The following is a 123,915-nucleotide window of genomic DNA, read 5'->3' on the forward strand; positions in this document are numbered from 1 at the left end:
CTCTACTATTCTCTATTAAAATGCACTGGGAAGAAAAGAATTTCTGGGGTAATGTGTGTGTATTTAAAGCGACTATCTTCCCTGATTTACTGAAGTTAGGTTCTGCATGTAATAGGTGTTTGTCATCAGTTAAGATGATTTTCAGTTTTTTTTTTTAAAATTGCCTTCCAACAGACATTTACCAAATAAAGAATGTCAGCCTCAAAAACTTTGACTGAATGTTTAGTAATTTAATGAGTCTTTTTTAAAATTTTGGTTTGTCAGACCACTAATACAGGCAGTGAAAGTGATGATAGATTGGGTCACACTGCAGTAAAAGGACAACATGAGGTCAATATGTGACCATAATGTCTTAATTTACAAAGAGAAAATAAGTGCTGATTGCATTTAGTGTATGTGTGATACTTCAAGCAAACTTAATGAACAGTTGCTACATTAAGGACAAATTCAGATTTTTAATAAGTCATTAAATATCTACCAACTATGTAGTTAGTGAATTACCACTCATTAGAAGAAATTAACACCCCCATGTTTGAGGCTGCATGTAAATAATACTTTCAGATATGTTCCCTAGTCCACAAAAAGACCCAAATGGTCTTCAAAACAAATCCTAAAAGGACTGCGAAATAGCCCATGCTTCCATGCTATAACAATACAATTTGGAAAATTCTAAGAAGGATGAATGCCTTCACTTTAATTTCACATTTTCCCTTTGAGCCATTAGCTGCTTACTTTTGAAATGCATCAGAGATAAAGGGGATTACCAGAGAAAGACTTGAACAGAAAATATTACTATATGTATATGATATGGTACTGTATATACCAGAACCACAAACTTCGATGCCAGCAGTCCTAAAAGCACTAATAGAATTTCAAATGATATCTGGACTCAAAATCAATTTGAATAAAAATGTACTTTTTCAGTGAACTTTCTAGCACACAATATTAGATTGGACATCTTCCCATTTATCTTAGCAGATCAGTTTAAATATCTAGGGGTAAACATCACAAGTAAATATCACAGCTCTTTTTCAACATAATTTTGCTTTCTGCACGGAAACAATTAAAAAAGATGTGACTAGATAGTCTGCCCTCCATCTCACATTAGCAGGGAGAATCATCACTGTTAAGATGAACATCTTTCCCAAGCTTCTTTTTATATTTTAAAGCATCTCCATATACATTAACAAATCATTTTTAAGAGATTAGATTCAATCATAACCTCATTTATTTGGAATTTGAAACAGCCACGCATCCAAAGGGCAACTCTACAATGGCCTAAAGCAGAAGGGGACATGGCACTACGTAACTTCAAATTTTAATATTGGGTGGCAAATATACAAGCCATAAAGACTTAGACATCGACACAAATTGATGAATATATACAAGCCTGGACTGTAATAGAATTAAAATCTTGAATACTTATTTATACTCCATACTTTGTGCCCTAATAAATACAAGTTATTGTCAATACACTAATAATCCTGTCCATCAGTCACACAGAATATGGAACCAACAAAGGAAGAACTTAGACAGAGAAGCTTTTATCTCTTGCACCTCTGCGAGATAATAACCTTTTTCTACCTTCTCAGACCTTCACAGTATTTAATGTTTCGAGAATGTCAGGGATTAAAACACTTAGAGAATGGTATATAGGCAATGACTTTGCATCCTACTAACAATTATGCTTCAAGTTTTACTTCTCATAAACACAGTTTTTCCACCATTTTCAAATTAGAAGCTTTGCTATATGGAACCTGCCCTGTTTTTCTCACCTCCCACCTATTTCTATTCCACAAGAAATATTGATCAGTGTTAAAGACTCAGATAGCATCTCTATAATATATAAATCCATTTTAAATCCCTTCCTTTCAAAGATACCAGGGTATAATGGTGAAAAGATCAAAAAAGTAGTGGATAGAATACTGTGCACTCTAGCTCCATATACGCAATGCATTCAATCATTCAACTTAAAATCTTTTATTGAGCTCATTTATCTCATTTAATATTGTCAAAAATTATCCAGGAAAAGATTCAACCTGTGAACCTTGCAATCTAGCTCCAGGCTCACTGGGCCACATGTTTTGGGTACTCCCAGATGGGCTTAAAGTGGAGAAGGACAACTTGATTGTAATTGCATTTAGCAGACTGCTAGCACCTAGACTTATTTTGCTCAACTGGAAGAATCTCACCCCACCTCTTCTAAGTCAGTGGGTAGCTGATGTTGTATACTATTTGAAATTGGAAAAAATCAAATACTCACTTAGAGGATCTGTTCAAAACTTTTTTAAAAATATGGCAGGATCTAATCAATAATATTTTAGAATAATCATCTATGTTGGGGAAAAGGATACTCTTCCTTCCTTGCTGCTTTTTAAGCTTTGCTCTGGTTGTTAGCTCTCCTCTCTTTCTCTTGGGTGGGGGTTAAATTTTGGTTTTGTTAAGTTTGACTTGATTGTATGGAATGTTATTTTCTTCAAATAACATCAATAAAATTATATACAAAAACAAAATCATGTTATATTATAGCTCTAACCTTAATGGAAGGTAGATATTTCAGATAAGGAAGACATTGATCATGGAGGCAGAGAATGGTGATGTGCTGCAAGTTCCTTTATGCATGCAAATAAAAATTTCACTGTACAGGCAGTCCCTGGGTTATGTACGAGATAGGGACTGTAGGTTTGTACTTAAGTTCAATTTGTATGTCAGAATAGGTACATAAATTTAATAAATACTGTTGTTGACCGACTGTAACCAAGTGCTCTGCCAATGAATGATGGAGTTTCACCTCTCTCTGACCTTTTTATTATTTCTACTTTATTTTCAATGGTGATGGTTTTTCTCTTGTTTACTGTATCACCAGCAATTACATCAGATTCGTGTTTCAGAGACATTGTTGAAGGGTGAAGACAAAAGATTAAGATGAGCTCTTCTGCACAGCACTGTATACGCTATCACAGCAGGTAGGCACCAGTCGTCAACAAGTGTGATGTACTGACAAGAGACAACTTCCTGCTATGTGCGTAACAGTACAAGCTGGCTAGCTACTGAGAGTAAATGGGGGTATCGACGGGCGGTTCATCACCAGCCCACCTCACAGTCACCTCCACTACAGTATGCTGCCTGAAGCATCTGCCCACTGAGAACGAAGACGGTGCGGCCAAAGGCGGGTAGTGAATCACCCCCATTCAATAGCCAGCTATCCGATGCACACTACATTTCTACCCCCTGCCGCCCTATTCACACTCAATGGCCTCCATTCAGCCACAACTGGGTCACCGCTTGTAGCATTACCAGCCACCCAACGAGAACGAACGGGGCAGCCATGTGTGGTGGGCGGGCAGTGAAACCGCTTGCCGCTGGGAGCTGCCAGAAGAAGACTACACTGTGCGAGCAGCAAAATCGCCCCCCTCCAGCCTCTATCCAGCCACCGCTTGCGGCATTACCTGCCGCCCACAGAGAATGAATGGGACAGCTGTGAGTGGTGGGCGGGAAGTGAAACCGATTGCCGCCGGCAGGCGCGAAGGGACACTACACTGCGCGGGCATTGAAATAGCCCCCCTCCAGCCTCCGTCCAGCCACCTCTTGCAGCGTCTCCAGGCCGAAGATGGATGGAGCGGCAGTTACTGAGGCGCATGCATCGCAGCTGCGGCCCCGTACATACAGTATATCGTAGGTCGGATGTCCGTAACCAGGGGACTACCTGTATTCTGTACCTATTGAATCATTAACCCTAGAACTTCCCTAACTCACAGCAGAAGGTAAACATGCCTCAATAATTCAATTCATTCTTAGAATTTATATAGCAACTCAGCTTAGTTATCATTATTAAATGTTTCCAATTTATTTATTCCAATTCCCCATCACATCCTTATTACAAGTTTTCTCTAGAAAAATACTTCCTTTTGGAGTATGTGAAATTTTCTTTGTGCCTGTTCCTAGTTTGATGTAATGAATTATGTGTGCTTCACAACAATCCATAAGCAAAGTTTTTATTTATTTATATAAAATGATAGATAGATAGATAGATAGATAGATAGATAGATAGATAGATAGATAGATAGATAGATAGATAGATAGAGTGGTGTGAAAAACTATTTGCCCCCTTCCTGATTTCTTATTCTTTTGCATGTTTGTCACACAAAATGTTTCTGATCATCAAACACATTTAACCATTAGTCAAATATAACACAAGTAAACACAAAATGCAGTTTTTAAATGATGGTTTTTATTATTTAAGGAGAAAAAAAATCCAAACCTACATGGCCCTGTGTGAAAAAGTAATTGTCCCCTTGTTAAAAAATAACCTAACTGTGGTGTATAACACCTGAGTTCAATTTCCGTAGCCACCCCCAGGCCTGATTACTGACACACCTGTTTCAACCAAGAAATCACTTAAATAGGAGCTGCCTGACACAGAGAAGTAGACCAAAAGCACCTCAAAAGCTAGACATCATGCCAAGATCCAAAGAAATTCAGGAACAAATGAGAACAGAAGTAATTGAGGTCTATCAGTCTGGTAAAGGTTATAAAGCCATTTCTAAAGCTTTGGGACTCCAGCGAACCACAGTGAGAGCCATTATCCACAAATGGCAAAAACATGGAACAGTGGTGAACCTTCCCAGGAGTGGCCGGCCGACCAAAAATACCCCAAGAGCGCAGAGATGACTCATCCGAGAGGTCACAAAAGACCCCAGGACAACGTCTAAAGAACTGCAGGCCTCACTTGCCTCAATTAAGGTCAGTGTTCACGACTCCACCATAAGAAAGAGACTGGGCAAAAATGGCCTGCATGGCAGATTTCCAAGACGCAAACCACTGTTAAGCAAAAAGAACATTAGGGCTTGTCTCAATTTTGCTAAAAAACATCTCAATGATTGCCAAGACTTTTGGGAAAATACCTTGTGGACTGATGAGACAAAAGTTGAACTTTTTGGAAGGCAAATGTCCCGTTACATCTGGCGTAAAAGGAACACGGCATTTCAGAAAAAGAACATCATACCAACAGTAAAATATGGTGGTGGTAGTGTGATGGTCTGGGGTTGTTTTGCTGCTTCAGGACCTGGAAGGCTTGCTGTGATAGGTGGAACCATGAATTCTACTGGCAATTACTTTTTCACATAGGGCCATGTAGGTTTGGATTTTTTTTCTTCCTAAATAATAAAAACCATCATTTAAAAACTGCATTTTGTGTTTACTTGTGTTATATTTGACTAATGGTTAAATGTGTTTGATGATCAGAAACATTTTGTGTGACAAACATGCAAAAGAATAAGAAATCAGGAAGGGGGCAAATAGTTTTTCACACCACTGTAGATAGATAGATCTGTTATAAAAAAAATCCTGTGGACTGAATGACTAGGAGACGATACGTGATCTTCATGTTAAGATCACAAAATATAAATAAAAGAACCGTGAGAAAAAAGAGAATGGACAAAAAAATAAATCATTAACATAAAGGGAAGCAGCACACACAGATACAGGTGTCTCAGTGCATATAATGCATATAAAGGACAATACGTTATAAATGTCGATGAATAAAAGATCGCATTAGCACAAAAAAAAGGATATCATCAGGACCAGGTGTAATTGAAAAAATAGCAGGACAAAGCAAGGTCATTAGCATTTGAAAGATTCAATGCACAAAACGTAGATTTACACAATAATGGAATATACGCTATGATAATCTGTGGACCCGCAACAGTTAAAGCAACGACAAGTCTCATTTCAAAGAAAACACAATTCGGTCAGGTGTATATTTATGATCACGGAGTAGTTATCACAACGCGAGCAGCAGAGACACAAAGTAGCAAAAAGGACAGCAGCTGTACAGGCTTTAAAAAGATCAAAGGGCAGCGTGATAACAGCACCCCCAACCCCCAAAGCGTTATACGTCTTGCAAGAAACAAAGGACAAGTATTGTTTTTACAACGTCACGCGAGACCAGGCAATGAGCCATCATTTAAAACAAGTCCACAGACATCTAACCTAGCAGTTGTTGGATTGCATGTGGCAGACAAGCATCATGTGCTCCCAGCTCTTAAAACAACGACATGCGACAAGCAGAAGAGGCAGCTCGCAAGCAGCAAAAAGACAGCAAATGATCCAAAGGGATATCCTTAGCGTGCATTCAGGACAAGTAAAGGACAAGTATTGTTTTTACAAAAGTTTTTAAAGTAAAAGTGAAAATAATGCATATGTAACAATTCCCAAGAAAATAACAATCTCTTTAAATTGTATACTGCCTGCCTAACCTAAAGTAATCCCAGATGGAGGATCGCAGGAATTGTGGGAAACTGTGGGTCCTTTCATCGGATTAGTGCTATTTCAGATATGGAATGGCAAAATGGGGGAGGCAGCTTGATGAATGAGGTCTCCAGGACTTAAAACAAATCCAAATCATATTATGTGATATCATCTAATGTGAAATTATACTCCATACTTCTAGAATTTTTATTTTTATACTGTATTGAGGATTTATTCTGTTCTATGTATTGTACTATATTGTATTGACCCCCTTCTTTTTGACACCCACTGCATGCCCAACCTACCTGAACTGCCTTTCTCAAGGTTTCTTAGATTTTTTCCCTACAAAAGTTTTTTCTGGTCTTCTTAGAGGGTCAAGGCTGGGGGTTGTCAGGAAGCAGGGCCTGTTAAAGCCCATTGCAACACTTCTTGTGTGATTTTGGGCTATACAAAAAATAAATTGTATTGTAAATTCGGTAAACCAAACACGGGGTGGGCGAGCGAAGCGAGCAGGGGGCGAAGCCCCTAGTACTGATAAAAAAAACAAATAAATTAAAGAGTGATAAAAATGCAGGTATAACAGACAATAACTTTGTATAATGTTAACGTTTACCTCCCCGGGTGGAAATGAAGAGTCGCATAGTGTGGGGGAGGAACAACCTCCTCAGTATGTCAGTGGAGCAGGACAGTGACAGCAGTCTGTCGCTGAAGCTGCTCCTCTGTCTGGAGATGACACTGTTCAGTGGATGCAGTGGATTCTCCATGACTGACAGGAGCCTGCTCAGTGCCTGTCACTCTGCCACGGATTTCAAACTGTCCAGCTCCTTGCCTACAATAGAGCCTGCCTTCCTCACCAGTTTGTCCAGGCATGAGGCATCCCTTTTCTTTATGCTGCCTCCCCAGCACACCACCGCATAGAAGAGGGCGCTCACCACAACCGTTTGATAGAACATCTGCAGCATCTTATTGCAGATGTTGAAAGATGCCAGGCTTCTAAGGAAGTATAGTTGCTTCTGTCCTCTCTTGCACAGAGCATCAGCATTGGCAGTCCAGTCCAATTTATCATCCAGCTGCACTTCTAGATATTTATAGGTCTGTACCCTCTGCACACAGTCACCTCTGATGATCACGGGGTCCATGAGGGGCCTGGTCCTCCTAAAATCCACCACCAGCTCCTTGGTTTTTCTGGTGTTCAGTTGTAGGTGTTTTGAGTCATACCTTTTAACAAGTCCTTGATTAGGTTTCTATACTCCTCCTATTGCCCACTCCTGATGCAGCCAACGATAGCTGCATTATTATCTTATCTTTACTTTACTTGGGATTAATAAAGTATGCATAGTATACAGAAAGTATAGGAATTGTTTAAAAATCTGACCTCAAGATTTTGATGAATCTTGATGTTTTAGACCTTCCTGAGTCTGTGAATACCATTTTTGAAATTATGTTTGTGTGTGTGTCTGCGTGTAAACACAATAACTCGAAAATGCTTTGACCTAGGTCAATGAGATTTTGTACAGCTGCTTTAAATCAAAAATAAGGAGTCCTACCAACTTTTGGGTCAGTTCCGGCAACCGGAAATGGTACATTAACTGAATATTTTTGCAAATTTTCAAGTAAGCTATGGTTATAATTACAGATAGATGATTCAAATTTTGAATAGATACTTATAATGATAGAAAGCAAACAGATAAGAAATTTTAGAAAAATTACTCAACTGGAAGTAGCATTTTATTTAAACAACCATCTGAATTTTTTTCTATCATGGAAATATAAATGTGTACATGACATTAAGAACTGTATTCAGAATAACGCATATTCTTTCAATAACTGTGTATTGTTAATTTTATTTTAATTCATACATCATAAATTTAACAATAATGTGTAAAGATTGAACATGCCATGTAAATATAAAAATGTAATAGGAACAATAAACTACTACGTCTCCTTCATATTCTTAGTAAGACATTTAATTTTATTTTACTTTCCTTTATTTCCGACATCATTATCAAAATTAAATGTAGCTAAATGCAGGCTTACCTATAGCAATTTATTGCAACAAATATTATATAATACTTACAGTTTTTCTATGTTTTTAGGTGACTATAATTCTTTTTACTTTTCACATATTCTAGGTAATGCATATGGAAACATAAAAAAATTCATGTCATGGTTCTACTGACATCAATGAAATTCTAAAAAGTTGAAGAAGAGAATCTGGATAATCTTATTAACAGTAAAAAATAGGACTTAACTTGATTGGTGTGCCCTGTTCTCCCTTTACGTTGAGGAAAATAAGCATAGGCAGGAGAAAGTGTTAATTGATCTTCTTGATTTTCTAAATCCTGCAAGGGTAACATTCATTAAACATATATCATTAAAGCAATAAAAGGAAGTGTGTTACAAGGAGGAGTTTGTGCTGTATCATTTTAACATTTCAAGTTCAGATCTTAATCACCATTCATAACATAAGCTCTAATACCATTGGATACACCTAGTTGCTAACAGGACATGGCAGAACAGAGAAACCTTAGAAGCTCACTTTCAATGTGGTCCACTTGGCCGGATGGCTGCTCATCAGTTTTGTCAACCAGAGAAAAGTTCATGATCCCAAGGTGTTAAAGTACACTGGCTTCTTAAACTTTCTGTATGCCCATACAGCTTTGAGCTTATCCTACACAGACTAGCCAAGCAACCTATGTGTCAAAGCAAGCACGCCTTAAAAGACAAGCACTTTAACTATATTTTCTTTGAATTATTCAAGCCTCACTTTTACTACAATAATAAAACAAGCCCTAAGCTCTAAGCCCTTTCTTTTCTTGGTTCACACTTCTGAGTAGAGACTTAGCATAAACCCAGTAAGTTTACTGGCTTTTCTTGTCTTGTCAGCACACCTACTTACATGTCAGTAGCACACCAAACCAGGGTTCAAATTCAACTTCTACATTGACTGATATCAGATTTCTAAACTCTCTAAATTGTATGTACAGCACAGGAAAAGGTTGAGGCCTCTTTCTTCTATGCTTAATAAAATTCTCCATGGGCTTCTTCCAGCCATAATTATTCGGAAAGATAAATCATCAACAATAAAAAAAGACAAATGCATTTTCTATTACTGTTTTATTTTCCTTTTCTCTTTAAAAGGAGAAGTAGTATATTTGGGAAAACTTTTAAATTGACTATCATGCTGTGTTCACATTCAATGAGACAGATTGCAAATAGAAGTTTCCCTGGAGAAAAAGTCACACGAGTGCCCTTTAGTGTGGGATCCCCCAGACAATTTAGGAACAACAGAGCAACCTGAATTCTGTAAGTTGTGTCAAAATGACCTTTCACTTCAGTCACAAAAACAAAACAAAAAGAAACTAAAATGCCAGACACTGTATTTTTTTGTAAAATTATATTTGGAAAGACACGTACTTTTAAATATTTTCAGGTGTTTACTAGTTATCAAATCAATAGCAACCTAGAATTTTTCCCAAAAAAAAAACGTAAATGAAATAATGTAGGAAGGTGAAATCAAATGTCACAAGTGGAAACTTCCAAAACCTCCCATAGCACATGAATGCAGCATCATAGTTATGTACTAAGAGGTGAATTCCAGGAGATCTAGCACCAACTGTTGCAAACTCAAATGAGAGCATGCAACAAATAGATACAATCTTAAATAGTTAAGGGAGTGAATGTATTGATTTCTAAAGTAAATCTAAAGTAGTAAAATTTCTAAAGAAAATTTCACAAAGTATTTATGAAACAATAACGTTTTCTCATCTATGTCAATCTCTATAATTTAATATCTATACCTGTAAAATCTATATATATAATTAACTAAGGCAAGACACCCATGGAAAGCACGGCGGAAGGGGCGTAGATTCACTAAGCCGCCGACAAGTGAGACACCTATGGCACACGCAGGAAGGAGCCACGCCCACCAACTCCAAGACCATTGGATATGACGACAACTCGCAGAGCCACGCCCACCAACTTGGATGTGACGACACAGAAAAAACGGCGTCATTTATATTCATCTGTCGTAGAGGCCACATGCACCTCCGACCCACGCTGACTGTTCATAGAGGCATGTTCCTCGTGGAGGTGAATCGCCATATGCAGCGTGTATAACGGTTTGCGAGGGGTATCCCATGGGATCCCTAAAACATTCCTTTACAACTGAGGTTAAAACACAATGAAGTAAGCAGTCTTTAAAAACCGAGTTTTTGGTTACGACGCACGACCGCATGCACCATAGCAAACTGTTTTACACGCTACATACAGCAATTCACTTCTGTGACAAACATGCATCTTCTTAGATGCTCCTGCACTTTGTACACACCCCCCTCCCACCTCGCTACCACCGTGGTCGGGCGTCTTGGTGGATTATATATAGAAAGGCAGCCAAAACCGCACAGAGCAATGAAAAGTCTATGTGAGTCACAGGTGCATCTGGACTGTCCAAAGACAACAACGACTTGAGTGACGAGTTGGAGGTGGACACATGAGCAGGCAGTGCAAACTGAATGAGAAATCAGCACACTAGCATGACGGAGGGAGCAAAATGGACGTCCTTCTCCTCTCCTCCTGTTCCACCCTTCGCGCCTAAGCGCTGCACGGACGATTGTATGTTGGTTCGTTCCGTGCATTGTTACAATGTTGCTTTTCTTGCTGATTTATTACATTACCGATTTTTCAAATGTTAATTTTCTCCCTGTGCTTAAAAATCATTAAAAAACCAGCCTGATTATGTGGCGTATGGTACGCCGCGGGTTGGCTAGTATAGTATAAAACTAGAGATACATGATATATCTGTGACTATATTGTTCACTAAAAAAGATAGAAAATGGTCTGATGTGTAAATTTTGGCCAACCAATAATCCAAATATTCACTGAATATTTGTAATCATTTTTTTCATTGTTTGGTGAGACAGATATTATTTTAACTGGAAATTTTTAAGTTTATAAGTGTATTTAAGTTTATAAGCAGTAGAAAAAAATGACTTTCCAGTTTTGTTCATGTTTTCTTTGTTAAGTGGACAACTATTATTAGTAAAGCAGCATGTCGGTTATGTGGTCATATTTCTCTGTATAAAAGGAGGAAAACAGGATTGCTATCTGCTCTACCTGCAAAATCAAGATAATGTGAGGATGCTGCAGAATTAAATTATTGAACACCGCACATTTAATTACCCATCTGAAGGACCAGCATAATGAATTATACATGGAATTTCTAGCTGCTAATGATACCAAAGCAAAAGTTCCGACTCTAGTGCGCTCACTAGCTGTAGCCTTGTAAAACAGTCAGTTCAAAATGAGAAGACATTTCCTCAAGATAGCACCAGAGCTAAAGGCATAACTACTAGTTGTATGGAGATCACTGCAATCAATGATCAACCTTTTCTCTAGTTGATGATGAAGAATTCTGTCCACTACTGCACCACCTAGAACCTCTGTACATTCTTCCAAGTTGGTAAAACTTTGCAGATGTCTCACTTCATGCATTATATAATGTGATTGCTTCATACACTATATTGTCAAGAGTATTGGGACACCTCTCCAAATCATTGAATTCCGGTGTTCCAATCACTTCCAAGGCCACAGGTGTATAAAGTAAAACACCTAGGTATGCAGGCTGCTTCTGCAAACATTTGTGAAAGAATGGGTCACTCTCAGGAGCTCAGTAAATTCAAACATGGTACCATGATAGGATGCTACATGTACAATAAGTTCATTTGTGAAACTTCCCTAAATATTCCACGGTCAACTGTTAGTGGTATTATAACAAAGTGGAAGCAATTGGGAAAAAACAGCAACTCAGCCATGAAGTGGTAGGCCACGTAAAATCACAGAGTGGGGACAGCACATGCTGAGGTGCTCAATGTGTAGAAGTCGCCAACTTTTTGCAGAGTCAATAGCTACAGACCCTTAAAACCTCAAGAACAGAGCATAGAGAACTTCATGGTATGGATTTCCATGGCTGAGCAGCTGCATCCAAGCCTTACATCAAGTGCAATAAAGCGTTGGATGAAGTGGTGTAAAGCACACCACCACTGGACTGTAGAGCAGTGGAGACGTGTCCTCTGGAATAATGAATCAAGCTTCTCTGTCTGGCAATTCGATGGTCGAGTATGAGTTTGGCGGTTTCCAGAAGAACGGTACTTGCCTGACTGCATTGTGCCAAGTGTAAAGTTTGGTGAAGGAGGGATTATGGTGTGGGTTTTGTTTTTTTTGGGCTTGGCTTGGAGGCGTGACCACAGGGGGGCTGGAGTGGGCACTGCCCACCCAGAGACAAGCCATGCCCACCCTGCGAAATGCTCTGTCTGTCCAATGAAAACTCTGGAGAAGAATAACGTTTGATTTTCAAATCTAAGTTGCTTTCCAATTGGCCCGTTTGAATTTGGGGTGTATCCATTAGTGCCTCCTCCACTAGACAGGCACCATGCTGCTCACAGTTCACTTCGCCGCACATTTTGCAGCACGTTTTGAACCTGTTGACTGCATTCTTTAATTAAAACAGCGTATACATTCCATTCTTCTTTTATTTTCTGGTTGGTAACACCAAAGGCTATGCATAGGTGGCTTATTAAAAAGCAGACATCTTCAACCTCTGTCCCTCCACAAGCTGCTGGCTCGACATTTGAGGCCAGCACTGCTGCTACCAACACGGAGCACAGCACAGCCATGTCAGGAACTGAAACTCCAAAAGATGTAGATGAGCCTACACAATCCTCCAGCTCTACGCCTGTGTCGGGTACTTCAAACCTCTGCCTTCAACAAAATATACAGTCCGGTCTTCCTGACTTAAATATGGATAGCCCATCCCAGCCCATTTTAATTAATTATCCCAAACGCGCATTCGAAAAGACACTCAAATGTTTTAGTGCAAGCTGGTATCAGCTGGAATATTCTGTTGTCCATGATGCCAGCTTTTGCTTTGCCTGCCGCAAATTTAGTGTTTCCAATTTAGACATATTCACCAAACATGGTTACATTAATTGGAAAAAAGCTCTAGAAAAAGACAGCGGCGGCTTCCACAAACACGTGTCTAGTATCCTGCACGTCAGAGCCATGTCTGCATGGCAAGAGTATAGGCGCCGGGCAGAGACGGGTGAAAGCATAGTTCATCTACTGGGTCCAACCCAGATAGAAAAGAATAGATATTATGTGAAAAAGCATTGAGGAGGCCGTTCAGTTCCTTGCAGTCAATGAACTGGCTCTGCATGGTCACAATCATGAAGGTGGGGAGGAGGGACTTTTTCTTAAGTTCTTTGATTACACTATCAAAAAAGATGCCAAACTTGCAGAAATTGTAATATACATCCCAGACAACACAAAATACACATCCAATGTAATTCAAAATAAAATAATTGAGACTCTTGCCAAAATGGTGGTAAAAGATATCAGGACCAAATATGAAAAAGCTGACTCTCCTGGACTTTGCATTAAAAGTAATGGTACTAGGGATCGCTGTAACACTGAGAATTTGTCTTTAATTATTAGATTTGTCCAGAACTCCATCCCTGAAGAACACCTGAGTGGCTTAATTGAACTGAATCAGCTTGATGCTGAATATATTTGTAACCAAATTCTGTCACATCTCTCTGAGCTAGGTTACAGCCCAGACAATTTAGTGCGTCAGTGTTTTGATGGTGCTTCTGTCATGTCTGGGGCAAGGGGTGGTGTCCAGGCTTTGTTACAAAACAAAGTTGGTAAGTACATTCCATATGTACACTGCTACAACCACCAGCTCCATTTAGCAGTGATACATGCAATGGAATCAGAACCTCTGGCTAAGAAGTTCTCTGACTGGTCAAATTCATTGAACACATTTTGTCACAGACATTATGTTTCACACACATACAATACACCCACACTGAAAAGACTTCTAGAAATACGATGGACCAGTCATTATGATATCACAAAGCCCATTGTCAACAATGAGGAAGCTATAAGGGGGTTTCTCTCAGAGGTAGCAGAGGTTGACACTGCCCCTTTTGACATTTGCATAGAGGCATGTGGTCTTTTGACCCAATTAAAAAAGCAGAATTTCTTCACTACAGGAAAATTCCTCCTTCATGTGCTTGGTGTGCTGAAACCAGCCAATGCAATTCTACAGGCACATGCAGTGAATTTGTGCACTGCTGGGGAGGTGGTGACAGCTTCACTGGCCACACTGAAGGAGTTGAAATGCGACTCATTCTGGGAGGAGTATTTCTCTCTGTGTGAAAGTAGGCCTACCAATTTGTTCAAAAATTAAACAGAAAGTTAATACAAAGCTTGTTGATAGTATTGTTGTGTCTACGCTTGGGTATGGTGACTCTGATGAACAAATTGCTCCTAATCAGACTTTTAAAAGGGCTATGTTCAGCATACTTGATAGAGCTATTGTGGAAATGGAGACAAGATTCTCTCAGAGAAATGTTGAATTATTGAGGGCCACATCGCTTCTCCTGCCAAAATCAGAATTATTTCTTCATCATTTTCTCCTGAAACCACTTCAGGCACTTGCAGGCACAGAGCAAAACAGCATGAGCTTGCAAAATGAAATTGCTGTGGCAAAAGCAATGTCGATCAATAAACTGCCAGCTGATGCTAATCTCTCTGAAGCATGCAAATGCATTCAGCAGTAAAAAGAGGCCTTCCCTATGTTGTATTTGCTATATGTCACAGCGCTCATCATTGGTGTGTCTTCAGCTGCATGCAAAAACTCTTTCTCTACTTTGAACCGCATTCTCACTCCACTCCGCCGAACAATGCTGCATTCAAGGAAGAGAAATTTAGTCATTCTAGCACATGAGAAAAACATCACAGAAAACCTAGACATGAATGAATTTATTTCAGAATTTGCCAAGAGTAACCGCAGACTGGTCCTGTAGATAATATCCAGGTTAAACACTGGGTACTGACATCCTAATGACTACAATGAGCCACGTTTCTGTTCTTGCTCTCATATGTTGTATACATTTGACTTTATTGATATTTACTTTGTAGATGTTGTTCTATATTTGTTCACAAAAAATAATAATACAAGTCCCATTGCCTCTGTTAATTTTATTGAACAATAGGTTATGATTTATGTCACAATTTTTGCTTTTATATGTTATAGCAAAATACCCGCGCTTCGCAGTGGAGAAGTAGTGTGTTAAAGAAGCAATGAAAAAGAAAAGGAAACATTTTGAAAATAACGTAACATGATTGTCAATGTAATTGTTTTGTCACTGTTGTGAGTGATGAGTGTTGTTGTCATATATATATATATATATTTACACACAATTTTTGCTTTTATATGTTATATGTCCATGGCTGTATTTAATGTTACCTTAGTCCTGGCACTTAAAACTTTCTCTCGCAGTTTAAGCTGAGTTTGTGTCAAACACCACCCTGACCATCTCATCTTCCTCTCCATAAGCACAGTCCTTCACCCGTGAATATTTACCCGTGTCAGTTTGCTATTGGATTGCCGCTGACGGACGGCCTTATATGGGCAGGCACTAAATTACAAGCGCCAGCGCAACCTGTCTATGAACTTAATTTAAAGTGTAGGTTTACATCGTGCTTTGTTTCTCAAGTAGCAGAACTCATGAATATGGTTGTATATGTCACTTTCGCTTCGCTTCTTATTGTTTAGCTGCCTTCTCAATTATATAATGCATGTTTTCTTCAGCGCTTTTTGAGGTCTTCCTGGTTTTCTATGTACTGCGTGATTACGTGGGAGGCGTGATGATGTCACACGAAACTCCGCACGGCGTTGAAGCTCATCTCCATTACAGTAAATGGAAAAACTGCTTCCAGTTATGACCATTACGCGTAGAATTTCGATATAAAACCTGCCCAACTTTTGTAAGGAAGCTGTAAGGAATGAACCTGCCAAATTTCAGCCTTCCACCCACGGGAAGTTGGAGAATTAGTGATGAGTCAGTGAGTGAGTGAGTGAGTGAGTGAGTGAGTGGTGAGTGAGGGCTTTGCCTTTTATTAGTATAGATATACAACTATGTTTTTATTATTATTTGACCCCTACAAAAATGGGGATGGATGGATGGACGGATATTTTTGCCCCAGACAAGCCAAATTCCCACCCACACATGCAAAATCAGGCCTTCTCGTCCAACATCTGGCCTCACAAATGCCCTCCTGGAAGAATGGTCTAAAATTCCCATAAACACACTCCTAAACCTTGTGAAAAGCCTTCCCAGAAGAGCTGAAGCTCTAACAGCTGCAAAGGGTGGGCCAACTCCATTTTAAAGCCTATGAATTAAGAATGGGATGTCATTAAATTTCATGTGTGTATAAAGGCAAGCATCCCAATATATTTGGCAATATAATGTATATCCACCAGCTTTTAAAAAGAATGTAACTGGCATTAGAGGTCTGCCCCATGAGCAAGTTAAGTCTGACAGCACATTGGGTTGATAAAAATGTGTGGCAAAAATCAATCAATCAATCAACATTTATTTATATAGCACATATTCATACAAAAATGTAGCTCAAAGTGCTTTACAAAATGAATAGAAAATAGAAGACACAATAAAAGATAAACATAAGTCAACATTAATTAACATAGAATAAGAGTAAGGTCCGATGGCCAGGGTGGACAGAAAAACAAAAAACTCCAAAGGCTGGAGAAAAAATAAAATCTGTAGGGGTTCCAGACCAAGAGACCGCCCAGTCCCCTCTGGGCAATCTACCTAACATAAGTCAAACAGTCCTCTTTGTATTTAGGGTTTTCATGGAAGGACCTGATGATGATGGTCACGTAGACTTCTGGCTTTCAGTCCATCAATGTTGGTGCATCATGATGCTTTGAGTAGGTGGTGGTGGCGCAGGCCACCACCACAAAAACCGGAAAAGAAACAGAAGAGAGAGTAGGGGTCAGTATGGATTTTAGAGCCACTGTGAATAGTTATTATGAAGAATTGAACATACAGAGTATCAGTATTAAGTTAAAGTGAAGTTATAAAAGGCCATGTTAAAGTAATGTGTTTTCAGCAGTGTTTTAAAGTGCTCTACTGTATTTGCCTGGCGAATTCCTATTGGCAGGCTATTCCAGATTTTAGGTGCATAACAGCAGAAGGCCGCCTCACCACTTCTTTTAAGTTTAGCTTTTGGAATTATAAGGAGACACTCATTTGAAGATCTAAGGTTACGATTTGGAATATAACGTGTCAGGCATTCCGATATATAAGATGGGCGAGATTATTTAAGGCTTTATAAACCATAAGCAGTATTTTAAAGTCAATCCTGAATGACACAGGCAACCAGTGTAGTGACATCAAAACTGGAGAAATGTGTTCGGATTTTCTTTTCCCAGTTAGGATTCTAGCAGCTGCATTCTGCACTCGTTGCAAGTGATTTATGTCTTTTTGGGTAGTCCTGAGAGGAGTGCGTTACAGTAATCTAGTCTACTGAAAACAAAAGCGTGAATTAATTTCTCAGCATCTTTCAATGATATAAGAGGTCTAACTTTAGCTATGTTTCTTAAGTGAAAAAATGCTGTCCTAGTGGTCTGATGAATATCGATTTAAAATTCAGATTACAGTCAACGGTTACCCCTAAATTTTTACTTCCGTCTTAACTTTTAATCCTAGTGCATTAAGTTTATTTCTGATAACCTCGCTGAATCCATTATTGCCAATTACCAAAATTTCAGTTTTCTCTTTATTTAGTTTGAGAAAATTACTATTCATCCATTCAGAAATACCAGTAAGACATTGTGTTAGTGTATCGAAGAGTCGGAGTCATCAGGTGCTATAGATAAGTACAGCTGTGTGTCATCAGCATAGCTGTGGTAGCTCACGTTGTAACCTGAGATAATCTGACCTAACGGAAGCATGTAGATTGAGAATAACAGCGGACCCAGGATAGAGCCTTGTGGAACACCATATCGGATATCATGTGTCTTTGAGATTTGATTACCACAACTCACAAAGAATGAGTGGAGAAGTAGTGTGTTAAAGAAGCAATGAAAAAGAAAAGGAAACATTTTGAAAATAACGTAACATGATTGTCAATGTAATTGTTTTGTCACTGTTGTGAGTGATGAGTGTTGTTGTCATATATATATATATATATTTACACACACATACATAAACATATATATATATATACATATCTATACATATACACATATATACATACATATATATATATCTACATATATACACATACATATACACACACACATAAATACATACACTGCAGATTTTGTTGTTTTTTTCTCTCCAGCCTGTCTGAAGTTGTTTTTTTGTCTTTGTTACTTAGTATTGCCTAGTCTTATTTTTGTTTCATATAAAATTTTCTTTCTTCATCTTATAAAGCACTTTTAGCTACACCATTTGTATGGAAATGTACTATATAAATAAATGTTGTTCTTGTTGTTGTTGAGTAGTGTTGTTCGTCAGTGACCTTGTTCACCATATATTTTCCTGGAAACTTGCCCTGTGGTGTTTTAGGTGAAATTTTTATACCAGCACCTCATTATGCTTTGCAAGGCCAGCATGACATCACACAATTATAGCAGCTATGTGCAGAACTTTACTGTATAATGTACTGTAAGATCATTGCCGATCTGCTTCAGGCATGCATGACGTAAAGATCTGATCAGTATTCCAGTCTTCCACCTTGCATGCATTAAAAAAAAAATGAGGGTTACCTTTGTTGACCATAATGAGAGTACTATGAGTACTGCTACCAGATGTTTAACATTGATCCCTGAAGCAAGCAGTAGTAGTGCCTCAGGGCTAATCTGCATGCATAAATAGCTAATTGCTGCAGCTAAAATTCAAAACAAGCCTTAAAGAAAATGTCTGACCTCATGAAATAATAACAATAATCAAAGATACATTATTGTTTACAGGGAGTTTCTATCTTTTTCATGAAAGAAAAAAGTGCAAAACGTCTCTTATAGAGATTGGAAACACAAAAGATGTTCTAGCTGCTCCCAGGAGCCACGACCCCAAACAATGGAAGTAGCTAGTTTCATGTTACCACTTTCTTGCACTGCTAATGCGCCAAGATTGGAACTTTGTGAGTACAAATGATATATATCTTATACTAGCAAAATACCCGCGCGTCGCAGCGGCGAAGTACTGCCTTCAAATTTTTATTAAGAAGAAAATTAAACCTTTTTAAACTGAGGGAAAATATACTGTACCAATGATTATTTGTTAAGGATCTCTTTGTATACCACATTGTGAGTTCTGCCCTCCGGTTGTAATATGACCAAGTTGTGCGCTGAGCTTACTCTTGAGCATGCAATGTACAGTTGGCCATGTGAACAGTAATCTTGTTTCAAATCTCACAGCTTGGATTGCTGCTGTCATAATCGGTTTGAATTTCATGGTTTGTTTCAATTACGACAGTATTTGTAGGACTTGTGTTGAAGAGACATTCGGCATCTGTCAAGCGTTGTATACAACCGGTTTCATCGATAACTTCACATCCAGCATTTGAGAGTTTAAACATTCATAAACATCAAAGTGTCCACTACTGAAATCGTCACCTGTGAATCTAAGATGTTTAAGAGGCATTGGCGGTTGTTGAAAGGTGTAAAATATTTGGCCATTTCGGTACACTTGAAAGCGACAACCGAACAATTCAGCGGCAGCCATCAACTCACATGCAGATCCATAGGGGAAGGGCTTAAGCATTTCACTCTTATAGTGCTCCTGTGTAATATAATTATCTCCTGTACCGTCATCAGTCCACACCTTGAACCTGTCCCAGTCATTCAATACATAAGACACAATGTTCCTCTGGATATCAAGAGTGAGCCTGATATGGCCGTGCAATATATAACAAAGAGAATGGAAAAGGTAGGTGCCATCTCTGGGCATTGAAACCACTCGGTAAGTGACAGTTCTTTGATCGATGGTGATCACCTCGACAGACATATTAATGGGGGTACGGTTGGAATGATAAAGGAAATGTGTGCCTGAACAATGTAAAGTAAGCCTAAAATACCTACACAATAACTATAATCGTAATAAATGAACAATAAAACAGCGGAGAAGCCGTGGATTAAATAAAAAGGCTGTAGTTATCAGCAGGGAGACGTGAATCCCGTGGCGAAGCAAGGAAGGGAATGTAGAGACTGGAACAACGGACAGCTTTATATAGGCAGGCAGCCAACAACATGGGAGGCGTTGGGTTGGGGGACCCAAACGCCGCCTCACACAGTGACCGAGCTGCAGGCTATGAACATATATATGCACATAAGTAGGATTCAATTAGCGTTGGGAACCCGCGTACCAAATTTCTTGAGGATGGGCCCATAAGTAACAAAGACCGCTGAAAAGTTCAATATGGCGGCCAACAGTGGCATCATACCACCGAAATAAGTACGTACATTCGTTTTGTTTAGCGCAGGGAAGCCGCCTACCAAATTTTGTGAAGATGGGGCCATAAATAAGAAAGTTCAACATGGTGTACGTTGTCGACCGTTATGACCGTTATGCGTAGAATTTCGAAATGAAACCTGCTTAACCTTTGTAAGTAAGCTATAAGGAATGAGCCTGCCAAATTTCAGCTTTCTACCTACACGGGAAGTTGGAGAATTAGTGACGTTGGAAAGTTCAATATGGCGGCTGACAGTGGCGTCATACCACCGAAATAAGTATGTACATCGGTTTCGGTTAGCGTAGGGAAGCTGCCTACCAAATTTTGTGAAGATGGGGCCATAAATAAGAAAGTTCAACATGGTGTACGTTGTCGACCGTTATGACCGGTATGCGTAGAATTTTGAAATGAAACCTGCTTAACCTTTGTAAGTAAGCTATAAGGAATGAGCCTGCCAAATTTCAGCCTTCTACCTACATGGGAAGTTGGAGAATTAGTAACGTTGGAAAGTTCAATATGGCTGCCAACAGTGGCGTCATACCATCAAAATAAGTATGTACATCGGTTTCGGTTAGCGCAGGGAAGCCGCCTACCAAATTTCATGATGATGGGGCCATAAATAAGAAAGTTCAACATGGCAGACGTTGCCTACCGTTATCGACTGTTATGACCGTTATGTGTAGAATTTCGAAATGTGTAACTTTTGTAAGTAAGCTGTAAGGAATAAGCCTGCCAAATTTCAGCCTTCTACCTACACGGGAAGTTGGAGAATTAGTGATGAGTGGGTGAGTGAGTGAGTGAGTGAGTGAGTCATTAGGGCTTTGCCTTTTATTAGTATAGATATAGGTCTGTGATAGGGTGTGCATATTTGTATCTAGTAATCCACAAAGGAAGAAAATTAATCACAAATCTTAAAATAGTTTTTTATTCGTAAGCTTTCGACAACCTACCAGTTATCATTAAAGGAAAATGATTAGACATACAAGAATTAAAGGCAATACGGGGGTTCTCGGGTTACAATGACATACGATGTTTCGAGTTTACAACGTTCACTCCCATAAAAACTTAAAAAAATTGAGATGTGAGTGTTTCGGTTTATGCCGTTAGTGTTGTACTTAGACTACGTGGGTGAACTAGTTTGGTTGTGCGCAGTGGAAGAATAGATGGGGGAGAGATCCTGCCCCAAGTGGAGGAGTTCAAGTATCTCGGGGTCTTGTTCACGAGTGAGGGAAGAATGGAGCGTGAGATCGACAGGCGGATCGGTGCGGCATCCACAATGATGCGGGCTCTGCATCGCTCTGTCGTGGTGAAAAAAGAGCTGAGTCATAAGGCAAAGCTCTCAATTTACCAGTCGATCTACGTTCCTACCCTTACCTATGGTCATGAGCTATGGGTAGTGACCAAAAGAATGAGATTGCGAATACAAGCGGCTGAAATGAGTTTCCTCCGCAGGGTGTCTGGGCTTTTCCTTAAAGATAGGGTGAGAAGCTCAGTCATCCAGGAGGGGCTCAGAGTAGAGCCACTGCTCATCCGCATCGAGAGGAGTCAGATGAGGTGGCTCGGGCATCTGATCAGGATGCCTCCTGGACGCCTCCCTGGTGAGGTGTTCTGGGCACGTCCAACTGGGAGGAGGCCCTGGGGGAAGACCCAGGACACTCTGGGGGGACTATGTCTCCTGGCTGGCCTGGGAACGCCTTGGGATTCTCCCGGAAGTGCTAGAAGAAGTGGCCAGGGAGAGGGAAGTCTGGGCTTCTCTGCTCAAGCTGCTGCCCCCGCGACCCGACCCCGGATAAGCGGAAGAGGATGGATGGATGGATATCAGTGAGTCAGAGAATGGAACACAGAGTTGTACTGTATGTCTAATCCTTTTATTGACTCTTACAGAAATCCATTCCTACAATCTGATGATACTGTTTTGCATGTGTTGTCTAAATGTAAATAAGTAAGCAGAAATGATGTGTAAAATACAGTATATTTACATTGCTTTAGACAGCAAACTAGTTTTTTGAAAAACTTGACCAGTTCTTGAAACAAATATTAAGCAAATGTTTCATTCAACAGTACCTGTATTAAAGCAATTTACATTCATCTATAAAGGCACGAAGCACAAAGAAACGCCATATCCAAACACAACCATGTACTTACTTTGTTTTAAACAGCCAAAGATACCAGCTAGTTGTCACAACCGTATTTTTTTTATCTCTTTATATATTTACGTTTAATCATTGACACACACAGCCAGGGATATGTCACAAGTGAAACATTGAAAGGGAGCAAGCTGTTATCTTCCAAACAGGGAAGAGACAAAGTATGGTAAGTATACAATGAGAAAGAGACAGTGCCATAACATTAAATCATTCAAGAAAGACCTTCTTACACTTGGACTACATCGTTCTTAGTTATGGTCTGATACAAACAAGTTTGCCTTACTTTTTCACATAACCATGTCAGTCCATGTAAACACTGTTGTTAAAGTTTATATAATTGACAAGGTAAAGCTGTGAAAACAGAATTTAAAACATTCGGTTAGTTCGACTTCTAATTATTAAATAAATAACTATAAAACCACACAAATGTACCTAATCCATTATTTACAAAGTTTACTGTCCGTTGTCAAACACTGTGCTACCCATTAAAACTACAATAACAGAACGCAAAACTAAATGTTTCACGCTGCGAGGAAACGGTCAGGATAGCACTGACGGGCAAGGATGGCATGTTGCATAGAGCATGCCTTAAATCAAAGCGAAAAGCCGCGCAAAGATGTGTGAGCAGGAAAATATTCTGGCACAAGAGACACATAATTCCACTGTACATTGATATCTTTGTAACACCCCCACTGTGATTGATTACTCTTCACTTCGAAAAGTTATTTTAAATAGATTGATCCAAATAAAATGGAAAATTGTATATCAAGAAAGATGTGTTATTACTTACAAGGAAGTGTAGCCCGCGGGACACATCAAATATACTGAACATATAAAAATCAAATGCAATTTTCTCTGTCACATACAAATTATGAATAAAGTATAATATGCATTGAAATGCATAAAGTTAATAACATCGATTAATACTGAAAAACTATAACAAATACCTTTTGAAATGTTTTCTCCAAAATATAGCCTATAAAATGAGGCTTGGATACTGTTGCTTGCAGTACTGCTGTATTTTAAATTATTATTCTTGCCTGAAGAAGGGGCCTGAGTTGCCTCGAAATGTTAATCATTCTAGTTAGCCAATAAAATGTGCCATTTTGCTCACTATCATGGAGAAAAGAAAAACATTTTAAAATTTACTCAACATCCATCCATTCATTATCCAACCAACTATAACCTAACTACGGGGTGACGGGGGTCTGCTAGAGCTAATCCCAGCCAACACAGGGTGCAAGGCAGGAAACAAACCTTGGGCAGGGCGCCTGCATGTCTTTAGACTGTGGGAGGAAACCGGAGCACCCTGAGGAAACCCACGCAGACACGGAGAGAACATGCAAACTCGAAGCGAACCCGGGTCTCCTAACTGCATGGCAGCAGCACTACCCACTGCGCCACCATGCCGCCCATTTACTTAACAATTAACAAAAATGTAATTTACAAATGAAGACAGTCTATACCATACCAAATTCTAAGGCAGTGTATTAAGGCCATGGGGGAAAAAAATAATACGGACACAGTAAAGAAAAAACGCCAAGATTAAAGTCAACATGTTGACTTTATTCTCGCCATTTATGTCGAGATTAATGTCGACATTTAAACTTTATTCTCGTAGTTTATTTTGTCAGTAGAATGTCGCAAATTAAACTTTATCTTAAAATGAATGTTTCATTTACTAGATTTTCTCAAACACTGGCATAAATTATGTAGCACATTAAATGTTTTTTGTTAAGTGTTCCCCGACCCATGTTAATCGGTATGTGCTTCTTAAACTGACTTCCTCTTGCACCAAGAGGAGGCGCAGACAGCGATCACCGAACAGAATACACTCACTTCATGATATTCCTTACTTGATATCATTTTCAGGATGAAATGCATTAAAGCACGTGGGGGCACGGTGGCGTGGTGGTGGCACTGCTACCTTGCAGTAAGGGGGTCCCGGGTGTTCCCTGCCTCGTGTTTGCATGTTTTTCTGGTGGGTTTACTCGCCGTGCTTCAGTTTCCTTTCAAAGTCATGTACGATGTGGGGTTTTGTTATGTATTGTGACGTGTCTTGCCTTTGCATGGGCTATAGGGAAGGGAAGGGAAGCAGTGTTGGGGTGGAGTCTTGGGGGAACCCTGTTTGTAAGGGCTTGGGGCACCTCCCTAGAGATGATGAGTGACAGGTATCCGGGTTAATTAATGGGGCGTGATAAAAAGAGGTGGTGTGGCCGGAAGTGTGAGTTGGAGAGGCTGGAGAAAGTGAGGAGAACAGCATAAGGTGAAAAGAAGGGAAGTAACTGTTTTTAAGAGAGGTAGATAGGACAAAGGTGATTAGTCTTTTGTTATTTTGGAGGTGTCCCCGTGACCCAGACAACGGGTGGTTGTAGGGCACCGTTTATATCGCGGCATATTGAATAAAAAGCCAGTCGGCATTTGGAAGACTTCCCCGGACAAGCGGCTCCTGAGTGTGTTTATTCGACGGGACGTCACAGTATTATTGACCCTGCTACTCTATGTGTTGATCGTAATCACCCTGCGATGCCCCATTCAGGATATGCTCGCACACAATGCTTGCTGGGATGGGCGCAACCCTGAATGTATGGCATAATTAAACATGTATAACGAAGATTTTTTTTTAAGTTCTGAAAACTCTGAGGCCTAAGTTTAAAACTAGTTTTAATTTTACAAAGACGTTTATCATGTGGTGATTGGTTATGTGGAGAAAGAAAAAGGAAGGATAGGAACTGTGGGTTTAGTACGTCAGCTTGAGACAGCGGGCATGCAATTAAGAAAGCCCGCTCAGAAGAACATCCATTGAATTCAGTGTTCGTGTCTCCGACCACCACATCACGAACCCAACATTTACACAATATTTCCAGTTAAACCTGTGCGATACCCATTCATATATTAAGTTTTTTGGAGCCTCGTCACACCTGCCATAAAGTTCTCAACACTCAACGTCGACCAGGGGACCCCTTAATAATATGGTGCCGCAACACAGCTACGCCACCGTGCCCCCCGCCACCCATGTTTAATACATGCTTTAATGCCAGCCGGCGCCTCCTCAGTGCAAGAGGAAGTTAAGAAGCGCATAGAGATTAACAAATCGGTCGGGGAACACTTAACTCAAAGCATTTAATGTGCTACATTAGATTGTGTCAGGGTTTGAGAAAATCAAGTAAATTAAACATTCATTTTAAGATGAAGTTTTGTTTGCGACATTCTACTGACAAAATAAACTACAAGCATAAAGTGGAAATGTCGACTTTAATCTCGACGTGAATGGCGAGAATAAAGTCAACATGTCGACTTTATTCTCGACATTTAGTTTTTTTTTTTTCTTCACTGTGTCTGTATTTTTTTTTCACCGAGATTGGACATGAGGGTTCAGGTTTGCGTCTCCCTTAACAGTTTCCAGTACAGCCATTAATGCTCGCACATAATATTCGTCTGAATTGTCCTTGAAAGCTTGCCGTAGGGAGGCTTTTACGGCGATGACATGACAAGAGCCTACTTTTTCACGCACGCGACTCTGATTACGTTGCTATGCGACCACATGTAAACAGTGGTGCCACAAGGAAGTACTGTAGATCATACCTGTAACAGAAGTACTCAAAAGTTAAAGGACTTCATTGGAGAAAAGTTTTTTTAATCCGTGCAAAAAATACACAACACAAAGGTTTGTTCAGATGATATTTTTTTCTAAATGAAACTTTTTTATGACTTAACTCGAAATTAGTCTAATATGGACGAACTGAAACTAAAGTTGTATCTGTTGAAAAAATGTTATTGTGTCTTGGAGTTATTTCTGATAAATGGGCCAAATGCAAGTAGTGATGTCTAGGGTACACTCTTCGTCCCACATCATTTTAATTTTTCTTTAGATATGGCAAAATCTTTCTATGGTCTCTATTTGATTAGGCAACCTTAATATATTAATCATTTTGAAATGTGGATGATATTTCTTTATAGTAAAACATACAACATATTCCAGCAAGCATACTGTCTTTTTCACAATTCTGTATGTACAATATATGAGCAGGACTGATTTAGACATGATAAATATAACAATAAAAATGCTGTTATTTATCTTCAGCTGATTTTATTGTATACTGAAATGAAAAGGTTAAAGTTAACACCATCTGTACAGCTGGAGTAACTAATTTTTATACTGTAATATCATAATCTGTCACCTTTGCCCTTTCAAATATTTTATCTGGTATTTGTGCCAGATTTGTGCCTTCAGCTGACAGTTCTTTTTCCACATTAGGTTGTCCTAGATTTTAAGTTGGAAATATAACTTTTTTCTCAGACATATTACCTCATCATGTCACACAGTTTGTTCAAGGGCTTCACTTGTGTGGGCAATTAGCTCACCACCTGTTTGAATCTGAAAGCATAAATTCCCTCTTTATTTCTGTATGCTTTCACAGCATGATAAACCTTTCCAAAAGAAAGCCTCAAAATAAAGATAATGGAGTGTTCCAAGACTAGTTAGAGTATAGGTAAGCACGAGTGTAATGAATCTCAAAGGCATTAAGCATTTCTTGGAGGTCAGTGAAGTCTATTGTACAGGAGTGGGGAAAAAAAAATTATTGATTTGTCCATCTCTCTAAATGTATCTTCTAAACAAACAGGGCACTTTTCAGTGAAATGAGAAAAGGATAGGGAAGAAGCACTGGCGAAAACATTGGTCAGAGTCTTGATGAATATATATATATATAGATAGATAGATAGATAGATACTTTATTAATCCCAAGGGGAAATATATACTGTATATATATATATAATGTACTATTTATGAATGCACAGGATTTTTTTTAATCAAATGTTTTGGTTTGAACACACTTCGGTGTTTTATTGATCACTGTGGAAAGTGTTAGTTAAATATATACAAATACAAAAATATATTTTTTAGTTATGTGACTGAACATACAGTAACTGCATGTGACTGTTCAGAATGCTGATGCATTGAGTGAGGTTTTATTTATTTATTTATTTTATAGGCTATAAATAATGAATGTCCCAGCAGAAGGAGTTGAAGTTGCAGGTGAAAACAACCAACCTGTTTCTGAGAATAAAGAAGAAACTGAAGATGAGGTGAAAGTAATGGAGTCAGAGGAGCCATTAGATGATAAAGAAACAAGTGAACAAGTTTTAGAGCTTCAGGAGCTTGAGGAGGCCTTATCCAATATTCCACCAGAGCCACCGTCTGTTCAAAAGTGGGTAGAAAGTTTAGAAACTTGATTTAAATTTATTTAGATTAGCCAGAACTAAAACAAAAGACATAATAACAGAAACTTTAAGATTGCAAACAAATTTGACTAAGAAAACATGCCGTTTATTGTGGCCTCAGCTATTTAATTACAAGACATTCTCTAACTCAATTGAGGGTTTCAGTTATACCAGTGAAAGGCAACCTTTTTCGAGTTGCGGCGCACTAAGTCCAAAAATATTCTTTCGCGGAGCACCTGAGGGACTGCCCATAAATAAAGTCGTGACGACACAATCTATGGACATCGCCAAAAAAAACTGTTAATTTTACAAGTTTGAAAGACATTTTATTAATAGACTAAAAGAATCAAAGGGTAAATCTTAAATTTAATGAATGTGAACATTGAGATTGTTTTTCAGCACATATGTGATTGATGTGAGGATCAATTTTCGAAAGACAGACGCGCATTTCCTTGTCGATCATTTGAAGTCTCTCACGTTTCTTAGATTTCATTTCCGTAAGTGTTCCGTTATCTGTTTTTCCAACATAAAATATATTTTTTAAACATTATCTTTTTAATCAACCAAAAGTTCAAAAACACTAGCAATTTTAAATATTTTACAAAAGTTTTCGCGGCGCACCGGTTGCCCGACAATGAGTTATACAAAGCATATCCTAGCAGTATGAAGCTAAAGGCAGGAAGCAGCCCAAGACAGAGAACCAGTCCATCACAGGGTCTACACACACCCACACTCACACTCATATGGGGAAAGTTTAGATTTGCTTATCAAACTGACATGCATGCCTTTGGGAATATGGGAAGAAGTTCAGAATATCCAGAGGAATACCTGTGCAAAAATAGGGTGGGCATGAATATCCCACAAGTACAATAACTAGAATTTAGATTCAGACCTTGGACATGCTTTGCGCATATGGAGCTCGAGTGAATTCTGTGCATTGCTGCTTTCCACTCCTTTTCTGAAATATTGTGTAAGAGATCCTTTTCCCACTTTTCTCTTGTATCTTTAAAGGAACAGACTGTAAAATAGTTTTATATATTACAGAAATGCTGTCTGAGTCCTCAAGACTGAGCAATATTTTTTCCGGTATAGAGGTAGGTGGGAGGTGAGGAAAGTTGGACAGGTTCTGTTTAACAGTGTTTCAAATTTGAAGGTAGTGGAAGAAATGTGTTGCTGGTAAGTTAAATTTGGAGTGTAATTGTTCATAGGATGCAAAAACGTTATCTATGTACAGATCTCTAAGTGATTTAATCCCAGATGTTTTCCAGGTATTAAAAACTGCGTATGTTTGAGAGGGTGGGAAAAGGTGGTTCTCGTGTAGAGGTGCCACAGATAAAAGCTATCTTAGAATACTTCCTACATTGGTTTCATATTCTGATTGAGTGAAGCACAATTGGGTTGTTATATATTGGTGATAACTTGTATTTATATGAATATGAAGCAAGGAATATAAAGAAGTACTGCAGGATTTTATTTCTATTGCAAACCAAGGCTGTTTATGTTCGTCTATTTCTGTCCATGTCCAGGTTTTTTATAGTTTGTATATTTGTTGGCCAGTAATAAAACTGAAAGTTGGGTAGAGCCATGCCGCCTTTTGCCTTAGGTCTTTGTAGGGTTGCCCTTTGGATACATGGATGTTTTGAATTCCAAATAAATGACGTTATGGTTGAGTGTAATTTCTTAAAAAATGATCTATTGATATATAGGCCTATCCCAGCAGCTTATAGTAAACATTGGACTAGGTCCATTACAGGACATAGGCAGACACACACCAACAGTCATTTATATAGGAACAGTTTAGATTCACTAGTCACAGTGACATGCATGACTTAGGGAAGTGGAAAGAAACCAAATAAAGATACATCTTCCAGATGTGTGAGAACGCAAATTATCATCAATGATAAATACAACACATGCATCAAAAAAAATTTTAGATTTCAAATCCTAGTTCTTATTTTCTGTACTAATTATTTTTCTTAATTTACCTTTGCAGTAAGATCATTAAGCATGTGCTACGGTTGGATGAGTTTCCACCTTCCTACAAGGAAAATACCCCAAAAGAGAGAAGCATTTTTGCCATGGTTGAGAACTTTCGTTTACAGTATGCTTATCTTTATCCAGACAGGAAACCATTAATTCTTTGTCCTTTAAATGAATGTAAAGTACAGGTATGTTTCTTATTATAAATTTCTTATATGTCATGGTTATTTTTTGTGCTTACATCTGTTTTAGCACTATGAAACTGGAATATCACAATGACTATTTTCAAAAAACAGACAGATCTAGTCTTTCATTGTCATAATTTCTAATCATAATATGTCATCCTTTCTAACCATTCGGACCACATTTAGGGTTCTGAAGTTTTTTTTAATCTTTGTGGGTTTTTGAAAATTATCTTTATTGTTTACAGTCTTATTTGTCACTGTGTTAATGAAGGCATTCAGTTTGTGTCACTTTTTGTGCCTATGAATGCTTTCTTGTCATTGTACTTCTATTTACATCAGTGCCAGAAACCAAGTTATTTGACTGTTTCAATTACTTGTCCAGACATAGAAAAGCATCTTTATTTAAGCATTAGAAGTTATTATCTATCTATCTTGATTTATAACCACTGGTTTTGCCCTTTTAAAAAAGTTTTCTAGTTAGTTGACCTCCACTTATTATATAGTTATGATTTATAGTATTTATGTTTAAAATATGCCACCCAGGAATAAAAAGAAATAAAACTACCAGAAATATGCTTTTTTTCTTTAAAGAAGTTTTCATCACAAAAATAATATTTGAAACACATTACTGATTTTTTAATCTACTGTAGTATCAATATGTATGACACTGTATATGAAATAAAACTTAGCCATTCATTAATGTATTTACTGTAGCAATTATATAAAAAAGGGTGACAGGGCAGATCCAAGCTTACCGTGCATCACAGGGAAATGAATGGAAGTAACTATTAAGGATAAGATTGAGCAGCATATGGCAAGTGTAGGAGTTTTTCTGAATAGTCAGCATAGTTTTAGAAGAGAGAGGTCACGTTTTACCAAAATACTGAAATTCTGGAAGGAAGCAACCAAAGGATATGATCAAAGTGGAGCATATGATATTGTTTATCTTGACTTTCAGAAAGCATTTGATAAGGTGCCACATGAGAGGTTGAGCATCAAACTAAAAACAGAGGGAGTTCAGGGTGAGGTTTGTAGATGGGTGCAGAATTGGCTTAGACACAGGAAGCAGAGGGTTATGCTGAGAGGAACCTTATCAAAGTGGTTGATGTTAAGAGTGGTATTCCACAGGGGTTAGTGCTAGGGCCCCTGCTATTTTTAATATATATACATGATTTAGATAGGAATATAAGTAACAAGCTGGTTAAGTTTGCAGATGATACCAAGATAGGTGGATTGGCAGATAATTTGGAATGTGGTAAATAATTACAGAAGCATCTGGACAGCATAAAGCTTTGGGCAGATTTTTTGCAAGTGAAATTTAATGTCAGTAAATGTAAAGTATTGCACATAGGGAGTAAAAATGTTAGGTTTGAATACACTATGGGAGGTCTGAAAATCGAGAATACAACTTATGAGAAGGATTCACAGAATTCACAGTGGACTCTATGCTATCAACTTCTAGACAGTGTTCAGAAGCCATGAAGAAGGCAAACAGAATGTTAGGTTGTATAGCACAATGCATGGAGTACAATATAAGGAGGTTATGCTGAAGCTTTATAAAGCATTGGAGAAGCCTCATCTGGAGTACTGTGTATAGTTTTGGTCACCAGGCTACAAAAAGGACATAGCAGTGCTAGAAAAGGTACAGAGAAGAGTGACTAGACTGATTCCAAGGCTAGAGGGAATCAATTATGAAGAAAGATTAAAAGCCTTTTAAGTTTAAGCAAAATACATAATTGAAGTGTTTAAAATTCTGAAGGGAATTAGTACAGTGGATCGAGACTGTTAAGATGAATTCATCAAAAACACTGGGACACATTTGGAAACTCGTTAGGGGTAAATTTTGCAGAAACATTAGGAAGTTTTTCTTTACACAGAGAACCATAGACACTTGGAATAAGCTACCAAGTACCATGGTAGACAGTAAAACTTTAGGGACTTTCAAAACTAGACCTGATGGTTTTAGAAAAATTAAGTGGATAGGACTGGTGAACTTTTTTGGACTGAATGGCATGTTCCTGTCAAGATCAAAATTTTTAATGGTCTCAACTATGCCATCAACCATTTTGTTAATATGGCTTGTGGAAGTCCTTTTATTGCAGCCATGCAGAAAACAATCATAATCTTTAGTAAACCTAGGAGTAAGTTAAATTTATTTAATTTGATTATTTTTGATTGTTTTTCTACATTAACAGAGATGCATGGCTTTCATTTAATTATTTTCATTTTCTGTAAACTTAGTGATAGTCCTTTTGTGTCACTCGAAGTCACGTGGTAAATGTTTTCTTTGCACTGTAGAAATCTGTATGTACTACTCTACGCCCAACACTTCTTAACTACCCGGAGACGTACAGTTGGGATGGCTGTGCAAGTTTTGTCTCTGACTATCTGATAATGGAACCCTTAGAACCTCCTACTGACCCAGTGAGTACTTTTCTGTTTTATCTCTTTCTGCAAAGAGTGTTTTAGAATAAATCTTATCTCTTTGTAAAATGTTTTAATGCTTTATTATAAAAATAAAGTGTGGAAATACTCAGCTGGAAGACACCACATTTTTTCAGTTTAAATTTTATTTACAGTCTTCATCAACTCTAAAAATTGTAAGTAAACAGTTCTACTGTACAATGGGTTCCAGATACTATTTCACCCCAGCAAATGCATGTGTTAAGCATATTTGTAGCACTGTTAAATCTTCTTATGCTTTCTGTTTTGTTTCAAGCATAACATATCACAATATAAGACAGATTATTGCAAACCATGGGGGTCCAGTGACTAAAGCACTTTTTTCCTTTTTAAATGATTTTCTAGCCCTTTTTGAAAGTTCCTTTCTTCTCGCTAAGTACTATTTATTTTATTTGTCCTTTCCTTTTTTTTTAATTGAAGTTTTAGTTGGATGAAACTTGATATTGTTGTTCATTCTTTTTGGAAACTCAAAGTGTTAAGCAATTTATTCCACCTCACAAATGCCTTTTTTAACTGTGCGTGACTATTTTGCTCTGCCTACTTTGTGGTCACACAATGCTAACTGAGATTTGAAGTTTTTTTTTTTATTTTCAGTCAAAATGTGTTCAGTGTGAGGAAGAATATAGTACTGCTTTAAAGCTTTTCTTTTGAATATATTGTAAATGAAGGTTTGTAGCACTTAAGGAACATCTATTAATGTGTCATGCAGAAAAAAAGATTACTCATAGCTGTGCAGTTTGTGGCAATGATCTCCATCAACTAATCCACCCTCTGTTTTAAACTGTGTTAACATTTGCTGAATGTGTATGCATTTTGTCTGTATATGCATTACTGTGCAAAAGTCTTAGGCACTTTAGAGAGTTCACAAAAATATTTGTCATAGACAGTTACTTTATGTATTTTTGGACTTGTGGGTCAATAGAAGGTGAATTTCAGAGTTCCAAGCATTTATTTTTCAATAATGAAGCAGTACAATAAGAAATTTGAATGTTCTTAAAGAAATAAACTAGCACAGTAAAGTGAGATCTATATCATATATTAAGCAAATATAACAAACAGGTACTAATGTTCAGGGAGATAATGTGAAAGTTGAACCAAAGTGATTAACTGAAACAGAATTAGCTGTGCAAAGGGAAAACAACTGGGCAAGGGACGACCTTACTAAAAAGATTAGGTTGCAGTAGATGTGGTGGTTTACCCTGTAAATCTTATACCATGGGAAAAGTGAGCAGTGCAGCAACATACAAGATGGCCATCCTGCATCATCAAGATCTCTCCTAAGCAGAAATTTATGGTAGAAAAATGTTTCCAGGTGTACTGACTAAGCTCTTGTGCAAGTATTAATTAATGGACAAGGTTGAAGAACAGCTACACAAAGGTCGGCAATTTAAACTGAATGCAATAAATAGGTAATACATTAAGCCTACTTCCTTTTGAAATTGGAAAATGTCCAGCACTGAGCTTTATTCCCCTGGTAGGGTCACCCAAGGCAAACTGGTCCTAGGTGAGGGATGAGACAAAGAGCGCTTCAGAAAACCTACCATGAACAATAAAAAACTTTGGATGGCGTTTTCCCTCACCCGGATGTGGGTCACCGGGACCCCCCTCTCAAGCCAGGCCTAGAGGTGAGGCTCGATGGTGAGTGCCTGGTGACCGAGCCTGCACCCATGGGTCTCGGCCGGGCACAGCCCAAAGGGGCAACGTGGGTCCCCCTTCCCATGGGCTTACCACCTATAGGAGGGGCCAAGCAGGTTGGGTGCAGTGTGAATTGGGTAGTGGCCAAAGGCGGGGACCTTGGCGGTCCAATCCCTGGACCCATTGGTGGACACCGGCGGTGAGGGATGCCATCAAGCTGAAGAAGGAGTCCTATAGGACCCTTCTGTCCTGTGGGACTCCAGAAGCAGCTAATAGGTACTGGCAGGCTAAAGGTAAATGCGGCTTCGGTGGTTGCTGAAGCAAAAACTCGGGCATGGGAGGAGTTTGGGGAGGCCATGAAAAAATGACTTCCGGACGGCTTTGAGGAGATTCTGGTCCACCATCTGGCGTCTCAGGAGGGGAAAGCGGTGCAGTGTCAACATTGTGTATAGTGGGGATGGTGTGCTGCTGACCTCAACTCGGGACGTTGTGGGTCAGTGGGGCGAGTACTTCGAAGACCTCTCAATCTTATTAACATACCTTCCAGTGAAGAAGCAGAGCCTGGGGACTTGGAGGTGGTCTCTCCAATCTCTGGGACTGAGGTCACCGAGGTGGTCAAAAAAGTCCTTGGTGGCAGGGCCCTGGGGGTGGATGAGATACGCTCAGAGTTCCTCAAGGCTCTGGATTTTGTAGGACTGTCTTGGTTGACACGCCTCTGCAACGTCGCATGGACGTCCGGGACAGTGCTTCTGGATTGGCTGACTGGGGTGGTGGACCCCTCTTTAAAAAAGGGGACCAGAGGGTGTGTTCCAACTACAGAGGGATCATACTCCTCAGCTTCACTGAAAAAGTCTATTCGGGGGTCCTGGAGTGGAGGGTCCATCAGATAGTCAAACCATGGATTCAGGAGGAACAGTGTGGTTTTCGTCCAAGTCGCGGAACAGTGGACCAGTTCTACATGTGTTTTGAGACATGGTAAGGCGTTCAACTTGTCCCTCGGGGAATCCTGTGGGGGATGCTCTGAGAGTATTGGGTACCAGACCCCCTGATAAGGGCTGTTCGGTCCCTGTACAACCGGTGTCAGAGCTTGGTCTGCATTGCCATCAGTAAGTCTAACCCGTTTCCGCCAGGGCTGCCCTTTGCCACTGATTCTGTTCATAACTTTTATGGACAGAATTTCTAGGTGCAGCCAGGGCATTGACGGGGTCGGGTTTGGTGGGCTCAGGTATTGATTTATATGCTTTTTGCAGATGACATTGTCCTGTTTGCTTCATCAGGCCGTGATCTTCAGCTCTCTCTGGATCAGTTTGCAGCCAAGGTGAAGTGGCTGGGATGGGAATCAGCACCTCCAAATCCAAGACCATGGTCCTCACCCAGAAAAGGGTGGAGTGCCCTCTCAGGGTTGGGAGCGAGATCCTGTCCCAAGTGGAGGAGTTCAAGGGGTTTGTTCACGGTTGTGGGAAGAATGGAGCAGGAGATCGACAGACGAATCGGTGCGGTGTCTGCAGTGATGCAGGCTCTGCATCAGTCTGTCGCGGTGAAAAAGGAGATGAGCTGTAAGGCAAAGCTCTCAATTTACCGGTCAATCTACATTCCTACCCTCACCTATGGTCATGAGCTGTGGGGAGTGACCAAAAGAACGAGATCACGAATACAAACGGCTGAAATGAGTTTCCTCCACAGGGTGTCTGGACTTTCCTTTAAAAATAGTGTTAGAAGCTCAGTCATCCGGGAGGAGGTCAGAGTAGAGCCACTGCTCCTCCGCATTGAGAGGAGTCAGATGAGGTGGCTCGGGCATCTGATCAGGATACCTCCTGGATGCTTCCCTGGTGAGGTGTTCTAGGCACGTCTAACCAGGAGGAGGCCCCGGGGAAGCCCCAGGACACACTGGAGGGACTATGTCTCTCGGCTGGCCTAGGAACGCCTTTGGATTCCCCTGGGAGAGCTAGTAGAAGTGGCCAGGGAGAGGGAAGTCTGGGCATCTCTGCTCAAGCTTCTGCCCCCGTGACCCGATGTCGGATAAGTGGAAGAGGATGGATGGATGGATCAAAATGTCCAGCACTGCTTTCAGCACAAAACTGAGAGAAACTAATTGGACCCTGGTACCCCTATCTACAGTTTCAAGAAATCTTATCAGGAGTGGTCTTTATTGAACAGGAGTTTTCAAAGAAAAGGCAGATTCTTAGCACTCATGCAGAACCATCACAAAGGCATCTGACCAGTCCAAACTGCATTCTACAGCATGACAATGACCCCAAACATGTGACCCAAATCATAAAAAACTATCTGCAGTGAAAAGAGTTACAGGGAATTCTATAACAGTGAGTGAAGCAACTAAGACCACCAAAGTCTACTGTCGAATATATACCAAATTCTCCAAGAGACTTAGAACAACCTACAATGTGAGAACCTTTAGAAATTGCATGAATGTATATCTTATAGAAATTCCGCTGTTGTTAATAAAAACTAATCATGGCAATATTTTGAAAGCATTCCACCTTTACAGCATTTTTTCACAAGTGACTAAGATTTTTTCATAGTAATGTGCTTTTTCTATAGATTATGTGGCTCAATAACTAAAAGTGAAAAATCATTATCACATTAAATGTTTTAGATATTTGGCATTGTGGTTAACACTGTTTACTCACAACTCTCTCCCAATATCTGACTGATAATTCAAGAGTTTGGCATTTTCTTACTTTAGTACTAAAGTGATAAAGGTAAGTCTGTTATGTTTGTTTAAGTTATGGATTTACATTATATTCTGTCAGTACATGTAAAACTGATATCACTGAATGCAAGTTGTCTCTCTCTTTCTTTCTATTTGCCCCTTTTAATATACATTTTCCAGAAAAGCCACATTAAAGCTTAAACATAATCTCAATTGTGAATATCTGGAAAGACCTGAAAATAGCTGTTCACTGCTGGTGTTAGTTCAACTGGAGAATGCTTGAGATATTTTTCAAATGATTAATATACAAGAATTGCAGTGGATGTGTGTAGAAAACCGGGAAACCTTAAAAAAGGGGAAACCTTATCCTAAACTTTTTATTGTCCTAAAGATAATACAGGTATAACACAATCACACATGTTTAATCCAGCTATAATGCTGTAGGCTGGAACAAGTCTCAATAGAACTAAGCACAAGACAGCAGCCTAGAGAGAGGATATGAAAGGAAAACTGTTATACCTGGAGAAAATCCTACGGAGGTAGGAGCAAGGCAAAGAATTTGAACACAGAATATTATATACATGGGGCAGCAATGCAAACAATTGTCAGGATCTCTATTCCTTAAAAAAAAAACATTGAACAGTTTAAAATATTACCATTTGTTTACTTGAATTTTTTTTGTTACTTCTTTCGTTGGTGTCTCACTGGTTTCAATTAATACCTCCCTGTAGTAGGGGTGTTGGAGTGTAAGAAATAGTTTGGTAACACATTAGATACCATATTACTTATAAGTGAAAAGCTGTAATAACATCTCACTACAACTTAAAAAATATAGGATTTCTATTAAAAATACTTAAAAGATGTGTTCAGTTAAGCATTTCAGGTTCTCAATTAAAACACTGTCTTGAATAAAACTTATTATGTCCTAATATAAAACTTACCCAATTGATCAACCCCAAGTAACTTGAGGTTGTGATTCCTGATTTGTATAATCAACCTCTGCCATTTGCAATAATATCAATGATAGTCCTTCCTATGAGACTCATTCACAATCACTACACCACCCCTACTAAATCTGTCTGTACCATTTACATACTGTAAGGGCATCATTATTTATGGTATTAATTATTTGTTTATTAAAAATTAATCAATTAATTTCAAAGTGTCTGTGTAATTTTGTTTTCACAAGAATATTCTAAAATTTCTTGTATTAATCTTGGTGAAAAAATTCAAATTATTGCTCAAAATATCATAAGGTTTCATGAGCAGTGAAATACTTTTAATCGCAGTATCTTTCAGTAGAATGTGTCTTAATAGCTGAAGGTAATTGTTTCATAATGGTTTGAACAGGGCTGCATAGACTTGCAATGCAGTCACATACTACACTTTGACCTTGTTATGTTATGTAGGTGTAGTGTGGATTGTGAATGTTTAAGTAGAGATATCTTAACTATGAGTGAATGCATGTGTCTGTGAATATGTGAATATGACCCAGGATGGATTTATGCTTTTTTGTTTGCCGATGCCAGCACCCTATGATTCTTTTCTGATAAAAATTAGTTTAGAAAGTGAATGAACAGATATACATTGTAGCTGTGTTGACCATAGTTTTCCCTCTTGTCTTTCCTCAGCCAAAATATCTTTATTCCTCTTCAACTGTGCTACGATTTCAACAAGGAACATGCTTTGATTTTGCTATTCTGTTATGTTCCATACTTCTTGGAGCTGGCTATAATGCCTACTGTGTCAGTGGTTATGCTGTGAAAGAGCTGTGTTTACAAGATCAGTCTCGCCAACAGTGTCCACATATTGGCACCAGAAAGCAGGTGAGTAATATGACTCTGAAACCTTAGTGTTTCTGTAAATAGTAAACATTCGGTTCTTTAGTGCAAAATTGCCCGTTCACAACATTTGATACAAATACACACTTAGGGAATTTTATGTAGTTGGGGTGATGTTTGCATATGCTAACTCTGTTTAGTCTAATTGAAAGAAATGCAGTAATGTTGATTCTTTATATTTTTAAAGTGTGATGTAGTGTCTGTGAAACTAATTGTCATCTAATAGTGTATATTTAAAGGTCTCATTACAATAGTCTGGGCAGTTTGAAGTTGAGAATACATAGTACCAAATTAAAACAATCACCCAGTAATAAGCAGGACTATTGAAGTTCAAGAAATGGTGGTGTAGGGTGCCTGTGGCTAAGTGCAAGGAAGTATAAATGACAAATAAGTATATTTTGACCTGTAGGTAAAGTAAGTATAGGGAGGTGGTAGGATTTATATTTTATATGAATACTTATACTGAGTGCAGAATTAAAGTTTTCATGCATTCTAATCTAATTTTGAAACCATTATTTGCTGGAAACATCTAGGTAATGAATGATCACATATGTGTTTGATTGTCCACAGCAAAGTAACTTTAATATATTTTGAGTCAATGTTTTGTGGGATTTTGAGTACAGGTCATAGTGCAATTATATTAGTGCTATGAATGCCATTCAGTGGCCAGATGCTGTAATTACTATACACATTTTAATACTCCACTTGGTATCTATAGTGTAACCTTGGTATTTTTCAGTTGATGTTATTGTTTTAAAATCAATGGTATGCATTAATTTACCACGTTAAATTTTTAACGATTAAGTTTTTAAAATTAAAAAAAAATAATGTGCCTGTTCTTGTGGTTTGAAATAGTGTCTACATGACATACAATGAGATGGTATCTCAAAGAAAACAAAATAGCCTAATTTAAAATACTTAAAAAAAATAGAATTTGATACAATTAACGTAAAAATGAATGCTGTGAAATGTCTTCTTTGAAAGAAGGGGTGTTAAGCATCAGTACCTGTTTTCCTTAAGTAAGTACATCTGTAAGATTAAACATTGGCAATTTCCTGCTGGAAATTAATAAAATGTACAAAATCAAAAAAACAACAAATAACACTATTTTTGAAATGTAAGAAAAGTTTCTTACTTTTGCAATTATGTGTTGTCTCTTTAAATGCTCTAATATTCATTGCGCTTTGTGGTTGGAGCCCCAGGAGACAGGGCCACCCTGATGTCATTACTCCTGAGCCCTTCCTCTGGCTATTTTAGCCAGAGCAGAGAAGGCTTAAATAGCCAGAGAAGAGAAGTCTCAGAAGTAGGAGAATATTGCGTTTGTGGAGATTCTTTTGAGTATTACTATTTGATGGTTTTCTACTTTTCTAGATCTAGTTTTCTTCTGTCATGAGAGTTTGCTTGAAGATTATGTATTTTCTTTGACTACTTTGCAATTGGAATGCCTATAGGGCAACTCTTTTTGCCTTTATTTGCTCTTTTGAGCTTTTTCTTTTATTTGTTCTACTTTTGTGCATAAATCCTTTATTTAAAAACATTCTTTGTTTGCTCTTTAGTGCACAAGCCAATGGTTTATGGCCATCCTCCTCCTTGTGTGACAATCTTTGCTTTATTTTGGGACTTTTCTAGTTGTTTTACCAACTCTCCTTTTTTGGGATCTGCTAGGCCAGAAGCCTGCAGTTTGCAGTGAGGAGCAGCTAGATTTGGGGTAAGTCTCCTCAGGCAGGCTGGTAAGATACTTAGCCTGACTTCATGTTCCTCTTAGAATGTCTCACAACCATTTTGCCATGTTTATGACTCCTACTTACAGCGTTCTGCAAGTCAATAGGAACATTATGTCTTATACTGGTGCTGGTCATAAAATTAGAATATCATGACAAAGTTGATTTATTTCAGTAATTCCATTCAAAAAGTGAAACATATATTAGATTCATTCATTACACACAGACTGATATATTTCAAATGTTTATTTCTTTTAATTTTGATGATTACAACTGACAACTAATGAAAGTCCCAAATTCAGTATCTAGGAAAATTAGAATATTGTGAAAAGGTCCAATATTGAAGACACCTGGTGCCACACTCTAATCAGCTAATTAACTTAAAACACCTGCAAAAGCCTTTAAATGGTCTCTCAGTCTAGTTCTGTAGACTACACAATCATGGGGAAGACTGCTGACTTGACAGTTGTCCAAAAGACGACCATTGACACCTTGCACAAGGAGGGCAAGACACAAAAGGTCATTGCTAAAAAGGCTGGCTGTTCACAGAGCTCTGTGTCCAAGCACATTAATAGAGAGGCGAAGGGAAGGACAAGATGTGGTAGAAAAAAGTGTACAAGCAATAGGGATAACCACAGCCTGGAGAGGATTGTGAAACAAAACCCATTCAAAACGGTGGGGGAGATTCACAAAGAGTGGACTGCAGCTGGAGTCAGTGCTTCAAGAACCACCACGCACAGACGTATGCAAGACATGGGTTTCAGCTGTCACATTCCTTGTGTCAAGCCACTCTTGAACAAGAGACAGCGTCAGAAGCGTCTCACCTGGGCTAAAGACAAAACTGCTGCTGAGTGGTCCAAAGTTATATTCTCTGATGAAAGTAAATTTTGCATTTCCTTTGGAAATCAAGGTCCCAGAGTCTGGAGGAAGAGAAGAGAGGCACAGAATCCACGTTGCTTGAGGTCCAGTGTAAAGTTTCCACAGTCAGTGATGGTTTGAGGTGCAATGTCATCTGCTGGTGTTGGTCCATTGTGTTTTCTGAGGTCCAAGGTCAACGCAACCGTCTACCAGGAAGTTTTAGAGCACTTCATGCTTCCTGCTGCTGACGAACTTTATGGAGATGCAGATTTCATTTTCCAACAGGACCTGGCACCTGCACACAGTGCCAAAGCTACCAGTACCTGGTTTAAGGACCATGGTATCCCTGTTCTTGATTGGCCAGCAAACTCGCCTGACATTAAACCCATAGAAAATTAATGGGGAATAGTGAAGAGGAAGATGCAATACACAAGACCCAAAAATTCAGAAGAGCTGAAGGCCACTATCAGAGCAACATGGGCTGTCATAACACCTGAGCAGTGCCACAGACTGATCAACTCCATGCCACGCCGCATTGCTACAGTAATCCAGGCCAAAGAAGCCCCAACTAAATATTGAGTGCTGTACATGCTCATACTTTTCATGTTCATACATTTCAGTTGGCCAACATTTCTAAAAATTCTTTTTTTTGCCTTGGTCTTAATTGATGTTCTAATTTTCAGAGATACTGAATTTGGGACTTTCATTAGTTGTCAGTTCTAATCATCAAAATTAAAAGAAATAAACATTTGAAATACATTAGTCTGTGTGTAATGAATGAATCTAATATACAAGTTTCATTTTTTGAATGGAATTACTGAAATAAATCAACTTTGCCATGATATTCTAATTTTATGACCAGCACCTGTATTGTTTAGAGCTAGAAAAAATGTTTTCCCTTTGACTAAAGACAAAAAACATTTTCAGAAGCTGGCAAGAGTTTCTTCTAAAATTTGAATTTGATTAAGCTTGGAAGTTAAGAGTAAAGTTATTAACATTGTTTTTCTGGATTTGCATACAATGTGCTTTTGACTGAATTGTGTTTTGAGTAGAATCATTAAGTAGTGATTTTAAAGTTAATAATGTTAAAGAGAACAACAATTGCATATACCTAAAAATATGTGACATACAATCATAAGTAACAAGTTACAAGTCCCACCTTCATGCAGTGAGATTGTTTTACATCTTGGTCACTCACATATCTTGGCTCTGAGAAAACAAGGAAGCATATTTTTAAACATTTTTATTGATTAAATCAGGCTAAAGATATGGAACAGTTTTGCAAATCATGTCCTGCAACAGCATTGTTGGTCACTTCAATTAACTCGGAGCTGTATTATCTTTTAACTTCATGTAATGATGATCCGCATGAAATGTGGAATAAACTAAGAGGACATTATGAGTGGGACATCACATTAAATAAGATATTTCTTAAGAAACAGCTCATAATGCTTTGAATGAAAGAAAATACACAATTGCAGGACCATTTGAAAAAAGTGAAAGAGCTGCCGGATCAGTTGGCGTCCATTAATGCAGTTGTACCTGAAGAGGACCAAATGATTTATCTGCTCAGTAGTTTACCAGATAGTTACTCAATGCTAGTGACAGCCTTGCAAACTCATGAAGGACTCACTCTGCAGCATGTTCAATGTGCTGTTATCAGTGAGGATTTAATACCTCAACAAGCAAAGAGGTGTGTGTAATAGAAACTAGATATCAAGATTTAGCACTGACAATGATGAGAAAAAGGAGCGAAAGAAATCTGACACATTAAAATGTTACACCTATGACAAAGAAGATAAACTGAGCAAGGAATGCCCGACTAAGAAAAAGAATATTAGGGTTGTTAAATATCACATAAAGTCTGCCACACATAGAGAGAACACTGATACTGATTCTAAAGGTGATGTGGATGATGGCCGATCATAACAGACAGTGGTGGACAAAATGAACGCTGGTTTATAGATTCTGTAGCAACTTTACACATGATGTTTCAGAAACAAATAATGAAAGATTATTGTCCATCTAATGAATTAGACTTGGTGATGACAGAATAGCTGATTTGGTTGTTGGCCAAAAGAGACACTTTAAAATTGTAATGACAACAGACTTTCATGTGCCAAAACTGCCATCTGTTTAGTGTTCGTGTAGCAGTACTAAACAGCAATGTGACACAATTTGGTCATACAAAGTGTTGGATAAAGAACAGGGAATGCCAGCTTGTTGGAAAAGGGCAACTCATGAATAAAATGAATCAGCTTCATTGCAGAACAATGAAGCTGAACACTTGGGTCAGGCATCAGTTGCCAAACAGTATTGCTATGAAGCTGATCTGCAACATCAATGTTTGGGTCACATTAATGGGAAGAAATTAAGGCAAATAATGAAGAATAAACTGATGAGTGGTATGGATTTTGTACCTAATGCTGAACTGAGTTTCTGTGAAGGATATGCTGAAGGGCAAATGCATTGGAAATCTCATAAACCAGTGGGATGAATCAAATAAACACATCAGCTATAGTTAGTACACAGTGATGTTTGTGGGCCAATGCAAACCAAATCAATTGGAGACAATCAATACTTTGTGACATTTACTGATGATTTCTCATGTTACACAGCAGTCTATTTCCAGAAGAAAAATCTGAAGTGTTTGAGAAATTTACAGAGTTTGAAGCAGTGGTCACAAATAAAACTGATAGCAAAATCAAAACCTTGTAAACTGATGCCAGATGGGAACACGCCTCAGACCAATTTGAACACTATCAGAAGGAGAAAGGTATTCATCATAAAATCACTGAGGCCCATACAATGGATTAGAATGGTGTTGCGGAATGCATGAATCCCACACTGGTGGAAGCTGACCAAACTATGCTTTCACATTATGGTCTCAGTGAGATGTACTGAGCAGAGGTAACCAACACAGCATATTTGTGCTAAACTGTGTTGCAACAACTGGGATAAAGCCAGAACAAGCACTATATGAGTGATGGCATGGTAAAAAGCCAGATGCTTCTCTCTTAAGAGTATTTGGCTGAACAGCATGCAGTGATATACCAGATGATGAGAGAATGAATCTTGAAGTGCTGGAGAAATATAGGATAAATGACACAAAAACTGTTTCTACTCCATTGGAATTGAACGTCATACTAGTAAAAGAAGATGGATACAGTAATCTGTACAACCAGCTTGCTATCAGTCTATGTATGGTAGGGAGTTTTCTTTATGCAGCGATCGCAGCATGTCTTGATATTACTCATGCAGTCTGAGCAGTCTCCAAGTTCAACTCAAATCCTACTGAAGTTCACATAGCAGCAGTAAAGTGAATCTTTTGCTACCTGAAGAAAACAGCTGATCTAAAGCTTCAGTATACAAAAGATCACAACAGTGAGCTGATCGGTTATACTGGGCAAGTGACCTAAATGATCAACGTTCTACCACTGGAAATGTTTTCACCATGTCTGGGGGAGCAGTGAGTTGGTTAATTTAATAGCAAGCAAAAGTATCACTGTCAGCTACAGAGGCTGAATACATAGCACTCAGCTCAGCCACACAAGAAGTGATCTGGATCCGACAATTCTTACCTGACCTTGGTGAAGCATAATTGAGAGGACAATCATCAATGAGGGCAATCAAGGTACTATTGCAATGTCAAAGAATCCAGTATGTCACAAGAGAACAAAACATACTTACATAATGCCACCACTTTGTTTCGAGAAGCCATCCAGGATTAAACCATTCATTTTCAGTGCTGGCCATCTGAGGAGATGCTTGCCGACATCTTGACCAAACCTCTAGCCAAAGCACAGTTTGTGAGACTGTGAGAAAGGCTGGTTCTTTTATAATATTTTTCATAAGTATTTTGTAAAGCAAGAATAAATGTTGTACAGTATTGTGTTTGTATATACACTTATACTAATTGTTTTAGTGCTTAGAGTAATGGTTTTGCTTGTAAGTGTGCCTGCAAATTAAATGGGAGTTTTGAGAATAGCAGTTGACAGGTACAAGAGTAAAACTACAGTCACTTTTTGTTTTTTTGTATATGTGGTCTATTGGCCAAAAAAGGGAAAGGAAGGGAATAGAGCTGTGATGCGTATGTGCTGTAAAGGGGCTTAGTTACTGAATCTGCATCACCCTGTTTTTTTCACTTATGCCTGTTAACAGAGTAAAAATAAAAATTCTGTTATTCAAGAACATTCTCATGTTTTTTGGAGAATTTGTCAAGATAGGGGATAGATATTGTTTGGCAATTGCCTAGGAGTATAAATGGGTATCAACATATACTTGTGTTAGTTGATTATGACACCAGGTATTCAGAAGTGGTCATTCAAAGATGACAAATTCTCTTAGTGTGGCAAAAACATTGACTAAGGTTTTTACTCATATTGGAATATCTTGTGAAATTTTAACACATCAGGGTATATGTTTTACTTCTAAGCTTATGAATACATTTTGTAAGAGCCTTGCTATAAAAAGTTAAGTTTGACTGTTTATCATCCACAGAAAATTTGGCTAACTCATATATTTAATAAAATATTGAAACAAATGTTTTGGCATGTTGCTCACTATTACCTGACCACCTTGGACACTGAGTTGCCTTTCCTTATGTATGCTGTGAGGTAATCACATTAAACGTTTAAGGCAGTTTTAATTGCTCATGGGTTAACAGCACAAAGGTGTGTTAAATCTTTTAAAAAAAGACTGAGTGGACAGACAAGTTAGCAGACCAGTTAGTTTCTTTGCAAGTAATATTCCAAAAATGTCACCAATTGCAAGATAGCATTTGCAGTATGAAGATTAAACACAAGACCTTTTATATTGTAGAAAGTATAACCTCTTTGAATTTTGTAAAGGTGATTGTGTATTTGTTTTTGTTTCAACTGATCCTCATATATTTCTAGCAAAATGGCAGGGTCCAGCAATAGTTGAGGAATGAATAAACCCTGTAAATTTTAAAGTTAGGATACGTGGATATTGCAAGCCATTTCAGATAATACATATTAATCTTTTCTAAGAATGGCATGACTTGAAAGAGAGGCTTGTTACTGCACCTACTGTTTTTGGTGAACCTGGAGTTTTCAAAGGGGTTGATTTAAATGACATACAGAAAAGTGAATTGATTTCTCTTGTACAAAGGAACAGAAATTGCTTTTCAATCCCATTTGGGGAAACTGAAGTATAAAACAATAGCAATACAGTGTTTTAAGTTAGAGAATTCCTGAATCTAGAAGAGAAGTAATATGTGAGTACTTGAATTATGGGTAATTCAAGAAAGAAAAGGTGAGTGGTGTTGTTCAATTATATTTTTCACAAAACCTGATGGAACCAAGTGGTTTTTCATAGATTTTAGATGTTTGAAGAACGTTTCTAAATTTCACGTTAAATGAATGCCTCATACAAAGAAGCTGTTAAAAAATTTGGGTCAAGCATTGCATATCTTTACCTAAGATCTAAATAATGGACACTGCAGATGCCTCAGGAAAAATCTAGTTGTGACAAACCTGCATTCTTCACCAAGGTGATTTGTTTGAATTTGTAAGACTCCCATTTGGCCTTCATGTGGCATCCCTGAAAATTCAGTGTACTGTATAATGGATGAAATATTGTACCCTTATTCTGTTTATTCTGGTGCATACCTTAATTATATTGTTATTTTGAGCAACAGCTGGTACACATACTTCACACACATTCAGGCAGCCCTGAACATCATAAAGAATGATGGTTTAACTGCTAATCCAAAGAAATTTAAATTAGGTATGTCAGAAATTCACTGCCTTGATTATTCCATGAAAAAGATTGGTGAGGTACTTGCATACTGTATTCTCATCCAGAAAAAACAGTTTTACATTTTTATTCAAGGATCTTAATTATTACACTATTTAAAAGACATATGTGCTGGTAAAATGGGCTGTTGAAGCACTATGTTATTAACAGGGGTTAAAGATTTACTTTTGTAACCAATCAAGCTACCACTGCAATGGCATTTTAGGCAGAAAGACATAACTTCCAGACCCTCTAGACTCACTAGATGGCTTATATAATTATAGCCATTTTATTTTTCAGTTGAACACCATCTTGGTTGTTAATGTGTTAATGCTGATGTCTTGAGGTGGAGGGTGTGAACAGTTGGGCTGCACTCTTGCTTGTTAGAGCCAGTTCAGGTACAGAGAAAACACATAGAGATTAACAAATTAATTAATGAAAGAAACTTATCCTCTGCTAGGACTAGTTTTATAAAAGAGTCAGAAACCAGGCAGGACAAAACATGTCCTTTTTGTCTTTTATGATCTCTTAAGCAAATGCTTTAAGAGGAAGCATTCATCACAGCAGTCTATTACAAAATGATCATATCAGTAAGGGCAGAGGTTCATTTCATAAACAACCAAATGTGTGCAACACTAATGAATTAATGCATACATATCATACATGTAGCATCTGACTGGTTAAAAGAAGCGAGGTGCTTTAGCATAGATCACAACACCCTAAAATAAAAGTCTTTCCCCATTATATCCTTGTTCTTCAATATCTCTTGAATTCAGCTGATATTCTGTTATGAAAAGTTTAAATGTGCCAAATAGCAAGTCTTACTAGGTGCATGAAAGAAAATTACATTAGCCAGTTTCTTCAATTGTCCCCCTGGAACATTCTGTTTGTATACTTGACCATTTCAGCAATCTCTTTATAACATTTCTAAAACAAATGGTTATATATTTCACTGTTTACCGTAAACCAAAATACTTAACTATTGTTTCCTTTTAATATGGACAGTATACCAAAACACTTTATGTGCAGCAACTATATTACACTTAAATGACTATGTAACCCCTAAGCCTAATGTTTTTTCCACAATGTTCAGATATGAATTAGAGAAAAGCTGGAACATCTGTGGTCATGCACAAGTCTCATATCTCACGGTAATAAAAACCTATGTAAGTGATTAACTATGTGATGCACTAGGCTTAGCATGTCCGCGATGCATGCCTCATACCTTGAGCAACCAAGCCCTGCCCCTCTGCAGCAGAACAACAGTCTACATGATGACTTTGTATTCTTTTCATTTCAGGAAAACACAAACAGGTTTGTATTCCTTTGAAAATGATGTTTGACTTTGTGACTTTTTTTTTTTAAATACTCCAAGTACTCCAAGTTCAAGAATTTATATATATATATATATATATATATATATAGTGCATCCGGAAAGTAGTCACAGCGCATCACTTTTTCCACATTTTGTTATGTTACAACCTTATTCCAAAATGGATTAAATTCATTTTTTTCCTCAGGATTCTACACACAACACCCCATAATGACAACGTGAAAGAGGTGTACTTGAGGTTTTAAGTACATAAGTACATAAGTATTCATAGCCTTTGCGCAATACTTTGATGATGCACCTTTAGCAGCAATTACAGCCTCAAGTCTTTTTGAATATGATGCTGCCAGCTTGGCACACCTGTCCTTGGCCAGTTTCGCCCATTCTTCTTTTGCAGCACCTCTCAAGCTCCATCAGGTTGGATGGGAAGCGTCAGTGCACAGCCATTTTAAGATCTCTCCAGAGATGTTCAATCGGATTCAAGTCTGGGCTCTGGCTGGGCCACTCAAGGACATTCACAGAGCTGTCCTAAAGCCACTCCTTTGATATCTTGGCTGTGTGCTTAGGGTTGTTGTCCTGCTGAAAGATGAACCATCGCCCCAGTCTGAGGTCAAGAGCACTCTGGAGCAGATTTTCATCCAGGATGTCTCTGTACATTGCTGCAGTCATCTTTTCCTTTCTCCTGACTAGTCTCCCAGTTCCTGCTGCTGAAAAACATCCCCACAGCATTATGCTGCCACCACCATGCTTCACTGTAGGGATGGTATTGGCCTGGAGATGAGCGGTGCCTGGTTTCCTCCAAACGTGACGCCTGGCATTCACACCAAAGAGTTCAATCTTTGTCTCATCAGACCAGAGAATTTTGTTTCTCATGGTCTGAGAGTCCTTCAGGTGCCTTTTGGCAAACTCCAGGTGGATGCCATGTGCCTTTTACTAAAGAGTGGCTTCCGTCTGGCCACTCTACCATACAGGCCTGATTGATGGATTGCTGCAGAGATGGTTGTCCTTCTGGAAGGTTCTCCTCTCTCCACTGAGGACCTCTGGAGCTCTGACAGAGTGACCATCAGGTTCTTGGTCACCTCCCTGACTAAGGCACTTCTCCCCCGATCGCTCAGTTTAGATGGCCGGCCAGCTCTAGGAAGAGTCATGGTGGTTTCAAACTTCTTCCACTTATGGATGATGGAGGCCACTGTGCTCATTGGGACCTTCAAAGCAACAAAAATTTGTCTGTAACCTTCCCCAGATTTGTGCCTCAAGACAATCCTGTCTTGGAGGTCTACAGACAATTCCTTTGACTTCATGCTTGGTTTGTGCTCTGACATGAACTGTCAACTGTGGGACCTTATATAGACAAGTGTGTGCCTTTCCAAATCATGTCCAATTAACTGAATTTACCACAAGTGGACTCCAATTAAGCTGCAGAAACATCTCAAGGATGATCAGGGGAAACAGGATGCACCTGAGCTCAATTTTGAGCTTCATGGCAAAGGCTGTGAATACTTATGTACATGTGCTTTCTCAAATTTTTTATTTTTAATAAATTTGCAAAAACCTCAAGTAATCATTTTTCACATTGTCATTATGGGGTGTTGTGTGTATAATTCTGAGGAAATGCACTGTGAATACTTTCTGGATACACTGTATATATGTTATAAAAAAATCTTGGAAGGAGATGAGATGTGATGAGCTCAGAATTAGGGAGAAACACGTGTTGCGTACTCTTTGCATTGTTTGACAGTAAAACTGTTCAACCATTCAATGATCTGCTTCTCGCAACTGAAAGAGGGCACCGTGGCGGATGTTTGCCAACTTTCAGACCAACAACAAGCGTTACCATGAGTAACAATGCTCTGTCTCATTTTATTTGTTAATTGCCATTTTCATGCCATTATCACTGGAATATTATCCAAACAGTACTTCAGAGGGTAATACAAGTTCCAAATTTGTTCCAAATCTGCTTTAAGAAAGACAGAGGATTTTTATGTAATCAAAACAATTTGGGACACTGATTTTGCATGGCTTACTTTACTTTAGTTGTTGCAGAACATCTGGTTGTAACCCGTTAGTTGTTCCCTGAATAAGGCCCATTTGTAAAATTCTGAATTTTTTTTTTATTTTGCTAATGTAAACTTTGAATTGAAACCTCTGGCAGTTTATTGCTTACCTTTTTACCAGGTCATTCATTAATAAAGGATGGAATAAACTGAGTTGTTCTAAAAATTTTGATTGGTAGTGTGTATACTGTATATAACTGTGTTGCGTAAGAACAGAACGAAGTCTAGAAATGTTTCAGAGATGTAAGAAAGCAGTCCAAGAAATGTTACTTATATGGGAGGAATTATTTAATAATAATAATAATAATAATAATAATACTGCGGTAGGTTGGCACCCTGCCCAGGATTGGTTCCTGCCTTGTGCCCTGTGTTGGCTGGGATTGGCTCTAGCAGACCCCCATGACCCTGTGTTCGGATTCAGCGGGTTGGAAGATGAATGGATGGATAATAATAATAATAATATTATTATTATTATTATTATTATTATTTAATAATCGCCATTATTAGTGTATAAATGGATATAAATAATTGCATGTAATCGATTCGCCAAAATCTGTTGTATGTAAACGATACTGTTTAAAACGTTATTTTTTATTCATCAGGAAACCCGGTTTCCACGTCTACCTGTATTAATTTAAATGGCACTTTTACCACTCGCACTAGGGCGGATGTGCTGACTTATCTTGTCGACTGGGCAACACAGTTAATGTGGCGTCTATCTATATATGTCTATGTTTTCTGTAGCCTGCTACAGGAAGGTACTCTCTCGACCATTGGCATTGGTTTTGCTCCTTGCTATTTTCGTTATACTTGCGACGGTGGTTTCCTAAGCCTTTGTTATACTGAATTCCTTTCTCACCGTTTTCCGTTCCTATTCTTACACCGCCATATGCTATGCCGGGCTTCGGCTAGTGTGTGTATATATATATATATATATATATATATATACTGCTCAAAAGAATTAAAGGAACACTTTTAATCAGAGTATAGCATAAAGTCAATGAAATTTATGGGATATTAATCTGGTCAGTTAAGTAGCAGAGGGGGTTGTTAATCGGTTTCAGCTGCTGTGGTGTTAATGAAATTAACAACAGATGCACTAGAGGGGCAACAATGAGATGACCCCCAAAACATGAATGGTTTAACAGGTGGAGGCCACTGACATTTTCCCTCCTCATCTTTTCTGACTGTTTCTTCACTAGTTTTGCATTTGGCTACAGTCAGTGTCACTACTGGTAGCATGAGGCGATACCTGGACCCTACAGAGGTTGCACAGGTAGTCCAACTTCTCCAGGATGGCACATCAATATGTGTCATTGCCAGAAGGTTTGCTGTGTCTCCCTGCACAGTCTCAATGGCATGGAGGAGATTCTAGGAGACAAGCCGTTACTCTAGGAGAGCTGGAGAGGGCCATAGAAGGTCCATAACCCATCAGCAGGACCAGTATCTGCTCCTTTGGGCAAGGAGGAACAGGATGAGCACTGCAAGAACCCTACAAAATGACCTCCAGCAGGCCACTGGTGTGAATGTCTCTGACCAAACAACCAGAAAGACTTCATGAGGGTGACCCAAGGGCCCCATGTCCTCTAATGGGCCCTGAGATCACTGCCCAGCAGCATGCAGCTCGATTGGCATTCGCCATAGAATACCAGAATTGGCAGATGCACCACTGGTGCCCTGTGCTTTTCACAGATGAGAGCAGGTTCACCCTGAGCATGTGACAGAAGTGAAAGGGTCTGGAGAAGCCATGGAGAACATTATGCTACCTGTAACATCATTCAGCATGAGCAGTTTGGTGGTGGGTTAATGATTGTCTGGGGAGGCATATCCATGGAGGGTCACACAGACTGCTACAGGCTTGACAAAGGCACCTTGGCTGCCATTAGGTATCAGGATGAAATCCTTGGACCCATTGTCAGACCCTATGCTGGTACAGTGGCTCCTGGTGCACGACAATTCCTGGCCTCATGTGGTGAGAGTATGCAGGCAGTTCCTGGAGGATGAAGGAATTAATACCATTGACTGGCCACCACACTTTCCTGACCTAAATCCAATAGAACACCTCTGGGACATTATGTTTTGGTCCATCCAATGCCACCAGGTTGCACCTCAGACTGTCCAGGAGCTCAGTGATGCCCTGGTCCAGATCTAGGAGGAGATCCCCACAACACCATCTGTCATCTCATTAGAAGCATGCACCGATGTTGTCAGGCATGTATACAAGAACACAGGGCCATACAAAGTGCTGCGTACAATTTTGAGTTGCTGCAATTAAATTTTGGCAAAATGGACTAGCCTGCCACATTTTTTCACTCTGATTTTTGGGGCGTCTTTGAATTCAGGGCTCTGTAGGTTGATCATTTTCATTTCCATCAAACGATGTGGCATCCTTTCGTTCCTAGCACATTACCCAGTCTATATCAGTATAGATATCCAGGAGGATTTCTTTTTCCCATTGAGATCTGATGTGTTTTCAAAGTGTTCCTTTAATTTTTTTGAGCAGTATATGTATATATATATATATATATATATATATATATATATATAAATAAATAAAAGAATAAGAATGTCATTATTTAATGTCATTATTTTGTTAAAAGTGGTATATCTATCTATCTATCTATCTATCTATCTAACAAAATTAAACCTAACAAAGTCTAGTCTTCTGATACTTGCAGCATAATGTTATGAAAATATTGTATATACAGTGTAATAAATAATTGTTTTAATCATTTTGAAACCTGTGATTTAAGGAAGGACAGTACAGTACCACAGAAGTGAGTGCTCATGCTTTACAAAACCATTATCCTAGGTTTGAATCCTCTACCTGAACTTTATCCATGAGGAGTTTGCATTTTCTGCTTATGGCTATGTGAGTGTTTCTTTGGATACATTGGTTTTCTGCCCACAGTGCTAAAGAAATGCTAGGTAGCTTAACTGATTATTCCATATTTGCCCTGAGTGAGCCCTGAGATAACTGACACTCTATTAAGGACTTTTTCCTGTTTTACTCCCATTGCTAGTGGAATCGGCTTTAAGCACCTGCAACCCTGAATTGAATTAAGTGGGTTTGAGAATGATATATGTTTAAAGAAAGTATTAAATATAAAGTCATTGATTATTATCTAAAGATTCCAGTTTTTAAGAAAATCTTTCTGCACCTGAAATCAACAGAATGATTTTTCTCCTTTAATATGACATGTTAAATAATTGTTTTGCTTAATTTTCTCTGCTCGTCATGTTCACCTGCTCTCAGCTTTGCTCTGACTTCAAGCATGGACCTTTTATATCACTTACTTTTGCACATTCCAGCATACGTGGCTTCACTGAGGTTTTTTTTTTAATCACTTACATATATCTAGCCACTACAAATACCAGGTTTACATGGGAAATGAATGTATACCTTTTAATTTTTATCAAAGTAATATAGGGAAAAGCTTTAGTTCTCTTTTTGAGGGAGTACATTTTTGTTAGTAGGCCTATGTATATTCATTTGGAAGAGGTGGATCCTAGTTAGAAGTTAAAGTGGTGACTAGCTGTGCCTATTCTGACAACTCAGTACTACTCCCACTCAGGCATTAATTTAAAATGACAAGACGCGTCTCTGTATGATCATTTGACTTTTTGGATGCTACTTTTTTGAACTCTCCATCTTGTGATATTTTAAAAGAAATTTGCCAGCTTCTGCAAGTAAGTGCTGGTTCATTTTTTATATATTTGCATAATGACTGTAAATGAATAATACAATGCATAAAGCATATTCAAATTAGTAACTGAATAAAAAAAAATACTTAAAAATTATCTTTAACTTCTTGATCATAGCTTGTTACAAAGGTTTTAATCCATGCAAAACACAAAAGGGCACAATTTAAAATAAAGTATAATATGTAACAAATTATGTTATATATTTGTATCAAATTTATGTTTGTATCTTGAGAACTTCACAATTTAGATGCAGAAAATAGGCTCATAAAATAAAGAATATATGAAAGAAAGAGGTCTTTGCACTCTTATATACTCAATATAGAAAGGTTTAAATGTAATTCTATATCTTTAAGTGCAAATCTATTTGCAGAAATCACAATCCGCTAAAAAAACTCCAAAGTCAAAATATTCTGTGAAGCCACCCAAGAACCTGAATAGCTCTTTTGAGAGGCAACAAGCAGAGAATCTTGCTGCTGAAGAAAGGAAACAGGAGGAAGCTAAAAAAAGAGAACTGGTTAGTAGACAATATTGTGTTTCTCTTGTGTGGTGTAAACATAATCACTGCAGTTTGGATTTTAGTGAGTATTTCCAGTGTTTTTATAGAATTATTTTTTCATACTATTAGTGTCAACACTATAGATTATTTACCATTTATTTCTTAACTCATATTAACCTGCAATCATTTGAGAACCTCTTATTCCACCCTTGTTGCTTAAACTGTTCTTTATTTTTTAGAAATAAAATATACCTGGCTATGTAGTCTTCCAAAGATATTTATAAATTTGGAGAAGCACTTCGGGCAGCATGGTGGTGCAGTGGTAGTGCTGCTGCCTCGCAGTATGGAAACCTGGGTTTGCTTTCCGGGTCCTCCCTGCGTGGAGTTTGCATGTTCTCCCCGTGTCTGCTTGGGTTTCCTCCAGGTGCTCCGGTTTCCTCCCACAGTCCAAAGACATGCTGGTTAGGTGCATTGATGATCCTAAATTGTCCCCATTGTGTGCTTGGTGTGTGGGTGTGGGTGTGCCCTACAGTGGGCTGGCACCCTGCCCAGGGTTTGTTCCTGCCTTGCGCCCTGTGTTGGCTGGGATAGGCTCCAGCAGACCCCTGTGTTAGGATATAGCGGTTGGACAATATCTTACTGACTGACATGACTTAGTTTTTGATGTACTATGACAACTTAAAAAAATGCAAATTAAGAAAACAATCTATCAACCTTAAGTCAATTAAGCCATTATGCTATGTTTTTTTGATAATTAGATATAGAGCTTTAGTCTGTTTAAAACAAAGCAAAAAACACTACCTCACTGCAGCAGCCTTTGTAGAAACATACTAAGCTGAATAAATACACTTAAGTAAAATTTTGGCAAGTAATTATATATTCTGTTAAGTAACAATGCTTTACTGGTTTTCATCTCTCTCTCTCTCATATCCAGAGATATAATGTGCTTAAACAAAATGGAACTATAAACAGTAGTAAATCTTTGAATGTAAGAAATCAGATTTATTAAAATTTTTTACTCTTAATTTTAACTAAATTCATAGTTCTGTATGTATTAAAGCACATTCTACATTACTATGCTAATTAAAATAAGCAACATTGCCAGTTTTTGTGCATGTTTCTTTGATTACATGTAGCCAGCTGTAGATATTAAGGTAAATCTCTCTTTCTTTCTTTCTTTCTTTCTTTCTTTCTTTCTTTCTTTCTTTCTTTCTCTCTCTCTCTCTCACATTCTCTCCCTCCATCTCTCTCTTTACCTCTGTTTTAAATAGCACAGTGTTGCTTTAATTAATTGGTATTTTTGAAAAAATGTTTCTTTTTTAGGAGCAAGAGCAACCACCGCCAGATCCCTTACATGGTCTCAGAGTGCACTGCTGGGTGTTAGTGCTTGCAGGTAAAAGGGAAATCCCAGAGAACTTCTTCATTGATCCTCTAACAGGACTGAGCTTTAGCACAGCAGATGAAAGATTTCTTGGAGTTGAAAGTCTGTGGAACCATCGTAACTACTGGATTAACATGCAAGACTGCAGGAATGGCTGCAAGGTTAGTTTTTGACAGTAAATAATGAGTGCTGACACCATCATCATTAACAATCATCCTTAAAAACCAAATTTTGATAGTTTATGGAATTGTCAATATAAATTTCTAGATACCTTTTTTAATTGTTTAATTTCCATTGACCAGGTCAGTGTCCTTAACACATTTAGTAAGCAGACCGTAGTTAAAATAAACATTCAATAACACAAAACAACATGCAATAAAATATAAAAAATGGCAAGTAAACACAGGTAAATGCATGTGCCATTGCTTTTAAGAGATTAAAAAAAGTTAATGTTTGTTTCAAAAATGTGCTCAAAAAGCCACAACTAAAGTATTTTTCAGTTACAAAAATATCAAATTATTAAATAACCTAACAGAAAAAAATAAATAACATATTTGTAACATTCTTACCACATTATAAGACAAATATTAACTGTAAAGGTCTGTTAATGAGATCTGCCTCAGGAAATCTTCATGGAACTGAGACTTCTGGAAAAGTAAAGATTTCACTATTGTTAAACTGGAACAATCAGCTAACTTCTCTTCAGAATCTGAAAACATTTCTTCTCTGCGTTAACTGGATGTGAAGTTATTTTGCCCTGTTCATTCTGAGCACGTCTCGTATTTTCCTCAGGTCACTCTGGTTTTCCCTTGCCATTCCTAAAAACATGATGATTAGGTTGATTGGCAGCATCAAAATGACTTAAGTGTGTGAGTAGTCCCTGCAGTGTAATAATAACCTGTCTAGGGATGTTTCTTTCGTTGTACCCAGTGCTACCTGAATAGGCGATGGCCACTCATGACTCTTAATTAAATTAGTGGGTTTGTGAGTATTACCTTTTCTTCACGACTTTAGTTTTACTGGCAGGAAACTAAATATGTCCGGTAACCTTGTATCGATCAGATACTATATATGTCATTTGTAGTCTTTAGAGGGTGTTATTGAGCCAAACACAAATGTTGCCTAAAAATAAGTAAAAAGAAAAACCTGTTCCTTTATGTGAGAGTTTTACTGGGTTGGTAACTATGTATATAAAGTACTTCTGTAATCACACCACAACAATAACTCTAGAAGAAGTAGTAGTTTTTCCAAAATAACACATCCACTATTTTTGGTCTGTGTTCCATGCCCAGGACAATTGTTTAAAATTAGTTGACTCCTCTGCAGTATATGACTGTAGAGTCAACACGCTTTATGTGTGCTAGGAGTATGACTATATTTGTTGTATAAATTGTATCTTAAATCAAATGTTCGAAAATAAATCGAATGCAGTGTATACTTATCTTTTTTCTTGCACGGCCCAAGTGGCACACTCAGTCCCCTTTTTTTAATAACACTTTAATGATTGGTGGGCATTCCTTTACTTTTTTTCAAAAGGGCTTTAGTGTGGGATTTCAGTATTTAGGATGACAGTCACCTCAGAACACTCCAAGACCATGGTGAAAGATGTGATGTTCTCTGTTCTTTTTTCTTGCATTAACTTATTCACTCTTTGCTGAAATCTTGTGGCCTCTCTTTTACATCCCCTTTTCCTAGTCACCCAACTTAGTAATTTTTTTATGCTCTTAACACTCTAGTAAACCCTTTTTTGCTGTGTATGTTTTGTATAGTCTCTCCTATCTTCTTCTCTCTCTGTATAAAATCTAGGACAGAAATCATGCCCTCCCCTCAATTGGTTGTTAAACTACACTACAGTACTTAGCAGTATAAAATAAGATATTCAAACTCTCAGTTCATTTTAATTTGCATATAGGATAAATTTGACTCCTTTTTACCAATATGTCAACAGGATTATCGTTGTTCCTCTTTGCTTAACCTATGGATCTAATTTTTCCTGTCTTTATTTTAGACACAAAAGCCTTTATTGTAGGCATAATTGCATCTAAACTGTTGTTAGTGTCTAGGAGGAATTAGTTACCCCTGTCACTGGCTTACTTTATTTTGCACTCTTTCATTTAGAGTTCTTTACATCATGTATTAGTAAAGCATCTATTATAATCATACATAATAGCAATAAAGCAGCTGGGATAATTAGTGTTTCACTGGATAATAATAGTCCAAGATCTGAGTTGGTTTCATGGTCAATTGGGGTGGCCTTTTTACTGTGTTATAATAACTATTGTGGGCCAGCTTCTACATGTTGGTGTGGTAGTTGTTTTTACATTCTTATTAAGTCTTGAGTATTGTGTTTTGTATGTTTTGCTAGAGGTTGATTTTGGTCTTGTTGATCAAATTTCTAGTGTTTTCATGTCTGGTCAATTCTGCAATAAAAACAAATTATTGCAAAAATGCTTTCCTCCCAGTTGTTAATAGAAATGTTTTGCTTTTAACAGGACATGACATTTGATCTTGATGATAATGTGAAGTGGGAGTGTATATTGCCTACTGCTGATGAAGAAAGAAAAGAAGAGGTGGATGAAGAGGTAAGAATGTTTAATTTGCCATTTAATAATGATCTGTATTGCAATCAAACCTCACATGAATTACCTCTGTTAAGGATTTGTGCCTTCTTTAGCTCAGAATCTGTTCTCTGTATACCATAAGGTGTATGACATTTTCTTTTGGATGCATACAGTTTTGCACCAAAAATGTATTTTACGTATGATTTCATAATTGGAAAACACAAAATTAATTAAAGCGATTTTTTGGGAATATTTAATGTTTTTTGGGTAGAAACCAAGGAATATTACTTTTTAAGGATTGTTCTGTGGCTGAAACCACTGTTCCCTTCCTCAGTCCTCAAATACTGCTGCCACTTCCACGGCTCCTTCCATATGGCTGCACACACTCTCATGTGTCTCACACACTGCCTTCCACTTTGCACCCTTCATTTTGGGTCAGATATAACACCGTATGAGGTCACTGTCTCTGAATGTACAAGGTGATCCAAGCCAGGATCCTTCCTGATAATTATCATTCGCCATTCTCAGTAACTACACACCCAGGCCAATGGATTTTGCCAGCACAGAAGTGCCTGCAGGTATCTTCTGTCTATGTGCACCCTCCTTTCCACACTTACCTCTAGAATAAAATTTCCCCATGCTTCTGTAAATGAAGAAAAAGTCTGCAGATGAGTTGGTAATATATTTGAAAATTAGACAAATATTGCTAGTTTCAAAACAGAATTTGTTTTATAACTTTATTTTACAAAGGGAAATTTTTATTTATTTATTTATTTTCCTTTTTATTAATTTTAAGAACAAATCGATCCCCACCCCTAGGGAAACTTTTATTTTTACAGTGATTTCAATTTTCTGTAAATTGTTTCACTCTTCACTAGCAGAGATGCAGTACATGCTCCTTAATCTTTTCATGCTTGAATACAGTTGTGTAGAATGACTCGTGTCTCAGAAATTGTAGAATCCAACAGGTCATAGCTCCTTCCTGTCTGCCTGCCCGGTCAAGAACATATCTATATTCAAAAGGCGAGGTACCTAGTACTACTCCTGGTCTGCCTGTTCATGCTGGTATAGAGTAGAAAATTTTAATGCTCTTAATTTGTTTGAGCACTCTAAATTTGTCTCCATAGAGAACCACAATGTATGCAATTCTTCCTATTCAGCAAAACTTAAATAGCAAAATCTGGGTAGCAGACTATAAACAAAAGAACAATTATCTAAAAGCAATCCTTTCATTGATTGCTTGCTGAAATTCTTTAAGCACTGGTCTAAGAAATGCTTGCCTGGAATGTGCTGCCTTTTGTGTATCTGTAAAATCACCCTTCCTTTCCCTGTTTTACACTGTTTCTCGCACCAGTACATATTTTCCAGTTCCTATGCTCTGGAGAATTCCTCCCATCATATTTGCTGCATTTTTTACATCTCAGTGTGGTAATATATTCTTTAGTCTCACTTTTCCACTTCTATAAATTTTCTTGCGTTTTCTTCTGCATTCACCTTAAAGTTTTTAACTTAGTATCTTTTCCATCAAGTCTGTCTCATTCTTTGCATTTAGTTCAAGAACACTGACATATAAGAGTTCCCGTTGTGGTCTTTTGCATGTTTCATTAGTCAATATTACCATTACTTTCATCAATAGCATTGGACTTTGTTGAAGTCTCAGCTTCACCCAAAAAATCAGCATCCTTTTTGCTATCCTGATTGCTATTGTTCTACATTCAACTGCATACACCAATGATTAATCCACACCTTATTTTAATAATTTCATCTCACTTCTCTTGTCACCCCTTCAAAGGCCTCTTCCAGAACTACAGATGGCTAAGTCATCAAGCGAAACAGTATTTTACTATACTTCACTTGATTCATGAATCTACGTTTACCAGTCTTTCCCCTTTGTTCACAGTTTGCTTCTGAAACTTGACGACATATTATGCTCCAATTAATCATCCTTTCCTTTCTGTACACTTCATTTCAAGTTGAAAGTCCATGAAAAACTCAACATTTCCATTTGGGACAATAGCTTCTTATGTGAGCTTTGGTGCTTTGCAGTTTCCTCTTTCTAAAATTTGTGATTTGATCCATTCATTTTTCACCACCATCATTATTGTCTTATTTGCCTACTGTTGATTTCCCCATGCATTCTTATTCTCATTAGTAGCAATTATGATGTTTCTGCCAATAATTTAATGGAATTCTGACTGAATAGACCCCAACCTTAATTTCATATCAACTTCAGAAAAATACATTCTCAGTTTTTTTTAATTTTCCAGGTGACTACTGCCTCTCAGTTTCTTCCGCCTCGTTAGTAATTTTCTATCATTTTGCTTTGCTTTCCTGAAGTATGCCATTCCATAATCATATTGCAATCCATACTGTGACTCCTACTTACTATGTTTCAGGCTTGTGTGCTTTCGTAGTTACTTTTTGTAAAGCTAACACATAAAATGCTTTTCATATGGACACAGTAATTTCCATCAAATTACACAAACTCACTCTTTATCATCCTCAATTCTATGAAGGCTTTTGTAATTGATTATAAAAAGAACAGAATGTGTATGGAAAAGTGAACTGGTATCTTTTTTATATATCCAGGGGGATCATGAAGAGCCAAGGATATTTGAAATGCCTTCTTCGTGGGTTAGAAAGATAGAAATTTCTCCTAAAGGTACACATGCTATGGACTATTTTAACAGCAATTTATAGCCTTGCTAAAAAAGAAGCATGGCAAGTTAGTACACTGGCATTACATTATAACACATAGACCATCATTTTTGTTTTATATAAATTATTTTTGAATATATTTTTATTTTTTTAAATATGGGCAGTAGTTTTAACATTATATGTGACTATTTTGTGTATCTAAGCCAAATATTGAAGTGTTGTTAGCTGTTAATTGATATCTCGGTTGCCACCTTTATAACATAACTGTTGCCACAGGCTACAGAATGTCATGAGTGCATGGAAATCAAAGCATATTGACAGCAAATTAAGTGGTTCAGAGAGGCTGCATTAAGGGCATTCTGTCTACGGGAAATTTAAATTAGTAAATGTGCTAACTTTAGCCTTTTTGTAGCTGGGCCAATAAAAACTACTTTCAGTACCAGCATTCTTAGTCAAACATTGTTCTTGGTGTTTTACTAAGTGAAATTATCAAATCAAATACTGATAGTATTAATAAGCTAAACATGTTAGTCAATCTAATACATTTTTTAATTGTTTTTTAAATCCAGTTGTGGCCAGTTCGGCAAGGCCTGAGTTATTGCGGAATTCATTAGTAAGCCATGTGGAGAAACTTTATAAGCTACGGACTTCTCGTAAAATTTTCATCTAATTAGAAAATATTCCTTAATATGTCTGAAATTTTCTCTTACATATCTTGATAATATAAAGGTATATTTACTATCAAAAACATTAAGACATCCTATCCTATCCCATCTTAGAAAATGTAATTTTCTGTACATTGAACTGCCGAAAAATTTGAAAGTTCGTAGAGTATAATAAAATATTTATAGTTTTCCTGTGTTCATGTGTTACAGTTTACCAACTATATAGACATATTTTTATAAAAATTGATTAGCCTACCTGCAAAAGTAGAATAATAAGAGAAACTGAGTTTTTCATTTTATTTGAGACTCAATAACTTATGTGCTGCCATGTACATAAAGAAGAAAAGCTGCTTTCTTCTAAAACGTTCAAATAAGTAATAAAAATCACAAATATTTGTTCAACAACATTTCAAGGAAAAAGAACAAGATTTTATTCTATTTAAAGTTGCATCATTTTGGTGTTTTACATAGAATGTGTGTATTTATTTTTTTCAGCCTTTATTCTAGTACAAAAATATATATTTACTCTTCCTTGCCAGAAATAAAGCTACGCTGCCCTGGAGGGAGGAAAGTGATAAAGTACAAAAAGGCAAAGCTGGAAAAATTTTCTCCTTATATGATGAGTGATGGGTTGACAATGCGGCTGACAACATACCAAGATATTGAATGTAAGATATTAATGAAATGTTATCTAGTAACAATTATTAAAACAACTTAGCATATTTTTTTTGCAGATTGTACGAGTATAATAGTTTTTTTTAGGAATATTTACAAACCTTTACATCTCATTGCTTAATCAGAGGCATTCCCCTTTTATCCAATTCTCCATGTCAACAAAATTTGTGTACAAGTCCTTCTGTATCACATTGATAAATAGTATTTATTTAAGTTCTGTCTTGGTCTTTTTCATGTAAACTGCCTTTGAGTAGACATATCAGGCATGTTTTGCCAGAAACTGTCCAATATGTTTCTTTTCTCAGTTTAAAGTATTTAAAGCATTTTAATGTGTTTTCTATGTGTGCATTTCTATGTGTTTTCCTCATGATGCATTTTTCCATTTTATAGCTTTGCCATATAAGTGTACTTTTTCATATTTCAATATTTCTATACATTGATTTGAGTCCTATCTACCTCATAGAATGACTGGTCCAAATATATTTATATTATTTTATCTATACTAATAAAAGGCAAAGCCCTCACTGACTCACTGACTGACTCACTCACTCACTCACTCACTCATCACTAATTCTTCAACTTCCCATTTCGAAATTCTACGCGTAACGGTCATAACTGGAACCTACTTATGTACATATATACCAACCATAGCCTGCAGCTCGGTCGCCATGTGAGGCGGATTTGCATCTCTCATCGTCACACCTCCCACGTAATTGAGAGCCTGCCCATATAAGGCCGCCCGTCAGCGGCAATCCAGTAGAAACACTCTGCCGTTAAATATTGTGTGCTTATGGAAATGAAGATGAGATGGTCAGGGTGATGTTTGGCACAAACTCAGCGAAACTGTGAGAGAAACTTTTAAGTGCCGGGTCTTAGCTAACATAAAATAAAGCCGTGGACATCGCACGAGATAGCACAAGCACAGCTGAGAACCTTCGATGCATGTACTCCGAGCGGCTCATGTGAACTGACTGAACAAAGCACACGGTGGAAAAAGTCAATGTCCAGCTAAAGGGAGACAGCGTAAAAAAACCCGTGCATGCAGTGTGTGATGTCTCAAATAAAGAGGAAGACGAGCTCTTTATTGGTGCAGTAAGAAAGGAATCGATGAATGAAACCTGTTCTTTACAACAGTTAACAAACACGTAATGTAACTTGAACACAACACATCCTCCAAATACGAACCTGATTGAAAGAAATAATGATAATCAAATCCTTGATGACAGCAACACTCATAACAGTCACAAAACAATTACATTGACAATCATGTTACATTATTTTTAAAATGTTCCCTTTTCTTTTTCATAACTTCTTTAACACACTACTTCTCCACTGCAAAGCGCGGGTATTTTGCTATATATATATATATATATATATATGTATATATGTAGATATGTACTGTATGTATATGTATATGTGTATCTATCTAATAAAAGGCAAAGCCCTCACTCACTTACTGACTCACTGACTCATCACTAATTCTCCAACTTCCCGTGTAAGTAGAAGGCTGAAATTTGGCAGGTGCATTCCTTACAGCTTGCTTACAAAAGTTGGGCAGATTTCATTTCGAAATTCTACGCGTAATGGTCATAACTGGAACCTATTTTTGCAGCCATATACTATAATAGACTTCAGCTCGATGCCCCGTAATTTAGTGCCTGCCCATATAAGTCCGTCCGCGAGAGAAACTTTTAAGTGCCGGGTCTTGGCTAACATTAAATACAGCCGTGGACATTGCACGACATGGCACCAGCACAGCTGGGAAACTTAGATGCATGTACACCGAGCGGCTCACATGAAATGACGCAGTGCACAGACAAAACAACAGTTCCAAAGAGTGCTGAACAAAAACCGAATTACACAATTGAGAAGGCAGCAAAAAAATATGAAGCATATGATACATACAAGCATATTCATAAGTGCAGCTACTGCGGAAACAAAGCACACGGTGGAAAAAGTCAATGTCCCGCTAAAGGAAGACAGTGTAAAAAAAAACCCGTGCATGCAGTGTGTCACGTCTCAGATAAAGAGGAAGACGAGCTGTTTATTGATGCAGTAAGAAACGAATCGATGAATGAAACCTGTTATCTTTACAACGATTGACAAACATGGAATGTAACTTGAACACAACACATCCTACAAATACGAACCTGATTGAAAGAAATAATGATAATCAAATCCTTGATGACAGCAACACTCATAACACTCACAAACCAATTACTGTATATTGACAATCATGTTACGTTATTTTTAAAATGTTCCCTTTTCTTTTTCATAACTTCTTTAACACACTACTTCTCCGCTGCGAAGCGCGGGTATACAGTATATATATATGTATATATATACCCTGATCTACATACTCTCAAATAGACAAACCACACACCGTGGTGCAATGCACCGACGTCCGAGGTTCGGTGCACTGAGTATGTACGCGCGCTTCCTGATTCATTTTACCCTCGCATCCCCTTGGTTTGAGACGTATGAAAAAATATGCGGTTAACGCAGAAAGACAGATCACCAATTTAAGCTTTATGAATAATGGATACAAAGCGCGTTCCTAAGACTGATCAGAGGCAAATTTCATTTCAAAAGACTACCCGACGGAAGCCTTGATAAAAGCATGGTTTTGTGCAAACTGTCCAAATACGAACCTGATTGAAAGAAATTATAATCAAATCCTTGATGACAGCAACACTCATAACGGTCACAAAACTATTACATTCACAATCATGTTACGTTATTTTTAAAATGTTTCCTTTTCTTAGCACAAGCACAGCTGAGAAGCTTTGATGCATGTACTCCATAATGCGTTAAAAAAAATAACGCATTTAATCACACTTTCAAGTCCAAGCAAAGGGGAACTTTTGTCAATGCGTGATTTCCTGGTACATCGATTACACTGATGCACACATCACAGCTACAAAAATGTTAGAGTCGGAATAAAGACTACCCTGAGCGAAGCCTTGATAAAAGCATGGTTTTGTGCACACTGAAAAGCAAGCAAAATTAGATGCATTACAGAAAGCGGACTTTGTGGCTCTTACTGGGGATCATTGAACTTCCGTGACCGTTAGTAATTCTAATTACATCTAATTACAAAATGTTCGATGATCACACTGTTTTAGCCTAATGTACAAAATAATTTTGGCTGAGGTTACTCAGAGTTTAAAGATTAAGTTGGTCAAATTACCTTTTATGTTTCTGACTTATTTTTTTAAGAAGAAAAACTGCACTTTATGTTGAAATTTTGCTTATTATTATTTAAAGACAATACCATTCTGAAAATGTACTTAAAGTACTTAAACTACCACTTTATTTTTAAGTCTGCCCAATTTTAACCAGGGATGATATTTTTGTTTCTGTTTTGAATTCAAATGCAGTTTAAAAGCATTATTTTTTTCAGAAATTAAAACAGCTTGAGTTTACAATATTCATGTCCATGTCTATTATTTGATTCTGTCGCCCACTAAAACCCTTTTAAATTAAAAAATTTAGGGCAAATTTACGTGTGCGATTACATACGATTAATCAAGATTAATTCTTACACAGCCTCTAATTGATTGGATTAATTTTTTTAATCGAGTCCCACCCCTAATATATATATGCATATATATATATATATATATATATATATATATATATGTAGATTTATATATACAGGTATATGTGTGTATACAGTATATATGTAGATATGTACTGTATATGTGTATATATATGTGTGTGTGTATATATATATATATGTGTATATATATATGTCTATATTTGTATATGTGTATATGTATATATGTATGTATATGTATATATATATATGTTTATATATGTGCGTGTGTCTGTGTGTATATATATATATATATATATATATATATATATATATATGCCAGCAGCACTCATGACAATGACAAAACAATTACATTGTCAATCATGTTACGTTATTATTAAAATGTTTCCTTTTCTTTTTACTTCTCCGCTGCCAAGCGCGGGTATTTTGCTATATATATATACTAGCAAAATACCCAGCTTCTTCGCAGCGGAGAAGTAGTGTGTTAAAGAAGCAATGAAAAAGAAAAGGAAACATTTTGAAAATAACGTAACATGATTGTCAATGTAATTGTTTTGTCACTGTTGTGAGTGATGAGTGTTGTTGTCATATATATATATATATATATTTACACACACATACATAAACATATATATATATATATACATATCTATACATATACACATATATATACATATATATATATACATACACACACACATATATAAACATATATATACATATACATACATATCTACATATATACACACACAGCTATTTCTATCAGTGCAATACGCTGCTTGTTAAAACGGATAACTCCCGCTCTTACGTGCAAGTCTGCGTGGATATTATGAACTATCGATTTGTTCAAGTTCTATTTAAATTTTAAATAGAAGGAATTTTTATTTAGTCGACAGAAATATCTTTGGTAGGAATGGTAAAAACAGACAGGAATATTATTCGTGAATAAATCAACTCAAACCTTAAACAACTTATAATATTTTGCTCTCCATAAAAATTTATCCTGTCTAAATTATACAAGTTAGAAATAAAGTAAACGTTAAAAGAACAAACATTCACATTTCTTTACTCTTATGTAATTTTATATAAAAATAAACTTAGATTTTAAATATCCCAAAAGATTTTGCTCTCCATAAAAATATATCCTGTCAAAATGATACAAATTCAAATATGAACATGCTGCATAACAAAACCTAGAAATATAAATGAAATGTGTTCTTTCAGCAATAACAAATCAAATCATTCAGTTGTCTTTGCTCATATGTCATTTTAGAGCTGGACGCCTGGCATCTTTTTTTGGCCACAGGTTCGTTTATGTTTGGTGTGAGGTTCTGTGTTGTGGAGATTCTCAGGATGGATTGCAGGTGCTCATCAGTGAGGCGACTCCTGTGTGCTGTTTTGTTAGTCTTTATCACTGAGAAGAGCTTCTCACACAGATATGTGCTACCAAACATGCACAAGGTTCGAGCCGCATGTAGACGGACTTTTTGTTCTTCAAAGTCACCAAAGCGCCGTGCAAACTCAGTGCGCTCAGTTTATCAGCAAAGTGCGTGTTTGGGAACACCGTAGTGACGACTTGGTTTAACATTACTTGGCAACAGGGAAAGTGGGCAAGGTGCACTGGTGCATTTGTGTCTCCCATAAAAGCAGCTTCACTTGAAATCACTTTGTGATTGTGCACGGGTTAAAACGTCCGCTGAAGTGTCAGATTCTTATTTAATTATGCTGCTTTCTGTATCTTCTGCATTGCATTCAGGTTAACCTGATGTTTTGTCTCATAGTGCCGTCTTAGATTAAATTCTGTAATTACAGCCACATTAGCTCCACAAATGAGACACACGGGTTCAGTAAACATATACTCAGCCTCCCATCGGTTTTAAAGGCTCTATTTTCAGAATCAACTTTTCTCTTCAGCATCGTGTGAGCTAGCTTCGCAATAACTTGATTAACTCGGTAAGTGTTGGCAAGGCAGCTGAAGCGCTGCATTATGGGATCTGTAGTTTATTGTGTTACCAGCGCTTCATATACCCGGCTTTAATAACAATAATACAGTATATAAAATGATCTCGGGGCGGATATAATTACACGGGCGGATGTGGCCCGCCCCTTGAGTTTGACACATATGGACTAAATAGAACTTGAAAAGATATATTTTTTCAAATGTGATCGCGCAATTCAGATAGAGTTGACGCGACTACAGCCTGCATGCCTCAATAAGTCATCCTTCCTCGCTCTTACTTTTTACCGCTCATCTAATGAATACACTGAGTATGGCTTTACCAAAACAATCATTGATGGCTAATAAAGTATCCATTATTCGAGTATGTAGATCGGGTTATATATATATACATATATATATATACCCGCGTATCGCAGCGGAGAAGTAGTGTGTTAAAAAAGCTATGAAAAGAAAAGGGAACATTTTAAAAATAACGTAACATGACTGTCAATATACAGTATTTGTTTTGTGAGTGTTACTGAGTGTTGCTGTCATCAAGGATTTGATTATCATTATTTCTTTCAATCAGGTTCGTATTTGTAGGATGTGTTGTGTTCAAGTTACATTCCGTGTTTGTCAATCGCTGTAAAGATGACAGGTTTCATTCATCGATTCGTTTCTTACTGCATCAATAAACAGCTCGTCTTCTTCTTTATCTGAGACCTGACACACTGCATGCACGTTTTTTACACTGTCTTCCTTTAGCGGACATTGACTTTTTCCAACGTGTGCTTTGTTTTGGATTTATGAATATGCTTGTATGTATCAGCGCTTCATATTTTTGCTGCCTTTTCAATTGTGTAATTCGGTTTTGTTCAGCCTTTGGAACTGTTGCTTTTATCTGTGCACTGCGCCAGTTCACGTGAGCCGCTCGGTGTACATGCATCGAAGTTTCCCAGCTGTGCTGGTGCCATCTCGTGCTATGTCCATGGCTGTATTTAATGTTACCTTAGTCCTGGCACTTAAAACTTTCTCTCGCAGTTTCGCTGAGTTTGTACCAAACACCACCCTGACCATCTCATCTTCCTCTGCATAAGCACAGTCCTTAACCCGTGAATATTTAGTGGAGTTTGCTATTGGATTGCCGCTGACGGACGGCCTTATATGGGCAGGCACTAAATTACAAACGCCAGCGCAGCCTGTCTATGAACTTAATTTAAAGTGTAGGTTTACATCGTGCTTTGTTTCAAGTAGCAGAAGTCATGAATATGGTTGTATATGTCACTCGCCGCTTCTTATTGTTTCGCTGCCTTCTCAATTATATAATGCATGTTTTCTTCAGCGCTTTTTAGGTCTTCCTGGTTTTCTATGTACTGCGTGATTACGTGGGAGGCGTGATGATGTCACACGAAACTCCGCCACGGCGTTGAAGCTCATCTCCATTACAGTAAATGGAGAAAACTGCTTCCAGTTATGACCATTACGTAGAATTTCGATATAAAACCTGCCCAACTTTTGTAAGGAAGCTGTAAGGAATGAACCTGCCAAATTTCAGCCTTCCACCCACACGGGAAGTTGGAGAATTAGTGATGAGTCAGTGAGTGAGTGAGTCAGTGAGTGAGTGAGTGAGTGAGTGAGTGAGGGCTTTGCCTTTTTAGTATAGATATATATATATATATATATATATATATATATATATATATATATATATATATATATATATATATATATATGACAGCAACACACATAACAGTGACAGAACAATTACATTGAGAATCATGTTACGTTGTTTTTAAAATGTTTCCTTTTCTTTTTCATTACTTCTTTAACACACTACTTCTCCCCTGCGAAGCGCGGGTATTTTGCTAGTATATTTATAGTCTTCTCCTGCCTACTTCTTCTGCCTTCCTTTACCCTTTCTTTCTCCTCTAAATTTTTGTCTCTCTCTACTCTTCCTACTCTAATCTTAACAGCCTTATAGTCAAAATGAATTTTTAAACCCTTCTGAGGAATTAGTTCTAGAAGAAGCTCAAACATCACCTCTGTGGTCAGAAATTGTATAGTGAACTCCTAGAACTTCCCTAAGAAGTCAATGTTACCCCTGTAGTTCTGGACATCACTAGATCTTAGGTCCATTAGAACATAGAAGAGGCAGCCATATGCATGCCTCAGGAGTAATTAAGTATCCATGACGTTGGGGCATAGGTCATCCTGTTGTTATTGGTGTCACAGGAAATGTTGTAACTGGTACCACACTTTACAATTTAGACATTGTACAGAACAATTTCTATCATGCAGTATACTAATTTGTGTGCATTTACAGTCTTTACTTCTGTCACAGTGCATTTCACTTGTAGTACTACAGTAGGTTTTTCATTATGATCATATTTACTTTTCATCATTTAGAGTACTCATCACCAAAAATAATAAACAATAGTGAGTAGTGTACACACAATTTTGAGTGTGTGTGCACGTATGTGTATGTGTGTTTTTAATAAATATTGTATTGAGTCCATTTTTTCTTATATTTTGTACAGCTGGTTTGAAAATTTTACAAATAGAATATACCAAATTTTGAAATTAAGTAACAAAGTAATAATTAACCAGCAGCATATGTTGCAAATAGTAGAGTATATCCACTCAGACATGAGCTCAAGTGGCTGAGAATAAAAACTAACAGATTCAAACAGACCTAATTTTAAATGTTTTCTCAAATGCTAATATTCACTTAAGTGAATTTAAAGTTACAGATTACAATGGAGGCATACAAATAATGTTACTGTCCTGGAATCAGTCATGTTGGCTGTCTAGCAATGGACAATGTTGGGATGTAAGATATATAAAAAAACAGATTCCAGTTTTTCAGGCTATAGGCATGAGAACTGCAGATTAATGTACTTCTCAACATGTGGTTTGATTTTAAGCCACAAGGTTGTTGATTCAATCATTGCATAACAGTTTGAAATTTATTTATGATTTTAAATGGCCTGTTTAATTTTCTCTTAAGTGTAGATGCTCTTTGGTTGATTTTTAGGCACATCAGTAGTGGAGGTGAGGGAATGGTTCAGTCATAGACAAGATCACTTAGAGGAGAGGAAACTGAAAAAAGAGACTGGTGTCACAACAGAATACTTCAAACCAGGAAGGACGGATGCACTGAAGAGTAAAAACAATATTATTTTTATTTTTAAAATGTTTTAATTTAGAAATTAAACTTGTGCTTTTATAACCTAATTTTTCATTTTTGTTTTCATGAATAGTAATACTTACTTGTTTTCCAATGAAAATGTCACTTTGATGTAAGTGATATTGTTGAGGCCTACATACTGTATAAATGAAATGCTGTTTGTTTGTGTACTGGCTTATTATTATTTAATATTAATACTCTGTATTAATTTACATATTTAAATCAGCCATGCTGCAGTGGCAAAGTTTTTCAATTAACATTTTGAATGTAACAAACTTTTTTAGCCAGTATTTGTATGGTATATGCCAAGGGGTCCTCAATCCCAGTCCTGGAGAGCCGCAGTGGCTGCAGGTTTTTGTTCTGACCTGGTTGCTTAATTAGAAAGCAATTCTTGCCAATAAAGCACTAAAAAGCTATGAAATTAAATTAACTCTGCTATGTCAGGTGATTCTCATATCCTTGATTTTCTTTCCCTTTCCATCATGCAAATGATTTGAAGGCTAAAATGGACGAGTAATTCTCAGTCCTTCACTTTTTTCTCTTCATTTTTCTTCCAAATATTTCATTAAACCCAATAGTGCAGATAAATACACACAGGTGTAAATGTAAATAAGCGAAATGGAGAAATGCTGCTCTCTCTTGTTATTTGCATGTTATTGATAATAAGGAGCAATTAAAATAGCTGTTTAAGACAAAATTAAGCAATAAGGGCTCAAAATCACTAAAGTGAAGCAAAAGTGTTACTTTAGCAATAAGTGCTTTTTATTAAGCAACTGGGTTGGAGCAAAAACCTGCAGCCACTGCGACTCTCCAGGACCGTGATTGAGGACCCCTGGTATATGCTATTTGTTGTGTTAATGTTTATAATTTATAATAGTTTGTTAAAAATGTATGGGTAAGATACAGTTTTGTGGAATCGGCTTGTATGTCATCATTATGTTTTGAGCTTTAGTGCCCATTTTCTCAGTTATAGCACTGATATTATTGAAAAATTATTAGCTGCTTATTTTTGTCTTGTTCATGATAGGTATCAACTGATTTATCTGTGACAGTTTTGACAGAATCTTAAAAAAATATTAGCCATATCACCATGACTAAAAAATGACTTCTTATAATGCAAAACTTTTACAAGTACAAAAAAGTTTAAAATACAAACTACAGTATGCTACTACCTGTTTCTCTGATACTTTTAAAGCTTTTAGAAGTATTATTGAAAAAGAAATCAAGTGCATTTGAAAAAAAAACAGAGTTTTTGTGTTAATTTAAATTACTATTTGAATTTTATTTTGATTTTGCCACCTAATAAGACTTCACAATACAAAGTGTTAAAAACAAATACAGTATATAGCTACATGTTTTAAAACATTTATTTAACTTAAATTCTTATCTCAGGTCACAGATATTTAACAATGGTACCAGGTGCAGAGCGACAGATGGATTTCTACAGCCAGGCTCGAACTGATGGGCTAGCCTCACGTGTAGAATTGTCTTCAGAGATGAAGGAGACATTCGAAGACCGTCCAGACTTCCTTCATTTTCAGCATGTGGTGTTTGGGAAGAAAGAAAAACATCTTGTGCCTGTTTCTGGTGAAACCAATTCCAAACCAATTCTGGTAATTTCATCAAGATACATTAAATAACACACATTATAAATCAAGGAATTAAACACCTGGTCATAGAAAAACTGCTAGCTGCTTGGTCTTATTCCACCTATTTAAAAGCCAGTACCAGCTGTTTGTTAAAGTTCTTATTTAACAATTTTCTATACATTCAAAAATATAACCATTCATCATTTTTTTCCCAAATAGCATCAGCATATTTGCTGAGAAGAGTGCCTTTCAGCACTCCTGCTAGTTCAAAGAACAAGATGAGACATGCTCATGGTCAGAGTGGGATTAGCAGTATTATAATTAAACCTACAATAATAAGGTTTTCCGTTCTTGTATCTGTCCATCCATCCATCATAACAAATGTTAGTTTGTAAATATGTACTATATATACTGTATATAGTACATAGTATAGTACTATAGTACTTTAGTATATTACATACTAAAAAGAGGCATAAAATAGAAAATTCCAATAATGTTTTAAAGGGGCTGAAAAATAAATACATTGTAAATGTATTATAGATAAAAAATTTGGTTTGAGTATCTGAAACATTTCATTAGAACTCTTATTTATCCATCCATTATCCAACCTGATAAAAATGATAGGAAATATATTTTAACATACACAAGGTAGCTTAAATTTTACTTAAACACTAAATAAGTGTTAATAATCTTTTTTTCTTTTCTGGAATCGCTTGGAGAGATTAATATGCTTTTATTTAATTTACCAGAAGATAATACAGCGTTTCCATCATAATCATGAAAAGGCAGCAAACGATGATATTGCTGAGAAGGCTTTTCTGATCTCAGATCAAAGAATTCAGCTGACATACCACAGAGAAGTAGACCAAATCATCCCACCTCGAAAAGACTTTTTCAGGCCTTTCATTTCAGGAGGCAAGCAGGAGCCGAAGGTGAACTTCAGTCCAAATTTGATGATTTCCTTTCAGGTAAAATGATTTTCTTATGTCACAACATCATAATATTCAAGTTCAAGGTCATATGTTTTTCCTTTCCATGTTATAGAAAATTTACAGTGGTCCATTTATTCTAGAAAGTAGTCTTGGATCCATCTGTGAAAACACATTTTCTCTTACTCAACAGATGTTGAACTTTGTACTGGAGTAGTATTATTTTGGTATCTATCTATCTATCTATCTATCTATCTATCTATCTATCTATCTATCTATCTATCTATCTATCTATCTATCTATCTATCTATCTATCTATCTATCTATCTATCTATCTATCTGTGTCTGTCTGTCTGAGTGAGCATGCAAAAGCTATAACCTGCATTTGTAGACTACACGGTGAACTGTTTTCACAACAATGATATTCGGAAGTGTTCATGAGCCCATGCAGTGATTTCCATGACAGAACCATGAGTATTTTTAATACAGTGCTTCCTGAGGGCCTGAAGATCACAGGCATCCAGTATTGATTGGAACTCTGGAGAGATTTCTCCAGATTCTCCGAATCTTTTGATGATATTACGTATTGTAGATGATGAGATATTCAAAGTCTTCGCAATTTTACGTTGAGGAACATTTTTTTGAAATTGTTTCACAATTCTTTGCCTTGGATTCTTGTAAGTCTAATCATGTTCCTCTGATGATGATTCCTGGTAGGAGTCAAAAGCTTAGGAATAAAAAACTATTTTAAGATATGTGATTCATTATATCCCTTTGTAGATTTCCAGCTATATGTAGTTGTCGACTTATGACCTATGCGTGCAAATGACAGTTTTTGTCATGCCAGCACTGTATGTACATTATATACTGTATATATATTATATTTTGTCATTTTTTATGAAGGCTGCTAACCTTATCAATCCCTCCCTTACTTTTGCACTTCATAATGCTTACACAGCCATCTCAAGTCTTCTGGAAGTCAGGGTTTCCTCACTAACTCCCAAAGTGATCCATAATGTTTATTTTATTTTTTTAATTGCAATGATTTTTTTTTTCTAAGCAGACTCCAGATACATTTTTCAAAGATGGGATGTGTAACGTCAGTTTACTATATGGATGCATTTTGTTGCAACACTACATAAAAAAGTCACTGATTCTTCACAAATGACAGCTAGGGGTCGCTAATGTTTTTCTAAAATTCCAGTAACATTTAATGTTAAGTAACAGTTTTTTTTCTGTAAAATTTTTCAGTAAAAGATTAGTGAGAGTGTAGTGTGTTTTTTTTTCCTTTATGGCATTCCAAAGCCCTTAACACCACAGATGTGGCTATTAAGCATGTTTTTACATAATTTTCAGTTAAAACTTTCATAGAAGGTAAGAGTTGCTTTTCTTTTTCTTTCTAATTCATAATAGCAGAACCTATAGAAAGTACAGTATGTTTCATTACTTTACAACAATATACCTTACCCAATACCCTTGAAATGATTTTAGGTATTTTACAAAATGCTGTAATAACAATTTATCACAGGCTGAGATTTTATCAATTTATTAGTTGCATCAAAGATTTGCTATGCATTTAAATTAGTCGTTTCTGTATACTTAATACTGTTAACCTTCCAATATTACTATTACTTATTTAGTGAAAATACTATTAAAAGTATTACATCAGTAAACAAAATTAAGGCATTTGAACATGTGACAGTAGTGTGATAAACTGATGGGATATTCTAAATTCATTATTATATGCAATTTTGTGTTGTTATTATAAAGAGATAAAGTGGAACATTGTAACCAGGGAATGAATAGTCATAAGGGAATAGGCAGATTTGAAGTAAAAAACCAGGGAAAATTCAGAATACCAGAAAAATGTTCTGTAAAGTCCAAAGCACAAAACAAGAATATCCTCTTGTAGGTGCCCAATAAAGTTTGGGAGATTAGAAATGTAGATTCAATACTCGGATGTCAGGAGCTGTCATCATTTATAAGAGGGCTACAATAACACAGCACATGAGGTGGCCACTGAGTTATGGTAAACCATATACAGTAGATGCATCCATGCAGAGACAGCCACAGCAGGGCAACGAACATCCAATTAATAAAGCACAAGATGGGATTGTCAGTATAATGATAAAATAACATATGTATTACAAAAACAAAGTAAATGTGTACAAAAGTGCAAAATTGGGCCCATACAATTCAAAAACCATGAGATCAGCATTTGAAATGTTAAATAATTTTGAAATACTTGACCTAAATAATATGTGTGTGTTAGTGGCGGCTGGTGGTCTTTCAAACAGGAGAAGCACAGGCCTACATCTTAAAATTAATCAATAATTGCATCATGTTATTTATATGTAAATTCTGCCCACCTTTCTTTTTTGTAGAAAATGGTCCGTGACCCTGTCTTACCATCTGGGAATCTTTTCCAGAGACTTGACCAATTTCCTCTCAATGGCCAAAAGAGCAAGGTTGTTGCTCGGTGTTAGCCCATTGTACTGCAGCTCTACAATGACTTGTATTAAGCAGGAGAAGCTCCTCTTTTCACCTGCTGATGTAGCTCCTTCATTACAACTAAAGACAATAGCTTGTATAGGTGAGGCATTGTAATATCCAATTCCATGTCCTTAAAAAAACACCAAGAAATCACACAGCTTACCCCTGTTGCCCTGCCAGTCATGATTTGAATATAGGACTTGGAGTTCAGATCTCAGTCTCCCTGAATTAAAGAAATGGCCATAACTTTTCAGGACACTTTGGAATGCCTCCTCAGGAAACACCAGTCTTATTTCATCAGATTTCTCTGGATTAATTAGTTCTAGGAAGCACATCCTTTCCAAATTTGACAAATGCTGAGAAATTTGCTCCATATGATTGTCTAGGATGGCAGTGTACACATTTCTGTCAAGCTCCTAGGGATGTTGCAATTGTGAAAGACACAAACGCTTTTGTCTAGGCTCATTTTGTGGGTATGATACTTGCCACGTTTGTATAAACAGCTTTGAAAACCTCCTTTGACCACTTCCCCTTAGCAAAAGCAAGAAGACTCTCAATTCTTTGTTTTCAGTAGACAACATTCATAGCCCTTATTGCTGCATAACGTCAAAGTTCACATCAGTTTCTGAGATTTATTCATATGTGTTCAACATGAACACAAACTCAGAATCCTCCAGAGTCTTTAAGAAGCCTTTGGCAGCATTGAGTGTGTCCTCACCTACTATGCTGTCATCCTTGATAATCTTTTCAAAAGTCTGCAGGAGCACATCATAATTGTTCACATCAGTGTTCACTATTCGTGTTGTAAAGTTTCACTAAGTAGGAGCGTTTCTGGCCAACCGTGGACAACATACAGGAACTAGAAAAGACATCCTTTTTGTGGATTTAGATAAAAAAATGTGGCAAACCCAGAGAAAGGTGCAAAAAACATTCTGGATTCAGACGAGCATTTTTCCCCCTGAGGCAACACCAGGTTCAGTCCTTGTGGATAGCAGTGCACAAGCATTACATTGGGGGCTATTGCTTTAATTTTAGCCTGAAGTCCATTCAGAGACAAAGCCATGACAGCTGTCCCAGCATATCTTTGAGCCATAGGCTTTTCATTGTAATTGTAGGCCTACATGTTTTCATTTAAAACATCAAAGACAGACTGGGCATCTCAAACCACTGAAACTTCAAAAAAATCTAACACATCCCTCCTGAATCTGACCTGCAGTATCGACATATCAAACTATGGCAGACATTTCTGCATGACATGAAATGTCAGTTGTCTCATCTACTTGTCATGCAGAAAAGCGAGTAGTTTGAACTTGACTTTTGATTCTATCAACAACAGTGGCTGCAATGGCAGAAATGGGCAGGGTGAAGCGAGCAGGTGGAAAAGCCCCCTAGTACTTTAATATGAACAAGTAGAAGAATGACTAGATATCATCCAAATGAAGAATAATTAAAGAATTTTGGGGACACTCGCCAAACAATGGATGAATCCCGTGGAATCATTATTGATTGCTATAGGCTATGTCTTAATTTAACAGGCTAATAAAATTTAATATTTTTAGTCTCGATTAGACAAAGCTGCATGAGGATCTATTCCAGATCTTTGTTCTACTCTAAGGTATTGTTAAAGTTAATCCAGCAGAATTGCTTTCATTAATTAAATCACACACTTAAGGATAACTGAAAAACTTAAGGAGATGAGCACTGAAGCCAGGAAGCACTTCTTCAAACAAAGAGCAGTGGAAATCTGTCACAAACTTTCCAGTCACGTAGTTGAAGCAGAAACCCCAACCATTAAAAAAAAATTGCATGAATAATTTATTAGGACAATTTAGCCATTACAGTAGCTAACCAAAGCAGCATGTTGGTCTGAATGGTTTCCTGTCATTTGTTGCTATTGTGCATTAATTCATGAATAAATGATGGTTTTAGCAGCTAAAATGCACATTTGAAAGGCCCATTGTTTAGGAAAAAGTAAGTTATTTAATATTTATCCCACATACATGAAAAGTAGCTTATTTGATGAGTTTAAACATAAGCTCAACAGTGATACAGTAATAAACTCCAGATACCCTGTACTAGACAAATCTGGTGAATAATATAGGAAATATAGAAATAACTGTAATTGATCAGCCATGTTTCAAAATATCTTTATTCATTAAAATTTACTTCACCAATTTCACAACTACAGCCCAACAGTACAGCTTAAATATTAACTGACACATTTTACAATTTTACCTGTTATTAGAGATTTTTGAAATAAACATGCCTGTTGTTTAAAGAGGTAACACATGGGCTTAGCAGGACTGGTCTTCCTCCTGTTAGGGGAAGCAACATTAACATAATATATGTATTGTACATTTGTGCATACTATGGAATGAAATCTTGTTGCTTTAAAAATATCTGTATAAGTACTGAATGTGCAAAATAAGTAAAAATAATGTAATTTGTAAATAATAATGGCAGCACTCCAATTTTAGTGTATGATTAAAGGACTTTAAAATATGATAATACAAATAATTCTTACATGAAGAGATTCTTTCAGTACTTTAGTAGTAAAAGAACAGTCAAGGAGGAGGTCAAGTGCATCAGGAATAGTAATGGGGAATTCAAAGATACAGACAGTGAAATAGCGGATGCCCTAAACTTACATTTTTCTGAGGTGTTTACAAGTGAGCAAGTGGATAACCTTCCAGAAGTAAATGCAACTACTAAGGAGGTACTGAGGGATTTGGAAATTGTAGAGGGAGAAGTGCTGCTCCGATTAAATAAGATGAAATCAAACAAATCACCAGGACCAGATAATATTTATCCTCATGTTCTTAAGGAGGATAGTGAGTACGTATATAAACACTTGACACATATTAATAGGAAGTCACTGCGCACTGGAGAGATTCCGAAAGAACTGGAAAATGGCAAATATCATCCCATTATATAAAAAGGGTGACAGGGCAGATCCAAGCAACTATAGGCCAGAAAGCTTAACATGCATCACAGGAAAATGAATGGAATGAATTATTAAGGATAAGAAAGATTGAGCAACACATGGCAAGGAGTTATTCTGAACAGTCAGCATGGGTTCAGAAGAGGGAGGTCGTGTTTTACTAACATGCTGGAATTCTATGAGGAGGCAACAAAAGGATACGATTAAAGTGGAGCATATGATATTATTTATCTGGACTTTCAGAAAGAATTTGATAAGGTGCCACATGAGAGGTTGGGCATCAAATTAAAAGAAGTGGGAGTTTAGGGTGATGTTTTTAGATGGGTGCAGAATTGTCTTAGACACAGGAAGCAGAGGGTGATGGTGCGAGGAACCTCATCAGAACTGGCCGATGTTAAGAGTGGTGTTCCACAGGGGTCAGTGCTAGGGCCGCTGCTATTTTTAATATATATATATGATTTAGATATGAATATAAGTAACAAGCTGGTTAAGTTTGCAGATGATACCAAGATAGGTGGATTAGCAGATAATTTGGAATCTGTTATATCATTACAGAAGGATCTGGATAGCATACAGGCTTGGGCAGATTTGTGGCAGATGAAATTTAATGTCAGTAAATGTAAAGTATTACACATAGGAAGTAAAAATGTTAGGTTTGAATACACAATGGGCGGTCGGAAAATCAAGAGTACACCTTATGAGAAGGATTTAGGAGTCCTAGTGGACTCTAAGCTATTGACTTCCTGACAGTGTTCAGAAGCCATTAAGAAGGCTAACAGAATGTTAGGTTATATAGCACGGTGTGTGGAGTACAAGTCCAAGGAGGTTATGCTTAACCTTTATAATGCACTGGTGTGGCCTCATCTGGAGTACTGTGTGCAGGTTTGGTCTCCAGGCTACAAAAAGGACATAGCAGCGCTAGAAAAGATCCAGAGAAGAGCGACTAGGCTGATTCCAAGGCTTCAGGGTTTGAATTATGAGGAATGATTAAAAGAGCTGAGCCGATACAGTTTAAGAAAAAGAAGATTAAGAGGTGACATGTTTGAAGCGTTTAAAATTATGAAGGGAATTAGTACAGTGGATCGAGACTGTTATTTTAAAATGAGTTCATCACGAACACTGGGACACAGTTGGAAACTTGTTAAGGGTAAATTTTGCACAAACATTAGGAGGTTTTTCTTCACACAAAGAATGATAGACACTTGGAATAAACTACCAAGTAGTGTGGTAGACAGTAAGACGTTAGGGACTTTAAAAACTCGACTCTATGTTTTTTGGAAGAAATAAGTGGATAGGACTGGCGAGCTTTGTTGGGCTGAATAGCCTGTTCTCGTCTAGAGTGTTCTGATGTTCTAATGAAATATATTTTTACATTTTTGTAAAATACGTTGTCATCTGTTAAGTCTGTTAAAATGAGGTATCCATATTTTAAAGAATAAAACAAGGTGAAAACATGTACTGTGTGCAAATGATTACATTGATAATGAAGTATAAATATAAACATAACCTATGTTTACCTTAAATATAAACAGGTCATATTTCAAATAATAACTTTAACAAAAGAACCCTGTGAAATTCAGAGGGCCATTGTATTTTGGCATCTTATCAGTTCATCAGAGAAGTAGTGATATGGGTTCACTTGAAAATCAAGCTAATCCTGAATGGATAAATAATTTTTTCAAACATAAATTTAATGCTACTAGAAATCTTTAATTTCTAAAAATGGGCATTGAAAGCATAATGCTGTTTAAGGATTATGCTCCATTTTAATTATATAAATAACCAAGATCAACAGGCTAAATATTGACTTCAGAAAATAATAATACTCATATACTGCTTTATTACTTTTACAGTGTGGTGCAAATACTTCTTTGTATTAGTGTTTTCATAATTAATCTAATTGTACCTGTATTTACCAATATAAAATTAATTATAGGAGTAGATTGATCTTTCTAATGAAAACCCACTTTCACAGGGTGTTTGCGAAAATTAGTTTTTATTATCTGACTTTTCACTTAGAGTCAATGGAATGAATTATGGTGTTATTTCCTGATTAAATTTGAAAATGAAGTACTATAGAGTAGTGGCTTATTGAAGCAGACTAGTAACTCACCAGCACACTTTTTGTGAAAATGTTAATTTGGTCATAGTTTAAATAGAACTACAATTTCAGGCAAGTTTCCCTTATAGTATTTATTTTTCCAAGAGGGTTACAGTACAGTTATTTAGAAGTTTTCCTAATGTCATTAATTTTTTATTCTTTCCTCTTTTTTTATTCTTTGCATTGGTTACACAGTAAATTAATTTATAGAATTTTATGGCCAGTAAATGTAATCATTTTTGCTCTGGGGAATTCTGAACAAGTATAAAGCTATTCCGTATGTCAGGTTCATTAACCTGTTTGTGGTCTTTTTTAGCATTTAGTTATTTTTCTTTTTGCTTCTGGCGACACAAAATGGCCACCACATAATTAAATTATGTCAGTTGTTATAACTGAAACATTTTTTATTCCTAAATGACAAAACAACTTATTATATATTGCTTTTGCAGTCACATTATAAGTTTATACAAGCAAAAAATATATCTTGTGTAGCATGTTGGTCAGTAAATAAAGTAATTTTTTGAGAAGAGCTATTTCAGCATGCACACTTCAAATTAATTTTTTTGAAAACTAAGTTAATCGATGGCAAATATTTGTATCAGAATCTTATGTTCCTTCACTGCCATAAATGATATTATTACAAAGTTGTGTTTTGGGGAATATGCACAGAGAATGGCTTTATTTCATCACCTTGGTTTGTGGAGAGGCTTTCCTGCCTAAGTGAGTCACACATTTACTGTGCTGTGAAACTGATTAAACAAGCAGGAGGAGCAAAGCAAATACCAGTACAGTTTAAAAATATCAAAGTAAAACTATGCCAGACCCACACTACCAAAAATGACTGATAAAGCTAACAAGAGAAGAGGAATTAGATTTGTGTCATTTGGAAAGCTTGAATAATAATACTTTAGCAACTGTCCCAAATAGCTAAAATTATTCCTATTTGTGCAGTTGCAAATACTTAAATATTTGCTGCTGATTATATCACCACAACAAGCCTATTTAGTAAGCTTAGTAAGCACTCTTGGTAGAACAAACAGAATAAACTAGTTAATACTACAGTATAAATAAACTATAAAATCTGATGGGAAAGTCATCAGTCCGATCATTCTACAAGTCAAGAAAACTTACCAGAGTTCCCCATACAAAATAGAAAACCGAAAACCACAATCTGTGTAATCTTAACAATTGCATACAAAATATAATCATAACAATAAATGCTAAATAATTATTTAAGCCAAAAATTCTAAGTGTGAATATGATGACACAATTCCAAAGAATAGCCAGGACAAGAGCTTTCAAAAGCATTTAAAACTTGACTCACAGAGTCCTTTCCCATAAAAATTTTAATAAAGAGTAACAATGTCAGGTGTGTCCTTAAATAGAAGCCATACAGGCTGTCTGCTTCCGCTATTAGGCTCCCTAATCCATCCATGTCATCTGAGTTTTGTGAAAACCAATTAATTTTAAAATTGGGTGGATTCCTTCCTAAAAATATAATATACTATAATTCACAGGAAGTTGGGAGCATGCATCAATTAACGCGTTTTGCCTCAATCACCACACAGAAAACCACTCGCATCTCCCGTGCAATGAGTGACATCTCAGCACTACACTGAACAGTGTGAGATTTTTACAGTGGCTGGAGTGCCAGTCCTGCCACCAACCCCTTCACAGGCACAAAATTAATGTAAAAAAATTATATACTTTATATATAGAAAAATAATGCACACCCTCCACACAACTGATTATCTCCATGGTTTATACACATTAAGTAATTCCTTAGTATCATTTATAGATTGTAGCAAAGGGACTCATCTGCAGTGCCAGACCTACAGTTTGTTTTAATGGTTTGTTGTAGCAATATAATCAGTAGCTTGTCTTTGAGTAGTTATGAAGCTAAACTTTTGTTTCCAAATTAAAACAAGAAATCAGATTTATGTTACTGTACATTTGTTTCAAGTTAAAGAGCAGATATGTGGAGTCAGTTAAGACTTAATTCAAGTCATGAAGCGGGTGCCCCTGAACGTCTGGGTGGAGCAGAGTTGGGAAATTTCTTAAGTAGTTAAATAGTTTAAAAAATTTAAATATGTGAATTCACAAAACACCATCCCACTGGAGAGCATTTGCAATATCCATACATATTCAGATGTACAGTTGTTAATTTGGATACTACAGCTATAACTTGTTTATCAAGTGAGACAACATTGAATTGTAGACAGCTGCCCCCCTGAAAGGTTGCAGAAACTGATAAGAATTATCAAGGATGACTGCATATCTTCCATTTCACTGTATTAGAAAGTTGAGTGTCCTCAAACGTTAAAGAATGATAGCAACAGTACACCCTAAACATAAAAAATACTCAAATACATCATACCATATTTTTCGGACCATAAGACGCACTTTTTTTCCCCTCAAAAGTGGGAAATGGCAAAATGGCCACAGTTAGAAATGGACATGAAAGAATGGATCACACGTCACCGGAATATGGGCTTCTCAGTTTCTACAAAAATGATCATCTATGAAGCCAAATGCATTGCTGTAGAGAAAGGCATTAAGGATTTGACTGGCTTACCATCATGGTGCTACAGATTTATCAGGAGAAGTGGCCTTGCTATGCACACCAAAACTAGAATTGCACAAAAAATGCCACAAGAATATGAATTGAGGATTCTGTCTTTTCATAAATTTGTAATTAATGCCAGGAAAAAAAATGATTTTCCAATGGACCAGATTGGGAATATGGATGAAGTCCCGCTAACCTTTGATGTGCCATCTAATAAGACAGTTGACCTCAAAAGTGCCAAAACAATAACCGTGAAAACCTCAGGACATGAGATAACACATTACACTGCTGTGTTGTCCTGCTGTGCTGATGGCACCAAATTGCCACCGATGCTAATTTTCAAAAGGAAAACCTTTCCAAACGATGTTATTCCACAAGGAGTTGTTGTACATGTTCATGAAAAAGGATGGATGGACGAAAATGGAATGAAAGTATGGATTGAAAAAGTGTGGTCCAAATGTCCTGGAGGGCGTCTGAAAAAATCTGCTTTATTAGTGCTTGACTGTTCAGAGCACATATTAGCGAAACAACAAAAAACAGATTTAAAGAGGTGAAGACTCATCTAGCTGTAATTCCTGGGGGTCTTACCAGCCAGTTGCAACCATTCAATGTTTCAATCAACAAACCATTTAAAGTCTTTATGAGAGAAGAGTGGAACAAATGGATGACTGCTGGGAATCATGATCTGACTCCTACTGGACGAATGAAGAGGCCCACTGTCACTCAAGATTGTGAATGGGTTAAAACATCATGGCAGTCAGTGAAGGAAGAAATCGTTGCACAATCATTCAAAAAATGTGGCATTAACAATGTCTTAGATGGAACTGAAGATAATATTATATATGAAGATAGCAAAGAAAGTATTATATAAGTGATTGTGAGCAACTGAGCTTCATAAATTCTGCCAATAGCGATGATGAGTTTTTGGGGTTTCCAGAAAACTAGAAAAGTGCTTGAACCTCTAAGTCTTTCCTCATTTGTTAATGGAAGTGATGATGGTTCTTAACACCACTGTTAAGTTTACGCTGTTAAATATTACTGTGTTTTGCTTTATTTTAATAAATATTTTAGTATACCGGTACTATTTGGTTCAGAATATTTTTTTCTTGTTTTCCTGCTCTAAAAACTGGATGTGTCTTATGGTCAGGTGCGTCTTATGGTCCGGAAAATACGGTAATTCAACTCAGCATATACAATAGGCATAAAACTGAATGATTTTTCCCTTGGGTGATATTTTATAATCAGTGTAGTACATGTGATACAGAGTCTGTTATGGTAAACAGCTGACTCTCTGGTATTTAAGAAATTTACAAGGAGTAGGTGAAACAGAAAATACAGAAATTCCACATACCTCATTGATGGATCACACTTCCTCTGAGCACATACTATTTGTTCTTTGGACCCTGGCCAATCATATGTTAAGGAGTGGAGTCTGGGAGTGGCTGCATTTCAATGGTGTTTAAAATCTTATTTGCTTCTTTCACATTTGCATTTTTAATCAGGTAAATTATCCATTATACAACTACAATTTGGATAGCTTTTCCCAAATGAAATAGGAATTATTTAAATTTACCTTACTGACTTTCAGTCCTTTGTCCAAGTGAGTCTATTTCATTACATGATGCAGAATGTATGAGAGTTATTTATTTTTATTGTTAGAACCTTGAATCTCTCATTTTTGTGATGTTTTATGTACAATTATTATTTTTTATTTTTATTCTTAATTAATATTTAGTTTGAGTTGTCCATTTTTTTTCACAGGTACCATTATATTGTTCATAACAATGAGTACATTGGTTAGTTACATGATTTTTGATGTCATCACACTTCCCTTTAAAAGATGGCAGTGCAAATTTAAACCTCCAAATACAAAGTACCAACAAACCCCATAACCCAAACACCTATTTGCTGCTTGATAGCAGAGTCTTCAATTCAAAAATGCGTATTTACTTAAACCCAGTTCACTTTTTTGCACTTTAATAAGTATTTTATAACAATATTTTAACAAAAAATACATGTGTTTTTGATGTTGTGAGCATACAATTGACAGATGGAATTGCAACTCAAGTAACATGATATTTTTTCATGTTTTCTGCTCCCTAGCATTAACCGTGGCTGGCCCCACTGAAATCCATTGTATCAGAAATCTTGTTATAACTGTTCTACACAAAACTATTAAAACTATAACAATTATTAATTTTTTAGGCCATCAGTATCAATTACATAGAAAAAGTAACAAATACAATAACTATCATTTTTGGCTGGAGTATTCCTTTAAGTCAAAGGCGTAATTGACTGGAGGTAGTATAACTTAGGAATTTTTTTACCAGAAAAAAAGATTAAATGATGATCAACTTTTGTTTAGTTTGTGTTGAGACTGGCTATTCAATTCACTTCAGTCAATTCATTTTATATAGCTCCTTTCATGGAATAGAAGTTTACAGCATTAGACAAATTCATAAATATAGTACAAATACAGTAAATTATGAAACCATACAACCACACACAATAAATTAAACATGAAATAAAAGTGAATGAATCTGAATGATTAACACAAAGGAAAGTGAATGAGTCTGAATGATTAACATAAACAAATTTGACACTATCATATGCCATTAACCTTATAACTGAGATATGGCTAGTTGACAACAAAGGAGAAGAAAGCAGAAACACCTGTAAACAACATTCCTGGAGAAAGTAAAACTTGGCTTGAGGGTTGTCATTATAACAGGCAAAATCATAATTCTGACGACCAAAGCCTGCCTGCCACCCATCATCTCCTGACCATTATGCAATATCAGCAAGGCATACTGAAAGATGTCATCTCAATGCTTCTGGTATTTCTAGTGTTACATTTTAAAAGCAGGATTGGTAACTTAACAAAATGGCAACAGTATAAAGTAGGTTTCCATGGCCTTGTATGTGGATTCAAGAATGAAAATATGTGCACATCAAAACACTAGGAAAATGCATATGCCAAAAAACAACAACAGCAAATCAGATGTATAAAACCTAGCATACACATATTTTTACACAATTTACCCTTTATAAATATAAATACTCTTGTAAATATGCGTAGTTAAATATCCCCTGGACACTGTCCTGAAACATCCATATATGAAGGCTGCCAATCAGCATCATACATATTCAGTCATAATGCTGTATAATATCATTGGCTGGTAGAGCAGCCTGTCACTTGACACACAGGTACATCTACATTCAAGAGTATAGTGTTGTGCTCAGCAATTGAGAGTGCAAGATCATGCTCAGCATTATAGCTTTTCTCTTCTGTGCTCTGCGGGGTGGGGGGTCTATTAAAGGCACAAGGTGCCAGTGTCTATGCAGGTAGCCTCTATCATCTGGCACATGTGATCATGTGATTGCTGTTATAATGAGTAGTACAAGCCATATGAAACACAGAAAGTTCGGCCGATTACCTTACAAGTAAGCCATTCACTACATACACTCCCATCACATCTGCCAAAGCTGCTGTGCCTCAAAAGAAATTAATAATGTGTCGATCTAGTCCCCTGAGACACTCCATTTGCCAGCCACATCTTGACATCACAGATGACTTGTACATTAATGGAATGTAACTGCTCATGGTTAACAAAACCAGCTTTGTTTTCTCCAGATGCTCTTATTGCAATATGAGTGCAGTAAATTGTGAGGAGAACCAGGCACTGCTGCAAATTGTCTTTTTATGAAGGCAAAATCACCCACACAAAGCAAAAATGGATATAGTGCCTCAACAGTCAGTTAATGGCCTATTAGTACAGTGGATATGATGGAATAGAGCTTGGCTGACATATTTCTGACCTGCCCCTGAGAAGTAACAACAGGTAGGCAATATAAATTGAAGGAAAACCAAAAAATGTCTTCAGTGTAAATATGCTGCAGTGACTCTCTTAAAAGGGAGATAAAATATGTCTATACAGTATGTTATATTGATCCCTTTTGAGGCGTAATATGTTGTCACAAGAACAACACAAAAGCATCATAAAGGTTTGGGGCAGCCACCCGTGGAAGGAGTAACATCATCGGGCCCGGAACTGGAAGTGACATCATCAATAGCTTTGGACTCAGAAGTGATGTCTTTTGGACCAGAAGTGACATCATCAACTGCCATATCCCCCACTACTCTCCACCACCACGACTAGAAGTGACATCAGTAGAACCACTGGAACCATGCAGGATTTCCTGAAAATGGTCTGCAAGGGATCGAGAAAGGCAGTTAGCGCAACTCACTACCCTCTGGTCTGGCATGGAATTACTGTTACTCAGGCCCTTTAGCTGTCTCCTATTTTCATGTGTGTGACAATGTTTATCATGTCAATACACATTTTATTAACAGCTCAGTAATATGAATTATGCGTTCAGGTTGTCATTTAGCTGGTTTGGCTGCCTTTCCCAACTTAATCAGGGGTGTCATCATTATTCAGTTTCACTAAAATGTTTGTATGAATGAATTAGAGTTGCCATAAATAAAGACATGTTCCCTCATCAGCTCTCCAGTTGCAAACACCTGGCTGCGGCAGATAGATAGTCATTTCCAGGGAATAGGACTGGACCATGTGTCTGCCTGGGGGGGGTTACCAACCAGGATCCCGAGTTGTTTTGTCGTGTGGTGGGTGCGGCAACACGCTCTACCAGTGCAAGCTCCTCAACCTGACCTGACCTGTTCCCCTATCAAGTTTTCTTTTATAAATCCCAACATTTATGTGGGAAGTGAATGCACATCACAAGCCTCTTTTCATGAATATGCAAGCTTTAAAAATGAGGCTTCTGATGATTGCCATGCTCAATTCAAGGTATACTAGACTAAGTGAACCTTTGGTCTGAATTTAACACTCAGTCAAATCATTCCACAGCTTTGAAGTCATGTTTCTAATTTGAGAAAACTGACATCTTGAGATTGTAATGTATGCATAAATAAGCTCTGTAAAGTAAATACGACTTTAGTATTTTAAAAATCTGTATGTTATAGTGAGAATCTAGAAATTAGCTCCAGTCTTTGCATTGTAATATGGTCATTCTTCACAGTTCAAATAGTAATCCTTATAGCAGAATTTTGGATTAACTGAAAGCTATATGTAAAACCATTTTAATAGCCTGTAAATAACACATTGCAGCAGTCAATTCAACTAGAAATAACTATATGATTTAACTTCTCTGTATGCTGCATACAAAGAAAATATCTTAATTGTCCTATATTGTTAGCTGCAAAAAGCAGGTGGAAATATTTCTAATGTGTGTAGCAAAAGATACTGTAGACTGGTGTCAAAGGTAATGCCTACGGTGTATACTTATTTGAAAAAAAATATTATGTATTGATAATGCTAATAATGGATGGTGCAAGGACAATGGCTGAACTAATTTTAGTATGATTGGCTTGACAGAATAGATGGAGGTTTTCAATTTAAAAAACTGTTATGATTGCCTGTTCATTTTTAAGTGAGCATTTGTTGCTGAGCACATGTGTACACATGATAGAGGGTAATGTCATGAAAACGTGTTATATAGTTTTTACATTTTTGTAGAAGTTATAAATCACTTTAGAATCAGTAATACATAGTTCAGTCAGAAATACAATCAAAACATCAAAACTGCATTTCAAGTTTAAGCCATTTGGTGTTACTCAAGATAATGCTAATAAATAATTGAGAGAGATTGTAAATCCAACACTCTCTGACAGATAAGAATGTTTCCCCAAAATGTTCAAGTGTGGCACTTTCTCAGAACATATGAACTAGCAAGGCATGTGCTTTATGACTTTGTTTACAGTTTTTATGTTGTCCCAGCTGAGTTTTAAATCTTAATCAAGATATGATGTAAAACTTTTAGGCAAAATACTTCATGCTTAACACCGATTTTAGACGAATGTATCTTGTGAATAATAGAATTCTACTGCTTATATGAGATTCTGATTGAAGCATTCAATTGTAATCTTTGTCTAAGATCTTCCACTCTTTGAAATAAGTGGATAGAATCTGAAAATAATGCCAGTATCTTCACTATTATAAGTTAAAGTAATTTCGGCGCATAGATATTAATGGATGATTAGGTACTTCGGGCAGGTATCTTTTCAGAAAATTTCTGCATTGTACATAGGAAAAAGTAGTGTGTTACTGAAGATTATATTTAAAGCCTAGATACTCAAAGAATATCAGCATTACTGTTGGCTTCTATACTCTGTAGGTTAAAGAAGGATGGAACACATTATATGATCATTGTGTGTAAGAACAGCTGAGAATAGCATCTCTGCCTTAAAGTTTATTCTGCATAAGTAGTGTACACATGGTACAACTTTCTACAGCTCATTTTCTTAAGGTTAGTTAAATAAAGGCTATGACTGAAAATTGTTAGAAAAGTCATGTAATGTGATGCTGACTAAATATACATTATACAGAACACTTGGTAGGAAGGAGAAGCTAAAAAACATTCTTGCACACTTTTCTGATTGAAAAAATCAACCATTTAAAATTTTTAAATTAAAAAAATCAGGTTAGGTTAGTTTTTGTTAAAATCTAATTAATCTTCCATTGTGTATGTGGAAAAACCTGTTTAGCCTGTTCATGCTCATGTTCATCTTTATGTTATGAACAGATAAAATCCTTGTGATTGAGTAAGAATCTTATTCATAAAATTTAGCTTTAAAAGATTAATCATTATTTCAGAGAGTTTTGTTTTTCCTTTGTTACAGTCACTGTGACCTGTTTTTATTCTTTTTTCTTTAAGTATAAAATGCAACAATCATCAACACTGTGACTCAAACCACAAAAATGTTCAATGCCACTATAAACCCAGGGATCAATATGTCCCTCCAATATTCTGTAGTCCTTAAAGGTGACATGTCTTTTCGGTGGCTTCATTTCAAAGGGCTATTTACAATGTGATGCAATCTAGAGAGAAACACCTTGCTTTTGGGCTTACCTTTAAAAGAACCTCAAGACTTCAATCTAGAGTAGACACAATCAGCATGATGTTTAGCTTTCTATTTTTCAGTCCAGGACAAATATGTCTAACTGTCTGTCTTGGTATCGATTTCTAAATGTGGCAGATAAATGGAGGCATCCAAAAAGCTCCACAAAAAGTAGGTCAGGACTTTCCACCCAGCAGCCCAGATGATACAAACTCAGTCCAGCTAACCCTAGGATGCTACCTTTAGGCTTCAGTTTGGCTGGACCCAAAGTATGTAACACTAGAATGAAGTTCAAAATATAAAGAAATGTCCCTAAATATATCCAAATGCCCTAGAAGAGAACTGATCAAAGATGAAAAAGCAATGCAGAATCTTTGCAAATAGACAAAAAATATTATACAACAATTTTGAGGCAATGTAGTTTAAATCCACAATCTGTAACAGAAAATCAAAAGAAAACCAAGTCAAAAATACCAGTTAATCCAACAAAAAAATATGCTCAGAAAAAAAACATACAAACCAAATCTTTGACTCCCATATTTTTCTTCTGACTCTGAATTAAAGTACAAAAGGAGGACCCAGCAGTTGTAACATCATGGTGGCCTCGTCTCCATGGGCTTCATCCACAAAACATGGAATGGAGGCACATTTAAAAGGATAGTACATAATCACAAACATAACAGAAAATACATACAAATCAGAAGAGTAATATTTATATAATAATAATAATAATAATAATAATAATAATAATGACAATAAAATATAACATATACATAAATTCAAACCATTACATTATCTATCTCTCTTTCTCAATCTTTGTCTCTTTCTCTCTCTCTCTCTCTCTCTCTCTCTCTCTCTTTCTCTCCCCTTAGTGGTAGCATCTCTGTGCAAGTCTTCTCCAGGACACCTAGTACCACTAGAATGATGAAATGCATTGTTTACAGCCTATTCTCTTTTATTATTAGGGACTTGGCTGGCCCTTTATATTGTCTCATGCCCTCCTTATCTGTTTGGCAACCCACCAGACAAACTCAAAGCCCTAATAAAGGGCAAGAAAGGCAAGTAATAGAGAATGATAAAATAGCTGTCAAAGTATATCTTGAAAATACATGGTAGACAACTAGATTACCATGGTAGTTAAAGGCCTTTTTTTCCACATACTCAATCCATCATGGCCACATCATTCTTGACACACAACTTGTGAAAACTCATTTTTTGATAATTGCTTGCATTAACACACAAATGTAATATGGTGCTGATGAGACTCTGGCACTAGGGGCAATTTAAAATTATTGATATGCAAAAGACTTGAAAATCTGCGTATAGAAAGGGATCATATTGCTTATTCATTTGGAGCTGCTTAATATTGCAGTAAATGTAGGGCAGCATAACTCACTTTGAATTAGGACAACATAATAAAAATTTTCACTATGTGTCACTGTGATTTTTTTCAGGTAAACTCGATGGAAAAGCCTGTAAAGAACTTACTTTTGTATGAATTACTTACAAACCTTTTGGAAGATGAGATACGAGCAAAGAATCATGTGAAGATGTCTGAAAATGAGGTAAGAATTATATATTGCACTATGTTTTAAATGCCTTTGCAAACCATAGCAATTTAATATTAGCAGGGTGACACTATATGATTATAATGCAATTGTTAATCAATTACTGTATAGCATGACAGTATTATTTAGGGTAATACATTTTGCTTATTTTGCTGTTCCAGTCTTAAGTTTATTTATATTTAAAGAAAAATAAAACAGTATATACAATCAAGTCTAACTTATACAACAAAGAGGAGAGACAATAGCAAGAGGAAATCTTTAAAAACAACAAATAAGGGAAAATGTCCTTTTCCCTAATATAAACGCTTATTCTAAAATTGTGATAATTAGATCTTGCCATATTTTTAAAATGTTTTGAACAGATCATCTATGTGAGAATTTAATTTTTTCCAATTTCAAACAGTCTAGAACATCAGTTACCCACTGACTTGTATCAGGTGGGCTGGGATTCTTCCAGCTGAGCAAGATAAATTTAGATAGATAGATAGATAGATAGATAGATAGATAGTTAGTTAGTTAGTTAGTTAGTTAGTTAGTTAGTTAGTTAGTTAGTATTTTGGTATGTGTTTGACTGTGCCCTAAGATGAACTTGCAACCTGTCTAGGTATATCTTCTGCATTGCCCTCCCCACCCTTGAATTGGAGTAAGTGCCTTGAGAATGTTATTGTTGTTATTTGCTACAATAGATGCTAAAACAACAAATACAATCTTAAGGGTCATGTTTATTGTCAAAAATATGCAAACAAGTATTATTATGAAGTGCTTATATACAGATGAGCTTCATCTGTATTAGTGAGAGATAGTGGAAGTTTATAAGAATGTGTATTAGAGTGGAAAATACACTATGTTAATGAAGGGGTTTTGTGTTTCTATTCTGGGAAATCTTGCTCAGGTACTGCGGAATATACAATCAAATAGCTTTTAAAATGCTATCAATATTAGCATATCTTAAAGTGGACACATTACATTATACACAGATACTGTATGTAATCCGTAAACAAAACCCACACCGCCTTCTACTACTTTTTACTTCTGACCAGCATCACACAGAACAGTCAATTTTCATGAGATAAGTGCATTTGGATGTGGTGTGTGCAGTGCTGAAATTTTTTTCATCTTGCAGGCAAATTAATGTAATTTTGTGCCATAAACCTATTCGCTACCCTGCCACAGACCAGCACCGCATGACAAGTTACTTAAGAGCACAAAACTCAAAAAGTGTTTTATTCTGAGGGAGAGCAAAGCTCTTCTACAGTGTAAATGCTGTTGGTATCAACAACGTCTGTTACTTTCTGCTTTCTGCAGTCACATTCTCTAATATCACTAAGATCATGGCAAGCTCTAATGTTGTAGCTGAGTGAGACTTTTATTTTTTTCTCTGACCTCTGCCTTAAAAACCTTGGAATGCTATGAAAAAATGCCATTCAAGCATTTTGCCCTACCCAGCCTCTAACGTGCTTACAGACAGCTGCCTTCCCCTCTTGCCTGTGATGAGGTGTCTGCTGGCTACTATGATATGTTCTTAAACATCCAATAGCAAGTACTTAGTGATTTATCCATTAACATATTTTAAAAATGTATTTTCTGAGAACCTCCAAGCATTTGTTTTACAGGTTTTCAGGAGGTCAATACAGTTAATATATAGGCTCCCTGTCAACCCTAAATCCACCTGTATTTTGCACTTTGATGGTTATGGATTCCAAAATTGATTGATCTAATGATATTTCCTTTCAGGTCATTCGCTATCTTAAAACAAAATAGCATTGAATGTACAGCATATCGATAAACCATACAACACAAGATTGGTAGAGTATAAGCGTTGTCTCAATGTTGGTGAGTTTCTGTTAGGGTACCTTCTATCTTTTCAATTCTTTCTCATTATTGGTTGGAGGAAGAGTGGACATGCTGCTAAATAGTAATGCTGTAAAACCTTGTAGACAAAATTAAAGTTCAAGTTTACTGAACTATATTGTTTACTGAAGTATATTGTTATTCTTACTGCATGCATGTGTCCTATATAACAGCAACATCAGTACAACACAAACAACATATAATAAATACAAACACCAAGCAAAATCTTTCTTCAGCCACTCTATCTGAAATATATATAAATATATACTACTGAAGAACACGGAACTCATTGTCATGTTCATTACACCAGTTTGAGACACAATTTGCTTTGCTTATTATCATGCTGGAAGTTTCCATTAGAAGACATAAATTATGGCTATGGAGAGATCCAAATGGTCTGCAACAGTGCTCAAAAAAATGCTGACCACACCTTATATATGACTCCGCAGAAATCAACATTAATCAGACCTAATTACATTTTTCTCGTCTTCCACTGTTCAGTTTTGATGAGTCTATGACCAGTGTGGCTGCAGCTTTCTGTTCTTGGCTGATGGGACTGGAAACTTCTCCTGCTCTAGCCCATCCACCTTAAGTTTTGATGTATTTTGTACATTCTGAAATGCTTTCAGCTCACCACTGTTGAGCTGTCTGCCAGCTCAAACTAGTCTAGCCATTCTCCTCTGACTCATCAACAAGACATTTCTCTCCACAAAACTCCTACTCACTGGATTTTTTTTTGTTTTTCACTCCATTCTGAGTACAATCTGAAAACTGTTGTATGTGAAAATCCTAGGAGATCAGCAGCTACAGAAATACCTGTCAGGCACCAACAATGATGACATGATCAGAACCACTGAGATCACATTTTTTCTGGTGTTTGATGTGGACATCAATTAATGCTCGTGACCTGTATCTGCTTGATTTTATGCATTGCGCTGTTGACACATGATTGGCTGATTAGATAACTGCATGGGTAAGCAGGTGTCCAGGCGTTCCTAATAATTTTCTCATTGAGTGTATGTGTGCTGCTTGGATTTTGCCTTCCTTCCACATATAAACATCACGCATATTTACTCAATTACTTTCACCAACCAACAAGACTTAAAGATAAATGAAGTCTGTATTTACAAATATTTATAATCTTTGTAATTTCTTGTTGGGTGCTGCTTAAGCACTTCTGATCATTATTTATAAGATGCATAAATTAATGACAGGCTTTTAAGTGAATTATCCATCCATCCATTTTCTAACCCGCTGAATCCGAATACAGGGTCACGGGGGTCTGCTGGAGCCAATCCCAGCCAACACAGGGCACAAGGCAGGAACCAATCCTGGGCAGGGTGCCAACCCACCGCAGGACACACACAAACACACCCACACACCAAGCACACACTAGGGCCAAGTTAGAATCGCCAATCCACCTAACCTGCATGTCTTTGGATTGTGGGAGGAAACCGGAGCGCCCGGAGGAAACCCACGCAGACACGGGAGAACATGCAAACTCCACGCAGGGAGGACCCGGGAAGCGAACCCGGGTCTCCTAACTGCGAGGCAGCAGCGCTACCACTGCGCCACCGTGCCGCCCTAAGTGAATTATCTTAAATAATTTGGTTGATGTAAATTTTGCCTGCTCCACCAACCTCTACATATATCCCAAAGTAAGGGTCACACTTCAGTTTAGTTATTTATTATAAACCAGTCTATAATTATTTTATTAATTTTGGTAATAGTAATAATATAGTATCATTAAAATATCATCATCTTTAAATATGTTACTTATAATTATTTGTTTTGTTTCATTTAAAAATGTTTATATTTTATAAAGAGAAGACTGTTAAAAAATGCATATAACTGATTTTATTAATAAAGTTGTCATAATTTTAATGTGCTTGTTGATTTTGAAGACAAGACAGTGTCACACTAGCTAATGCTCCTTTCTAAGAGCTACAGAGTCCTGGGTACACATCCCAGTCTGAGAAATGACTTTATTGAATTGAATTTACACATTCTCCCCATGTCCCTGTGATTTCCCTTTTGTATCACACAAATGTTCTACAAAGGTTGTTTGGCAGTTCTAGGCTCTACATGAGTGAATGAGGGTGTATTTACAAGTGTCCACGATCAATTCGAGCCTTGCACCAGATGCTGCTGCGAAAAACTGTGACTCAGCAGCCCTGAAATAAAATAAGGAGGTATAGGTAATGGTGGATGCTGTTTTTTTTGTAGAAAAACGTTTGATTTTCCTTACACTATTGGTTTTGATGTGAAAAATGTAATTGGTGTTGAAGTTGGCCTTTTTGTCATATTGCAATGGTTTTTCTTTTCAAAGCTAACCTTTCCAAAATATTTTATTGCAATGCTATTTTTACATTTAAAATGTTTACATCCAATCAGTGTACATTATAAACAAGCTAACTGGAAAGCATGTTGAGTTATGCAATAACTTGCTAACCGCTATGTTTGTTTACCTACCCTCCACAGAATTATATTTTATAAAAAGAATGTTGAAGAATTTATACCAAGTCAACAAGTTCAAAATATGCTTTTCATAATCTTATACACAAATATTTAGTACCTCAATGATTACAAATACTAGTACCTCACTAATTACATAATTGATTTATATCACATAGATCTTCCTGTTTTTTCTGGCATAATTTTCTGGCATAATGCTGCTCTCAGAATTATAAAATGTTGCTTTGTTTTAAAAATTCTTTGCATTGCTAGCATTAACCAATTTCTGACTTGCTGCCAGTAGTCACCGTGTTCGTATCACATAATCCTCTGATACATTTTAGTTTTTCATAATTTTATTCCAGTTGATTCCATTTATATAAACTGTTTTTAGCTATGTTAAATTGTAGTTGTGTTTTTGATCCTGAACATACCATATGAGCTAAAGAGCATATTTCCAAAATTTGTTCGTTAAGTGCAAATAACCAGTTTGTTGCATTTGACTTTCTTGTAGATATTGTAAAAACTGCTTAATAACATCAATGTTAAATCAGAATGTTTCCAACAAAATTAACTGTTTAATAGAATAGGAAGAAGTTATCTAAACCAAAGAAATATTATATTTACATCATAGATAATGAAAAGATAAACTTTTAAACTTTAATAAATACATACAAACATAAATTGTCAAACTCACTCAATCCAGTTTGGGGCTTTTGGGGGTCCACACCCTTTCCTAGCAATACTTGGCACAAGGTGGAAGACATCCCTGGATAATCCATTGTTGGGCACATATTCATATTTATTCCTAATGGAGCTAATTTAGTGTTGTATTATGTAAGAAAAAGCCATTCAGACATTCAGAGAATGTTCAGATTTCATATTATTAAATATTATATAATTAATTGATGTATTATTAAAGTTAAATTGAAAAAAAGCTTAATTGGGATTTACTCAAATGTTAATGGCACACTTTGGCAACTCATCTTTTTCAACCCCAAGACCATTCTTATATCTTGGACAGTTTCATTTTGCTCTTTGTTTCATAAATTGTAATTTGTCATCAGAAAGAAATTGGGAGGGAAGTAATAATAATGTATCAAAAGAAATATCTAAAATAAAGTATGTTATTTATAACTTTGAAAACATAACTTTCCACTGTCGTGCCCTTGAAAAACGCAGTTTAGTTTAAATATGAGATAACTTAATTTGTTATTAATGAAAGAAACACTACTGCCTGAAATACAATTACCACCACCATTGATATGATTGATAATATTTATTATTGTTTCCCATTCATCATTCTTTTCTGTTTTTACATATTGATAATAAGTGAAAAGGAACACTGCCATGGCCTAATTCAGAATAAAGCTTCTCACATTAAAAGAACATGTTTGCTCCAAAGGATAATTTAGGTTTTTAAATGAAATTCTAATTAAAGAGAAAAAAACTTATTTATTCTTGTCCTGCCAAACTAGTTGAGCGTCTTCTGTATTTCCAGACTCCCTTTTCAATAAATTGCAGCTTAACTAAATTTGATAGCCTAGTTGATGTGTAAGTATATATCAAAAAATGTTCCCCTAAAGAAAGGTGCCTTTGAAGAATATAAATATCGTGATTCTAACTTTAAGACATTAATTTCATTTGATACTCCATTCCTGGGTCTTCATGGGATGTAAAACCGGTATTGGGTTACCATGACCTTTTTTATGTACAATATTCCTTTTGAGATGTTCATTTCACCAGAGGCACTCCTTCACCTTTAATTATTGCATTTGCTTAGTGTATGACTGTTTTAGTTATCATGAAATGTGTTTGTTATAATGCTGTCCCTCTTTTAGACACATGAAGGGAAGAATCACAATTAATTTTCCATTTTTAGATTTATCTTATAGTAGCTAAAGCATATATATATATTGTCCAATGGCTAATATGTATACAGAGTTTTAATAGGTTAATAGTAATATCAGTATTAAATAACTTAGAAATCAGTGAAACTATAGGCAGCAAAGAACAGTATTAAACTGGACAGCATACTTGTACTGTAACTCAAAGAGTCTACTAAGCACAGCTTTGCTTTTTGTGTTTCCACAGTATATCGGACTGCATTCAAAACTAAGCATGTTTGGGGCTATTGAGTTATTACTCTTACATATAAGGTAGCCACTATTTAGATGTTCAAGAACAGCAAATATGTTTTAAAATCATAATCTCTCTCAAGTTTGTTATCTCTCTATTATAAAAAAAAAATCCTGGAAAGCAAAAGCAAGGCGACGATACGTGATCATCTCAGAAGTTCTCGGTAGACATTTAAAAGACCCGCAAGACAAAAGAGACTTGCCACAGAGCGTCTCGCGGGGACCGTAAACATGAGACTTGGTGCAAAGAGATTGTCCCAGGGTCGTCTTGTGGAGACATGGAACATGAGATTCTTGCAAGACACGCCCTACTTACAAAAGATATCATATAAGAGCACACCCATCAAAAAACACTCAGATGTGTAAAAGCACGTAACACACACACATCCTGTGCTCTCAGCACATATAAAGCATATAAGGACAATATGGAGAATAGAGACCCAAAGGCACTGGAGAGAAAAAAAGGCAGATAAGAGATTATAAAAGCAGTGGAATTCAAAAGGCTCAAACAAACAATGGCGAGATACACATGCAGAGAAAGGTACAGAATATGAAAGCAGTAAAATTCGAAAGTATTGTAGCGTCCCAGCCAGGTTGTGGCCTTTTTGGTTTTAAGTGACTGTTCAGCATGGGAGACTGATAGCGGGGTATTGATTGATGTGGTAATGGGAGGTGAGACCCGGGGGAGGAGGGGTTGGAGAATGTACTAGAAAGTTGTGTTTGGGGTTAGGAAGTCGGCGATTGTTCAAGTAAAACTTTTGTGACACTTCATCATGTCTGTCGGTACAGTATCAAAAAAAACATAGAAAAGATTGCATTACCGCAAACAAAAGGTGATTAATCATCAGAACCAGGTGTAATTGAAAAAAAAGCAGGACAAATCGAGGTCAGAAAAAAGGCAAAGAGTAGACAACAAAGTCTTTTCGCATTCACATCATTCAATGGACAAAACGTGGATTTACACAATAATAGACCATACGCTATGAGAATCTGAGAGGTCCCGGAACAGTTAAAGCAAAGACAAGTTGAATTTCAAAGAATATACAATTCGGTCAGGTGTATACTGATGATCATGGAGAAGCGATGCACATTTTAACAGGCAAAAAGAAAGGTAATGTATATATTCCAGGAATAACACTACACACCAAAGGAGATTGTGATATACCATATTAAAATGTTTACAGTTTACCGTGAGAATAGCTTTTGCTATGACAATCAATAAATCACAGGGACAAACATTATAAAAAGTCGGATTATTTATTAGAGAAACAGAAACAATGGTCACTCACAGGCAGTTATACATTGCGTTGTCACAATGTGTCTCCAAAAAATATTGTTTTTAATGAAGCTTTAAAGTAAAAATGCAAATAATGAAATTGAAACAATTCCAAAGAAAAAAAATTTTTAATTGTATATCCTATTAACCAAACACAGGGGTTTGGTGAGCGAAGCAAGCAGGGGGCAAAGCCCCTAGTTTTAAATATAAATTAGTAGACATTCAAAAATGATATGCAAGATGAGAAAAACAGTACAATAAGACCACTTAAACATATCTCCAAGTTCTTATCCGTAGAGTGGACCAGCCTTCCTCCATCTTTACTTTAACATATTTTATCAGAGTTCTCCACACCACAATATAGCTTCATCTTACAATATCTTTATGTCACATTACTAATCCCTATGATGTAATTTACCATCTTTTTAGCCTTTCTATATTTAAGTTCATTGATCTCTTGAGAAAATGTCCTTTAACTGTAGTTAAGAGGTGGCAAGCCAGTCGAATACAAATCAGTGAGATTATCCTATGTTATAGAATAAACTTATTAAATGCTACTGAGACTAGATTTCAAGCAATAATTAAATTCTGGTTACAGATATATGTTTTACAGTAAAAGGGCATAGAAGCACTACAAACTGTATAGCCAAGCATATTTTTAGGGTCCAATTCTGACAGAGAAAGTAGAGTGACTCTGTTTAGACTTGAACATAGAAGGCAAGGTGGGGACCACATCTGGTTGTTTAAAGTTCACAGAAGAATCAGTAAACTGAAGCCTGCAAACATTTTTCAGCTACTTATTTATCTGTCTGTATTGGGTATGAAGTTATGTATGTTTTCTTTATAACTGTAATTTCCTATTTACTTCTTGTAAAGCACTTTGAGCTACACTTTTCATTTGAAAATGTGCTTCATAAGTCCATTTTTCTGTTGTACAACTTGCATGCTGAAGGACACAAGTGCAAAATAAAATAAGTATTCAAGGTGGAAACGTGGAGCAGCACAATTTCACACAGAGGGTTGTGGGGACTCTTGAAGAAAATATGGAGCCATATGTTTTCATAGGTGATACTAACAGTTTTTTGCCTGGACAGCAACTTAACTGGTATCATCTCGTTAATTGTCACATATTCTTATGGTCTAATAAAGAGGCACATCATATCTTAGCACTCTGTTTTGTTTTGTTTTTTTTTTCACACATTGGCTTTTATAGGCATTTTCAATTATAAAATAATCCCTAGTGCAATGGATAACTTTATTAGCTAATACATATTAGGTTAAGTCACGTGATATTTGGCAGTTCAAGTAGAATTTTTGGATTTTCCATAGACTTATACACACTAACTGCTCACATGTATATGAGGGTTTTGACACCTCCCATTTATATAATGAAAATGATTAAAGTATGTATCTTGTAGTGGAATTCCATTAATTATATATAAGTACAGTAGCACCTAAATTCTCCATTCATCTGTATATGATAGCACAGACATCATGTAAACAACCTTTTTTACTGTTTTTGTTTGGTTGCCACAATACAATGCCCCCCAAAATTTAAGGCAGGCAGCTCATTGCTAGGATCAGTGTGAACCTTGGACAAATACATAAACAGCTTTGAAATAATTTATTACATTAATTTTTTTGTTATATGTGAAAATAGTTATTAATGTCAATCTAAATTTATCAGATTGTTCTTTTCAATATTAATTTACTTAACTGTTGTAAAAATATTGAGATGGAGTGTATAACACTCATACAACTGTGAATGGTTCACATATAGTTAAGCTTTCAGAGTTCACTCTGGAAATTTGGGACCCCTCCATGTACCAGTCTGGGCAAGCAGTTAATTAAAAAGGTCCCACAGACATGTCACAGAGAATGATAGACAACCAAGAACATTTGTGTATGCCAATAGCTGTAAGGATGGAGTGTCTGATGCATGTTATGAAGAACATGCAGCCAAGCAGCTTCAGGGAAGTTTGTCTCTTTACATGTGAACTGGTGGTCAGGGATGCACCTGGATTAAGCACAACTCCCGAGATATACAAATGGTGTTTCTGACCTCAGATGTGTTTTAGGTATTTACCCTCAATAGTATCCACAGGATGGAGTTTGAAACCACTAGACAGTGGAATCAGAATGGGATTAGGGGCAAAGGCTTAATTAGCAAGGAGATAGTGTAGGAAAAATATATCAGCGGAAAAAAGGAAAAGGGAAAGAGAGCAGAAGGTGTGAGGGAGGGTAATTTTGATACATGATAGACAGGGATCTGAACCTGTATAGCCTGTATAGCCAGACTCAGTGGAAAAGCTTATGTGTTTATTTAGTTTCTGTTTATTCAATACCTTGCTTTAATCCTATGATCATTCCTTTAGTGTGAAATATTCTGTAATGAATATACTTTTTTGAAAAATATATTAACTCTTTACCTAAGTTTAGGAGAGCTCAAAGAGGAGCCTCAGTTAATGATTTAGTTAGACTGGTCAAAAAAGTTATTTCCTCTCATCCTGCCATTTAAAAAGCTGAAAATGTTAAACTAGTTGCAATTATAACATTAGTTTAATTCAATTAGTTTCAGAGCTTTAACTAAGAATTTGTTGATGTATTTTTTTCTTTTATATAGGTTCAAAGCATTTTAGCACTACGTTCTCAAGAGGAACTAGAAAGCAAGTTAACAATTTCTGTGTATGACACTGACAGAAATGAAAGGGCACTTATGCATCGCCAAGATTTGGTAAGTCATCTTATATATGAAGTATTTAGCTGTTACAAATTTTTTATCAATTATTTGTGTAAATAATTTGGACTATAGTAGAATTGTTTTGGATTGACACTATAATTATCAAAGTAAAGATTGGAATAAGATTGTTATGGAAAAGCTGCCACTCCATACAGATAATCAGATTAATGATCAGTTAATGTAAAGAACAAGTGAAAAAACAAATCTCTATAATTTAATTTGAAAATGACAAAATATGAGCAATTTAAAAAAGCTGGAAAAATATATAAATGAATAGAAAGAAAAATGGATGTACACGTCAACACATTTGTTAAATATATTTACAAGATTACAAAATAATCCATTTATCACATTTTATGAGATTAATATCACATAGTCCTCTTTGCTCTGTACATATTCAATTCTAAGTAATTACAAGATATTGCAATTTGATACAATTATTATAAGTCTGAAGACACTTTTTGGAGGATACTTATAGTTTAAGGTTTCATTTTACTAATTGCAGTTTATCACTAGAAAATTAGTTTCTTCTAATGATGCCTCTTTCTCATGAATTGCTTAGATATTATAAAAACATCATCAAACTTACTTAAAGGACTACTCTATCATCTGAAGGACAGTTCAGATCATGCTCAGCATCCATTTTTCTAGTCATCAAAAAACAAAAAAAAAAATGTTTAAATATATGCAAAGAAAATTGAAACAATGAATATTGTTATTATGCCATGCACAGATGTCTTTTGTTATACTACACATACACAAACATTACATTTAACTGCATGATCCTTATCTTGTAGAATGTAGCTACATCACATTTTTACATTGATGTAATTAGATGATATTTATCTTGCTAGAACATAACTATGTGATGGTAAAGTACTTCCAAGAGAAAAACATTCTTATGACACAAAAATCTGTTCAAAATATTTGTAAGAAAGATGTCAGATTACAGCTTTGTGATGGGCTGCTGCCCTGTGTAGGACTATTTCTTGCTATTCACCAAGTGCTTCCAGGATATGCTTTGGAACCATTTGTAACCCTGAATTGGATTAAGCAAATTTGAAAATATCACATGATTTTATTTCAGAACAGTAAAGTATCCATCCATCCATTTTCCATCCATCCATTTTCCAACCTGGGGTCTGCTGGAGCCAATCCCAGCCAACACAGGGCGCAAGGCAGGAACCAATCCTGGGCTGGGAGCCAACCCACTGCAGGGCATACCCACACACACACCAAGCACACACTAGGGACAATTTAGAATCGCCAATCCAACTAACCTGCATGTCTTTGGACTGTTGGAGAAAACCAGAGCACCCAGAGGAAACCCACTCAGACACGGGGAGAACATGCAAATTCTATGCAGGGAGGACCCAGGAAGCGAGCCCGGGTCTCTTTACTGTGAGGCAGCAGCGTTACCACTGCACTACGTGCCGCCCAAACAGTGAAGTATTTTCGGGGACATTTATAACACGCTTTTTTCCACTCCATTTTTTATACTTGGAAAAAGCTTGAAATAATATTTCAAGAACAATTCCACACCCTAAGTACCAGAGGCAGGACCTGAAAATAATAATAACATAATTGAATTGTAATAATTTGTACCTTTATATATTACAGTGCCTTTTGTTTTATCTACAGGAACATGCTAAGCAAGAAGAGAGACTTCATAGTGCTGAGAAGGAGTTAGATTTCCTAGCCCCCTTTTTAATTCAGCTGGGGGACCCCAAAAATATAAACTTTAAGATGGCACAACAGCTCAAAGAAGATTGTCTTTCTGATCTTAAGCGTCGGCTTATTGATAAGGCCAATCTTATACAGGCTCGTTTTGAAAAGGTAACTTATTTTTCTCATAGAATTTAGTAGCAAGAATGTTAAAAATTGTCTGAAATACTTTTAACAATAATACATGTCAAGGTAATCCTTTGCCTTGAATTAACAAGAGACCTTTACTCACCTCTCACATACATCAATAAAGGAACAAATGCCACATCTAACTTCATCTAATTTTCACTGTCTTCTGGTTAGGTTTAGGGTGGTAACAAGCCAAGCAAGGAATTTTAAACTTGTCTTTTCCAACAACAGTCTCTTACTACTACTAGGGGATTCCTCGAGTATCCCAGACCTGAGATATATAATCCCATTCTACTTAGGGTCTACAAGTAATCTCGTTTAAGCCCTTTAGACCTACGGTCTCATTATTTCCACCACTATTCAAAAATGTGGTCATATGGGAGGTCTGAGACGTAGCATTGAAGTAATAGATAACTTTCACTAACAACAACTACAGTACTGCTGAACTCCATGAATACTTTAGACAGTCTCATGGTCCACTCTAGCCATACTTATGAGCTAGACTTCAAGATACTTTAAGCTCTTCATCTTGAGGTAACTGTGTCTCCCCTGCCAGCAGAGAGCAATCAACTCTGTTCCTGGAGAAAAGCAGACCTCAGATTTAGAAGTCTTGATTCTTATTCCATCCCCCTCACATTGAACTATCAGTGTGTGGTGAAAGAAACAGTCTTGAGATCACAAGGATAACATCATCTGTGAACAGAAGAGATTCAACCAACAGGTTTCAAAGTGGGCATTTCCGAGGTCTTAACTGTTTCTTGATATCCTGCTACAAAAATACATGCATATCAGGTGAGACATTATTTTACTAGGAAAATTCCCATTAAGAAATTATGGGCCAACTCAAACTTATAAAAAATGTACATTTCTTGTTATTTATGTATTTATTTTTTAATTTTTAATCTGAATTACAGGTGATATGCATATGAATAGTTTTATGGTTTCTGCATCCTGTGAAAGCTGCCTTTGTTAATACGCTTGTGCTCTTGCCGCATTGAATACTTCAGGAATCAGACTAGAACACCATTAACACCGAAGCTCCCTCTTTCCTTCACCCCTAATGTTTTGAAAATTGGACCATTTTTCTACTGTTTTATTTGTTTTTCTTAGTTGAGGCTTTGCTCTTATTAACTACACTTTGGATTTATGAGATGAAAAAGCTGGAATCTTCAACTAAATTCATTTTGATCGTCCCTAATGTTCATATGCAATAATATATTCTTTTCACATCTCTGCTTTGAAATCTTTCTTTTATAATCTTTATAAAAATTATTTTGTTTTCTTTCTCCAGTGAGACCTTCTGGGTAAATACAAAGATATAGCAACACAGACATAACAAAACAATTACCTATCTTAGACAGACATTCCACAATTATGTATCAATTATGTATGTTGATAGCCTATCAAGCCCATCATATATTATTTTTGGATATTTTAGGTAGAACCAAGGCCATTTCCATTAATATATAATATGCATTCTCTCATCCAGGAGACACAAGAGCTGCTGAAAAAGCAGCAGTGGTACCAGCAAAACCAAATGACCATGACAAAGGAGGATGAGGACTCTTATCTGTCATATTGTTCAGAAGCAATGTTTCGCATTCATATCCTGGAATTACGTCTAAACAGGTAATTTATGCATTTTCAACATTAATTTTATACAATTATGTAGTGTATTTAATATTATATGGTAGAACAGATTCTAAAAAACTGGCACCTTGTATTTTTTTTGCTTCAGACACAAAGAACAAGCCCCTAAGAAATATCTTGCTTTAGAGGAAAAACTAAGGATGGATCCTCGTCTGGCTGAATACCTTTCAAAATAAAGTGTAAAATGCAATGTAACTATTAACCCAAAACATAAGAAATGTAACAGATCCTGCATTGTACATCCATCTCAATGGCAAGTTGTATGGCATTAATTTCAAAAACAATACATGAATAACATTGGTTAAGTAGAAGTGTATTTTAGAAGCTCTGCATTTTATTTTCTTGCTTCGAGAGTCCATTAATTTGTGTAAAAAGACAATTTAGGAAAAATTAAGAGCAGCCTAGAGTATATAGGATAATGATTTTTAAATAAAATAATGTGAAAAAAGATCTATAAAGGGACCTGTTCACATCTGTTTCCCGCATTGCACCAAATGCTGGTTGCATAGGCTCTTGTTCCCAATAAACCTGACCTGGATTAAAAGTATGAAAATGTTATTTTATGTAAATATATAAGAAGAAATGCTTTTGTTTCCAGCTGCTTACTGACTTTAAATTGCCAGTGTTTCATTCTAACTGGGGTATCACAACTTGGGAGTATGCAATGCTGTTGCCTATGACAGAAGCTGCCATTATGACAAAAGTAGTGATGCCCACCTGTACGCAGGATTAACACTGCATGAGAATGCTCAAGTGCTTCACTGTTACTGGTACAATGTGACAGCATTAAAAACAGTTACTTCCTATCTTGTAATAAAGGTTTGTAAGTTTTACTTAGTTTTGCTATTAAATGCTTATTATATGTAAACTGTTTTAAAAATTGTTTGTCATTTCTGTATTTGTAATCTGATTTTGTTTTTACGTGAAAATTAAAATTATAATATTAAATATGGGTAATTCAGTGCAGGGTAAAAAAGATATAGAACCTATCATGGCAGCATCAGGCACAAAGCTGGGACCAGCACTGTAAATATCTGTTTCACCATGACTATTATTAGGACCAGACTTTGAGGACAGCAAGTGCTGACTTATATTTGAACTGCCTCTTGCATAACCAGCTGTTTCTTTGTACACCCAACATAACAAAAGATGTTATTTACTAAAAGTATAGTGATAACATGCATCAACTGATACACTACATCACAACGTTCTGTAATTCTATAGTCATTTTTCAAACATAACTTACAAAAGTGGGTGGCGTTGTGGTAGACTGGTTAGGGCTGCTACCTCAGGAATCCTGTACCCACTTGACCTCTGTGTGGAGCTTGTCATGTTATGTTTATTGGCCCTGTGTGTGACCTTTACCTGAGATGAGTGAGTGAGTGAGTGAATGAATGGGCCCTGTGAAGGACTATAGTTCTATCCCGGACTGGTTCCTTCCTGGCACCTGCTAATGCCACTGGTTTTTCATGACCTTAAATTGAACTAAGCATGTGTGTGACTGCTATGCTAAAGTATATTATCTGCCTATAAGTTTTGTGAACAGCAGAGACTTTAACTAGTAATAAAGACAGTATTTTCATCTCCTGTTTTAAACCATAATTAGTTATAGTTACTAATGATTTCATTGCAGAATCATATCATGATTCATCCCAGTTTTAGCAAAGGATTTCTCCTGTTAACTCAGGATGTAAAGGAGCCGCATGTGATGGCCTTTGTAATCTAGACTTTGCAATTTCTTAGCTTTCCACCAGCAGTCACCACAGTGCAAATGTCAAAACTGGGAGGGATCATAGCGTGATTACATGACTTAATATAAATCTTCTTTGAAACACACACAAAAAAGTAACAACATACTTCATATAACATATACAAAAGTATCTTGTCTGGCTGGGAGAAAATGATGTGGCCTAGTTCTCATGATTTGGCCTTTTTGAACTGTTTTCCTTTTTATTTGAAATTTTGCCTCACTTTCTTCAGCAAACCTACAAAGTGAAAAAAGACTTTTGGATGCTTCAGTCCCCCAAGGCTGGCCACCCTTCTTTTGACTATAACATAAAAAAGGTTGCTTCTATTGCATGTAGAGATTACCATTGTGATTTCAAAGTTTGAGAATGTGAATAACATGAGGTTTGTATTATTTTATGCTTTGGATTTTACTTTAGACATGTTGATTGTGTTTCACATTATATTATGTTTACTCTAGCACAATTTTGTTTCTAAATTTTTCAGCAAAGAAAACTGCCATTTTGTGCTCCTTGTTGATAGCAGTGATTTTTGCTGGTACTGCATAACATCTGGATGTCACAGCATGTCACATCACCAGGTCTTCACTTTATAACAGTTGTTCTTAAAAATGTTTTTTTTCTTATGTCCAAATTTTGCCATTAGTGTGTCTTCTTGACTTGTAGTTGCTGTGGAGAATCATCCAGAGGATCCCCCCCATTTGTGGATTATCGTCCTGGTCCCACATGGAGAATTATTGTCGATCATCATCTGTGATTGGAGGTGGGTCCTCCTTGAATAATCAATGATGTCGTTGTCTGGGGAGATGGTTTTCCTCTTGCAAGTGGCAACCCGTCACAAGGCATTCTGCAAACCATTTGTGACCCTTTCTCATTCAGTACTATTGTAATTCATGACTCAGTGTGACCCAGCTTTGGACATCATGCACAGCCCATAGTTTAAGAAATACTGCTCTATAAGAGGGTGATGTGCTGCATGCAACAGTTCAAGTTTGTGGATAACAGATCAAGACATTTCACAAGGGCTAGGTTTAATAAATTTCTTAGTATTAATAGACCGTTGCTAAGGAATTTTGAGTTTGAGTTTGTGTTACCTATTGTGTTCTGTTACAACATGTTTAGTTGGTTAGTTTACAATTTCATCTCCTTCATTAACTCTACCCCAGTGGCCTCACAAATTTTACATCTCTCGTAGTGAAACTTAGAATTAGAGATCTCTCAATGAATTCAAAGAATTCCAAAGAGTGTCAAAATCCAATGTCCTAAGCAGACAGAGTTCTTCCAACACTCAACAGGGAGTGACCTTCCAAGCCCAAAAGAGAGTGAGGAAATGCATGGACTTGCTTTTTAGGGGAAACGTACATCTGCTGATTAGATCAAAGTCCAGTTCCAGATCATTTCCAGCTCATAGGTACATGAGTTCAGCTTGAGATTACAAGTTTAAGATGAATGTCAATACAGGTGCCTCTTGGTTTATTAAAGTCTGCAGAGATGCCAATTGATCTTTGGTTAACAATCCTGATAATGAGATCAAATTCGGAAGTCAAACTACCATTTGTGGCCCTGAAAGTCTAGCGCAAACGACAATTACAATAGTCTCTTCATTGAGGATCGGATTGTCCACTTGTATCAAATCCTGCTGGTATAGTTGAAAACAGGTTGGTACAGGAGACTAATGGAAAGTTTACTGTAAGTTACAAAAGTAATTTATTTTTTTACTTCCTTCTTATGGGAATCACATAAAACTTTATGTATAGTTTTAAATTTTAGGAACACTTAAATTGAGTATTATATTATTCTGTATTCTGATCATATATTTTTATGAGCCATGCACTGGACTTACTTCACTTTGATGTTATCTATTTGTCTTCTTACCACTGATGTTTTGAGTAAAAACCTCCCATTTATGGCATGCAGTGTGGAAGTTTACACAGTATGTGACATTTGGCTTGTGCCTATCAGTCAAATGGCACTGCTGGAATGCCCCTATTTGTGTAATAGTACAAATACATTCCTTTCTAAGACATTAAGCCTCTCATTTTGAAACTTGAACAAATGACGTCTGGTTGTTTTTAAAGCTGTATTCATATCTCCGTCCTCTTGAATTTAAGAGTTTGTGCAACTAATTTCTAAACTGTTTTGTAAAATAAAGCTTGCGTACAACAAACTTCAAATGCCGGCCTGCCAGTCTAATCCACTGTGTATGGTATGGCCCAGGCTTACACTTTCCTAAGCTACTGAATCTGTACTTAATCATCCTAAGTTATATCTCTGGATCATTCTTAGAAAACATTATTGAAAGTAAAGAGTGTGTATCAGAAAGCTGCTGCCTTCCTACCCACCTTATAAAAGCACAACATTGATATATTAAACAGTAGACAAAAAAGTTTAATGTAAAAGTAATTGTACCAAATTTGCCATCCATATGCAGGCGATTTTCACAGCATAGTGGTTAGAATTATTATTATTTATATAGCACATTTTATGTACTCAATGCAGGTCAGGTCTTTGGGATATTAGAGTATCCAAAGGAAAAAAAACAAACACAGAGGTGTAGAGAAAAATGCAGACTGAACCTGGGTTCCTGGTGATGGAAAGCAGTAATGCCACTGTATCACCATACTTCCAATCATCAATCAAGTCATATATATTAATTTACTATATGCACTTATATGTTTAAATTGGTTTTATTTCAGAGAAAAAAATATAGCAAAGTTTCAAATATCAAATATACAAGGTATTCCAAAAGATGTATGCATACTGTCAAAGATTATAAATAAAATGTTAAGATACATTTCTGTTTTATAATTGTAGTACTAGGGTGTTGTACCGTGTTAGCCATTATTAATGTAGAGAAAAGCCAAGCAAAATGACACCTTTTACATCCTGCCTGAAGAAGGGGCCTGAGTTGCCTTGAAAGCTTGCATATTGTAATCTTTTTAGTTAGCCAATAAAAGGTGTCATTTTGCTTGGCTTTTCTCTGTTTTATAATTATAATTTATAATGATGGATTCCTGCAGCAAGTTCAAGTAAACTCAAATAAATAACACCAGTTATAGTACTGTCAGAGAAGAATGTTCCATTTAAGCCCACACCCCACTAACCCTGGTAAGCTCACATGGTGTACCTCCGTAACATGTGGATTTTCAGTTGCATAGTAGCTGCAATTGTAGCAATAATTGAACCGTTTAACTTAAACAATCTCTTAATGTACAATCATTTAAAAGTATGTGTGTATTTTTTGGGAAACCCTGTAACAATTAAAAAGTAATTTTTGCTATACAGATTAATTTAGTGTACTGCATTTGCTGTTCTTCACATTAATCTCAGGCTACCTGAGTGATTTTTAAATGTTTAAAAAATATTTATGACAAGCCGAAGTACTTAGCATTGTATAAATAAAAAGACAGATAAAAATACATCCTTTCAGACAAAAGCTGTAATCCAGCATCACAATGAACCATATTTAAATTAGTTATGAATAAAATGCTGTTTGTACCTTTGGTCTTTCATGAAATCACACTTTGGTTGCTTCAGAACTTTACCTGCAATAAAGTTGTCCTCCCATCAGCCCCAGAACACTCTTGCTGCCTTGGAGGAATAGTAGTCCTGCTTTGGATCTGGTTTCTGAGTTGCCCAGTCTCATTATATTCCCTCATCTTGATGCGCCTATGTGTTTAGTTGGACCAATGGCAATCCACACGCACAATTTCATGAAAATCAGTTCAGCAGTTTTTGTGGTGAACAAACAAAAAAACATCAAAGTAGCTTATAAAAATGGTTTCTACTGTATAAATTGAAAAAACAATGGTTTGATTACATATACAGTTTAATAAATGAGCAGATTAGTAAGTTTCCAAGATAAGGGTAAAGATCAAACCTTATACAATATACAGTATACACTAGAATAGATAACTGTTCTTGTGCTGGATACAAATATTTCTTAAAAGTATTTCAGAATTAAATTATAATTATTTTTAAGATATACTCTATTGCTGCCTATTTTGTTGAAGTGCATTGTTAAAGATAAGCATGAGTGATGTCTTGATAAAATAAACAAAAAACAAACACCTTTTTGGTTTTGTTAACGAAAGAAATGTAATAGAATTGCAAAATGTTCCTGAGTTTGATTTACAGCTTATACTTCTGGACTGTGAGTATGCTGACCCAAATGACATGTTAATTGATAGATAGATGGATTGATTGATATAATTGCAGGAGTATGTGAAAAGAGAGTGCAGAGAGTGCATGGGAAGATTAGGACTTGTATACATCCCAGAGACCTGAACAAAGTTATAAAAATGGAACATTATCCTATGCACACCATAGAAGAAATTGTTTTCACCATACCGGGAGCAAAAATCTGGGTTCCTTGAAACAGAACTAGACGAACCATAATCCTTTCTAACAAACTTCAATACCCCAATAGGAAGGTTTAGATGGCTGCGTCTACCCTTTTCAGCTTTTAATGAATGAAATGCTAGAAGGCATTGATGGACCTGTGGGTATCATCATTCTTATTGCAGCACCCACAATAAAAGAGCATGACATATTGCCCCGTAAAGTAATAGAAAGAACCACAGGCTATAATCTAAAGCTTAATTTCAAGAGGTGTCACAGCCATCAGACCTCAGTGCCATAGAATAACAGCTGATGGCCTGAAGCCAGACCCAGCAAAATTGAAAGCAGTGCAGTGCATGCCACCATCAACATCACCATCAACAAAGATGGTGTCCGCCATTTTATTGGACTTGTAACCTACCTGTCAAAATGTATTCCACCCTCAGTGAAGTAGATGCTCCACTATGCCAGCTACTCTAAGAGAACAGCACACCTACATTCGCAACTAGCACAACAACTAGCCTTTGACATACTCCAGGAACTGTGTACACATTCTCCAGTACTTCAATTTTTGGATCAGGTAAAGCCTGTAGAGATATTTTCTGATGCCAGCAACAGTGGACTATGAGCAGTCCTCCTTCAAGATAACCAGCCTGTCGCTTTCACATCCAGATCTGTAGCAGCAGAAACCTGATATGCACAAATAGAGACAAGAGATGTTATCTGTAGTTTATGCTTGTATTAAGTTTCACCACTATATATTTGGGAAATATGTCATAGTCTACAATGACCATAAGCTCCTTGAAAACATGCACAAAAAGCCACTGCTGTCCACTCCTATGCGCCTCCAGAGAATTCATCTGTGTCTTCAATGGTACGAGCTAACCGTCAATTACAGAAATGGAACAAACAATGAACTGCTTGACACCTTGTCCAAAGAACAACTTTCAGAGAATAAGCCAGAGCTGGATGGCTTGGAGTGTTTATCCATGCTTAGCTTTGTTTCAATTAGTGATTAAATGTTTGTAGAACTGCAAGAGCACATGAAGAAAGGGATATGCTATCTCAATAGATAATTCAGCAAGGCTGGGCACACCTCAGTCGAGAAGTGCCTATGCCTCTTCAGCCATACTGGGACTCAAGAAAGCCAGTTAAGTATGTTAGATGATATAATATACAAAGGACTGAGTATAGTAGTACCCCCCCATTGTTAGAGAAAATATGCTCAAGCTTATTCACCAGTCTCACCTTGGGATGGTAAAGAGTAAACAGTGTGCTGTACTGGCAAGGAATGAATTTGGATATTGACAACCTGATAAAGAACTACCCAGGCAACCCCTCAAACCAACAGTGACACCAGAGCTACCATTTGAGGAAGTAGCCACAGATTTGTTTGAATCTGAAGGTAAACATCACATAATTCTAGTGGATTATTACTCTAAATTTACTGAGACAGATGAGCTGATAGACCTGTGCAGTCATAGTGTTTTTAGAGGCTTTAAAAGTTCAGTTCAGCAGGCATGGCATTCCTGCTGCTCTTAGGTCAGCAATGACCTGCAATATGCATCAGAGGAGTTTAAAAGCTTTTGTAAGTGCTAAGGCATCCTCCACAAGACTTCTTCACGGCATACGCCTCACTCTGATAGTGAAACAGAGCAAGCAGAATAGACAATTAAGAAGATTTGGAGCAGAGCATCACACAAACACCAACACTGCTGGACTGCAGAATGACACCACTTGAGTTTGTAGGCCTGTTGACAGCTTAGCTTCTTATGAGCAGGAGACCGTACAATAACTAACCTGCTGCTTGTGTGTTTCTTATGCCAGCTTCCTATGACACCCTCAAGGTTAAATATCTGCTAGACAAAACAAAAAACACTCAAAAATTCTATTATGATCTGAAGAAGGCAGATAATTCCAGAGCTGCTCTGAAACCCGGAGATGATGCTAGGATGGCGCCTCAAGGTAGTAGCTACAAACAGTATAATGCAGTTATTGTCTCAGTACACCGTGCTCAACAATCTTATATTGTGGAAAGTAGAGGTCAAGAATCATGATGCAACAGTTAATGTCTCCTCTCAAGTACTATAACTGCCAACAGGTCACAGCATTTAACATGTGAACAAGACAAGTGGTACAATTCCTATATCATCTGACATTGCCTTGGTCACCACCAAAGGAACCTCCAGCTTCTGCTTAAGCTCTACTAGTCAAACAGTGTACAGCCAGCCTATGCCATGTTCTGAAACCCCCTGATAGGCTGGACCTGTGAGTCCTGCAAATTTGGAAATTCCGTAATAGTTAGGGATAGGTGTGGTAAAGACTCCTTGGGAAAGTGATGCGGTGGAATCCTTCCATGTTCGTTGTTATGTTCCAAAAGGGAAAAACTGAATTAAAGTGCTCTGTTAGTCCTGAACATTGAGATTCATTTTTTTAGTGCAATATAAACAACTTGATAAAATAAATAGTAATCATTTGAAACTAATTGCAGATTTAATCTTCAAAGATATGTAATATCTTCTTTATTTGTTATCTATTTAAAAAGAGGGAGATGTAATGGATTGTGTGTAGAATGCGTGACATGCACGTTTGGTCTGTATTATTCCTGCTAAGCACCTATTGTAGGCTGGTGATAATTTCATTTGGATGCATGACTTCTGAAAATGGGTCTCTCACATGTGAGGATTTTACATAAATTTTAGAAACTTTTTCTTCATGCACAAAACCATAAACATAATGGAATAATTTACCAAACAGTGTGGTGAAGAGCAGGTTTTTAGGAATCTTTAAACTTCGATTGGATGTTATTTTGAATTAAGTGCATAGGATTGCCAAGCTTGTTAGGCTGAATGGCCTATTTTTGCCACAATTTTTTAATGTTCTAATTTTCCAGTGGTGATTGAGGAAGCCATGGATAACGTTATCATATTGGCACTTGTGAAACTGCTTTTCAAGGTGGCATTGTTATACAGGTAAAGGGAACATCAAGAGGGAACCATTTTTGAGCCATAGGGTACTCCTGGTACTATAAAATGGCCTTATATTCCTTGGCTGTTATACAACCATGCACATCATCAGATCTAAAGACTCCCATGAGATGACTACCTTTACCGTTATGAATCCTCCACCATGTTTAAAAGTTGACAACACAAACTGGTTGAAATAATGCTGTGTTCCATTAGAAGTGGTCAGAAATCAGAATTTCTGAGTTCCTATTTGGAATTTTCAACTGGAACACCCCATCATTTCAGATTTCCAACTTGGAAACTCATGGCTGGTCTGTCAAGTCTGAGTTTGTTCTACTTCAGATCATGATGTCAATGCAAAATGACGACGTATACCACAAACTTATGTAGTATCATATGCTTTATTAGCACTTCTGTCTATTTATGTCTCATTAAATCAATCGTACACCCAGTGCCGTCCAACCTTTATCTGTGGACATGTTGCCAGGGCCATCTTAACGCATGGGCACACTGGGAAGTTGCCCAGGGTCCCCATGAGCACAGGGGCCCCATGCTAATCTGTGTATGTTGTGACTTACGAAGTGGTTGTGGGTCCTCAGTGCACTGATTTGCAAGGGGTTTCTACATGTTGCTACAATTTCTGGATACGCAAAATACTGTATAATGCATTGTTATTAACTTATTTATTCTGATGTAGCAAAAACATCAAAGATTTTCCTGGGTACATCCATATTGGTTTTCCAAATGTTTTACTACAACTCAGTCAACTCGGGTGGGATGTCATTCCCAGCTCCGATATCTGACTTCCGAGGTAAGCAGAATGCAGCATAATCTTTTGCTGTTCTCCAAACATACACCTATCTACATATAGCAAATATCATTACTTGTTAGACTCTTTTACAGTCTTCATTGTTTAGATGTGCAGGATTTGTGCACTTTACACCAGGTTATGCATCAACCTTAGAGACAAGTATTTTTTAGAGCATTAGAACAATCTAGACAAGAACAGGTTATTATTCTACCCAACAAATCTTGTCAGTCTTATCCACTTAATTCTTCTTAAAAACATCAAGTGTATTTTTAAAGTCCCTAAAGTCTTACAGTCCACCACACTACTTGGCAGCTTATTCCAAGTGTCTATTGTTCTCTGGGAAAAAGAAAAATGTCCTAATGTGTGTGTGAAATTTACCTTTAACAAGTTTCCAACTATGTCTCTGTGTTCTTAATGAACTCATTTTAAAATAATGGTCTTGATCCACTGTACTATTTCTCTTCATCATTTTAAACGCTTCAATCATGTCTTCTCTAAATCTTCAGTAAGTGAAGAAAACTTGTTGGAAAGGAATCCCTTCCATGAATTCCTGCTTTGTGAAGCTCACGATGTACAATTTGTGTTAGGCTTGCCACACCCACCACATGACGAACCACCTCAGGATCCCAAATTAGGACCCGATCATAGCCATGTAATTAGTGACACCTCAGCACCACACTAATTCAAATAGAATGGAAAAGTGTGAGGTTTTTTACAGTGGCTGGAGTGGCCAACCTGCCACCAACCCCTGAGTTTTCCCTGCAAGTTGGAGGACCTGCTTGAAGGGCTGAATAGAGGTTAATGTAATTCATAAAGCTGTATATCTAGGACATCTAGCATCTATCCTGTCAAGTGTTGATGAACTTCACTTGTCTACCGTGGTTTCTTTCTGCCAGTGCAGTTTACCCATGATTAACATGCAGTGTTATTATTTTTGGAACTGTTCACCTCAAGGCACCTACAATTGTCATACTGACTATATGTCCTCTTTGGAATTCTGTTAGCTATTTCACACAACTTTAAAAACTCAAAAGTATTAATTATCAAAGGTTTTTCATTGCTGATAAATAACTGCTAATTCGCAATCCGCTTACATGTCTTATATTTGCAGCTGCATTTGTAACTGTGATTTAGCCACTTCATAGTTATACTCTGTTTTAATTTGCTGCTTCTGTTATTTTGTCCACCCCCTGTATAGTGAAATACAGTAGTAATGACATAAAGACACCAGTGCAAAATAAAGAAAGTGAACTTAAGACAGAAATTGGGAATTACGTCCTCACACAAAGGATCGTTGGAACATGAAACTAATTATTAAGTCATGTGACTAAAGTGGAAGCCATGGCAAAAAAAAAATATTTGGATGCAGTCTGTAATTGTCAGTCTTTTAAAGTTACATTCTTGAACATTTGAACAATTGCAAGTAATCGCCTGTTCTCAATGTATATTTTAATTCATCTGCGCTGCAGGTCGCATGTATGTTTTTCACCCTTTAACACTAGAATTACCAGAGCCTACGAAAAAACTCGTAATTCCGTCCCACCTTAAACTGCTTCTTAAATCCCTTCACACCTCTCCGCCAGCGTCCTTTGTCTTCTAAATGTGCTGATAAAGAGAAGCCGGCTATTCCATCCCCCCACCAATTTAGAACGTGCACGAACTTCTCTCAGCTCATGCCTTGATTGAGTATCTGGGAGTGAAGTGGAGTTTTAGAGTGGAAATAATAGATCGTTATTTGGAACACACGCATTTCATGTCTGTTCGTTTCTACAGTAATCTGTGTCAACACATTGTTAAAACAGAAACTTTTTATATTCTAGTAGTAGATGACAAAATGTAGGCATAAACTATATAATGTATGAAGCCTGAAGTCCAAATAGCAAAGAAACATTTTCACAAGAATAACACAATTACACTTTTATTCAAACATATAACTGCAGAAACAAAAAGCCGCCTTAACATGCGATATTGACATCAGTTTACTGTAACTGATTCTGTGGCTTAATAGACTCAGCCCCGCTTGGGAATCAAGAGGTAGCGGTTCGATCCTGCGCCCTCCGTTTTGAGAAGTAAACTGCTCTTGTCTTACTGTTTTAGAATAAAAGCATACTTTTGATTTCAGTCTGTAACAGCCGGTGCAGTTTATGATCCTTGTAAAGGTTAGCTTTTTTTTTATTCACTTTTCACTCTCTCAGTCGCGTTCAGAATCAATCCATACAACCCCATCTGACACGGCTGTTTTCACTAAAGACGCGCTATAGCTCTGCAGTGTACCACGATGCATACTAACGCACAATCAACCCCGGTTCTGACACACAAACGCTGGCGAAGCTGCCTTCTTCGTATCTCACCGTCACTTGCTTTTCGTTTTATTGAGTGTTCCTGCCAGTCCCCGCATGTTGCTGTATGCTTTTTCTTTTGTACTACAGGACATGCAGAGGAAAGAATGGTAAAGACCAGTAACTTCGGCGCTATATGCAATCATCAGACACTCCCCATCTGCCCGTGTCGTTCAAGCACAGGAACATATATTGGTGTAAAAGTATAACAAAAGTGCACTTTTTCCATCGCCTTTTCCTGTAAGAAGCAGTGTACACACTTCTCTCTATCCAGCATACAGCAACATGCGGGAACTGGCAGGAACACTCAATAAAACTGAATAAAAGAAAATCAAGTGACGGTGAGATACGAAGAAGGCAGCTTCGCCAGCGTCTGTGTGTCAGAACCAGGGGCGTTAGTATGCATCGTGGTACAACGCAGAGCTACAGTATAGCGCGTCTGTATTCTGTTTCTTTTGTACTCGAGGGCACGCAGAGGAGAGAATAGTAAAGAGCAGTAAGTTCGGCGCTATATGCAATCGTCAGACACTCCCCATCTGCCCGTTGTTTTGTTATACTTTTCAATACTTTTTATACTGCTCAAACGGGCATGCTCAAAAAATACACGTGTAATGCCACGAAAAGTGCACGCAGACACTTTATTTCGCAAACAAAACAAGTGCACTTTTATTCAAAACTACCTGTATAACCGAAGAAAAAAGAAAGCAAGTTACAGTAGGCGATTGATACGACACCTTGCATGGTGCAATGCTAAGAAGTGCTGATTTTCATTCCGTGCTATATGAAATCATCACATTCAAATATTAACAGTTCCACACACCCAAGGACCGTACTTCCTACATTTACGACACGTGCACTTGTTCTTCGATAATTTCAAAACAGTTTAATCTATATCGGAGTCTAAAAGGGCCGCCAACATTGTAATTTCTTCCGATAAATCTTCAATTCTCTCTCTGAAATACGTAATATCTTCGGCAGAATCCATTTCATCGGCAGTAGTAAGCATTTTCTAATTAATTCTTGTGCTATCGATTCACCAATCAGTAAATAGAGGGCGTGTTAGAGCCCGCCCTCTCAACTTTGACGAGTGAAAGTGACAGTTTTATTTCAAGCCGTATTTCATGACGGTTTGCAGGAACGTTACGGACAAAATGAAATAAATAAATAAGCAACGAAAACATATTTCGTGACACATTTATTTATTTATGCTCTCATTCATGACATATTTATTTATTAAGGCTCTCATTTCATGACACATTTATTTATTTATGCTCACATTTCACAGTACTTTTATTTATTTACGCATTTATTTATTTATTTCATTTTGTCCGAAATATTCCTCCATAAAAACAGTCGTGTCAGATGGGGTTGTATGGATTGATTCTGAACGCGACTGAGAGAGTGAAAAGTGAATAAAAAAAAAAAAAAGCTAACCTTTACAAGGATCATAAACTGCACTGGCTGTTACAGACTGAAATCAAAAGTATGCTTTTATTCTAAAACAGTAAGACAAGAGCAGTTTACTTCTCAAAACGGAGGGCGCAGGATCGAACCGCAACCCCTTGATTCCCAAGCGTGGGCTGTATTAATTGAACCACAGAGTCAGTTACAGTAAACTGTGTCAATGTCGCATGTTAAAGCGGCTTTTTGTTTCTGCAGTTATATGTTTGAATAAAAATGCAATTGTGTTATTCTTGTGAAAATGTTTCTTTGCTATTTGGACTTCAGGCTTCATACATTATATAGTTTATGCCTACATTTTGTCATCTACTACTAGAATATAAAAAAGTTTCTGTTTTAACAATGTGTTGACACAGATTACTGTAGAAACGGAACACATGAAATGCGTGTGTTCCAAATAACGATCTATTATTTCGCTCTAAAACTCCACTTCACTCCCAGATACTCAATCAAGGCATGAGCTGAGAGAAGTTCGTGCACGTTCTAAATTGGTGGGGATGGAATAGCGGCTGCTCTTTATCAGCACATTTAGAAGACAAAGGGCTGGCGGAGAGGTGTGAAGGATTTAAGAAGCATGTCCTAATGTGTGTGTGAAATTTACCTTTAACAAGTTTCCAACTATGCTCTGTGTTCTTAATGAACTCATTTTAAAATAATGGTCTTGATCCACTGTACTATTTCTCTTCATCATTTTAAACGCTTCAATCATGTCTTCTCTAAATCTTCAGTAAGTGAAGAAAACTTGTTGGAAAGGAATCCCTTCCATGAATTCCTGCTTTGTGAAGCTCACGATGTACAATTTGTGTTAGGCTTGCCACACCCACCACATGACGAACCACCTCAGGATCCCAAATTAGGACCCGATCATAGCCATGTAATTAGTGACACCTCAGCACCACACTAATTCAAATAGAATGGAAAAGTGTGAGGTTTTTTACAGTGGCTGGGTGGCCAACCTGCCACCAACCCCTGAGTTTTCCCTGCAAGTTGGAGGACCTGCTTGAAGGGCTGAATAGAGGTTAATGTAATTCATAAAGCTGTATATCTAGGACATCTAGCATCTATCCTGTCAAGTGTTGATGAACTTCACTTGTCTACCGTGGTTTCTTTCTGCCAGTGCAGTTTACCCATGATTAACATGCAGTGTTATTATTTTTGGAACTGTTCACCTCAAGGCACCTACAATTGTCATACTGACTATATGTCCTCTTTGGAATTCTGTTAGCTATTTCACACAACTTTAAAAACTCAAAAGTATTAATTATCAAAGGTTTTTCATTGCTGATAAATAACTGCTAATTCGCAATCCGCTTACATGTCTTATATTTGCAGCTGCATTTGTAACTGTGATTTAGCCACTTCATAGTTATACTCTGTTTTAATTTGCTGCTTCTGTTATTTTGTCCACCCCCTGTATAGTGAAATACAGTAGTAATGACATAAAGACACCAGTGCAAAATAAAGAAAGTGAACTTAAGACAGAAATTGGGAATTACGTCCTCACACAAAGGATCGTTGGAACATGAAACTAATTATTAAGTCATGTGACTAAAGTGGAAGCCATGGCAAAAAAAAAATATTTGGATGCAGTCTGTAATTGTCAGTCTTTTAAAGTTACATTCTTGAACATTTGAACAATTTAAAATTCATCTTGTTTCTGTTCACAACCTTGTAAGTCAGTACACTTTTTTATTTTCTGCACAGTGTTGGTTTGGGCCTTTGGTTCTGTTTTTGAGGTGATGCAATGGAGATTAGATATATTAAAAGGCAATCAAAAAATCCCATTGGGAGCACAATGTATTGTTGCAAAGTAGTACTCGGGCCTTGCACCAGGCCTGTAACACTAGGCTGCTATTAATATGTGCAGTCTTTAGATTTGGTAAACTTGGAGAGAGGACATCGATGGACAGAAGGCCCTTTTATTATTATAGGCAGAGATTGTTCAATTGCTACTGAATCATTTTTGTGTTTCTCCAATGTCATTTCCTATGGGATTGGTAATTCAGCTACAATTAAAGTTTTCACAAAAAAAGTAAATATGTAAAGTTAGAAATCATTTTTAATAACCTTATACTCTATCCTTTTATCTAAGTCTGACTTTCTCAGATCAAATCATGGCTGCAAGAACTGCAATTTCAAGCATGTGAAGCAATAGTCGGATTCAATTAACTGTTTGATCAGATAATATTTTCACAAATTTGCTTTTACTAAGGACAAAGGGAGTTGTAGCAGCACCCCATACTAACTAACCCTGAACTGAATGTAAATTTGTTGTATGGCACACTTTCACACACTGCGTCAATCAAACTGACATATAAACTCACTGGACACGGCATCATAGCTGGGAATAATTCAAGAAGTGTGAGGCAGTGGCCATACCTGCTGCTGTATGCAGTGGCAAGGACAATGATGTTAACCCTTTGGAAATAACTATATTTATGTTGTCACAGCCAGGAAGAGTCAGGGAGCCAACAATAAACATTGGGTAGCAAGCAGATTGACCATGTTTAATGAAAGAAAAACAAAAACATTGAAATTAAAGTAAACAGAACAAAAAACTTGGCCATCTTAGCCTTAACAATGGCCCTCAATATTATCTTGGCAGCTAGGGATCTTCTTCCACTTTGGTGTCTGGGTCCAATATGACACCCACCCCTCCCTAAACACATGTTTTCTTATCTGGTCCTGACTGGAAGAGGCTGGGAATTCTCTGGGTTCCACAGGAGGGGTCAGTTTCTGCTGGGATTCTTCTTGGTATTGCAGGTGGAAAAAATAGGACTGCTAGCAGCGGTGCCTCCTCTTGGATCGGGTTGGTATGGCTTACCTAACCTTACTTTAGCCCTGAAGCAGACGCACATGCAGATTTAAATTGTTCAGGAAGAATATTCAGAAATATATGTGGCATAAAAAGGTTAGGTTAGGTTAGGTAAACTTTATTATCCCAGTGGAAAATTTGTTTGGAGTAAGAAAGTACAGAAACAGAAGATATTGTGTAAATTTGTCTTAAAACACGGTCTGATCTTCATCTAAGTAACAATAATGAAAACAGTCTGGTTTAACTATTAACATACAAATTATTGTACATTATCAGTTAGTATGTTAGTTTATTGTTCCTATATATATTGAATACATAATTCCAACATTCACAGTGTAGTTTGGAAGTAGCATGTGAAACCCTAGGCTAATTACTTCAACAAAAGCTTACTGGAGTCAGGAGTTGGAAAACCTGGAGTCCAATCAATCAAACAAGATTGTAGGTATGATTTAGAGCTATTTTGACCTGTAAAGAAATTAGAACCTTCTAAGCTTGCTATTCACAAGACTCATCTGTTGCAAAATTGATTAACAAGAATTGTTCAAGATTTCCCTAGTGATATATAGGGTTACAAAGTAATATCAATGAGATTAGAGAGTTATTTATTCACTGTTAGACAAATTGTGTATGATTTAGCTCTGTGGCTACTCTCCCTAGATGTGGGCACTCAGCAAAGATGACTTGACAGACACCACCCATAATGTGAGGTATAAAAAGATCCTTAGATCCATAACAGTTAAACTCTTGAAGCAATCATTGGAACAAGTCATCATCTCTGTTCTTGAGTCTACCACAAGAGAAACAATGAACAGGACAGGTGTCTAGGTGTCCTATGGCAGAACAGCAAGAAAGAAGCTGCTGCTCTCCAACCAAAAAACATCACTTCATGTTTGAAATTTGCCAAGGACCACATAGACACTTCAGAATACTACAAAGTACTTGGAAAATGTTTTGTGGACTGATGAAATGTTCAGGAAGAATATTCAGAAGTATACAAGTATGTGGCATAAAAAACGTTAGGTTAGGTTAGGTAGACTTTATTATTCCACAGGGAAATTTGTTTGGAGTAGGAAATTACAAAAACAGAAGATATTGTT

At 36.8% G+C, this 123,915-nt stretch overlaps 1 protein-coding gene across 2 annotated transcripts; it reads left to right on the plus strand.

Annotated features, from left to right (window-relative positions):
- Nucleotides 1–26,250: 26,250 nt before the first annotated feature.
- Nucleotides 26,251–107,180, plus strand: ccdc135 (coiled-coil domain containing 135). 2 transcript variants are annotated; one of them, XM_039763841.1, is made up of 18 exons: nt 26,251–26,388; nt 27,716–27,931; nt 29,938–30,112; nt 32,408–32,533; nt 38,510–38,704; nt 54,518–54,661; nt 55,967–56,185; nt 58,517–58,606; nt 61,175–61,247; nt 62,448–62,576; nt 71,116–71,244; nt 72,661–72,881; nt 73,607–73,825; nt 92,264–92,374; nt 102,720–102,830; nt 104,478–104,672; nt 106,180–106,319; nt 106,429–107,180. In XM_039763841.1, exons 2-18 carry the CDS (start codon nt 27,726–27,728, stop codon nt 106,514–106,516), a joined length of 2,571 nt encoding a protein of 856 aa, XP_039619775.1. In that variant the 5' UTR covers nt 26,251–26,388; nt 27,716–27,725; the 3' UTR covers nt 106,517–107,180. The 2 variants fall into 2 exon arrangements, with proteins under 2 accessions (XP_039619775.1, XP_039619776.1); XM_039763842.1 differs by having other exon boundaries at nt 73,610–73,825.
- The last annotated feature ends 16,735 nt before the right edge of the window (nt 107,181–123,915 follow it).

This window comes from Polypterus senegalus, chromosome 9 (genome assembly GCF_016835505.1).
Source record: "Polypterus senegalus isolate Bchr_013 chromosome 9, ASM1683550v1, whole genome shotgun sequence".
NCBI classification, from domain to species: Eukaryota; Metazoa; Chordata; class Cladistia; order Polypteriformes; family Polypteridae; genus Polypterus; species Polypterus senegalus.

Bases quoted from the DNA above. Each gene is read 5' to 3' on its own strand.
- ccdc135 (XM_039763841.1), top strand. From the start codon at position 27,726: ATGAATGTCCCAGCAGAAGGAGTTGAAGTTGCAGGTGAAAACAACCAA. The intron at 27,932-29,937 runs GTGGGTAGAAAG...TTACCTTTGCAG, and splicing joins GAGCCACCGTCTGTTCAAAA to TAAGATCATTAAGCATGTGC. The intron at 38,705-54,517 runs GTGAGTAATATG...ATCTATTTGCAG, and splicing joins ATATTGGCACCAGAAAGCAG to AAATCACAATCCGCTAAAAA.